Raw genomic sequence first — 121420 nt, forward strand, 5'->3', positions numbered from 1 at the left:
TAGCCAGTTAACAGTGTTGTGATAATTTCAGGTGCACGACAAAGGGACTCAGCCATAGGTATGCATGTATCCATTGTTCCCCAAACACCCCTCGCATCCAGGCCACCATATAACATTGAGCAGAGTTCCCTGTGCAACATCCACCCTGTGTTATTTTTAATTTGACCTCAAATCTGTGTCTTCTTTGTTGTCACTAGCACACATTCTGCTGTGCATGCTCAACGTGGCATTTTGGGGGCAACATGCCACAACATGTCTGTACAGTTGTTCCCAACTTCAAATAGCCTATTCCTGATCTCATGGCCCCATGAGCAGGCTCTCCTGGTGGATCGCTGGCTCCTGCCTTGGGTTGAAAAATGTGGTCATATATCATAAACCATTGGTTTTGGAATCAGTGTTAGAAGTAGCCTCCTTTGACAGGTGAAGAGCGGGCTGAAAGATGGGAACGAGCAGCCCTGCTCTCCTGCCTTCTCAGTTTAGGCCTCGTGTTCTTGTCTTTTCCTCCACTGACATCTGTCTAATACGCTGTCCACACGGCATCTCTTCAGGCTCTGGGCGCTACCAGCCCCAAGTCACAGCATGCTGTTTTCTGCTGTGCCTTTGTCTTTGCTGTTCTGTCTGCTTACACTCACCTTGTTCACCCCTTCTTTACTAAACAGTTCTTTTGCCTTCAAGATTCAGCTCTGGTGCCCCCTTTTTAGAAACCTCGATGGTGTTTGAGGGCCTTTCCCTTTTGCCTTCCATAGTGTCTTGGGCAGATGGCTGCCCATTTTTCATCGTTCCATGTAAGTCCCCAGAAAGGAGGTGTTGAAATGCCAGCTGGCTGACTGGCTCGCGGACGGGCAGGCAGAAAGTGTGGCCACCTGTCCCAACCTGAACCCAACACCTGCACAGTACTTGCAGAAGATCTGGTGATAACTAATAGTTTTCCACACATAAGGCTTTATGTGTAAAAGAGAGAAAATGAACCCATGAGTAGGTGAGTAGGTAAAACCCTCCCTCATATTTTACTCAGCCCAGCCCTGCACATGGAGCAGTGAGCAAGGCCGCCAACATGTCAAGTAATCAGAAACTGCTTCTCCAAAGACGAAGGCAGAGTGAGGCTTCAAAATCCAAGAGGGGGCCCCCTGCCATCAGACTGCCAGAGGACTGTGGATTCTGAACTTGGTCCCACATAGAAGCTGATGTGGAGAAAGTTTCAGACTGGTCTCAAAATAGCTTTTTGCCCCTGCGTCTACTACCCTGAAGTCAGAAAAGAAAGTAGCATTGCATGGTTTCCTTCAGGAACTGCCAGACTTGTTTCCCCTTGCAGTGGACCCCCTAGTTGCAAATAAGCTCTGGGGCCCAGAACAGGGCTGCTGCTGCTGCTGCTAAGTTGCTTCAGTTGTGTCCGACTCTGTGCAACCCCACCGATGGCAGCCTACCAGGCTCCCCCATCCCTGGGATTCTCCAGGCAAGAACACGAGTGGGTTGCCATTTCCTTTTCCAATGCAGGAAAGTGAAAAGCGAAAGTGAAGTCGCTCAGTCGTGTCTGACTTTCCAGACCCCATGGACTGCAGCCTACCAGGCTCCTCTGTCCATGGGAGTTTCCAGGCAAGAGTACTGGAGTGGGGTGCCATTGCCTTCTCTGAGAACAGGGCTGGAACTCACCTATTCTGTGTTTTACTCAAAGAAAGTCTGTTGACTATTTGGGTCTCGAAAGAGAAGTCCATAGAATGGAGGGAAGTCAATGTGCTTTTCTCCAGACTGCAATCAATCTGGTGTGGCTTCCTAGTCACGAGTTGGGTCTAGAGACCTCAAGCCAAACCCAAGGACTAGGAGAGAACCCTAAAAATGGTGCTGTAATGGTTATCTTTATAATCTCTCTAGTTTCTGGGATTTTCCTAATCCCGGATGAAATAAGACTACAACTCCACTGATGAGGCTCACATTCAATTCCTTTTAGCTCAAGAAAGGAGTAAACAGATATCTTCATTTTGACCCCAAGTGTTCTCTCTCTTCACCTGTACCTCACCTCCAATTATTTCTTCCCCTTGTTTAGTTTTAACGGCCACCAAACACGACACCTCTGAAGATTTTGACTGGCGGACTGTTACCCATTAACCCAGGTCCTTTCAATATGATCGGGTAAGAAAGCTCTTCAGTTTCTTTTTGCAATGTTACCAGCTTGTTTGTAGTGGCATGGTGCCATCACTGAACTCAGTGACTTTAATAAGCATGTTAAATGGGTCACCGTACTGCCTGCAATCAAAATCCACATTCCAAAGCAAGGCTTCCTTTGTTTACCACATAATAGCCAGAAAATTATTGAGTTTTGGTGTCTGATTTTATGTAAATCAAGTTAGGAGGCTTTGTAAACACAGGCTTTGACCTTTGTCAACTAACTTAATACCCAGCTGAATCCTTTATAAGGGCCTGTTTTGGGGACCTTTGTTTTTAATCATCAGGTTTCTAAGTTGTTGTTCTCACCTTTCAATTAGGAGGATGGTGGCCGCCACCCAAAAGGCTTCTTTTACAGTTTCCTAGTTCCCCTGTTCCCCACAAGGTGCTTTTCACACTCTTTGGAGGGCTGTGACGTTGCATTGCTGTACCTTTAGTACAAATATCAGATAGTTTGTGCTGTGTGCTTTGCTAAGTCGCTTGGGTCATGTCCAACTCTGTGAGCCTCTATGGACTGTAGCTCCCCCAGACTCCTCTGTCCATGGGACTCTCCAGGCAAGAATACTGGAGTGGGTTGCCATGCCCTTCTCCAGGGGATCCTCCCGACCCAGGGATCGAACCCGTGTCCCTTACATCTCCTGTATTGGCAGGTGGGTTCTTTGCCACTCACGCTACCTGGGAAGCCCGTCAGATAGTCTGGTGGGACGTTGTGTAATTAAATTCAAGAAAATGAGGTAAATAAATGACCTTTTTCCATTTTAAAAACTTGTTTTTAATTGAAGGATAATTGCTTTTACAGTATTGTGTTGGTTTCTGCCATACATCAGCATGAATGAGCCATAGGTATACATATGTCCCTTTCCTCTTGAACCTCCCTCCCGCCTCCCCGCCTCATCCAACCCCTCTAGGTTGTCACAGAGACCAGTTTGCACTCCCTGCGTCATATAGCAAATTCCCACTGTCTTGCATAGGGTGATGTGTGTTTCCATGTTCCCATCTCAGTTTGTCCCCTCTCTTCCTCCCACTGTGTCCACAAGTCTGTTCTCTGTGTCTGCATCTCCATTGCTGCTCTGCAGTAGGCTTCAGTACCGTCTTTCTATTCCATGTATGTGTGTTAATATACGATATTTGTTTTTCTGACTTCCTTCTTTCTGTATAATAGGCTCTAGGTCACTACGTCATTAGAACTGACTCGAATGTTTTCTTTTTTATGACTGAGTATATTCCATTGTATATATGTACCACAGCTTCTTTATCCATTCATCTGTTGATGGACATGTTAATAGGTTGCTTCCACATTCTAGCTCTTATAAATAGCGCTGCATGTTTCAATTATGGTTTTGTCAGGGTATGTGCTCAGTAGTGGGATTGTTGGGACATATAAATGTTTTATTTTTGGTTTTTTAAGGAATCTCCTTACTGTTCTCCATAGTGGGTGTATCAATTTACATTCCCACCAACAGTACAAGAGAGTTCCCTTTTCTCCACACCCTCTCCAGCATTTATCATTTGTAGACTTTTTGATGATGGTCATTTTGACAAATGTGAGGTGATACCTCATTGTAGTTTTGATCTGCATTTTTAAAATAATGAGTGATGTTGAGTATCTTTTCATGTATTTATTAGCCATCTGTATGTCTTATTTGGAGAAGTGTCTGAATAAACTGGATTTTATTTTCTTAGCATTTATCCCTTCAGTACATTCACTGTCTACTTTGTTAGTTTCAGTTCAACAAATAGTTTGAGTGCATGCTAAATCTCTATTTGATGGACTCAGTGGTAATTGGACTTTCCTGGTGGCTCAGATGGTAAGGCGTCTTGCCTACAATGCGGGAGACCCAGGTTCAATCCCTGGGTCGGGAAGATCTCTTGGAGAAGGAAATGGCAACCCACTCCAGTATTCTTGCCTGGAAAATCCCATGGATGGAGGATTCTGGTAAGGTACAGTCCATGGGGTCACAGAGTCGGACATGACTGAACAACTTCAACGGTAATAGAATCATGACTGGTTATGTTAAAAGAGTTAGCACAAAGCCTTATGCCATCCTGCACATTGTTAGTGGAAAGGTTAGAAGAATGGCTGTATGAAGTTGTATTTATTAATATTTATTTATTTGGCTACATCAGGTCTTAGTTGCGACCTGCAGGATCTTTTGTTGCTGTGCATGGACCGTCTAGCTCTGGTGCGTGGGCTCAGTAGTTGAGGGGCTTGGGCTCAGTTGCTCCGCCACATGTGGGAATCTCAGTTCTCCAGTTGGGGGTCAAACCTGCATCGCCTGTGTTGCAAGGTATATTCTTAACCACTGGACCACCACAGAAGTCCTTAGAAAGGTCTTATAGTTGGATTTAAGTCTCAAAAGTAGCTTGATAATCCTTACCAAAATGATAATTTTTCATTTGCATCACCTGAGTTGAAAAAATTCTGCTCCCTGGGCTTTCAGTGATTCTGAATTGTAGCCAAGGTTGAGAACCACCAGCTACAGGTTACAGTGATGTGTGTGCATGCTCAGTTGCTCATTTGTATGTGACTCTTTGCCACCGCATGGACTGTAGCCGACCAGGCTCCTCTGTCCATGGGATTTCCCAGGGGAGAATACTGGAGTGGGTTGCGGTTTCCTGCTCCATGGGATCTTCCTGACCCAGGGACTGAACCTGTGTCTCCTCATTGGCCGGCAGATTCTTTACCAGTGAACCACCAGGGAAGCCCTACATTGATGGTAGGATTTACTAGTAAATGAATTCTCAGGAAAAAAAAATTTTTTTTCTTCACTGATTAGCCAATGATCATTTAGTGTTAATTATTTAGTGGTATATTACTGTTTCTCCTAAATGAAAATCTACACATTCTGGCATCAGAAAAACCTGAGAAACTTGTTGAAGATTTATATGCTTGCCTTCCACTCCACCCCAGATTTACTGATTCACAGTTTTTGGTGGGATTTTTTTTTTTCCTCTAGTGTTTGTTTTTTTAAAGTTCCCCCCACCCCTAGGAGATTCTGATGCATACTAAAGCTTGAGAACCTTGATGTAGATAAAACCAACCAACTGCTTATTTTTCACATTTCAACTGAGTCAGCATTGTTTAAGTCCTACTATAGCATGCTTATAAGCTTTTTCTAGTCTAAGCAAATTAAGCCTCAGTTCCTTGGAATCCTTGCACAGAGGGCACCTTCTATAACCTTAGTAATTTCAAAGTTCAACAAATTTCTAATAAGCACAGTAAAAACTATTAGATGATAAAAACGGGACCTGACACCAGAGTGTTTCAAAGACCAGGTAATTATTTTATTTTTCTATTTCTGACACTCAAATCATAGGGGGTAAAAAGATAATAGAACATAATCAAAATAACACACAAACACAATTCAAGAACATTTAACCATCTGTTATAGCTGTTCTTTGTAAAATACATAAAGGTAAACAGAAACATCTGTATATAAATTAATGCTTAACAATCTGTATACACTGTAAAACAATTGTTAAAATTTACACTAAGATACTAGTGCAAGCAGTGGTGTACAAAAGTGCAAACAAGGTTAATGATGAAAAACTTATCACCGACTTACCACTTCAACATACTCTGCATCCAGCCAGATATTAAAGGCCTCACCACAGAAAACACTTTGATCACTTTGAAAGCTACCTGACTACATTCACCCTGAGTGCTCTTGCCTCAGTATGGCAGTAGATAATGAGTTCAGGTTAGGAGCAGCACCAGGGAGTCCAGAAACCCAGGTGAAGTTGGCCATTCTGACGTGAATCTTTTCCAAAGATAATAATTCTCCATGAAATCACTCAAAAGCCTTTCCCATTTCCATCTTAAAATCCATTTGGAGTGGGGGCACTCCTGAAACAAAGTTTACTTTGAATAAATTTGCTTCCTTTACTGTGATTAATTTGGATTCTGTTTAAAGGTATGGTCAAAGCCCAGAATAATCAGAGGTATTAAATATATTATCTATTTAATGTTTTAAATTGTGAAGACAAAAATTAGTTGATTCAAAACTGCATCTTCAATAGATAGTCAATAGTTGGTCAAATCAAGAGAGGTCAATTCCCTTTATACTCAGGGATTTCCAGGTATGGGCTGGAGATATGTGAGGGGGAATGGCTATAGGGTTCAAGAGTAGAAACATGGTTTTAACAAAATCCCAATCACTTTACACAGAGGCACAGCCCCATATTTTTAAGAGCTTGTTCTTTTTTTCTTTTTTGGTTAAAAAGCACTAATCTGCATTTCAAAAGGACAGTGATTGGAAAGACCAGAAACATTAATATTGGGCTTTGAGAATTTAGTCCTTAATTTAAAATATGTTTTCTGAACTCTTACTATTTATAACAAAAAAAAACAAGGTTTATAGAAAACCTCTAATTCCTTATTAATTTTATCCATAAATTTATATTTGCTAATCTCAAATTTTTCATGTTGTCTTGGAGATTTTTTTGAAACTTCACCAACTTTTACATATATTTAAAATGATTCAAACAATGTACTCTAAATCAACACACGATATTCTGAGAAACTTTCTTTTATATTAGCTTTGTCAGTGTACTCTGATCAAAATTTATTTGGCAATAGAAGCCTTGCAAACTTCAGTCATGTAAGTGACGAACAAGACTGAAACGCCACAATGAGTCACATACCAGATACAGGTTCGGAAAATGTAAACCTGTCTGAAGCTCGAGTCATCAGCTAGAGGTATTCTGTTTTCAATGACGGAACTTGTGAAAATGCTGGATTTTGAATGTGGTTAATCAAATCATTTTGCAGAAGACAAGAAACACTTGTATCGCAGTTATTACTCTATTTCAGTGATTTACAAGTAGTTTATGTGCTGGAAAGCACTACATGTCGTGTGAGCCAGTTGAAAACTAAAGAAAAGAAACAACATTCTGTGTTTATGCTGTAAACCACAGTAAAGTTGTATATGTACATGGCACACAAAACTAAAATTTAGATCTATGCAGGCAATATCTGAATTCATAGTTCTTTGGCACTCAGGGATACTGGGTTAACTAAGTCAATAGTAAATATTTTTCATATTCTTCAGGGAATATCTGTGCCCAATTTTTAAAAATGCTATAATCTCCAATCTAAAAATTCATCAAGATAAACTGGAATCCATCAATTTAACCAGTTACAGAAAAGTATAATTAATAGCAGTCATTGAAACAGGTGTGGGGTTAAGAATCTTTTTAAAAGTATATAAGCCAGCTGAGGCCATCTGTTTTTAGAGTTTTGGACTTAAGATTTTAAAACATCTTTTGAACACTTCCTGATGTATATGGAATCCAGTCTTAACTTGTACATGTTCACACTTTATAGAGGGAAGAACAAAACTAACTACATTTACCCCCAAAATACTCCACAAACGTACACACTTGCACAGGCACATACAGAGTATATGCTTTTCCCACGTGCTTCTGCCATTTCTTGGCATTCTCTTAAATTGCTTCTCCTGATGGACGCAGTGACTCTACGTTTTCTGAGGAGCTCTCAGAGCTGGATGATAAGGCCAATGGCTGGCGAACTCTGAGGCCCATCTCCCTGGAGCTGGCAGGAAAGTGCACCTTCATTTCCAGAGGTTCAGACTCTGGAAGACTCTTACATGAGTGGGAAAATATCCACAGTTTAGCTGTGGTCCACAAAGTGACTCTGTTCCTTTGATCCCAGTGATGGACCTAGAATGAGAGTTCTGGAACAAGAGAGTTTGTGCCAGAAAGCAAATCCCCTCTAGGGAAACCAGTAAGCTTTTTCTTTTACACGAATTTATAACACAGATAATTAACTTCTCAGTTATCACAATACTAGGAAATACTTGAAGAAAAGCATGTCCCTGTAAATACTGAAAACAGATACCATCAACAAGAGGCAATTACTTTGAATAAGGCTTAATTCTGTTCAGTCAAGACGTTAGAAATGAGAACTTTAAACATATCTGGCAGAATAAACCAAGAGGCTGAATGTCATTTCCTACTTTTCCCTGGTGTTACTGATATTTTTAGATAGGGAGAAAGCTTTTTTATTTTTCTTTTGAAGGAAGCTGAAAATGAAACAGGATAGCTAAATTCCTAAAACCAAATGTCATGATGAAATGACCTTGTTGGTTTAGCTAACTAGTAATTCCTTCCAGGCATATCTTTCAATCCTTATTTGCTTCACATACAGTATTATATTATTGATGACAGAAAGGGCTATATTAACTCTGACTTGGACAAGAGCTAGAGAAAACAGTAATTCTGATATTAAAATTACTCTTGATGGAATTGGAGCAATCTATTCTCAATAGAATTGATTGAATATACTATAAAACCTTGGTTTATGACCAAGAGAGGAAATCTTAAGCTTGAGAGTCTTTAAAAATAAATATTTGGCACTTGTCTTTCAACTAATTATGGGAATCTCAGACATATGGGAAAAAAGAATTCAATTTCTTAGAAAATTAAAATGCTTTAAAAAGCTAACCAAAATCTGATTAGAAAATGTTATCAGTGAGGCCTGTAGACACTACCATGTGGCAAGCATGGTATCAAAAAAAAAAAGCCTTTGTGCTGTAAAGTTAAGAGCTGGTTGAGAATAATTAAGAAAAAAGAAAATTAAATACATGGATTCATTTTCTTTCCACCAAGAAATAAAATATACCCAAAATGCAAAAGAGCCATAGGACAGGAACAAAATCTTCAAATATCTCAGTGACAACTGAGGCAGAACACGCTTTCTTTATCCTCAGATGCAGGCCTCCACCATGCAACTGCACAACTCCCTATGTGTCACTTGCCCTGCTGAGTACCACTGAGTGCCATTAAGTAAGACTGGGGGGTACCTCTAGGTGTGGGGACACTGGTGCTTGTCATTATTTTTGGTGAAAAGGCAGATTACCAAACTGGGTGCCATTAAGATTGGAGCACTTCAGAATTAGACAACTGGGATTGGCTCATCAAACCCAAAATTAACTTTGGGTTGTACCAGAACGTGTGCTTTTCTTCAGAAGGCCGATCCCACAGGGACTAGGACGTGGACCCCGTCAGCACTGGTCATGGTAGTGTTACAGATAAAAATATACATGATTCAGAGATAAATGTGGTATAAGGTGCAACCAAACACAACTTGTCTCTAGATAAATGCAAAAGCCATTAGGGACTTAAACATTATCCTAAATATTCTAAAGCAATCTCCTTTCCCCACAACCCTCTCATATATTTAATATTAAATATGCAAAACTTCAGAGCATACTAGCCAGATAAGACACATTAAAATGAAACATTTGCCCAACAAGGATGCCAAACATTAGGGTTTGTTTTATTGCATGACGTTTGCATGAGAAATAATAATTGAAACTGTAAGGCATCATGCAGTCATAAAAGCTTATTATTAACTGCTTACTAAAGATAGGTGGACATATAATCTAAAATTTAAAAACTAGTTCCAAAAAATTACATAAAAAATTTAACATGATGAGCTTTTAAATATGGTTGATATTTATAGTTTCATGTTGTTAAAAAGTGCTTCAAATGTCTGGAAAGTTGCTGTTCAAAAATGGTGCTGGGGGTAATGTCACATTATAAACTGTAAAAACTAAGTATTTTTATGGAATTAGAAAGCTAATATTGTGATATTCAAACTTACTTGAATCAGTTTTCAATTCTCACTCAAATTAAGTTGATAAAATATTAATAATCTAAAAAACATCTGTTTTCTAACCAACAATAAAAGTCTATTGAATTCAAGTTATGCATGTTGAGTGATCAGATCTCTGAGTAGGCCTGAATGGTGAGACCTGGAACTGCTGTGGGCTGGTTAATCAATGTACTGTGCCATCCAGCGGAAGCCTTCTCCGTAGCCTTGTCTTTTGAGCACGCTGCACATGAAAACTTCTAAGGGCCGGGCATTCAGTTCTTTCAGAGATACATTGCCCTAGGAGAGAAGATGGGCATTATGTTGGGTGACCTCTTAATGAAATAAAAGCCCTACTCCCTAGGAGAGCTGCATCTCAGAGTTCGTACATCTTAGAACAAAGGGGGGCTGTGGTAAAGCCATGGCTGTTCGTCACCCAAGTCCCTTCCCCTAAACACATAGGGCACCTCCTCTCATTCTACTGTAGGACAGATGTCCATTCAGTGGGATAGAGGTGAGCCTGTGAGGTGCACAAGAATGAAAATAATCTGTGACTTTGAAAAAATTCAAGTTACCTAGGACAATTGGCTTCACTAATATTAAAAACAAACATTCTGTGAGTAGATTCATGACCTAACAAGGAGATTCTTAAAATTAATGTGGAGTTGACTTATTAAAAAGAACACACAGAAAACAGACCAAAGTCTACCTTATCTAACGTAACAGTCCCCTTCCACAGGCTGCCATATTGCTCTACTCTGGGATTTTTCAATACTAAGGTCCCTCCCTAAAACAAATCCCAGTAAAAATGAATGCAGAAATAATGTGTGTTAAACCTTAATTATGAAATGTATGTTCGGAAAACCCCATAACTCTGCTATAGCCAAGTATACATTTCATTTTTATCTGTGGGGAACTCTGGACTTAAACACTGAACCAGGGGCCTAAACACACTACTGGTATGCTTAAACATTCAAATATATTATTTAGTGGCTAATTCTGAAAAATTATGTCAAAACTTTGAAAGCTTTCATTAAGTTTCCCATATGCATAGGCTGTGACATTTTTTGTATCACTAAGAAAAGGTTGGTGATACTTCCAATACTTTGGCCACCTGATGTGAAAAACTGACTCACTGGAAAAGACCCTGATGCTGGGAAAGATTGAAAGCAGGAAGAGAAGGGGACGAGAGAGGATGAGATGTTTGGATGGCATCACCGACGAGATGGACAGGAGTCTGAGCAACCTCCAGGAGTTGGTGATGGACAGGGAAGCCTGGCGTGCTGCCGCCCATGAGGCCGCAAAGAGTCAGACACGAATGAGAGACTGAACTGAAGAAAAGGTTTCATTTCATTCAGTGGTAGGAAGAAAACAAATGTGGACATTGAAAAAAGACCCAAATGTACCAATGACATTTTTTAATAAGAAAATGAAAATGGGCTTGTGAAGTTGGACAACAGTAATTTAAAGATGTCTGGTTGGACACCTGAAACTAAGATCAGATCAGATCAGATCAGTCGCTCAGTCATGTCCGACTCTGCGACCCCATGAATCGCAGCACCCCAGGCCTCCCTGTCCATCACCAACTCCCGGAGTTCACTCAGACTCACGTCCATTGAGTCAGTGATGCCATCCAGCCATCTCATCCTTTGTTGTCCCCTTCTCCTCCCGCCCCCCATCCCTCCCAGCATCAGAGTCTTTTCCAATGAGTCAACTCTTCGCATGAGGTGGCCAAAGTACTGGAGTTTCAGCTTTAGCATCGTTCCTTCCAAAGAAATCCCAGGGCTGATCTCCTTCAGAATGGACTGGTTGGGTCTCCTTGCAGTCCAAGGGACTCACAAGAGTCTTCTCCAACACCACAGTTCAAAAGCATCAATTCTTCGGTGCTCAGCCTTCTTCACAGTCCAACTCTCACATCCATACATGACCACAGGAAAAACCATAGCCTTGACTAGACGAACCTTTGTTGACAAAGTAATGTCTCTGCTTTTGAATATGCTATCTAGGTTGGTCATAACTTTCCTTCCAAGGAGTAAGCGTCTTTTAATTTTATGGCTGCAGTCACCATCTGTAGTGATTTTGGAGCCCAGAAAAATAAAGTCTGACACTGTTTCCACTGTTTCCCCATCTATTTCCCATGAAGTGGTGGGACCGGATGCCATGATCTTCGTTTTCTGAATGTTGAGCTTTAAGCCAACTTTTTCACTCTCCACTTTAACTTTGATTAAGAGGCTTTTGAATTCCTCTTCACTTTCTGCCATAAGGGTGGTATCATCTGCATATCTGAGGTTCTTGATATTTCTCCCGGCAATCTTGATTCCAGCTTGTGTTTCTTCCAGTCCAGCGTTTCTCATGATGTACTCTGCATATAAGTTAAATAAACAGGGTGACAATATACAGCCTTGACGAACTCCTTTTCCTATTTGGAACCAGTCTGTTGTCCATGTCCAGTTCTAACTGTTGCTTCCTGACCTGCATACAAATTTCTCAAGAGGCAGGTCAGGTGGTCTGCTATTCCCATCTCTTTCAGAATTTTCCACAGTTTATTGTGATCCACACAGTCAAAGGCTTTGGCATAGTCAATAAAGCAGAAATAGATGCTTTTCTGGAACTCTCTGGCTTTTTCTATGATCCAGCGGATGTTGGCAATTTGATCTCTGGTTCCTCTGCCTTTTCTAAAACCAGCTTGAACATCAGGAAGTTCACGGTTCACATATTGTTGAAGCCTGGCTTGGAGAATTTTGAGCATTATTTTACTAGCATGTGAGATGAGTCCAATTGTGTGGTAGTTTGAGCATTCTTTGGCATTGCCTTTCTTTGGGATTGGAATGAAAACTGACCTTTTCCAGTCCTGTGTCCACTGCTGAGTTTTCCAAATTTGCTGGCATATTGAGTGTAGCACTTTCACAGCATCATCTTTCAGGATTGGAATAGCTCAATTGGAATTCCATCACCTCCACTAGCTTTGTTCGTAGTGATGCTTTCTAAGGCCCATTTGACTTCACATTCCAGGATGTCTGGCTCTAGGTCCGTGATCACACCATTGTGATTATCTGGGTCATGAAGATCTTTTTTGTACATTTCTTCTATGTATTCTTGCCATCTCTTCTTAATATCTTCTGCTTCCGTTAGGTCCATACCATTTCTGTCCTTTATCGAGCTCATCTTTGCACGAAATGTTCCTTTGGTATCTCTGATTTTCTTGAAGACATCCCTAGTCTTTCCCATTCTGTTGTTTTCCTCTATTTTTTTGCATTGATCGCTGATGGCTTTCTTATCTCTTCTTGCTATTCTTTGGAACTCTGCATTCAGATGTTTATATCTTTCCTTTTCTCCTTTGCTTTTCGCTTCTCTTCTTTTCACAGCTATTTGTAAGGCCTCCCCAGACAGCCATTTTGCTTTTTTTGCATTTCTTTTCTATGGGAATGGTCTTGATCCCTGTCTCCTGTACAATGTCATGAACCTCATTCCATAGTTCATCAGGCACTCTATCGATCAGATCTAGGCCCTTAAATCTATTTCTCACTTCCACTGTATGATCATAAGGGATTTGATTTAGGTCATACCTGAATGGTCTAGTGGTTTTCCCTACTTTCTTCAATTTAAGTCTGAATTTGGCAATAAGGAGTTCATGGTCTGAGCCACAGTCAGCTCCTGGTCTTGTTTTTGCTGACTGTATAGAGCGTCTCCATCTTTGGCTGCAAAGAATATAATCAGTCTGATTTCGGTGTTGACCATCTGGTGATGTCCATGTATAGAGTCTTCTCTTGTGTTGTTGGAAGAGGGTGTTTGTCATGAGCAGTGCATTTTCTTGGCAAAACTCTATTAGTCTTTGCCCTGCTTCATTCCATATTCCAAGGCCAAATTTGCCTGTCACTCCAGGTGTTTCTTGACTTCCTACTTTTGCATTCCAGTCCCCTATAATGAAAAGGACATCTTTTTTGGGTGTTAGTTCTAAAAGGTCTTGTAGGTCTTCATAGAACTGTTCAACTTCAGCTTCTTCAGCATTACTGGTTGGGGCATAGACTAGGATTACTGTGATATTGAATGGTTTGCCTTGGAAATGAACAGAGATCATTCTGTCGTTTTTGAGATTGCATCCAAGTACTGCATTTCAGACTCTTTTGTTGACCATGATGGCCACTCCGTTTCTTCTGAGGGATTCCTGCCCGCAGTAGTAGATATAATGGTCATCTGAGTTAAATTCACCCATTCCAGTCCATTTCAGTTTGCTGATTCCTAGAATGTCGACATTCACTCTTGCCATCTCCTGTTTGACTATTTCCAATTTGCCTTGATTCATGGACCTGACATTCCAGGTTCCTATGCAATATTGCTCTTTACAGCATCGGACCTTGCTTCTATCAACCAGTCACATCCACAGCTGGGTATTGTTTTTGCTTTGGCTCCATCCCTTCATTCTTTCTGGAGTTATTTCTCCACTGATCTCCAGTAGCATACTGGGCACCTACTGACCTGGGGAGTTTCTCTTTCAGTATCCTATCATTTTGCCTTTTCATACTGTCAATTATATCCCAATTTAAAAAAAGAAGCCAGACTGCCAATTAGACTGATAAGCATGATTACTGTTAAGGGTAGTATGGGAACAGACCTTTTCAGAAGATTAAGAGTAAATAAAATAAAAAGATATTTGTACTACTGAATGAAGTATTCACACCTGTCAAATTTTTTTTTTTTACCTTTCCTGTTGTCTGACCATATAAACCAAACATCTCTCGCAACCGCTCTTCACTGATGGCTTCAGGCCTGTCAATCTTATTCCCAAGAATCAGTATGGGCACATTAGCAACAGTTTCATCTGTCATTAGTGACTGAAAAAAACAAAGCAAAATGAAAGTTAAGATGTTGATATAAAAGCAACTAAAGGGCTCATTGTGACAAGACAGCAAATGGGCATCAAGGGCTCACTCTATCATATCCTGGCAGTTTGGCTTTCTTTGGTGAACTTTCCCTACATTTTAAAGTGAGCTCAATGATCCCACAGCTCCATCCTTCTGCCTCTCTGTCTCCTTCTGTAAACGCTCACTGTGACTAGCCTCAACACTTTGAAGGTGTGCAGACCTGGTTTCATTTCTAATTCTGCTGCTTTTGAGTTGTGAGATCTTAGACAAATAAGGCTGGCTGAAGTTCAAAGAGAATCTACAATAGTAAGCACCTACCTTACAGAGTTAATCTGAGAATTAAATGAGCTAATATGCATAGTGCCTGGTACAAAGTAGGAACAAAGGAATTCTCTGGCTCTGCTCCATGACCACAGAACTTACCAGGACTTTTCCACGTGAGTAAGTACTTGTTTGCTTGCTCTTGGCAGAAGCATGGTCGGGTCAACCTTCCATCAAATCATGGACCTCCTTTCTCTGTGAGCCCAGGTCTAGCACTGGCCTTGCCTACTGCTCCTGAGCCCCTTTACGAAGCATGTAACCTGGGAGATGGGAGAGGAGGTGGCTACACATGGCCTTGATCACTCCTGGGAATGGTGACAAAGATAGCATGTTATACCATTTCTAGGTTCTAGCCAGCTCCTGGAGAAACCACCTGGAGGACCAGGGGCTTAAGACCAAGCCACTACAGGAATGCAGCAGATACGAAATGAACTACAAGGGCACACACTGCATAGAATGAGCCTAAGCCTTCAGGAAGGAAGTCTCGTTAGTACTCCTCAGTAGCCACAGATACTCCAAGGTACTCCCTCTGCATTCTAAGTAATCTCTGAACTCCACAGATTGTCAGGAGTTACATCAGAGGCTGCAGAAAAGTTACACTCTCATACCTACATCTCTAACCTGTTTTCTCAGGCTTACCAGAGTGATCAACTGGTTAGTTTTAATTATTTAACTTACATCAAGTTCTTCTTTTGATTCTAACAGCCTTTCATGGTCTGCACAATCCACCAGAAATACAATGCCATTGATAGCAGGAAGGTAATTTTTCCACACTCTTCGAGCTAACAAAAACAATCAGGAGTTAGATTTTATTTGCTGGTCAAACCTAGCAGATGGTTTGACGGAACAGTCCAACAAGATATCAAGTGTAATTAGCCCTTAGCTGCTGCTACATCATTATATACTTGTTAATCTTTTACCCAGTATTGCCAAAATCTTTCCAGATGACCAAAGAAGAAATTAAAGGTTTTCCTTAGTTTGGGCAAGTCAAATACTTGAGTCTGCCCCAGTTTACCCATGTCAGAGGAAGAATTAATATTTACTTGCTAATGGATAAGGATGCACATTAAGGCCATCGGAGGGACCACTACTATTTGTTATATGCAGTATCCATTTCTTTTTGACATTTCTAGTTTATCAGTTTTTTGCTAGTGATCAAGTCTGGAGTCAGTGACAGAAGGAAATTAGTATCAGGTTCAGACTTGTTAAGTTAAAAAATAAAGCAAATTGTTCTACTCGTAGAACAAGTTTATGAAACCATTAGGGTAATTTTTTCCATGACATTCTCTTTTAGAAAAGAAAATATTTTTGAGGGTGCCCTAGAGGAAGGTAACCTTTTTCCTCTGGACTTCAGCTTTATAAAACACCTTCATATAGAGATGAAGCCTCAACCTCCATTAGGTTCTAAATCTAATCATTATATTCTAGGAATTAGTTTATGTATATTTTAAACAATTGATGTATATCTCAAATGTGCTTTCTCTAGCCACAACCTTTGTAGTATTCATTATTTATGAATTACTATGTAGTGGGTACTGCTAAGTCCTTTTGGGGATATTAAAAAGTAGCATTTCAATCCCAGAAAGTTTAGTAGAGTCTGAAATAAGACAGTCATTCCAATCTTTAGACATGTATACAAATGTACTAATTGCTAGGTAAGTATAGCCAGCTGGGAGTGGCTTCTCAGAGGAGGCAGCCGCACTTAACATTGAGCCCTGAAAGTGGGTTACCTGTGTGCTGATGGAGACCACGTGAGCACAGAGGTGGAAGAACGAACACCAAGATGGTTTGGTTTGGTTGGAGTAAAGAGCATGACAAAGGGAAGAGTGGGAAATTAAGACTCAAAAAGTAAAGTGTGATCGCATCTTAGAAATCCTGAATACCAGGTCAGTGAGAATGGCCTTTATTTTGTAGGTAATGAGTTAGCCAATGAAGGCTTTTCATATGGAGCAAAAAAAGCAATAACATATTTATAACATGATTATGACAGTAAGAGAGAGGTGGGCTGAAGAAGAGAAAAAATGGAGGCAAAATTTTACTCATATGCTTTATCACCAAAAGCAATTCAGACTTACACTGGAATATCATGAAAATCACCCTTTGCATTTAAAGCATTTATCCAGGGGTGATAATTCCTAAATTTTAAGTCTACTCTGGCTTTCCTTGAATAAAACGAGATTTCATGCACTGTAACATAATGGTCACATTTTTATTAAATAAAATAAAACAACTGTAAGAGTAGTAGATTCTCACCTTGAACATGTCCACCCAGATCAAAAGTTGTAAAGGTCATGCCAGCAATGGTTAGTTCTTCTGAAGCTAAATAATAATACAAAATGTTTTAAAAACATGAAAATTAGAAGTTCATTTCTGGCACATACTGCCACTTAAAGTTTGATTACTTTAATTGCAAATAAGGTCAAATCAAAAAGGAATTCTTTGTTATAACTACTATATTCCATTTCATACTGCCAGTGTAATGCAAGTAGTTGGTAATATTCACTTCTGGTATTCAGTGCCCACGATAAATCCAACTTATTTTTCCTCCTCTATCCAGCTGAAATTGACATTATTTACTGTGAATTCAAGTGACTGGTCTAACCTAATAATTTTTCCTGTAATTCACCTTAAATGATAAAGGTGAAAAAACAGTATTTTCTCATGGCTGTTATATTTCACAGGTGATGGTTTTGGGGCTTCCTACTGGCTCAGACCATGAAGAATCCGTCTGTAATGCTGGAGACCTGGGTTCAATCTCTGGGTTGGGAAGATCCCCTGGAGGGTATGGCAACCCACTCCAGTATTCTTGCCTGGAGAATCCCCACAGACAGGAGCCTGGCGGGCTACAGTCCATGGGGTTGGCAAAGAGTCAGACACAACTGAGTGACTAAGCACACACACAGTCTTTAATGGCAAACATAATTATAATAAAAAAATTTGGCTCTTATTTCTTCAAATTTTTTTTCTGATCCCTTACTTTCCCTCCTGGGACTTTAGTGATAGGTTTGCTAGATTGCTTAAATCTTCCATTCTCTCATTATGTTTGTGTTTCCCTTAAACCCTTGAGCATATTCATAACAGCTGTTTTAGTGTTCCTATTTCCTAATTCCATCATCTTTTTTACTTGTGCCATCAATGTTTTTACTGATTGACTTTTCTTCTATTTAAGGATCACACTTTCCTGCTTCTTTGCATGTCTAATAATTTTTTATTGGATGTTGGATTTTGTTGTATCATTTTCAAGAAAGTTGGACTTTGGGAACTCTCTGGTGGTCCAGTGGTGAAGACTCAGCCATCTCATTGTGGGGACCCTGGTCAGGGAACTAAGATCCTGCAAGCTCCGGGGCACAGTCAAAAAAACCCCCCAAAATAAGCTGGACTTTGTTCTGGCAGGCAGTTAAACTGCTTGCGGATCAGTTTTTAAGTTTTGTTACAGCAGTAAAGTAGCCTTTACTTTGGAGCTAAGTTAGCCTCATTACTAAGATGTACTTTTTTGGAGTAGTCGACAAGGTCTCTTCTTTCTGGCTGGTGGGTATGTGGATTCATAGCTCCGTGTGAGCTCTGGGAATGAACTGGCTAACCGCTTCACTGTAACTGTTCTTTTGACAGGCTATGTGTAGTTTTACCCTGTGTATGCACAGACTGGTATTCAGCCATGAACATTTCTGGAGTTCTTTCTCTACAGAGCTGTTTGCTCTGTGGTAATCTGCCCAGCAAATTCTAGTCACCTCAGCCTCCCCAAATTCTGGTCTCTTGTCTCCTCAATTCAGTGAGACTACTGGGTTACGTTTGGGTTTCTTCTCCCTACACCATGGTCTTAAAATTAACCCCTGTGATAAAACTTAAAACAGACAAGGGTTTGTTTTTCTTTTCTCAGAAAACATAGCCCTGTGCTAGCTATTGCCCAATATCTGAAAACAGTTGTAGTGTATATTTTTGTCCACTTTTCTAGTCATTTTTAGTGGGAGGGTAATTGCAGCCTCTGTTATTCCCTCACAGACAAAAGCAGAAGGCCGCTACAATTACGGTGAAAGGTTCAGTACAATTGTTAACTATTCAGTATAGCTATGAGACCCCAGAGTAGTTTATCTTGCTAAAAAATTCTGTAGGAAGACTGCCAGGTGAATGAATAATTAACACAATTTGTGTTCAAAGCATGATCCTTTCCATTAGGAAAAGATAATGCTTGGACATGGCTGGCAAACTATCTCTGTGATTACAATCTCTGGTATACTCCCTGCTTTATAAAATGAGTCCCAATTTGATTATGATACAGAACACTGTTAACATCCCAGCAAGTTCCCTCTTGCCCCTGCCGAGTCAGCCCACACCTCCATTCCCAGAAGCAAGCACTGATCTGGATTCTGTCATCACAGGTTTGTTTTGCCTGTTTTAGAATTTTACATAAATGGCATCATATAGAACTTTTGTGACCAGCCTCTTCCATGCAATATAATACGCACTGTGTGGATCTGTGCTTTATTGCTCTTTTTGTTGAATAGAATTCCATTGTTTGTGCATTCTTTTTATGAAGGCCATCTGAACTGCTTCCAGTTTGGAGTTAATACAGGTAAAGCTGGTACAACAAATATTCCTGTATGAGGATTTTGGTGAACATATTTTTTCATTTTTCTAAGATAAATATCAGCAGTGGAACTGCCAGATCATAGGGTAGATACATGTTACCTTTCTCCCATATTCATTAAAAAATTTTTTTACTGGAGTATGGTTGATTTATAGTATTGTGTTAGTTTCAGGTATACAGCGAAGTGAATCATATGTATTTATCCATTCTTTTTCAGATTCTTTTCCCATACAGGTTATTACAGAATATTGAGTAGAGTTCCCTGTACTATACAGTAGGCTCTTGTTAGTTACCTATTTTATATATAGTGGTGTGTATATGTTAATCCATATCTCCTAATTTATTACTTGTCCCATGTTTCCCCTTTGATAAACCATAAATTTGACTTCAAGATCTGTGAGTCTGTTTTGTAAATAAGTACATCTGTATCACTTTTTACTAGATTCCACATATGGCTGATACCATATGATATTTGTCTTTGTCTGACTTACTTCACTTAGTATGATAATCTCTAGGTCCATCCATGTTGCTGCAGATGGCATTGTTTCATTCTTTTTTATGGCTGAGTAATCAATCCCTGGGTTGGGAAGAGACCCTGGAGAGGAAAACAGCAACCAACTCCAGTTTTCTTGCCTGGGAAATGCCATGGATAGAGGAGCGTGGCAGGCTACAGTCCATGGGGTCACAAACAGTTGGACACAACTGAGTTGACTAAACAACAACAACATTCCATTGTATATATGTACTACATCTTCTTTATCCATTCCTCTGTTGATGGACATTTGGGTTGCTTCCATGTCCTGACTATTCTAAACAGTGCTGCAGTGAACACTGGGGGGCATGTATCGTTTTAATTATAGTTTTTCTCCAGATATATGCCCAGGAGTGAGACTGTTGAACCATATGGTAGTTCTATATTTAGTTTTTTAAGAAACTGTCATACTGTTCTCCAAAATAGTTGTACCAATTTACATTCCCACCAACAATGTAAGAGGGTTACCTTTTCTCCAAACCCTCTCCAGCCTTTATTGTTTGTAGATTTTTCTGATGATGGCCATTATGACTGATGTGAGGTGATACCTCACTGTAGTTTTGATTTGCATTTCTCTAATAATTAGTGATGTTGAATGCCTGTTCATGTGCCTTTTTGCCATCTGTCATCTTTGAAGAAATGTCTATGTAGATCTTCTGCCCATTTTTTGATTGGGTTGTTTGTTTTCTTGACATTGAGCTGCATGATCTGTTTGTATATTTTGGAGATTAATCCCTTGTCAGTCTCTTTGCAACTATTTTCTCCTATTCTGTGGCTTGTTTTTTATTTTGTTTATGGTTTCTTTTGCTATACAAAAGCTTTTAAGCTTAATTAGACCCTATTTGTTTATTTTTATTTTCATTACTCTAGAAGTCGATCAAAAAAGATACTGCTGAGATTTATGTCAGAGAGTGTTCTGCCTACATTTTCCTCTAAGAGTTTTATAGTATCCCGTCTTATATTTAGATCTTTAATCCATTTTGAGTTTATTTTTGGTATGGTGTTAGAGAGTATTTTTAATTTCATTCTTTTTTTTTTCTTTCATGTTTTCTTGTTTTCTTAAATCTTACTAGTATTCCTTAAGGAATAAACACACAGGTGAGTAGGCTACAGTGAAGAAATCTTTTTATAAGAAAGTTAAGACATTAAAAGATATTTCCAGGTATTATCTTCAGTGATGTTTCTTATCTTTTTTCTGGGACTCCAGGTAATATTCAGCCCCTACAGCTACCACAAATGCAGCAAATCCCCACTTGAATCCTTTTAATAATGCTCCAACAAAGGAAACTTTATTTGCAAAGCCACCCATGTATCTCCAAGCTTCATTGCGGCCCCATGGATCCCTTAGTCCTTGTGTGGCCAGTTTCTCCTGGACGGTTTCTAATGGTGTCCCTTCTATCTTCCATTGTTTATAATCTGGAAGTTCCATTTTACTAGGACCTTGTTCATGTCCATGTCCGTGGGCCATGTCTGACAGCAATCTGACCTCTCAGGACACTCAAGATTCACTAATTTCATTCTTAAAAATACGGAACGCTTCACAAATTTGTGTGTCATCCTTCTGCAGGGACCATGCTTATTTCTCTGTGTCTTTCTAATTTTAATATATGTGCTGATGAAGAGAGTACACATAATGCTTTTGATTAACTGAAAAATATAAGCTAAAATGAATATGAGATGCAGGAATGTTGAGATAACATGTTTTGTGCCACTGTTTTTACTCCTAGTACTTAGAACAATGTCTGACATAAAGCAAGTGCTCAAAAAATATTTGTTGAATATATTAAAAAGAACATAAAATTTTAAAAGTGACTTATACCTAACATAAGACCACTGTGTAATATCTTCCAATTCTGCTATTTTTGCAGATAATTTTATATACTCAATTTCACCATGATTTTTCTTTTAACAGTTTTGTTCTTGTATCAGAATCTTATTTGTCAAGCCCCACTTTCTTCCCCTAATGTAAAAAAAAACTTTCAATTTTATGAAATCTTCCTTTTCCAATGATTCACTAACAGTTTTAGAGATAAAATGGTAGTTTGTTTTGTTCTGTTTTCCTTCCTTGTTCTTAGTATATTTACAGAATTAAATTAACTGTTGTATTATTTAATTTTTAGTCCAATTCTCAACTTTGTACTCATTTTTAAGGCCAACACTCATTATTTAAAAATCTGTGGGTTAGCTTGTCTTAAACTCTCTGTGTAGTTGATTCATAGTCTTTTCAAGAGTAAAACAAGTTCAGAAGTTTTTGTTGTTGTGCTATGCAACATGTGGGAAATTAGTTCCCCAACCAAGGACTGAATCTGTGTGACCCCACAGTGGAAGCTCAGACTTTAAACCACTGGACTTCCAGGGAAGTCCCCCACAGGTATTTTAAAATTAGACTTCTGTTTCTAATTTTAAAGTGACTAATTCTGTCACTTTAACTTGACTCTCTCAACAGTACCTATTACATAATCTTATTAAGAATGATACGTATTAAGTGATTTACAGAATCATTATTAATGTCTTTTGGTTGGCTTTCTAAAAGAAAGCACAGTGAATTATTTTTTAATTACTTTAACACTTTCTAGGGAATTCCCTGGTGGTCCAGTGGTTAAGACTTGGCGCTTTCACTGCTGTGGGTTCAGGTTCAATCCCTGATTGAGGGACTAAGATCCTGCAAGCCATGGGGCCTGGCCAAAAACAAAAGAAAAGAAAACCTTCTATAAGTGTATCAATATATGCTTGGTTTTTGGAATAAAAATTCTATGGTCTTTATGTTAGAAACAGTTCAGGTTGTTAGAACTAGAAAAATAACTGGTTAATAAGTTAAGAGCTACAGCAAAGTATAAGACTATAATCTGTCTACTGAATAATGATTAAAATAATACAGTTCTAAAATTTGAAAGAAATTTAGGTTATATAAGAAAGGTAATGCTGACTATTTATAACCTAAACAATATGTGGTTGAATATACTATCATAACCCCTGAAACAATAACTTTTTAACTCCTCTAGTTGGACAAAGGTATACTAACTATAAGACGATATGAGTATTATTTCAAGATCTAAATATACTCCCTGGAGTTGGGTCACTTATCATTTACTATATTAAGAACAAGTGAAATGATCATCATTTATCCACCAAAAAACAAACAACCCTTTTGGTTAGGGCCTGTGAACGGGAATCGCTTCATCAAGTAACGCCCTGTATGGAGAACGCACTTACTGGGATGTAACGTGGGCACGTGCTGTCCGAGTCTGTCATCTTTTAGCATGTGTAGCAACGTTGTTTTTCCTGCATTATCCAATCCAAGAAATACCAATTTACCAGTTTTCTTATATAATCCTGCAGAGTAAGAGCTATGATTAGTCAGTGATAGCCCACACAGGTTATAGAAATAAAGTGACTTTAAATAAAAGTATAATATAATCTTCACAATTTAGTTATTTGGATACTTTTCCGAATTATCCCAGATTTTTGATAAAGAGACACTTATTAACCTTTTGAACTTCTAATATTTTATAAATTGGCCTGAAAAAGCTTGGATTTCTAACCAATATTTAGTTTTGAAGAGCTATTTTAAATCTATTATGATTTGGGACATCAGATCATTATAAAACTAAACTTTGCCCCAGTCAATGCATGTGTGTGACCTAAACTTATCTTGCAATACCAAAATGCCAATTCCCTTGATGATTTAACTTAAATCCTCTTTTAATTTATCCCTTGACAAATATTTGTGCCCTCTACTAGAGAAACATAAAGTACTTGAGATTATATATTTATGAAGCTAGACCAAAAGAAAAATTAGAGTTTTCATTTTTTTCACAGGTAAAAATAAATTGTTTTGACAATCAAAACTACAGTGAGTTTTTTTCAGTAAAAAAAGTTTAGTTCCCTGTCAAATTTACCTGAGAATAAGGTTAAACTATTCACATGACTGTGTAAAACTAAGCAACAACAAAAATATCCAAGCACATGATTTTAAATATATCAATCAAGCACTGACACAGTGATAAACAGATAAAGACAGCACTGACTAGTTTAGACTACATTTATTGCAGAATTCCATATTGAGCTTTTTATATATATACTTTAAAGGCTTTTCTTAGAGCACTTTTAGGTTTACAACAAAACTCAAAGGAAGGTACAGATATTTCCCATATACCTCTGGTCCCCACATATATCCCCACATATTTTGTCCTCTCCCCCAAAAGACGACAGAAGTTTAGTGACTTACGTCCATCATTATGCAGAATATTTTCACTGCCCTAAAAAGTCTCTGTACTCTGCCTGTATATCCACCCTACCCACTGCCCAGCAACCACTCATCTTTTTATGGTCTCCATATTTTTGCCTTCTCTAGAATGTCATGTAGTTGGAATCACACAATATGTAGCTTTTCAGATTGGCTTCTTCTACTCAGTAATATGCATGTAAGGTTTCTCCATGTATTTTCATGGCTTGATAGCCCATTTTCTTTCTCATGCTAGACAGTATTCCATTATCTAGCTGTACCATAGTTCATTTATCCATCCACCCACTAAAGGACATCTTGGTTGCTTCCATGTTTTGGCAATTATGGCTAAAGCTGCTATAAATATCTGTGTGCAGGTTTCTGGATGGATGTAAGTTTTCAGTTCCTTTGGGTAAATGCCAAGGAGCACAACTGCTGGACGGAATGGTAAGAGTATGTTTACTTTCATAAGAGAACAACAAACTGTCTTCCAAAGTGGTTATACCATTTTGTATTACCACCAGTAATGAATAAGAATTCCTGTTGTTTCACATCCTCACCAACATTTGGTATTCTCAGCATCTGAATTTGGGGCATTCTAATAGGTGTGCAGTAGTATTGAACTTTATTTTATAGGAATATATGAGGACAGGGAACACAGTAGCAACTCAAAAAATTTAATCAATAAGTGAAAATTTTAAGATATTAGGCAGTTACAGATTGGGCTATCCATTTTCTAGTAAGTTCATGCCAAAATAACATTTAGTTATATACTCACATTTAAGTTTAAGAAGTAAATTTTTTTTCAAGGCCTAATCACCTATTGACCAACAACCTGGATCCTAAGGAGAAAATTATCTTCCAGTCATTTGAGCTGGGATACTACAGCTCTCCTTTAATTATGAGTCAGTTCAGTTCAGTCCCTCAGTCGTGTCTGACTCTTTTGCGACCCCGTGAATCGCAGCACGCCAGGCCTCCCTGTCCATCACCATCTCCCGGAGTTCACTCAAACTCACATCCTTTGAGTCGGTGATGCCATCCAGCCATCTCATCCTCTGTCGTCCCCTTTTCCTCCTGCCCCCAATCCCTCCCAGCATCAGAGTCTTTTCCAATGAGTCAACTCTTTGCATGAAGTGGCCAAAATACTGGAGTTTCAGCTTTAGCATCATTCCTTCCAAAGAACATCAAGGGCTGATCTCCTTTATAATGAACTAGTTGGATCTCCTTGCAGTCCAAGGGACTCTTAAGAGTCTTCTCCAACACCACAGTTCAAAAGCATCAATTCTTCGGCACTCGGCTTTCTTCACAGTCCAACTCTCACATCCATACATGACCAGAGGAAAAACCATAGCCTTGACTAGACGGACCTTTGTTGGCAAGGTAATGTCTCTGCTTTTCAATATGCTATCTAGGTTGGTCATAACTTTCCTTCCAAGGAGTAAGCGTCCATTAAATTTCATGGATGCAGTCACCATCTGCAGTGATTTTGGAGCCCCCAAAAATAAAGTCTGACACTGTTTCCACTGTTTCCCCATCCATTTCCCATGAAGTGATGGGACCAGATGCCATGATCTTCATTTTCTGAATGTTGAGCTTTAAGCCAACTTTTTCACTCTCCTCTTTCACTTTCATCAAGAGGCTTTTGAGTTCCTCTTCACTTTCTGCCATAAGGGTGGTATCATCTGCATATCTGAGGTTATTGATATTTCTCCGGGCAATCTTGATTCCAGCTTGTGATTCTTCCAGCCCAGCGTTTCTCATGATGTACTCTGCATATAAGTTAAATAAGCAGGGTGACAATGTACAGCCTTGACGTATTCCTTTTCCTATTTGGAACCAGTCGTGAATACTGATTAATAATCTCCCTAACATTTCTATTTCTTAAAAGGTTTCTACAAAGATTGCTTCTAACCAATGCACTTACCACCCTAGCTTTTAAATAGTAAAAGTGTACCGGATAAGATTCCAAAGGGGAACAGCTAGAGCATTTAATCGTTCAACTGGATTGAACTAAGTTTCTGTTCTGTGGTAGGCACTGTTAAACACTTGCGTACATTATTTCACTTAATCCTCAACTCTGTATAGGGGCATCATTATTGTCTTTTTTACAGAGGAGTAATGAAGACTCAATTAACTTATTTACTCAAATGCTAAAGTCAGGTCTGAGATTTGAACCCATGTCTGTGATCACTGACCTAGAGCCAGATATCCTGGAATGTGAAGTCAAGTGGGCCTTAGAAAGCATCACTACGAACAAAGCTAGTGGAGGTGATGGAATTCCAGTTGAGCGATTTCAAATCCTGAAAGATGATGCTGCGAAAGTGCTGCACTCAATATGCCAGCAAATCTGGAAAACTCAGCAGTGGCCACAGGACTGGAAAAGGTCAGTTTTCATTCCAATCCCAAAGAAAGGCAATGCCAAAGAATGCTCAAACTACCGCACAATTGCACTCATCTCACACGCTAGTAAAGTAATGCTCAAAATTCTCCAAGCCAGGCTTCAGCAATATGTGAACCGTGAACTTCCTGATGTTCAAGCTGGTTTTAGAAAAGGCAGAGGAACCAGAGATCAAATTGCCAACATCCGCTGGATCATGGAAAAAGCAAGAGAGTTCAAGAAAAACATCTATTTCTGCTTTATTGACTATGCCAAAGCCTTTGACTGTGTGGATCACAATAAACTGTGGGAAATTCTGAAAGAGATGGGCATACCAGACCACCTGACCTGCCTCTTGAGAAACCTGTATGCAGATCAGGAAGCAACAGTTAGAACTGGACATGGACAACAGATTGGTTCCAAATAGGAAAAGGAGTACGTCAAGGCTGTATACTGTCACCCTGCTTATTCAACTTATATGCAGAGTACATCATGAGAAACGCTGGACTGGAAGAAGCACAAGCTGGAATCAAGATTGCCAGGAGAAATATCAAGAACCTCAGATATGCAGATGATACCACCCTTATGGCAGAAAGTGAAGAGGAACTCAAAAGCCTCTTGATGAAAGTGAAAGAGGAGAGTGAAAAAGTTGGCTTAAAGCTCAACATTCAGAAAACGAAGATCATGGCATCTGGTCCCATCACTTCATGGGAAATGGATGGGGAAACAGTGGAAACAGTGTCAGACTTTATTTTTGGGGGCTTCAAAATCACTGCAGATGGTGACTGCATCCATGAAATTAAAAGATGCTTACTCCTTGGAAGGAAAGTTATGACCAACCTAGATAGCATATTGAAAAGCAGAGACATTACCTTGCCAACAAAGGTCCGTCTAGTCAAGGCTATGGTTTTTCCTCTGGTCATGTATGGATGTGAGAGTTGGACTGTGAAGAAGGCCGAGCACCAAAGAATTGATGCTTTTGAACTGTGGTGTTGGAGAAGACTCTTGCGAGTCCCTTGGACTGCAAGGAGATCCAACTAGTCCATTATAAAGGAGATCAGCCCTGGGTGTTCTTTGGAAGGAATGATGCTAAAGTTGAAACTCCAGTACTTTGGCCACCTCATGCAAAGAGTTGACTCATTGGAAAAGACTGATGCTGGGAGGGATGGGGGGCAGGAGGAGAAGGGGACGACAGAGGATGAGATGGCTGGATGGCATCACTGACTCGATGGACGTGAGTCTGGGTGAACTCCGGGAGCTGGTGATGGACAGGGAGGCCTGGGGTGCTGCGATTCACGGGGTCGCAAAGAGTCGGACACGACTGAACGACTGAACTGAACTGAACTGATCCCAGACCTTTGGTTCATTTCCATTTCTCTACACTGCCTCCTGATATTAGCACTATTAACTTTCTTGTTCCTGACTGTGATGCAGTCTTTTTTGCCTTTTCAGCATAATTCAGGATAGATTCATTGTTCTGTAAACTGAGATACAGATTCCAACCTGTTATAATCCAAAACGTTAGCAAAATAAAGTTTAAAAACCCCTATTTCTGACCCAGTTCTTACAAATACGTGACAAAATACTTAAGAATTCTCTTGGAGGTAGTATAGCAACATCTGACATTTGACCTGTGGTAGAGCAACAGTATAAAAATAATGTGAGGAATTTTATTTTTAAAACATAAAGGAAAACATCCTGAGTTTTTTTTTAAATTTGCAAATATTAAGGTTTAACTAAGAAATAAAAATACAGTGACAAAATTTGATCTTATACTTTTATCCTTTTAATATATAGTAGTCAAAATTTATATTTCCCAAGCAAGATTTACTTCCTCAGTTAAGATTATGTTTGTGGAGAAAGAAATATTTATAAAAAAGATATCATTCCATAAGTACAGTTTGAACTATGTTTATCAATCTGTAATTACATGAAATGCTTCTCTTTCTGCCAATTCAAATTAGAGCAAAATTTGAAAATGGGACTAGAAATATTTTTGTAATTATTGCAATAGTAAAGTTGTGTATATCCCAACATAAAAGTTAATCAAAAGTCTGTCTTTGGGGGAAAAAAAGCCTGTTTCACTGAAAAATGTGAGAAGTCAAGGGTGTCAATAAAAGAACATTTTTCCTATCTGTAAAATCTATAAAGAGAAGAAAATCACTAGTCAAAATCTCTGGGTTAATAATCTCATTTAGTAGGTTAAAAAATGCCATTTATAATATATGAGGTACTTGATGGAACATGAATTTTTATTAAAAAAGCAAAAATAATAATGCCTAGGATTCCTGTGAGGATTACCTGAGATAAAGGATATAAAGCTCTTATGGAAACTGGCTAATAAATGGTAGCTATTCCTGTTAGCTATTCCTGCTAGTAATATGCTTATCAACAACCTTAGGAGGTAGGAACTGTTATCATTTTACACATAAGGAAATTAAGGCTAAAGTGGAGAAAACAATTTATCTAAGATTACTTCATAACAGGTATAATGAGTAGTTGAATATGTTTGTATGATTCCAAAGCCCACATCTGTAACTACTGGGTTACATATAAAGCAGCTGTAGACAAATAAAAGACACTTTTATGTAAGTAGGATTAAATGGGATAACAAAAGAGAACAAAGGGCCAACATTACCTAGAAACTGTAGCACACTGCTGAAACCACTGTAAATCCAGTCAAATATGAAGGACATAGCCAAATCTTACAGGGTCTGGAAAAAAAAGTGGGATTTAGTCAATATTAAATAGCAATGACATTAAACATCAACCGTGAGTAAATAATCCTACAGCAACCTTACTACAAGGAGTTAAATACTCTTCCATGCCAGTCTAACCTGGTCTGTGCTGCTGCTGCTGCTGCTAAGTCACGTCAGTCGTGTCCGACCCTGTGCGACCCCATAGACGACAGCCCGCCAGGGTCCTCTGTCCCTGGGATTCTCCAGGCAAGAACACTGGAGTGGGTTGCCATTTCCTTTTCCAATGCATGAAGGTGAAAAGTGAAAGTGAAGTCGCTCAGTCGTGTCCGACTCTTAGCGACCCCAGGGACTGTAGCCTATCAGGCTCCTCCATCCATGGGATTCTCCAGACAAGAGTACTGGAGTAGGATGCCATTGCCTTCTCCGAACTTGGTCTATACTGATGCATAAAAAAATAAAATGCCATTAAAATACCATGTAGAGACCATTCCCTGCCCATCAAAGTAGCAAACATGAAAAATAACAGCCAAGACTAGAAAAAATGAGGTAAAAGAAGCATTATTAATGGCAGTATAAATTGGAACAAATGTTTTTTAAAACCAATTTGGCAATAATGTATCTGGTGATACAAAAATTTTAGAAATTGTCCTAAATAAGGAAAGGCTTTATGTATAAAGATGTTCATCAAAGTGTTACATAATAAAATGTTTAGAAATAATCTATGTTCAATAGTAAATTAAATTCTATTGCCTATGAAATATTTACCAAAACCCTGGAGTAGAGGAAGAGACAGGAGCCAAAAGGAAAAGAGAGGAAATTTATAATCATGAAATAAGTTTCTGAATCTATGGGGAGTAAAAACCCTTTTTCTTTTTGTTTGGGTCTTTTATAGCAGTTGGTACCAGACAGTATATTTCTGTGTTTATTATCTTTTTGCATTTTTCAAATTGTAATCATGTTACTAAATGTAAAAAAAAAAAAAATTACTAAATCAGACTAGAAAATGCAGAGTATAGTTCAATTCAGCATTTACTGGAGAGGGTGTGGAGAAAAGGGAACCCTCTTACACTGTTGGTGGGAATGCAAACTAGTACAGCCACTATGGAGAACAGTGTGGAGATTCCTTAAAAAACTGGAAATAGAACTGCCTATGACCCAGCCATCCCACTGCTGGGCATACACACTGAGGAAACCAGAATTGAAAGAGACACGTGTACCCCAATGTTCATTGCAGCACTGTTTATAATAGCTAGGACATGGAAGCAACCTAGATGTCCATCAGCAGATGAATGGATAAGAAAGCTGTGGTACATATATACAATGGAGTATTACTCAGCCATTAAAAAGAACACATTTGAATCAGTTCTAATGAGGTGGATGAAACTGGAGCCTATTATACAGAGTGAAGTAAGCCAGAGAGAAAAACACCAATACAGTATACTAACGCATATATATGGAATTCAGAAAGATGGTAACAATAACCCTGTATATAAGACAGCAAAAGAGACACTGATGTATAGAACAGTCTTTTGGACTCTGTGGGAGAGGGAGAGGGTGTGATGAATTGGGAGAATGGCATTGAAACATATATAATATCATATATGAAATGAGTCGCCAGCCCAGGTTCGATGCACGATACTGGATGCTTGGGGCTGGTGCACTGGGACGACCCAGAGGGATGGTACGGGGAGGGAGGAGGGAGGAGGGTTCAGGATGGGGAACACGTGTATACCTGTGGAGGATTCATGTTGATATATGGCAAAACCAATACAATACTGTAAAGTTAAAAAATAAAATTAAAAAAAAGTTCAGCATTTACTTGACATGTACTTAATAAACTAATATACCTAATATGAAAACCAAGAGAAAAAAAAGCCTCTTTAGAAAAGAAGTATCATTTATACAAAAATATGCTTTCACATCAACAAAGTTCATTTTCTAGAGCTGAACAAAAGAACCTAGGCCCCAAACTTGGGCAGCTCTGAAAAGTTTGAAGGGCTGTGCTATCTTTGCTATTCTTTAGACAAAGTTCAACACACAGCCCTCCTTTCTTTAACCACGTCTCTTCCAAAGTGGGCTAAGCTGGACAAAGACGGGCCCACCAGGCTCAGAATTTCCTAGAGGGTTAAGATGTTGAGACCACATCACCTTGAGAGTGAGAAGCAGAGAAGAGACAGCCTACCTAGTTTGCACAAGGCCTAGCAGTATTTACTAGGTGATTCTCTGGATCCTGGCAGTAACTTCTCCCCTTTTCTATTAACTTCGTGCTTGAACCAGCATAAGTAGAATTTTGTTCTTGCAACCAGTTGATTTCCAGATTAACACTGGTAAAATGAACAGTTTCATTTGTAAGTACCACAGAATGTGATACTGTAACTACATCAGCAACATAAATATGTAAGAAGAATCTATTACCTTAGACGTTATTATTTTACACGTTGAAAATTACAACTCCTTCTACTATTATCGTTTTAGGTCATGGAGAAATTGAGACTTAGAGAAAATATATACAAGTGGCTTATCTTTTCTGAAGATTTTTAGGTATATGCTTTTTGAAGGAAATCATAATAATCTTCACTGCAGAGAATCAAATAAAGCAGTGGTGTGCTGCGTTTTTTTCTTTCTAATTCAATACATACTTACCTAGCTCATATAACATCCAGGGTCCTAAGCTAGACATTACGGGAATACAAATACTGATGACAAACATGGCTCATTCTCTCACAAAGGTTATAGAGTGATAAATTAGCTACACAAGCGCAACTAACAAATGTTAAAACTGAATAGGATATTATCTAAAATGGTAACAACTCACCCTATAGAGTTTCAAGAATAATTCAAGCACAAGGGGAGAGGGGGAAATGCCAATATTGTAAATCCTAAGCTACTAGGGGAGTAATGATCATAAGAGCATAGAAACTAAACAATAAAAATAAATAACAGAGAGATGAGGTCGGCTTCCCTGGTGGCTCAGTGGTAAAGAATCCACCTGCCTGTGCAGGAGACACGGGTTTGATCCCTGAGCTGGGACGATCCCACAAACTGCAGAGGAACTAAGCCCATGCACCACAGCTATTGAGTCTGTGCTTTAGGGCCGGGAGCCACAGCTGCTGAGACCATGGGCCATAGCTACTGAAGCTTGTGAACCCTAGAGCCCACGTTCCTCAACAAGAGAAGCCACCACAATAAAAGCCTGTGTACCTCAACTAGAGAGTTGCCCGTGCTTACCGCAACTAGATCAAAGCCCATGGAGCAACAAAGACTCACCACAGCCAAAAATAAATTACAAAAAAAAAAAAAAAGACATGAGGTATGTGTGTGCATACTAACAGAAAGAGGTACAGTGAAATGAAAGTCCCTCAGTTGTGTCTGACTCTTTGCGACTCCATGGACTATACAGTCCATGGGATTCTCCAGGCCAGAATACTGGAGTGGGTAGCCTTTCCCTTCTCCAGGGGATCGTCCCAACCCAGGGATCGAACTGGGGTCTCCCGCATTGCAGGCAGATTCTTTACCAGCTGAGCCACAAGGGAAGCCTGAAAGAGGTATATTATGCTCACAAATAACACTTTATATTATGTATGAAAACAAGAGAAAACCAGTCCTGCTTGTCTCAACATTCAAAATCCTATTTTCACAGTTCTCTGGTGACAACAGTGTACAGCTAAGGAAAGGTTTCTTGGATGGTGATTGGGTACCCATAGCCTGAATGGGTACAGCAAAAAGTCAGGAATTGTTAGATGATGTAACTGGGATTAGGGGATTGAGACTGAGAGTTAAAATCAATGGGTGCTAATTAGTGATGCAGAAGCCAGATTGATAAACAAATCTGAGATTAAATGTAGACATTTGGTTTTCATGCTGGCTACTTTTAATATGTGAACATAAGAAACAATGCTGAGTCTGCATTTCAATTTAGTAAAATGGAGCAAAACAAAAAAATACCAGCTACCATTTATTGAACTTCTGTGAGCAGTATGGTCTAGAGGTTAAGAGCAGCAGCTCTGAAGCTAAGACTTTACTAATATATTAAGTAACTTATTTCACTTTCCTCATCTGTAAAATGGGGATAACAATACCTGAGATGGTTGTTGTGAAGATTAATTACTACACACACAGCATATAGTGTTAAGCATGGAGGAAGCACTCAATTTTAGCTGCTATTACTATTATTTCTTCCACTACATGGCCTACAGTACTAGGCACTTTACAAATATAATCACTAAACACCTCAACAACTTTTCAGGATAAATATATTATTGACTGCATTTTGCAGAAGCTGAAGTTACTAGTAAGTAAAAATTCAACTTTTAGTGATTGGCACATCTAAGTTTCAAACATGAGTCTGACTTCCACATCCATCCCCTTTTCCTTACATTGCATTGGCCCTCTAAAGCTTTGTAAAAATAGTTTTAAAGGTTTAAAGTTATTTAAATCATTACATAACATTTTAAAACTACTCCAGCTCATGACTCTGACATGTAATTCCTTCTTCTGCCTCATATCCCACGGCCAGTCATTCCTTAGTTCTATCAATTTCTGCATTTTCTTTGATTCTCACAGGAGCCACCTAGTTAAAATCCTTGTGTCAGTTTCCTAAACTACCACCTTAACATCAAAATGTGTTTCTACCTAGTTGTACATGCCCTCCAGAGTAGCTTCACCAAAATGTCATCTCGGACTTGTTGCATAGTCAGGGTGACTGTAACTCCCAGTTGGCTGGGGACAGTCTCAGTAAAGTTATCTCAGTGTAATCATCAATAGTGCTTCCCTTCTCAAAAGGGTCCCAATTTAAGTGTTAAATTATATGGCTGTTCTGCTTGTGGATGGAGAGCCACTGGAGGTTTGTGAGCAGAGACATGATACAGTCAAACTCCTTGGTCCAGTGTTCCACATCCTACTTGTAGCTACCTTTCCAAGCTTATACTACATATCACTTCCCTACTTGTAGTTTTCCCTGGGCTAAAGTAAACTGCTTGCTGGCGACCTGTACTTTACCTTAAAACATCTGCCTGTTATCCTTCCTGGCATCAGAATGTTTTCCCACCATCTCTGCCTAAAGTCTCCTTGCCAAATGCTATGGAAGAAATTAATTCTCACTTGAGATAGTCTTCAAGGTACAGATGCAGGTGGAAGAACCAACAGAACCCAGAAGGGTAAAAGAACTATAAGAGACAGGCAAGAAAAGCAGTCAGTCACATTATATGCAGAGATGTCACTGCTAGCTTTGGTGACGGAGGCGACTGTTGAGAGCATGAGCAGCTTGCAGTGAAGTGGCAGTACAGGAGAGCCTGCAGCCAGAGGCTCGAGCAGAGCTGTGTGACCTTGAACAAATTAAAATCAGGGCGTTTTATGAGCAAACAAGATAAAATGCACAAAGTAAGTAAGTAGTTTGGCCTCTGTTATTAATATTATTGAGAAGAGAATGAGATGGAAGTTAGCAGGTGGAGGCAGTGAGGAAATTCTTCTGGCAAAAAATTCGAAATGGGGTAAGGGAAGTGAGATTTTCTTCTTAGGGGAGGGTGAGGTTTGATAATGTTGATACACTGAAAGGAAGGAGCTAGTGGCAAGGAATAAGTCAAAGATGAGAAAGAGAAGGAATTGAGCAAAAGGGGCAAAGTCTCAAGAGGAGCCCGGGCAGAGAGCATGCTCTCTTTCTCTAAGATGAAAAGGAAGGAAGGCCAGGAAAGGTGAAGGAGTGTAGAGAAATTCTGAGGAGCAGACTGAGGATTAGAATAGCTACTGTGGGGGAAAGACCAAGTTAAAAGATGGCTAAAAAGAGCCAATTGCTAAGACTGAAACATTCACAGCAGTGCCAGTCTGCACTGACTTCTATCCCTCCCGCTGCTCCCCCAGCCCCGCCCCAGCAGTGCTCCGCTTTAGAGAATAAGGAGCAAATGTGTATTAGGGACTTCCAGAAGAGCAAATGAAAAAAGAGGAACAAGACTTTGACAGCACTAGTGACAGAGGCTGAAGTGGTCTGATCAGAAGTTCAGGCTGCGTGGATAAAGTTACAAAGGTAGACAAAGTACGGGAATGGGTGGGGATCAAAAACAGGCTTCTCACAGAATAGAACTGGAAGAATAGAGGAAGAGTCTTCAGTTAAAAATAGCAGATGTAGATGTAGTAAAAGGGTGCAAGAAGTGAAAGGTGATCAGAACTGTGCCAGCAAAGTGGAGGAAAATGTGGGTTCAGAATGTAAGGAAGGTCTGAGTGGTGGCAAGCTCCAAAGTACTGTCCACGCTGACAGGCAGTGGAATCACCAGAAGATTGGAGGGGAGTATTACAGAAAGCAGGGCTGTGAGTCAAGTGGCAAAGTCCTCACTGAAGATGACTGTTGGTAGGAGAGAGACTGACGGAGGGTAGAGAGGGTAGCCATGCAGGTAAATGCATTTTTTGTGTACGGATTTGCTTTTGTAAAATTTGTCCCAAGATAACTAATAACATATATGGGGAAACTCTTCTTTAGAAATTAATGAGATATTTATATTTCTATAAAGTCACGGCTTCTGAGATCTTTAAAACAAGCTAGGAGTCATTAGTCATTTTAAGTAGAGGTAAAAATGCCAACTAAGAATAAAAGTTACTTAGCCGCAAACAGATACCTGAGCCCTGAGAACAGGTTACACAACACCATGGACACACTATTAAGACATGTGAAAAGCAAAGGTCAGGAACAAGGAAACATATACACGTCAGCAGATTTATTTATTGCATGAACACCAAACAGGAAAAATCGCTCCACAGATTAGAAAAGTGATCTACTCAAGTAATATGAAAATCAGTGCAAAGGGTGTAATGGAAATAAATTCTCAGATTACAAATAACTTCTGAAAGCCTTGCCACATTAAACTTATAAGAATGATTCCATCTATATGAAATAGTCCAGAATAGTCAAGTCTTTAGAGTCAGTAGATTAGTGGTTGTCAGACTGGGGGGAAGGTGAAATTGGGAGTGGCTAATGAGTACTGGGTTTCTTTTGGGGTGATGAAAATGTTTCTGGAGTTACTGGTGATGGTTGCACAACATGAATAAACTAAAAACTCTCAATTGTACACTTACAATGTTAAGTAGTGTATGTACAACTATCCTTTATAGTATGTACTCTCTTTCAGTAAAATTATTAAAAAATTAAAGAACCGACTCATTGGAAAAGACCCTGATCTGGGAAAGACTGAAGGCAGCAGGAGAAGGGGATGACAGAGGATGAGATGGGAGGATGGCATCACCGACTTGATGGACATGAGTTTGAGCAAGCTCTGGGAGACAACGGACAGGGAAGCCTAGTGTGCTGCAGCCCATGGGGTCGCAAAGAGTCGGACACGACTGAGTGCCTGAACAACAACGTAATTTGGGCTTCTCAGTTGGCTCAGCGGTAGAGAATCCGCCTGCCAATTCAGGAGAATGGGTTCAATCCCTGGGTCAGGACGATCTCCTGGAAAAGGAAATGGCAACCCACTCCAGTATTTTTGCCTGGGAAATCCTATGGACAGGAGCTTGGCAGGCTTCAGTCCATGGGGTTGCAAAAGAGTCGGATATGACTTGGCAACTAAACAACAACAATATAAGTAATTTAGCAAAATCATTTAGGTGTGAACTCTTAAAAAAGAGAAAAAATAAACATAAGATGACAAGATACAAATACTCTAAAAAGTAGTGCTGGTAGAAAATAAAAACTAGAATATTCTAAGGAGATAAATCCTATTGAGAATAGGATTCTAGAGTAAGTACATTAATAACTTTGGGAAGCAAAGCATGGTAGAGCTGTGGTAAAATGGATGGAGTAGAATGGATGTCCTAGATTTTAAAAAATGTAAACTGAATGTGCATCCCTGCCTCTTACCCGGCCGTATTACATGGTATGCAGAACTTCCCCCACCAGGGATTGAACCTGTGTCCCTGTGGTGGAAGCATGGAGTCTTAACCACTAGACCACCAGGAAGTCCTGAATATGCTTCTTTTGAAATACTGTAATTTCATCCTGGGAAAGCCAATCTTCATGAGCCCCAGTTTGCTCTTTGATATAAGGGAAATACTGCCTGCCTTACAGAGTGTTAAGAATGATTAAATACGATAACATACATGAAAATACTTTGAATACACCATATAAGGTAGTATTAATTTAGACTGAATCGATTGAAAATCAAAGCACAGAACTGCCAATTTTGAAATCAACTTCAATATTAATAACTACTACTAACAAAAAGATTTTTAATGATGTTCTGATTTTACTTTAAATGTTAACATCACTGTCACCAGAAAAGCACTAGAATAGTTTCCTTCAAATCCAGGTAAGGAAATTTCAGTAGAAGAGATTGATCACAACTTTCTACACAATTTTGTCAGGCTTATATAAAGTGCACAAATTCCATAAGATCAGTATACTATCTGTAAACCAATTTGCTAAGTCGCTTCAGTCGTGTCCGACTCTGTGCAACCCCATAGACGGCAGCCCACCAGGCTCCGCTGTCCCTGGGATTCTCCAGGCAAGAACACTGAAGTGGGTTGCCATTTCCTTCTCCAATGCAAGAAAGTGAAAAGTGAAAGTGAAGTCGCTCAGTCGAGTCCGACTCTTAGCAACCCAATGGACTGCAGCGACCAGGCTCCTAGGTCCGTGGGATTTTCCAGGCAAGAGTACTGGAGTGGGGTGCCATTGCCTTCTCCGTAAACCAATTTAGGAACTATAAATACCCCTCTCTCGGTTTCAAACAGTACTAGAAATACAAAGGCCAAATTCTGGCCATGTTTTGTCAAATTTCGACAAGGCTCTGGGCCTTGGTCCCTCCGGGATCTAGAGGACTGTTTCCAGGCCTCCATACCCCACACCCTCTCCTTAAGTCCCTTGTATAAAAATGTCATAGTATTTACATACAGTCTTCCCACTTCCTCTAATATACTTTAAATAATCTTTCAATTACTTAAAGTATCTAACACAAAGCTGCTGCTGCTGCTGCTGCTGAGTCACTTCAGTCGTGTCCAGCTCTGTGCGACCCCATAGACAGCAGCCCACCAGGATGCCCCGTCCCTGGGATTCTCCAGGCAAGGACACTGGAGTGGGTTGCCATTTCCTTCTCCGATGCATGAAAGTGAAAAGTGAAAGTGAAAAGTGAAAATGTCCAACCCTTAGCGACCCCATGGACTGCAGCCTTCCAAGCTCCTCCATCAATGGGATTTTCCAGGCAAGAGTACTGGAGTGGGGTGCCACTGCCTTCTCCGCTAACACAAAGCAAATAGTTGTAAATGCAATGTAAATGCCATGTAAATAGTTGTCAGCACTTGGCAAATGGAAGTTTTGCTTTTTCAAACTTTCTGGAATTTCTTCCCCCAAATATTTTCTATCCATTCTTGAATCCTCAGAAACAGAATCCATGGATAAGGAGGGCCAATGTCCATACTAAAAGTTTGGACACTGACGATGTTGAATGTTTCAAAGTAAGACTGCTTTTAAATGCCCACCCCTAAAATTATTAGATTTTCTTTTTACAACCTTTAAAGTACTGAAATAGTGATGCAAATAAAAAACGCAGGACAGTCTTCAATGTGAGATAAAAATGTGCAACTAATAATAGGTTTACTTTTTCAAATTAAAAGTATTTCTTCAGCTCATTGTGTCCTATGTACCTAATACCTTAAAATTCCTGAAGAGTTTGGTTCTTTTGGTCAACGGTGTCAAGAGTTTCAGCTGTTGTCAAAGTCAGAATTTAAACCTTGTTGGAGACTCTTGGGACAGTCTATAAATAATTGCAGTTTTCCCCCAAGAGTATAGTGTATCTTTTCCCCACTCAACTGGGACTTGGGCAATGGGAAAACGTTAACTACTAGTAGTAGGGAAAGCTCGATTTGTCTCCACACTATGTGGGAGAGTTGAAAACAACACGTCGCGTCACTGCCTCTGAGCTGTCAATGATCCCCGCAGCCTTCACCTTACCTGGTAAGGAAATTGAGGCTAAGGGCAAGGAAGGGCTTGGCTGCAGTTCAGAGTCATCTCTTTGATTCCTGAAATAACCACCATTTGACAGCAGCGGTGTCCTTTCCAGATGGTCGTCAGAGTGGCCCCGCGAAACACGAAAGGAACCTGTCGTCTTTCCCGCCGCCAGATTCCAGGGCGAAAAACAGGAGCCCCTTCCCCGCCCTGCTATAGGAAGGGGCATCTAGTGGGCCCAGCCCCAAAGGCGCTCCTTCCCCGGGATCGACAGCTGCCGCCCGCCAGTTCTCCCGGGACTAGAGGCCGCCACTTACCTGCGGTTGGAGAAAACGCAATTCCTTGCTTGGAGTCGGCCCTATTCACTCCGACACCCAACCGCAAAGAGCGATGGCTGCCGCGGCCGTAGTTCGCGTTAGCTCCTTCCGGGCCGGCGGGTGCTTCACTCCCGAAGGTTCGCAGGACAGCAGTGCCGCGCGCCTGCAGTTCCGCCTTCCGGCGGTTCCGCGGACAGTCCCGCGGCTGAGTGCGCTCCGAGCTGGGACCTGCTGCCCACACAGGCCTGAAGGAGTTTCAGGCAGAGAGGGTAACACCGGTTCTTAGCTTGGGGGAATTATACGTGACACCCTCTTTTCTTTTTTTTTTAATTACATTTTCAAAGTGCACCTGTTTTCTTGAGTTCAACAAGTAATTTACAAAATGTAATGTGCCAGATAATGTGTTGAGCTTTCAATAAGGCTATCTTTACTCCGTCGTTCTTTGCTAATGAATGTTGATCTTTAAGACTGTCTTGACTCCGCTGGTTTTTTGCTCATGGATGTTACTTTTCTTAAATTTATTCAAATAGGAATACTCGGGTGCCTTGAATGAAAATGGCAGTGCTTGCAGTGATGGCAGTGCTTCCAAGATTGCTCCCAAGCCTAGGATTCTTTCTCGGTGATGCAGACAGAACAAGGAGGTGCTTGGGGACTGAAGCAGTTATTCGATAGATTCCCAACAAACCTATTACTGGCTCTGCTGGATCTCCCCCTCTTTCATCCCAGCCTCAGGAAAATGACTTACTCCATTGGTACTCACTTCTCACTTGTCATTCCTTCTGCCAGAACTGCTTCCGCAGGTATCTCCCTCCACCCGGCTAACTCCTACACACTCTTCAGGTCTCAGCACCAATAGCTCTCTCATCAGACTCCCTCTCAGATTCAGTTAAGCCCTTTATTTCAGGTTTCCCCAGCAACTGTACAATTTATCTTATGATTGATTGAAGTTATCTTATAATTTTACAATTAAAATGTACGATTATTTATCTATAGCCTCCCCAACAGGCATTCTATCAGCTTCCTTAGGTCAAGAACCCTATCTGCCTTTTCTCCTGTTGAACATATTTTCAGTGCTTGGCATACTATAGGTGCTGAATACATTCGAGCAAGTGATTCATTCATAATATAAAGGATTCTTAGGTACATTTTTGTCCTCAGAGGGTTAAAGAATTTCCCTGGAGTCCATTGGTCTAAGTTGGAGGAGCCTGCTGTTCTAGTCTGGGTTTCCCTTTATTCTCCTTTCCACTGATCTAGTCTTCAGTTTGGTTTAATAAATACTTTTTTTAAAAAATTGGAGGATAATTGCTTTACAGTGTTGTGTTGGTTTCTGCCACACAACAATGCTAATCAGCCATAATTATACATATGTTGTCTCCCTCTTGAGACTTTCTCCTCCGACAGTAAATACTTCTAAGTGGCTTGAGGCACTTCACTGGGCTTCTCAAGATTACGCCACACCTCTTTTCCAGAATTTGAAAAGATATTCCTGATATCCTTGGCATTTGAGTTAGCCTTTAGATAGAAATCTAAATTATGATTCCTGCTGACTTCAGCAATAGATTGTAAATCAATTAGGAATAGGGGAATGACAATAAGCAAGACAGTCTCTTTCTCCAGGACCTTTTGATTTGGCTGGGAGATGTGTTAATTCACAACTGACTATAAAAGAAGGTAGGACAGAAAGCATAACAAACTACACACTTCTGGTAGGGGTGAGGGAGTGGAGAGGCAGGGGATATCAGTGTTTGAGGAGAGCCCTACAGGATATGTAAGATATTTAACCTTGAGCTTTTTGATGACTATTATCATGATAAAAGTAATACACAGTCATGGTTAAAAAGTTTGGAAAGTCAAGAAAAATGGAAACAAAAATCACCCTCTGTCACACCTCACAGATACAGTTTTATAAGATTATAATCATACTATGAACAGTTTTGTAAAACATTTAAAATTAAAAACATTTCAATGTAATCAAGTATTCTTCTAAATCATTAATTTTAATGACTGTATTTTAATAGAGTACAGCTACAGATTATGGTTCTAACATTATTAACCACTTGAAGTTTCAGTTACTACATATGTAAAATGGGGATTAATATCCAGCAGGGATAATATCATAATGTGAGAATAACATTCAGAAAGGAACAGAGATAGGAAAAGCTCTAGGCAAGTATTATGCTTTGACTAAATAGCTTTCCACTGGACTACCAGGGATGTAGACTCCCAAACTATAGAGCCTTATGGAGGTTCTGAGCAAAACAGGAACAGGGTCAGAATCATATTTTTGAAAGTTTGCTCTGGCAGCCATGTGTGGGTTGTATTGGAGCAGGTAAGGACTGAAAACTGAGATTAGTTTAGATTAGATTAGAGGAGATGAGACAGCTGCAGTCACCGAGTTGAGAGGTAATATGGGGCAGTGCTGGGTCACTGGGAACAAAGAAATAGAGAGTCAGCTGTGAGAAATTGTAGAAGTCAGAACCTATACGCGATGGGTTACATGTTGGTAGCAAAAGTAAAGGAAATATCAAAGTTCCAAGTTTTAACCTGGCTTAGTGAGTCTGCTTCTATCTCCCCTACAACCACCTTACTGCAGGTCACTATCATCTGTGGCTGGGTTACTGCAGCAACTCTTCTTTCCCCATTGATTGGTTATCTTCACAGCAGTTGGATTGATTTTTTGATGCATTCATTTTAAAGCATGAATTTAATTACTCTAGTTTACCATTCTTCAGTTGCTTCCCAAAGTCTATAAAGTCTTTACAATGCCTTATAAGGCTCTTGCTGCTCTGCCTCCTATATTTCTCCAATCTCCTCTTGTGCCACTCTGTCTTGCTCACCACAGCAAGCTCATTCCTGTCTCTGAGCTCTTGTAGGTGCTGTTCCCTTTGCCCAGAGTCCTACTTCTCCCCATATTCTCCCTTTGTATAGCTAACTTCCTTGTCCTTTAGATCACAGCTTAAATGTCGCCTCATGTCCTAACCTTTCTATCCACATCAAGTCCCTGCTTCCTAGTCTCTATCTTACTACCAGGACCTCAACAGCACTTATTAAGTTCAAAATTTAAAAAGATATATTTATTTACATTTTTATTGCATTTCCTCCACTGAAAACTCCACAGAAGGAAGAGACCCTGTCTGTCCTGTTCTGTTTTTTTCTTGGTGCCTGTCATATGGAAGGCATTTAAAAAGTATTTGTTGAATGAATGAAGAAACCAATTAATGAAGGAGCTGGTGAGGTCATCCAGTAGAGAATATGGTGAAAATATAGTTTAGAAGGGAATTTATATTTCATATTTCTGATAACATGGTGCCAGAGTATGTGTGGATAGGCAGGGACAGAGAGATATATAAGGAAAGAGTTGGCGTTTGATATTGTACCAGCTACCCAGAGGAGATAAGGTCTGACCAGACGCTGACAGTATTTCAGCTACACTACAGGTCAGTATCAGATGGGACACAATGTGGCATAATAGTTAAGACTAAAAGAATTAGAGAACATGATACTTCAGAAATAAGTGCTAGTGGTGTGATTTAGTCTCCAAGTGCAATAGGAACTTAGAGTAGTGAACAAATGAGGGTCAAAATATTCCAAATAGAAGATTGGAAGAGATGACACTTTAAATTTATCCATCCAAAAATGTTTATTGAACACCTGTTAAGTGTGAGGCCCCATGTGTTGAGAATACAGAGTTGAACAGGACACAGGCCCTGGTTTCTCTTATGGTCTAACCAAGCAGACAGACATGAAATCAATACAATTACCTTAAAACTGTCGTGAGGTATATAGAATTTTATTCCATTGAAGAAAGATAAGCATAAAAAAAAAAAAAAAAAAAGAAAGATAAGCATAAACACAAATATATAACAATGTTGGTAAGTGCTGTGAAGAAAAAAAAAAAAAGGGTTGGAGGGATAAAAAGTCAGCAAGGAGAGTATGCTGTTGTACAGGGTGTTCAGAAAAGGCCTCACCATAAAGTATCATTTGACTAAAGAAAGGGTGAGTGATTGAGCTGGAGGAGTGTCTTGCGGAAGAACATCCCAGGTAATGGAAATAAGAATTAAGGCAGACTTGTGCTTGTATGCCTAGAGAGATTCCTTATTCCTAAATAAGGAATCAAAGTCAATGAAATATTCTTTGTACAGTGTTGTCTCTTTAGGTCTAAAAAAAAAACTAATAGTGTGTCTGGAGTAGTGAGTGAGAGGGAGTGTAGAAGATGATGAGAAAGATAACAAGGCTGGCTGAGCGATCTGAAGCCTTAAAGGCTATGAGTCGGACTTTGGATTTTACTCAGAATGAGAAGAGAAAACTCAGGCAGAGAAACTTTAACTTGATGGAGCAGGTAAAGGGATAAATTACAAGTTTAGAGGTATAGGAAAATAAAATGGTTTCAGTACTTCGGAGCTCAGTTCAACATGAAGGATGGGTGGGAGAGACTGAAAGCAGAAAGACCATCCCAATAGTTCAAGTGTGAGATGATGAAAACTAACTAGATTGGGCAGTGAGAACTACATAAAACTGAAGTTTTCAAAGAAAGCAATTTACTGTCTTGGTGTGGAATAACTGAACTTGTACCTTCAGAATCACTGACTTCAGATACAAACAGATGTCCTGTGAGAGGCAAATGAAGCCAAAGGAACTATTTCTAAAGTGGAACCACAAGACAGTTTCAAAAGAAACCTGCTATTTGTAATTCAAACTAGTTCTTTGTTTGAAACAGAGCAAATTTTAAAAAATAACTAGAAGACCTAAAATAATTTCCATTATCCTGAAAAATAAGCAGAATTGATCCTGCTTATCAGCTGACAGTTCAGTAGTTATGAGCAAGCAGGCAAAGTGGACTTAGGCTGGCATGAGCCTAAGTCTACTTCTGCACATCAGCAAATTTTATTAGGAATGCATCTCCCTTTTTTGGGTCTAAATAAGGAATCAAAGTCAATGAAATATTCTTAGTATAATGCTGTCTGTTTACTGAAACACTTTTGTGTCACTTATTTTATTGTTTATAATTTTCTTGAACAGGGTTGAAGGCTCTGAAAATAATGTACAGAAAATGTGATACATAGGTATGTGGAGAGGCATATGTGGTAGAAGGGTCCTGTTGTTCTGGAAATCAAGGATTACAAAGTAGAATATATTATTGACATTAGTTTATAAAAGTGTATGGTAATATAGAGTAGATACAATAACTGATCAAAGAAATATCAATACCTTTAACAACTGGTAATAGTACTAATAATTTTTCCATAAAGTTTATGTGGCCACACTTTAAGAAGCCAGAGGATTTGGCACTTTGGCACTGTGTGGAAAATATTTAAATATGAAAAGCACTTAACTGTTTAAATATGTTTTCTCACCTCAGTTACTTAAACTTACTTTCCTACTGTTCCTCAGGGTGTGCAGATGACAAATAATGCCTTTTCCGTCAATATTTTAAAGCTGATTACATTGAAAATGTAAAAAACACTTGAAAGATGTAACCATAGTTTTGTTTTTTGTTTTTGTTTTTGGACAGGGGGTGATAATAGCAACAGGGATACATAGGGGTGGGACACATTTCAGAAAAAGCACTGTTTACTTATTAGCAAATTATTTATGTTTATTTAATCTGATTGAACCAGAGGTTATTTGCTTTTTAAAAATGGCTAATTCTTCTTCATCAGTTGTTGCTTTTTTTTTTTTTTTTTTGCTGAACAGAGATATTGCTTAAACAGAACAAAGTCCAAAGAAAACTTGATTTAACCAAATCAAACTCCGATGCCAAGGTTAGTAAACCAAGATCATTAAAATGTTGCATAAAAAAAAAGTTAAACTAATGCAAGTTTGAGTCTAGGCTTAAGGATTTGCTCTTTTGAAGATAACACTGATTTTCTGTCTAAGCTCAGGAGGTTCCGTTTCTGAGGTCTATTTTCTCAGAAAATAGACTAGTGTTTATGTATCTTAAAACCATTGAGAGGCTTGTGATTGTGTATCTTTTCCAGTGGTCTTGGGACCTATGCTTTGGGATTTTTGTTAGGGGGCCCTAAGCTAAAAACATTTTGACCAAAAGTATCATCTTCATCCTAAAGACTTTGTACTTGTATCTTGTACAAAGGAATTGAATTTTTCAATTTCATGCACAGCAGACACATTTTTACATATCTGAGGCAAATGTTAAAAAAAAGATAAAAGTTAAAAGGTAGTTATTTGAATTCTGTTTTCGGGCCTCTCACAGCAGTTTAGTTCTTACTCTTTTTGTATGTAATATAACATTCCATAGTAGGCATTTGATATTAAATGAGTTAAGATGTATTTCATCTTTCACAGATTTTGAAACCCTTGGCATGACATTTTCGTCAACAATACAAATCTATAAAGAAGGGTTTTATCATCAGCTCAGAACAGGAAAAACCGAAGTATAAGGAAGGTGGCTAATATGATCACTGATGTCATTAACTATGTTGTCTAATCATTCTAATCATTCTACCTCCCTTTAGTCTCAAAAGTAAAAAAAAAGTCTACTTGCAAGAAAAAAGAAGTCACCTTGCCTAGAAAGGAAGTCTGAATGTTGTACCTTACTGTAAACTCTTGGAAGAGGAAATAAAATTGCCATTTAAATATGTTAATGGACTTTGGCAGGACTTGCTGTATGAATCAGCGAGTTTCAAAATTAAAATTACTTTTGAATCTTCAGGTCAAAAAGCAAAGGCCTCCAATTCGATTTGATTACTTTGAACACTTATACCTAATTAACCTTTTTAAAAAAATCCCTTACAATTTACACCTGGAATATGATGAAATGTTAAATGAAATATCGTGATGAACATTAATCGGTTCAGCTACCCGAGGTTTAGTCTCAACAGAGGACAATGAAGTCTGTCCTCTCAGGTAATCTTCACAAAAACTGGAGAACTGTCAGTCCCACCCCTCCGAAGCTGCACTGAAACCCTGACTGTCCTCAGATCCCGGCCTTGCCGCGTTCACGACGGCGGGGATTTCCGTATCGGTGACACACGCCACTTCCGGCCGACGGTGAGAGTCAGTGACGTGGCAGGAGAGGCCGAGCACGGTCCTTCGGGCCGGGACACCCGGAGCTGTCAGGTGGCTTCAGGGCAGCCCCGAGGGGGAGAAGAGCTCACCGACTGCAGCTGCCGCGGCGAGGCCGGAGCCGGAAGTGCCACGTGTCCCGATTGCGCCTGCGCGCCCAGCGGCTGACAGGCAGTTCCGGCCGGGGCCTCCCTCGGTCTCTCTCCGCTTGGCTGCTGCTTTCCAACCTGGCGTTCTCGGCCCCACCGGCCCGACACCCAAGCCTCGCCACCCAGGCCAAGCTCTGACCGCCTGCGGACCGGGGAGAATGCGGCGCCATGCGTAGGGCTCCTTGCGCTCTTCTCTCTCTATCCGGCCTTCAGTCCTAAGTCGTTAGCCCCCTCCCTGGCTTCCAGCCGTCGTTTTTCAACTCTCGGCTTGGGGCTGTCGCAGACCCCGACCAGACCCCTATAAACGTCGTCGTCATGTCCCAGCCCGGGATACCCGCCTCTGGCGGCTCCTCCACCGGCCTCCAGGCCCAGAACGGGGCCGCCTCGGCCTCGGGGTCTCCGTACACGAATGGTAAGTGCCTCTGGGTGTTGAGAGTTGGGGAAGGCGAAGTTTGGACCCCGGCCCGAGTTAACCTTTGGTTGTTGCCTGCGTCTGAGGGGACAGTAGGCGAGAGTGACTTCCCTGCCAGGGTCATAGCGCCTGGAGCTGGGAGGCTGAGCCACAGGGACCGCGACTGGTCTTAGTGTTTCTTGTTTGTTTATTCTTTCGTGCAGCACACAGTTGCTGAGCACTTGCTGTATATAACGCCCTGGGTATACATGGGTAAAGAACACAGATTCCGTCTGTATCTCAGAACTCGCATGCAAGGCTCATGGGATCTGTTTATGTGCCCCTTTTCTCCGCTCCCCTTCACCTGCGTCTTCTGGAGAGCAAGGTTTGGGGTCTGATTCATTTCGGTCCCCTCGGGCCTGCATTAGGGTGAGGGTCGTACTCAGTGTGAATCTGCGGAGATGAATGGAGGATTATGCTTTTCCTCTTTAGAGCCTGCTCCTCTCTCCCTGAACCTTCCCCGAATTGTACCTAGGCCACCTGTTCAGTTTTTCAGCTTTAGAACGGGAGGATCTCCTGTTTGATTTCCAGAGGTAGTTACATCACTGGAAAGTGGTTGGACGCAAAGTCTCTGAACCTCTGACCAGAGTGTACATGTGGCACTATAATTTGTCATTCGGTGTGAAGATGTCTTCTAATTTTATACTCTTTCTAGGATTCTTTAAATTGTCCTATGTTGTGATTTGCTAAGTTCTTTAAGAACTTGTAATAAAGACAGATGTTCTCCCAACAGTTTTCCAGGTTACCAGTTTACTTATAAATCTTTAGTTCTTGGAAACAAAACTAGTAGAATATTAAAATGATTCAGTTTCCCATTGAAATCTAAGATTGCTGTGAAGTTCGAGAAAATAGCCACTGACTAAAATAGCTAATTTATATTGTTTTTAGAGACTACTGTTTTCTTTACAAAGAAGGCTCCAAAAGACTTTTAAAAATGTCTATGAGTAGGCAGGTATGTAGGCAGTAGCAAGAATAAGTGAGAGTAAGCACTGAAATGGTATTAAATTGAATCAATTGTTTTTCCTCAAACTTATGGTAACAGATTATGTAAACTATTTTTTTACTCTAGGCTATTTAGTTACATTTTCACTGAGGATGAAATTATTTTAAGACGTTAAGGCCAAAACTCTTAAGCAAGATGCCATATGACTGTGTTTTCTCCTTCTTTAAGTTGCACTTTTACACGAGCTTTAAGTGGTAAATCCTGCAAATACGCTTGCAAACTTATATGTAAGTATAGTTTTGATAATTTTGAAATGGTAAAGCACTGTAGCCATTGTGTATACTGTACGGAGATACTGTCACTATGTTGATTTGATCCAGTTCAACGGACATTTGTTGCATGCTCCAGTTCTGTCCTTAGGATTATAAAAGAAAATAAAAAAGGAGTCCATGTACATAGCTTGCTCAGAGCCAATTCGGGAGTCAGATAGGGAAGGAAGTCATAGGATTGCAAATATGTATCCCCACTTTCTAGAAAATAAACTTCAAGTGTACAGCATTATAATTCAACATCAGTATATGCCACACAGTGATCACCACCACAGGTCCAGTTACCATCCATCACTATACAGTTGACCCCTTCACCCATTTCCCCAACCCCCTCCCCTTCTGGTAACCACTAGTCTGATCTCTGTATTGGTGAGTTTTTGTTTTATTTTGTCTGTTCACTTAGTTTTTTTAGCTTCCAAATATGAGTGACATTATATGGTATTTATCTTTCTTTGTCTGCCTATTTCACTTAGCATAGTACCTTCAAGTTCCATCCATGTTCTTGCAAATGGCAGGATTTCATTCTATTTATGGCTGAATTATATTAATATTCCATTGTGTGTGTATCTGTCTATCACATCTTTATCCATTCATCCATTGATGGACAATTAGGTTATTTCCATACTTGGCTGCTGTAAATAATGCTGTAGTCAGCACAGGGGTACATAGATCTTTCTGAATTAGTGCTTTTGTATTCTTTGATAAATGCGTAAAAGTAGAATAGCTGGGTCATATGGTATACACCCTTGTTAAGATATAACTTTGACATTCTTTTTATAAACCCAATTTCTAAAGTTTTTTAATAAAAGTATTCTCAGTAAAATGGCTAATATCCTGCATTGGGTTCTGTTATTGTTCATATTGTTCACTCCACTAATAATAAAGAGAGTAGGGATGTGGTGGAGAATTGGAGGGAAGGATATTTCTCTAAAAGGTGGAAAAAAAGTTCAGTGCTAGATCTAATTTTTTTTGGTTAACTCTTTCTAGGCACTTATTGCTGCTTAAATACTATTGAATTCTCATGCTTTAGGTTTAATGTAGCATGCTTAAATTATGCATTACAGTTTAGTTGGATCTTCCATTTTTTTTAAGATTGTAATTTAAAAGTTGATTGAATAGTCAACTGTTTTGTTTTTCTGTAACTTACTTTCGTATTGTATACTGTTGCTGTATCACAGAATACCTCACACATCTGGACATTGCTTTCTGTGGTTGATTGTTACATTGCACTACAATCCAAAAGGTGACTAGATGGTTTTTCTCAGTCTCTGTGTAGATTTGGGTGCACTCATTTCCTTTGCAGAAGTTGATAGTGAAACTGCAAGACTACGTAATCTGGCAGATTTTCACCTGATTACCATATAATAAAGACCAAAAGCAAATCATGACTCCCGCTTGTAATTAGCTCCTTTGTTGACTATTTGAGTCAATTTGTCAAGACAGTTAGAAACTGTAGTTTTATTAACATTTTTTGTAATATTTATGTAATACTCAACTTTTCCCCTTATAGGTTAAGAATGAGAAGAATATTCTACATTTTCTGTTCCACTGAGAGTCATTCCCCTGTTACATTATAATTTTATAAAATAATATGTTTTCCTTCTAGACTGTAAGTCCTATAAGGGCAAGAATATCTGTTTTTGCACATCATCTTCTCTCCAGCAGACTCATGTGGTGTCTAGCACATTTAAGAAATTACCAGTTTTATTGAATGATTTTAGAATTGGGTATTTGCAGTTTAGTTCACTAAACATGTTATTGACTTGTTCATTCTAAGATTTGAGCTCATTTTCAACTGTTTTCTTTCTGGTGAAATTTTCTGTGGATTTTTATATATGTTGTTGTTCAGTCACCAAGTTGTGTCTGATATTGTCAGCTGAAACATAGTAGAATGTGATGTATTGGGTTAGTCATCAGTTTAAATGCTAGACTTGTGCTCGTATCTCTATTTTAGGCATGGCAGAAATGTAAATCTCTTTTAGTTTTTATGAGGTAAACCATAATTATGATTGTGTATTTTTAATATAGGCAGTCTTTAAAAATTTTTTTTATTATTTATTTTTAGCTGCGCTGGGTCTTCCTTGATTTGTGTGGGCTTTTCCTCTGTTTGCGGCTACTCCCTTGTGGTGCACAGATTTCTCATTGCAGTGGCTTCTCTTGTTGTGGAGCACAGGCTCTAGGGTGTGCGGGCTCAGCAGTTGTGGTGCAGGGGCTTAGTTGCTCCAAGGCATGTGGGGTCTTGCCAGATCAGGGATTGAACCTTTGTCCCTTGCACTGGCAGACAGATTCTTATCCACTGTGCAACCAGGGAAGGAAGTCCCATATGAAGTCTTTAGTGCTGAGACTAAAATTGGCATGTGATCTCTAACACTGATTGTTGTGGCTGAGTTCCTTTTAATGTTTTCAGTGGGCACAGTAACTTTGGAGTCCTACAAGACTGCACGTGTGCAGGCTTAGTCACTCAGTCATGTCCAACCCTTTGTGACTCCATGGACTATAGCCTGCCAGGCTCCTCTGGCCATGGGATTCTCCAGGCAAGAATACTGGAGTGGGTAGCCATTTCCTTCTCCAGGGGATCTTCCTGACCCAGGGATTCAACCCGTATCTCCTGCACTGCAGGCAAAGTCTTTACTGTCTGAGCTACCAGAGAAGCCCATAAGGCTTTGCCCACCTCTAATAGAACTTACTACGGGCTTCCTTGGTGGCTCAGACGGTAAAGCGTCTGCCTGCAATGTGGGAGACCCGGGTTCCATCCCTGGGTCAGGAAGATGCCCTGGAGAAGGAAATGGCAATCCACTCCAGCACTTACTGGAACTTACTACACTTAATAGAACTTACTGCATTGAGCTTCTGTTTGGACTTTGCTGATAGACTGGGAGTTCCTAAAGACATAGAATAGTAACAATAAGAATTAGCAGTTATCGTGTACTTACTCTATTCCTAGTCATTGTGGTAGGTTGCATTATAAGCATCATTTCATTTAATCCTCATAACAGCCGTGTGATATGAGAACTGTTAGGTTTACTGACCAGGAAATGAAGATGAGTGGTCAAGCAACTCATTCAAGGTTACACAGCTGATATATTGTGGAACCTAGATTTAAACTTGGAAGTCTTATTTATTCAGCTTGCCTGGTGGTTATGCCTGGATCAAGGAACAGAACCTTTTCTTTAGTTTCTTTATGAGGTGGATATATATAGTTAGAGTAAATACTTGCTGATATTTTTTGAAATTGTCACCCAGCATAGTTTCCTTTGGATTATAATTCATACATGACCAGACCCTCAACTTTTGTTAGTATTGAGTCCATTTCTTTGCTATTTCAGCATCACATCTCATGAATATCTTGTACATCTTAAAATTGCCAGTACCCCCACTTTGATTGTTAGCATTTGCTCTTGCCCCTTTTGTTGCTTTCTTTAAAGCCATTACATTTAGTCACTGATCCACAAGTTGTCCTCATGCAGTAGCATCCATTTGTTGTACTTATAGTGTCAATTGGTCAACTGTAAGTGATCAGAGTGTATTTTGATGTACAGGGAGAGGTGCCAAATCATTTTTTTTTTTCTCTCTCTATACTGGACTTGTCCTCCAAATCTGCTGTATTTAAAAGCACATACACAGAAGGAACTTTTCAAAAGTTAAGTAAAACATTGCTGTCTAAAGCACAATGTTTTGAATATTTGGTTACTTTTCTGTAACTTTTATTTACTTTCATGTAGGACACCATAACTAATGGAACCATAATCAAGAGAGCCTTGAATTAATTTGAACTGGTTTAGTCAACTGAATTCATGAATGGTAGGTAGAAAGTGTAAACTGTCCCTGGCAAGTAGTAGCTCATTGTATATTGCTGGGGCTTCCTGGTGGTTCACTGGTAACGAACCTTCCTGCCAATGAAGGAGACGCAGGTTCAATTCTTGGGTTGGAAGATCCTCTGGAGGAGGAAATGGCAACCTAGTCCAGTATTCTTGCCTGGAAAATCCCATGGACAGAGGATACTGGCAGGCTTCAGTCCATAAAGTCACAAAGAGTCAGACATGACTGAGCAACTGAGCACATGCATATATTTACTGAATGGATTGGTGAATGAGTTGTTTAAGAATATAAGATCTCAAGTCTTTGGTTTACTTGGAATGTTAGGGGAAACCATTCTGGGAGTATCATTTTTATGTATCAGTGGATTCTAAAGTTCATAAAGTTTATTCTGAAGTAATATGAATAAATTCATAAAGTAATTCTGTGAGAATCACCAGTACATGAACAGTAGTAAAATTTAGACCATAAATTTTACTAGTTTAGGTTCTGAGATTCCATCAAGTATGAAATAGGAATTTATAAACGTAGAACCTAGGTTCTCTTTGTTTCTGAAGCTTCTGGTTGGGTGATTGAGAAGCAGTCACCTGCATTTATTTTAATCTCTCATTTGTTTCTTTAATATAATTTCTAATTTGGCTTCTACTTTATACATCCACCAAAACTGCCCTTAATAAGGCCACAAATAATTTTTTGGTTGCTGCTGCTGCTGCTAATTCGCTTCAGTCGTGTCCGACTCTGTGCGACCCCAGAGACAGCAGCCCACCAGGCTCCCCGTCCCTGGGACTCTCCAGGCAAGAACACTGGAGTGGGTTGCCATTTCTCTCTCCAATGCATGAAAGTGAAAGTGAAGTCGCTCAGTCGTATCCAACTCCTAGCAACCCCATGGACTGCAGCCCACCAGGCTCCTCCATCCATGGGACTTTCCAGGGAAGAGTACTGGAGTGGGGTGCCATTGCCTTCTCTGATTTATTGGTTATTAAGTTACAAAAAATATTTTTCGTTCCTCTCTTCTAATTGCTCTCTTTTTCCTAAAATGTTGGTGATCTTTGGAGCTTTCTAACCTAGTTCCCTTCTTTTTCTTCCTTTCTAAACAAAACAAAACAAAACAATATGCACTTCCTTGGTGGCCCAGTGGCCAAGAAACCACCTGCCAGTCAAGGAACACAGGCTTGATCCCTGGTCTGGGAAAGAGTCCACATGCCTCGGAGCAGCTGAGCCTGTGTGCCACAACTACTGTGCCCGTGCTCTCGAGCCTGCAAGTTGCATCAAGAGAAGCCACTGCAGCAAGAAGCCCAAGCATCGCAACGAGAGGAAACTTGTGTGTAGCAGTGAAGACCCAGCGCAGTAAAAATAAATACATAATAAATAGCATTTTAAAAATTAACAGTAAACATGTATTATTTCACATGGTTTTTGAGGCTGGCTCTTTTCTTACTCTGTACTTACTCCCTGCATGATATTATTAATTCTTGTGATATCAAATACTGTATGCCAGTGATTTCCAAAGTTATATCATAAGCTGAAACCTCTCTCTTTCGCTGAAAATAGATGTTTTCTAGTTCCACTTGAATTTCTTGGTGACACTTAAAGTATATTTAAAATAATTCTTCATTCTCTGTTTTGTTATTCCTTGCCTTCCCCAGTTCTTTTCTCCCCCTCTGTCCTAATGTATGGCACTGTCATCTGCCGAGTTGCACAGGTCAGTCCTGGGAGTCATTTTTGGTTCTTTCCCTTCTTCAATTCCACATCAGTTCCACAGATTTATTATGTCTCCATATTCAATTCCATGAATCCTATCAGTTCAGTTTCCTTTATCAGTTTTTTTAAGTTATGTGTCGGTGCTAAATATTTCTTTGCAACCTCAATGTTAAATTATTTTTTATAAAATGTATATACGGATACAAAACTAGGTATAAACTCCATATGTTTTAGCTATTGTACCATTGTAAGACCAAAACGAATTAAGAACATTACAACAAAAGCAGTATAATTCAAACTTAATACATAATGCAATGGATTGTTTGGCTAAAGCCAAAATTGATTAGTCTTCATATTTTTAATATGTTAGAACATCATTTGGGTGACTATTATTGTTTTTCTCTTTTTTTTTTAAGATGAAACTAGTTTCAGGTTGTTGGGAGAAGAAAAATTTTTCCTCTGCCTTCTTAGTTTTAGTGCCTGGGAGCCTGTGAGTTAAATTGGCAAAAGACAGGATAGCAAGAGAAAAGCCAGAATTTACTCATGCATTATGAAGGTTCATAAAAATATGCCTCCAGAATTTGGGACTTACATACCATCTTAATAGGGAAAGAGGAGAGAGAAAAGAGCAGTTATGGAAAATGATTTTTAGGAAAAATAAATATGAGTCCTTAGTAGAATAAATGGGAGACTTGATCATTTTGTGACAATGTATGTTTAGGTATGGGACAACTTAATTCTTTTGAGTTATTTTTGGAGGCTGTGCTTTTAGGTGGATAAGTGCTTTTAGGCAGATTCTTAGAACTCATGCCTGTACTCAAAATAATTTTTATGTCACAGTGGTATATTCTGGACCCCTTTATAATCGCTGATCCAGTATTTTGATAGATTATATAATTTATTAATGACTTCAAAATAATATTATTAAAACTGGTAAAAACTTCATTACATATCTTCTACTGTAATTCTAATAAACTATTGCAAGTTGATACATATGTAAAAAGACAATTTTTACATTATAAGTCACTATAAGTGGATCTGTGATAATGACTACTACAAAGCAGGTTCTTTTTTTTTTAATATTCTTGTGTTTTTTGTTTTCCGTTTTTTATATACAATTTATTAATTTATTATTTTAGGCTGTGCTGGGTCTTTGTTGCTGCACGTGGGCTTTTCTTTAATTGGAACAAGCGGATTACCCTCTGGTTGCAGGCTTCTCATTGTGGTGGCTTATCTTGTTGTGGAGCGTGGGCTCTAGGGCAAGTGGGCTTCATAGTTGTGGCTCCTGGGCTCTAGAGCACAGGCTCAGTAGTTGTGTTGTATGGGCTTAGTTACTCCCAGGCATGTGGTATCAGACCTGTGTCACCTGCATTGGAAGGTGGATTCTTTACTACTGAGTCACCAGGGAAGCCCAAAGCAGATTCTTTTGTGTTTGTCTTTCTACCTTATAGTCTTATGACTGCATATTCTTCTCATTTTCTTCACTGATATACTGTAAGACTTTTGCTTATTTTGTGCATTTTGATGATACTTGGCTTTCACTGACTGTACTTGGCTTAAAGACCTCTAGCATAATGGCCTGTGATGAAACAATAAATAAAAATATTAGAGTGAGCCATGAAATCTTGTGGCAGTACTAGGCTGTGAGATGTTGGTTTCTATCCAGATGACCCAAATTTGCTTATAATTTTACTTTTTACAAATGTTTTCATTGATTCAAAGATCTCTGTATTCCCACTACTACTGTTAAGTCAATTATTTCTTACCTGGATTATTGCTGTAGACTCCAGTATCTTCCAATCTCTACTGCAATCCCCAAGAGGTTTTTTTTAATGTCCTAACCTCTTGCCTCACTTCAGATGCTTGACACAATCACTTGCCTCTGCTGTGCCACACTGATTTTTCAGAATGCCGTTTCATGACCACGGGCTGTTGCACATGTTGCTCCTTTCTTTGCAGGCGCCCTTGGCAGTCCTTTTTCTGGGGCCAACTCCTGTTGCCTCTGAAGATTTTACTCTCTGTTGTCCTCACCTGGTTGTCTTCCTGTTTGGACCATAGCTTCTTGAGGACAGGGACAGAGTGGACCTTACTCACCTTGTGTGCTCAGAAGATTCTTCATAAAATCTGTCTTTTCAATTAGGCAATGAATGGTATGTTCCTAACCATCTGGAATAAAATATAGTGTTGACAATAAAATTATTCAATAGGGTAATATCTAAGAAAGAAATGGAAAAATTTATTCCAGTCAACCTGCGGATTATAACCTGGGAGATAGTCTTTTAAAAAGCTCTGAGGAATATTCCCCGGTCAGAAGTCAAAGTACAGTCATATACCTTTTTGAGACAAAGGATTGTACTTCAAATGACGTATTGACAATTTACACAATCCAGATCTGCATGTACAGAGCTAGTAGTGAATCATCATGACCCTTTACAAGATTAATAAGGGAGGTTATCTCCTAAGTATGTGTGATTAATGCAGATACACATTACACACTTAAGGGAGGAGTCCCAAGCAGACAGAGAAAAAATTTATACTTAAAATTTTCTTGTTTTGCCATAAAATAGGAATTTTACTTCATTAATTTCCCTTCTTTAATCATTCATCTTTTGATAGAAAGTGTTAGGTTATCAAATATTTGGTCCCTCGATGCCACAGTGATGGCTTACCTGCCCTGTGTTTATCATTTTCCTTGATGTTGGGGTCTTAATAGCCGGTTCTTTCTTTCCTTTTAGGCAGTTACGCCAGTAAGATATCTGGCAAGGACTGATGGTTAATTTCAAGTTGTCTAGTAGGATATATGCCAGTTTTATCTTGTCACATACTCTGTGCATGTTCATTAATTTATAGAGAACTGTAGATGTGATCAGTAGTTTAAAAGTTTAAGCCAGAGCCTCCTAACCAATCCATTTTCCTGTTATGTCCCCTAAATTGGGAAGAGGATTATTCAGAGTAGAAGTCTGATTCTTCATGTATCTTAAGATGAGTTGGGCTTCCCTGGTAGCTCAGCTGGTAAAGAATCCACCTGCAATGCAGGAGACCCTGGTTCAATTCCTGGGTTGGGAAGATCCGCTGGAGAAGGGATAGGCTATCCACTCCAGTATTCTTGGACTTCGCTTGTGACTCAGCTGGTGAAGAATCCGCTTGCAATGCGGGAGACCTGAGTTCGATCCTTGGGTTGGGAAGATCCCCTGGAGAAGGGAACAGCTACCCACTCCAGTATTCTGGCCTGGAGAATTCCATGGACTGTATAGTCCATGGGGTTGCAAAGAGTCGGACCCGACTTTCAAGATGAGTTATATCAGAAGACTATTGAATACAATACACAATATTCAGTATGTATTACAGCACAATTTCCCCCTTGGGAAGCAATTAGAATCTCAAAGGTCATATTACAATTCCGTAGCACCACTTTTTCTCGTCAGGTAGACTTCTGAATTGAGCAAGCTACTGGCTTTAATAACTATCATTCAAAGCCTACTCAGTAAATTTTGTTAAAGCCTCTATGTAAGTAATGATATCTTATATTCCAAGTGGGAAATCGCAAATTCTGTAGCTAAATGGTCATACCATTGGAAAACATTGAACCCAGCATGCTGGAATTGAAGGCAGATTGGCAGGGCCTTGTTCCAAGGCTGCCTGTAGGTGACCTTGAGCCCACAGGAAACCAGTTGTGCATCTTCCTAACCAGCCCAGGGAGAACCAAGACCATAAACTTGTTCCATAAATCCACTGGGATCAGGAGCTACCCAATACTTAACATCTAGTAAAAAGGAGATGGTATATATTTTGTGACCAGTTTCAGAGCAAGTGTCATAAATTGGCCAGGTAACAGGGTCCCATTTAGTAATATTGATGGTAGCTTGCATGGTACTCAAGTTTCTTCTAAAATAAAATTTCTAAGGGCCATCCGATTAGAGCTTTGAAAAGGAGAAATTCACAAAGGTAACCCAGGAGTTCTGGACATTGGTAATTGGCCACACCCCAAAATACTGACTTTTGAAACTTGGCATATGATTAAGCCCAAGAAAGAAATACCTGATTTATAAGCAGAAGTGTGAGCAGTTTTCAAAGTAATTAGTGTACAAGTCTGGTCCAGCATTTTGGGTCAGCTGTCTACTTCAGATGTTTTCTTCTCATCCTGGTCTGGTAGGGCTGGCCTCAGTTAGTCAGAGCTGGGTGTCAGAAATAGGAGCTGAAGTCTGTTTAGGAGAGGTAGCCTGATATGGCCCCTCCCAATGTGGCTGTAAAGAGTCTTTTCCAATATACATAATATCCTGTATATATATGTGTATATATACATATGTGTGTGTGTGTGTGTGTTAGTTGCTTAGTTGTGTCCGACTCTTTGCAACCCCATAGACTGTAGCTCACCAGGCCCCTCCGTCCATGGGATTCTTCAGGCAAGAACACTGGAGTGGGTTGCCATTTCCTTCTCCAAAAGGAACTATAGAAAGAAAGAAAGTGAAGTCGCTCCGTCGTGTCCGACTCTTTGCGATCCCATGGACTATAGCCTACCAGGCTCCTCCATCCATGGAATTTTCCAGGCAAGAGTACTGGAGTGGATTGCCATTGCCTTCTCCAATATATATATATATACACACACACATAATAATCTGATGTCTTTTCCAATATACATAATATCCTGGTTGCAGGTTATGGGGATTTGATCTTCATCCAAAGATAATTTACTATGATAAACTCCAGAAACAAACTTAGAATGTCCTCTTAATAATTCAGTTAAGTTGTAATTAAATTCTATAATAATATAACAACAAAGTTATTTTGGAAGTGAGTCTTTAGGCAGTAAATATAGAAAAACCTTAAAGACAACACTAAAACGTAATATGCATTGAAATATATTTTTTTCTAGTGCTCTCTTCAGCAGCACATATACTGAAATATATTTTTTTCTCTCTAAAATTACCCTCGTTTCCATCAAATATGGCCAGATTAAAGCTAATTTGTTTGCAAAACAAATCTGGTTTCAATAAACTTGGCCTGATTATTTACATAAGTATAACTGATCATATAGGCTCTTTTCAGCTGTGCTGGAACTTTCATAAGGAATTTCAAATTGAACTCTTAAAGGTCTTTCAAGGCCAAGAAAGCCAGATCAAGGGTGTGCTGTAAGATTCAGTCTGTGATACCCAAGATTTGGGTGGGTTCTTCCCTTCTCAAGATTTCCAGAATATCTTGAGATGCCTGCACCTGCCAGGAGGTAATCTTCATTATTCACCTGATAAGGCTGCTGAGAACCTAAGAGTTTCCAGTTTTGGGGGGAATCAAGTAGAGAGAAAAGGTAAATGTTTCACTTGTACTTACAAAAGTGTAATTTATCAAATTGCTGTAAGTCATAATTAGCTTGAGGGGAAGGGTTTCCTTGTATTTAGAAAGCACAAGATTAAAAATCAGTAATAATTTTGGTAAAAAAAATCCCCCCAATTATATTCATCATGCACTTAGTACTATGTGACTAATCCTTGATCTTAAACTTCTGTTAACAGGTTTCCCATTATAACTATTTAATTTCTTACCAGTTCAGCAGTATTACCTGAAAGTTGTCAGAAACCTGTACTTGTCAGAAAGTCCTTTCTGTGAGTGTTCTTGAAGATGAAGCTTCTTTTTTTTTTTTCAGCAGCAGCAGAATAAAACAATAACTGTCTGTGGATGACAGAAGATTTTAAAATGCATGGTTAAAGATCTGATGACAGTGTAATTGGCAGATGAATTTGGTTATTACTGTGACATACAATATGTTAAGATAATAACTAGAGTTATGGCTGATAACATTTTATTTACTAGGACATACCAGATTTTTAGGTATTCCATATTATTTCTAGAATATCTATATTAATAGAATTTACACATACAATATAAACTTAAACAGGTTTATCATTCATTGACAATGCTTCCCAAGTAATTTAACATATCAAATAAGCCTAATTAATTTTATATCTTTCTTTAATAACAAAATACTTTTCTTAAGGTGTTTTAGGGCCCTTTTGCTGTGCCATGCTCTGCTCAGTCACTTTAGTTGTGTCTGACTCTTTGTGACCCCATGGATTGTAGCCTGCCAGGCTCCTCTGTCCATGGGATTTTTCAGGCAAAAATACTGGAGTGGGTTGCCATATCCATCTCCAAGGGATCTTCCTTGCCCAGAGATCAGACCTGCATCTCCTGTGTCTCCTGCATTGCAGGCAGATTCTGTACTGCTGAGCCACTGGGGAACCCCAAGGGCCCTCTTGGAAAACCTCAAACTTAGCTGGAGGTCAAATGAACTTTATATAAATTTGATCTTTGAGAATTTTGTCAGAAATATCAATAAGTTTTTAAAAACAGTGTCATAGGTCACTGTGAAATAATACTTATTCACTTAACCAGGTGACTTTAGATTTCCAAGGCAAATGTAGAAAGTTGTAACAGATTACTTAAAAGATAAAGAAACTTTACAATCTGGTATTAAAAGCAGGTCAGTAGTCTAAGAAACTTTGTCCTCATAACAGAGAAAGAAATAAAACTAAGTAAGGCTTTGTATCCTCTTACATTAATATTAAAATTTATCTACTCAAATTTATTCCAATCATAGTTCTGATTACACATAAATTCCTTTCTCCCTTTTCTTCTTCTTCTTCTTTTTTTTTTTTGTTTTTAGCCTTGCCTTGCAGCATAAGGGATCTTAGCTCTCTGATCAGGAACTGAACCCATGCCCGCTGCAGTGGCATCGCGCAGTCTTAACAATTGGGCCACCAGTGAAGTCCCCATAGAATTCTGTCTTAAAGATTATTTTTCTTCTAAATCTCTACAACTTTCTATATTCATATTAATTTGACTCTTATTTTCTTTCCCATGTAGAAATAACCAGCTTCTGTGCAAAATTACTGTCTTTTTTCCTTAACAAAATACATCTCTACTCCTTATATCTTCAAATTTTTTAGTAGTTTTAATTACATAGTTTAATTAGGATTCTTAACCTTTAAAAACTTCAGTTTCTAGTGAAAAGCAAGAAGTAAGCAATTATGAACTGTCTTATACATTAGCATTCTGTAGATTGGCAAACTTATACTATTTATAGTTGCTAAAAAAGCACATGCTCTTTCATAGGAAAAAAATTCTTTTAGTGTGTTCAGTTCAGTTCAGTTCAGTCGGTCAGTCGTGTCTGACTCTTTGCAACCCCAGGAATCGCAGCACGCCAGGCCTCCCTGTCCATCACCAACTCCCGGAGTTCACTCAGACTCACGTCCATTAAGTCAGTGATGCCATCCAGCCATCTCATCCTCTGTCATCCCCTTCTCCTCCTGCCCCCAATCCCTCCCAGCATCAGAGTCTTTTCCAGTGAGTCAACTCTTCGCATGAGGTGGCCAAAGTACTGGAGTTTCAGCTTTAGCATCATTCCTTGCAAAGAAATCCCAGGGCTGATCTCCTTCAGAATGGACTGGTTGGATCTCCTTGCAGTCCAAGGGACTCTCAAGAGTCTTCTCCAACACCGCACTTCAAAAGCATCAATTCTTCGGTGCTCAGCCTTCTTCACAGTCCAACTCTCACATCCATACATGACCACAGGAAAAACCATAGCCTTGACTAGACGGACCTTTGTTGACAAAGTAATGTCTCTGCTTTTGAATATGCTATCTAGGTTGGTCATAACTTTCCTTCCAAGGAGTAAGCGTCTTTTAATTTCATGGCTGCAGTCACCATCTGCAGTGATTTTGGATCGCCAAAAAATAGTCTGACACTGTTTCCACTGTTTCCCCATCTGTTTGCCATGAAGAGGTGGGACCGGATGCCATGATCTTCGTTTTCTGAATGTTGAGCTTTAAGCCAACTTTTTCACTCTCCTCTTTCACTTTCATCAAGAGGCTTTTGAGTTCCTCTTCACTTTGTGCCATAAGGGTGGTGTCATCTGCATATCTGAGGTTATTGATATTTCTCCCGGCAATCTTGATTCCAGCTTGTGTTTCTTCCAGTCCAGCGTTCCTCATGATGTACTCTGCATATAAATTAAATAAGCAGGGTAACAATATACAGCCTTGATGTACTCCTTTTCCTATTTGGAACCAGTCTGTTGTTCCATGTCCAGTTCTAACTGTTGCTTCCTGATCTGCATACAGATTTCTCAAGAGGTAGGTCAGGTGGTCTGGTATTCCCATCTCTTTCAGAATTTCCCACAGTTTATTGTGATCTACAGTCAAAGGCTTTGGCATAGTCAATAAAGCAGAAATAGATGTTTTTCTGGAACTCTCTTGCTTTTTCGATGATCCAGCGGATGTTGGCAATTTGATCTCTGGTTCCTCTGCCTTTTCTAAAACCAGCTTGAACATCAGGAAGTTCACGGTTCACATATTGCTGAAGCCTGGCTTGGAGAATTTTGAGCATTACTTTACTAGCATGTGAGATGAGTGCAACTGTGTGGTAGTTTGAGCATTCTTTGGCATTGCCTTTCTTTGGGATTGGAATGAAAACTGACCTTTTCCAGCCCTGTGGCCACTGCTGGGTTTTCCAAATGTGCTGGCATATTGAGTGTAGCACTTTCACAGCATCATCTTTCAGGATTTAAAATAGCTCAACTGGAATTCGATCATCTCCACTAGCTTTGTTCGTAGTGATGCTTTCTAAGGCCCACTTGACTTCACATTCCAGGATGTCTGGCTCTAGGTCAGTGATCACACCATCGTGATTATCTGGGTCGTGAAGATCTTTTTTGTACAGTTCTTCTGTGTATTCTTGCCACCTCTTCTTGATATCTTCTGCTTCTGTTAGGTCCATACCATTTCTGTCCTTTATCGAGCCCATCTTTGCATGAAATGTTCCCTTGGTATCTCTAATTTTCTTGAAAAGATCTCTAGTCTTTCCCATTCTATTGTTTTCCTCTATTTCTTTGCATTGATTGCTGAGGAAGGCTTTCTTATCTCTCCTTGCTGTTCTTTGGAACTCTGCATTCAGATGTTTATATCTTTCCTTTTCTCCTTTGCTTTTTGCTTCTCTTCTTTTCACAGCTATTTGTAAGGCCTCCCCAGACAGCCATTTTGCTTTTTTGCATTTCTTTTCCATGGGGATGGTCTTGATCCCTGTCTCCTGTACAATGTCACGAACCTCATTCCATAGTTCATCAGGCACTCTATCAGGTCTAGGCCCTTAAATCTATTTCTCACTTCTACTATATAATCATAAGGGATTTGATTTAGGTCATACCTGAATGGTCTAGTGGTTTTCCCTACTTTCTTCAATTTAAGTCTGAATTTGGTAATCAGGAGTTCATGATCTGAGCCACAGTCAGCTCCTGGTCTTGTTTTTGTTGACTGTATAGAGCTTCTCCATCTTTGGCTGCAAAGAATATAATCAGTCTGATTTCGGTGTTGACCATCTGATGATGTCCATGTGTGGAGTCTTCTCTTGTGTTGTTGGAAGAGGGTGTTTGCTATGACCAGTGCATTTTCTTGGCAAAACTCTATTAGTCTTTTCCCTGCTTCATTCCGTATTCCAAGGCCAAATTTGTCTGATACTCCAGGTGTGTCTTGACTTCCTAGTTTTGCATTCCAGTCCCCTGTAATGAAAAGAACATCTTTTTTGGGTATTAGTTCTAAAAGGTCTTGTAGGTCTTCATAGAACCGTTCAACTTCAGCTTCTTCAGCTTTACTGGTTGGGGCATAGACTTGGATTACTGTGATATTGAATGGTTTGCCTTGGAAACGAACAGAGATCATTCTGTCGTTTTTGAGATTGTATCCAAGTACTGCATTTTGGACTCTTGTTGACCATGATGGCTACTCCATTTCTTCTGAGGGATTCCTGCCCACAGTAGTAGATATAATGGTCATCTGAGTTAAATTCACCCATTCCAGTCCATTTTAGTTCACTGATTCCTAGAATGTCGACATTCACTCTTGCCATCTCTTTTGACCACTTCCAATTTGCCTTGATTCATGGACCTGACATTCCAGGTTCCTATGCAATATTGCTCTTTACAACATCGGACCTTGCTTCTGTCACCAGTCATATCCACAGCTGGGTATTGTTTTTGCTTTGGCTCCATCTCTTCATTCTTTCTGGAGTTATTTCTCCACTGATCTCCAGTAGCATATTGGGCACCTATTGACCTGGGGAGTTTCTCTTTCAGTATCCTATAATTTTGCCTTTTCATACTGTTCATGGGGTTCTCAAGGCAAGAATACTGAAGTGGTTTGCCATTCCCTTCTCCAGTGGACCATGTTCTGTCAGATCTCGCCACCATGACCTGCCAGTCTTATGTTGCCCCATGGGCATGGCTTAGTTTCATTGAGTTAGAGAAGGCTGTGGTCCTAGTGTGATTAGATTGACTAGTTTTCTGTGAGTAGGGTTTCAGTGTGTCTGCCCTCTGATGCCCTCTTGCAACACCTACCATCTTACTTGGGTTTCTCTTACCTTGGGCGTGGGGTATCTCTTCATGGCTGCTCCAGCAAAGCGCAGCCGTTGCTCCTTACCTTGGACGAGGGGTATCTCCTCACCGCCACCCTTCCTGACCTTCAACGTGGGATAGCTCCTCTAGGCCCTCCTGTGCCGGCGCAGCCACTGCTTCTTGGACCCTGGGGTAGCTCCTCCCTGCGGCCACCCCTGGCCTCGGGCGTGGGGGTGTAGGGTAGCTCCTCCCGGCCGCTGCCCCTGACCTCGGACGTGAGGTAAGTCCTCTTTGCCGCCGCCCTTTGTGCATGAGGATCCTCCCGGCTTCTGCCCCTGACCTCGGACGTGGGCTACCTCCTCTAGCCCGCGCTCTAGTGCACCGGTCGCAGCCGCCCACGCTCTAGTGTGTTACCAAACGTTGCTATGCTATGCTATGCTAAGTCACTTTAGTCGTGTCCGACGCTGTGCGACCCCGTAGACGGCAGCCCACCAGGCTACCCCGTCCCTGGGATTGTCCAGGCAAGAACACTGGAGTGGGTTGCCATTTCCTTCTCCAATGCATGAAAGTGAAAAGTGAAAGTGAAGTTGCTCAGTTATGTCCTACTCTTAGCAACCCCATGGATTGCAGCCTAACAGGCTCCTCCATCCATGGGATTTTCCAAGCAAGAGTACTGGAGTGGGGTGCCATTGCCTTCTCTGTACCAAACGTTAATAGTCCTAAATATCTTTAGTTTCTGTATAAAAGGAAACCTATGTTCAGTAAATGATGTTCCAGTATCTTATTTGACTTGGGAATGATTTAACTTTTTTCCGTCATTTAACTTAATTTAGCAAAACCAGTCCATTCTGAAGGAGATCAGCCCTGGGATTTCTTTCGAAGGAATGATGCTAAAGCTGAAACTCCAGTACTTTGGCCACCTCATGCGAAGAGTTGACTCACTGGAAAAGACTCTGATGCCGGGAGGGATTGGGGACAGGAGGGGGAGGGATTGGGGACAGTAGGAGGAGGGGACAACAGAGGATGAGATGGCTGCATGGCATCACTGACTTGATGGATGTGAGTCTGAGTGAACTCCCGGAATTGGTGATGGACAGGGAGGCCTGGCGTGCTGCGATTCATGGGGTCGCAAAGAGTCAGACACGACTGAGCGACTGAACTAAACTGAAGTTTCAAGTTGTCAAAAAGATTTGGAGAAACTATTTTTAAGTAGACAGTCCTAAAACATAATTTATTCCTAAAGAGTTCACCTAAAAAGTCTTCATTCGCTTTTACTTAAAAGTTTTATCACATCAACTTTATAGACAAGTTGCAGGTACACTGCAAAGAACTTTTTCCCCAAAACTATCTGAGAGTAAATTGCTAACATGGTGTCCCATCACTCTTAAATGCTTTTTTATTTCTTACACATAAGAAAGGTGTCCTAAATAACTACAATACAACTAAGAAATTAGGAAATTAACACTAATATGTTACTATTATCTCATCCCCAGACCCTGTTCAGATTTCACCAGTTGTCCCAATAAAACCCTTAGCAAAAAAATCCTGTCTGAAGTCACATTTAGCATTTAAGTGTCATGCCTCTGTAGTGTTCTTCAATCTGAAGCAGTTTCTCAGTCTTCCTCTGACTTTCATGACCTAGATGCTTTTGAAAATTATAAGCCAGTTATTTTGTAGAATGTCTTTCAGTTTAGGTTTGTCATATATTAATATTTCATCATGATTAGATTTAGACTATGCACTTTAGCAGGACAGAAAAGATGTTGTATTCTCATCACATCCCATTAGGTGGCACATGATTTCATTTTCCCCCATTATTGGTGATGTTCACTTTGATCACTTGATTAGAAGGGTGTCTGCCAAGCTTCTTCACAGTCATGTTGCTCCTCTTTTGTAATTGAAAAGTATTTGGGGAAATGTAGTTTGAGACTTTGTAAATATCTCATTCCTTGTTAGAATTTTAATTTATTCATTTATTTTATTGGTGTGGACTATTCCAGTGTGTTGTTGTTGTCCAACCTTCTTGACCCCATGGACTGCAGCACCTCAGGCCTCTCTGTCCCTCACCATCTCCCAAAGTTTGCCTAAGTTCATGTCCATTGCATCAGTGATGTTATCCAGCCATTTCATCCTCTGATGCCCTCTTGTTTTGCCCTCAATCTTTCCAGTATCAAAGAAGTATCACTTTTCCAATGAGTCGACTGTTCACATCAGATGACTGAAATACCTTCCTCAGACCTTCCAATGTGTATTCAGGGTTGATTTCCCTTAAGATTGACTGGTTTGATCTCCTTGCTGTCCAAGGGACTGTCAGGAGCCTTCTCCAGCATGATAGTGCGAAGATATCAGTTCTTCGGCACTCTGCCTTCTTTACAGTCCACCTCTCGCAGCTGTCATGACCACTGGGAAGACAGCCTTGACTATATGGACTTTTGTTGGCAGAGTGATGTCTCTGCTTTTCAACACACTGTCGAGGTTTGTCTTAGCTTTCTTGTCAAGAAGCCAACGTCTTCTGATTTCATGAATTCAGTGATTTCAGTGGGTTATAACCTATTACTATCATTGTTTATACTGAATCTTCTCTTATCTCTGGTTTGGCCTGTGGGTGCTCTTTCAGGCTGTCTTCATGTATCCACTTGTCATGTGTCATCATTCTTGGGCACTTTCTTGCTTTCTGGCTCAGTAAGGTGTTGCAGGCTCATCTTGTACTTTTCAAGCTCATGAATCAGCCATGATTCCTTTTAGTGGAGAATAGTATTTAGAAACCAAGAAGACAAATACTGAGAGATCAGTGCTATTAGAATGTCTCTGCTCTCAGTCTCAGCAGACGGAGCTAGGGAATCTTTACTATATACACATTGAAGTCCATGAGTTTCAATTGTAATCTCTGTTGTAGTCCCACTACCATTGGATTCATTCTCGTTTTCCCTTTTCTATATTTGTGACTTCCTTCTCTGAGAGTAAGAGACCTTACTTCCATTATCTTATATATATTTATTTGATCAGTTCCACTGTATGCAAAGAGCTAACTATTGGAAAAGACTCTGATGCTGGGAAAGATTGAGGACAGGAGAAGGGGACAGCAGAGGATGATGGCTTCATCGACTCAGTAGACATGAGTTTGAGCAAACTGAGAGATAGTGAAGGACAGGGAAGCCTGGCATGCTGCAATTCATGGGATTGCAGTCAGACATGACTTAGTAACTGAACAACAAAAACAAGGGTATGTAACCATTCTGTCATTGCTTGTGCTGCCCCCTTACTCTACTCCAGTTTCCACATATGCAAATGCTTACCTCGCCTAATGTTTTAGGACTGAATTTTTCAGGAAAGGGCTTGTTTTTTTTTTGGTATTTTTTAAAAGTTTATTTAGAAGTTTTGCTTACAAGAATATGCAACATTATGGTGCTGTATTGTGGAAAATTTTCTTTACCTTTAAGAGATTCCATCATGTGATCACTATAGTAATTGAAATTATCCTTTATTAGATTCTCACTTTTCCCCAAGTGGTACTTTATTATTCAAAGTACAAGAGTTTCTGTGCTATAATATTTATTCTTGGAGTCATTCAACAAACACATATTGTGCACACATTCAACAAACACAACTATGTAATAGGCACATTTTAGGTGCTGAGAATACAGTAATGAACAAAAGAAATTCCTACCTTCCTGGAGCTTATGTTACAGTGAAGTAAATACTATAAATAAATAACATAGTGTCAGGTAAACACTAGAAAGAAAAATAAGACAGAGTCAGAGGGGAAGAGAATGAAAGAGTTTCTGTTTTAGATGTAGTGTTCAGACAGTGCCTCTGTGAGGAGACTGTGTCTGAGAGAGACTTGAAGGAAGAGATGGAGTGAGATTATATCTGGGGGAAGAGTATTCTTGGTGGAGAAAATAGTGACAAACGCAAAAGTAGAAGCATTTTTAAGCTTGTTGAAGGAGCGTTAAGAAGGTGAATGTGACTGGAGCTGAGTAGAGAGAAAGAGTAGGAAATTATTTGAATAGTAAAAGGCCTTTAGCTATTAAAGTAGAGTAATTGATGTCAGTTGACATAGTGACCTTACCAGAAGCAGTTACAGTCAAAGATTTTGGGTTCCATTATATGTACATATTTAAAAGGGTTTTCAGTCTTAAGTGGAAATTATTAAGTCATTTTAGATTATATGATAAACTGATAAAAGGTAGAGTTATAACGGTGTGTGTTTGTTTAGAACTGCAAATCTGTGCCAACTTGGCTTAAATATAGCCCTGCATAGACATCTTTCCAGAATTAGAGATATCGGATTAAAAGACCCCTTGGCCCATATAGATGATCAGATATGATTAACTGAAAGCAAAATCAGATTAGGATGGGAACAGCCTAATAAGAAAAGAACCATGTGTAATTAATATGACACATATAGAACTAATGAATCTGTGGTTCAAGACATTGGCTATTTTCTTGTTTGAGTTGACATAATCTGTTAAACCTAATCTTAAAGGAAAATTGAACTTTATATTAAAATTTGCTGCAAGAACAGGAAAAAACAAATAGAATCAGAAGACTACAGGATACTTACTTCCAGAACAGAAACAACATATGTATTATCCTGGCACTGTTTCATTAAAATAAAATGAATGTTCAATATTTTTTAACAAAGGAAGTCGGAAATGAGACCAGAAGGGAAGCCAGGGACATAGAGGATCTTATAAGCTAAGATAAGGACTTTGGAAGTTTTGAGTAGGAAGTTGATCTGATCCATGTTTTAAAAGGTAATAGGATGTGTAAGGAATAAATCATAGAAGGATAAAAGAAGATTCAAAGGTATCAGCTGATCATGGGCTTTCAGACTTTGAATATAATCTACAATAAGAAATACATTTTAAATAGTGACCCAGTATACATATTCATATATGTGTATATTTGTAATGAAATCTCACAATACTTAACCTTTATTACGTGTGACATCCTGCAATATTTTCCATTCTTAACTGTCTTCTATTTCTTAACTAAAAAGATAGTTTATAGCTTATTGATTTTGTAACTCATTAATTTATCGTACCTACTGTTTGAAACAGTGTTAATCCACTAGGACAAAGCATTATTGTACAATGAGAACGTTGTAGAGACTTGTATGGTGCCTTCTTGTTTGAGAAATAATTTTTGAGGAAAATCTCACCTTATAATTGGGCATTTATGGTACTTTGAATACTTGATGGCCTTTTACTAGTTAGAAGTGAAAGTAAATGTTCTATTCATAGTAATTTACAAACTGCGGAATCCCTAGCAGCAAGTTAACTACATTTAATTTAAAGGAAGATGGTGGCTCAGACGGTAAAAGCATCTGCCTACAATGCGGGAAACCCAGGTTTGATCCCTGGAGAAGGCAATGGCACCCCACTCCAGTACTCTCGTCTGGAAAATCCCATGGACTGAGGAACCTGATAGGCTACAGTCCATGGGGTCATAAAGAGTCGGACACGACTGAGCGACTTCACTTCACATTTACAAAAAAAGTATGAAATTTGATTGGAAGATAAAAAACAGTTTTGAATAAATGGAGAGACATATCATGTTTATGAGAGAAAGAAAGTTGTTTTTGTGTGCGTGTGTGACTGTTGCACAGCTTGCGGTTTCTTAGTTTCTCAGCCAGGGATCAAACCCTGGCCCTCTGCAGTGAAAGCATGGACTCCTAACCAATGGACTGTCAGAGAATTCCTGAAAGAAAGATTTTCTATCGTAAAATGTCAAACAATCCAAAATAAATACATAAATCAAATATATTTCCTAAGGATTTCACTTTTTTGTGTGTGGGAGACTGCAAAAAGTGGTCTAATACTTTTTTGTTATGTCTGAAAATTTTCCTAATCAAAAGATTTGTGTAAGACAGATATTACACTTCTTTCTTTATAACTTCCTTTTTCTCAGTATTCTTTTCTTAAATGTTTTATTTATTAATTTTTGACTGTACTGGATCTTTGTTGCTACAAGAGGGTTTTCTCTAGTTGCAGTGAGCGTGGGCTACTCTCTCGTTGTGATGTGTGGGCTTCTTCATTTCGGCGGTTTTGGTTTTTCTTGTTGCAAAGCGCAGGCTCCAGGATGCAGTCTCAGCAGTTGTGGCACACAGGCTTCATTGCTCCTCAGGATGTGGAATCTTCCCGCACCAGAGGTCAAACATATGTCCCCTGCATTGGCAGGCAGATTCTTAACCAGTGGACCACCAGGGAAGTTCTTAGTATTCTTTTTGTAGTTTATCTAAATTGGTAGATGTACATCTGATTTATTCATTTTATTGATAATTAGTCTGTTTTATGAATAATCTACAATTTATTCAGTCTCCTGCTGATGAATATTTAATTTGTTTCCAATTTTTCATTATTATAAACAATTAGGCACCTAACACGTGGATCTGTTTCTTTTGTTCTGAAAGAATACCTGTATTTTTAAAAATTTTTTTGGCAGAGTAATGCATATAGATGGTGATTGCAGCCATGAAATTAAAATACGCTTACTCCTTGGAAGGAAAGTTGTGACCAACCTAGACAGCATATTCAAAAGCAGAGACATTACTTTGCTAACAAAGGTCCATCTAGTCAAGGCTATGGTTTTTCCAGTAGTCATGTATGGATGTGAGAGTTGGACTATAAAGAAAGCTGAGTGCAGAAGAACTGATGCTTTTGAACTGAGGTGTTGGAGAAGACTCTTGAGAGTCCCTTGGACTGCAAAGAGATCCAACCAGTCCATCCTAAAGGAAATCAGTCCTGGGTGTTCATTGGAAGGACTGATGTTGAGGCTGCAACCTCAACATCAGTATTTTGGCCACCTGATGCGAAGAGCTGGCACATTTGAAAAGACCCTGATGCTGGGAAAGATCGAAGGCAGGAGGAAAAGGGGATGACAGAGGATGAGATAGTTAGATGGCATCACCAACTCAATGGACATGAGTTTGGGTAAACTCTGAGAGTTGGTGATGGACAGGGAGGCCTGGCGTGCTGCGGTTCATGGGGTCACAAAGAGTCGGACACAACTGAGCGACTGAACTGAACTGAACTGAATGCATATAGACTAGCGTTCCCCAGATACATATTACTTATGTGTATATGCTTTTGTAGGCCTCCCAGTCCTACCTCTCCTTCTATATATATATACTTGTGTATGTTTGTGTAAGTATTGTGTAATTGATGAAAAGGTTTGAGTTAAACTAATGGTATTTGTACGTTGGTTGCATGGATTGAGGTGGTATGATCGGAAGATAAGTATTTTTTTGTTATATCTCTTAAAGGTAAAGAGTCCCCAAGTGTTAGTTTTGTATGAGTGCCATCTTTTAAAAAATATGCATCTTAATAATTTCTTTTCATTTTCTAGTTTTATGGGCAGAAATGACAATATATTCCTGAGAAGTGGTGGTTCTAGAGATTAATTTTTTTTTATATATAACAGTTTTAAAATGTACAGTCAGGACTTCCACAATGGTCCAGTGGCTAAGAATCTGCCTGCCAATACAGGGGACATGAGTTCCATCCCTGGTCCTGGAAGATGTGGAATCTTCAGAGCAACTAAAAGCAACTGAAGCCCATGTGCCCTAGAGCCCATGCTCTGCAGCAAGAGAAACCAGCACAACGAGAAGCCCACATCCTGCAGCTAGAGAGTTGCCTTGGCTTGTGTGCAGCAGTGAAGACCCAGTGCAGCCAAAAATAAAATGAAAAAAAAGTTTTTTTAAATGTATAGTTCAATGATTTTTTTAGTGTACTTACTAAAAATTGCAGCCATCACTACAACCAACTTTAAAACCCAGAGGGATGGGATGGGGAAGGTAGTGGGAGGGGGGTTCAGATGGGGAACACATGTAAACCCATGGCGGATTCATATCAATGTATGGCAAAAACCACTACAATATTACAAAGTAATTAACGTCCAACTAAAATAAATAAATTTAAAAATAAATATATAAAATAAAATGTCTTTATCACCCCAAAAAAGAAACCCCATACCCATTAGTGGTTACTATTTTTTCCCTCTTCCAGCTGTTGTAACCACAAATCTACCTCTGTGTCTTGGGGTTTTCCTGTTCTGGACATTTTATATAAATGATTTGTGCAGCGTATGGTCTTTTGTGAGTAGTGCCTTTCACTTAGTATAACGTTTTCAAGGTTCATCTGTGTTATAGCATGCCATTAGTACTTCATTCCTTTTTATGACCAAGTAATATTCCATTGTATAGTTAAGCCCCTTTTGTTTATCTTCAGTAGTTAGTGGACATTTGGATGTTTCTCCTTGTGGGCTATTAAAAATAATAATATTGTCAACATTTGTCTACAAGTTTTTATGGAGACCAAGAGTGGAATTGCTGGATTGTATGATATCTATGTTTAACATTTTGAAGAACTGCCAGATTATTTTCCCGTGCACTTGCACTGTTTTACATTTCCACTAGCAAAGTATGAGGGTTCCAGTTTTTCCACATCCTTGTCAACGTTTATTATTTGCCATCTTCTTTTTAACCATCCTAGTGTAAGTGGTATCTCATTGTAGTTTTGATTTGCACTTCTCTTATGACTAATAATGTTGAACATTTTGCCATTTGTTTATGTCTTTGGAAGTATATTTGAATACTATTTAAAGCTTTTGCTCATTTTTAATTAGGTTATTTGTCTTTTTGTTGTTGAGTTGTATGAGTACCATATATTTTACTATATGTTTTTAAGTATTGCTTTGTTTGTCTGTAAGACTAATTTTTCCTGCTCTTATTGGAAGGTCCTGTCCAGAATGCCCTGATGTCTTCACAAGTGTCAGTGAGCCAAGGGTATAATTCTCAGCTTCCAGGATCCTACCCTCATCTAATACCAGCAAAGACCTTGAATCCAGTCTCCGGACAGTCTAACTCTGGTGGTTCCCAGACTGTTTCTCCATTAAGTAATTATCAGGGACCTGGACAAGCTCTTTATGGACCACCTGTGGCCTCTCATCCAGTGACACCTTCACTCCGTAGTGGTCCTAGTCCCCAAATGCCACTACCTACTTCTCAGAACCCAGCTGCTACACCAATGCCTTCTGGTAGCTTTCTTCCTGGAGCCAGTGTATCATCACCTTCGAATTGGCAGTATAACTATTTGTCACAGACAAACCATTGTCCTCGTGCGTCATCCCAACCAACCATGACTGGGAATACAAATTTGATGAGTCCTCAATATGTTTCTTCTGGAGATTCTTCACTTCAAAACAACATCATAAAATCAGGTAGAGTTCTTATAGGAGTGCTAGAAATGGGAAATTTTTGCTTATTTTAAATGTTTAAATTACTATTTCAGTCTTAAAATCATATGGAAGACTTTATTTTTTTGATCACTGTTAATCTTTAGATTATTTCTGTAACTTTTGGGTTAAGTTAAAATCATGATTGTTTCTGCTTTGCTTCTTTCCTTTGAAGGTATTATCTGAGTTTCTTTGGGTCACCCATGATATTTTAGGGTTTCAGGTATACGTGCAGAATCACTTCCTTGAGGACTGGCCAATACTTACATTAGCAAGGTTCCATCTTGTATTCTAGGGAAGCTCAGTCCCTGTGGTCTCTCTTTGGACTTGATCTAAGGCTTGGCTTATCTATTTGTTAAGGCACAGACAATTTTTGACTCCAGAAATCCAAGAATCCTGGAGGGGCAGTGAAAACAGACTTACTTTTGGAGCGAGGAGTTCTATTGAGCACATCTGTGGTCAGAAAGCCATGCACAGAGGTTTATCCCTGTGTTTTTTTCCTAAGGTTTTATAGCTTTAGTTCCTATGTTTAGGTGTTTGATCAATTTTGAGTTAATTTTTGTACATGGTGTTTTTAGTGAAAGTTGCTCAGTCATGTCTGACTCCTTGTGACTCCATGGACTGTATAGTCCTTGGAATTCTCCAGGCCAGAATACTGAAATGGGTAGCCTTTGCCTTCTCCAGGGGATCTTCCCAACCCAGGGATCGAACCCAGGTCTCCTGCATTGCAGGCGGATTCTTCACCAGCTGAGCCACAAGGGAAGCCCAAGAGTACTGGAATGGGTAGCCTGTCCCTTCTTCAGGGGATCTTCCCGACCCAGGAATTGAACCAGGGTCTCCTGAAATGCAGGCGGATTCTTTACCAACTGAGCTATCAGGGAAGCCCATATGGTGTTAGTAGGTAGGGATTTAACTTTATTCTTGTGCACGTGGATATATAGTTGTCCTAGGACTTTTTGATTGAAAGTGTGTTCTTCCTCCCATCGAATGATCTTGGCACCCTTGTTAAAAATAAAGGTTATGTTGATCATAAATGTAGGATTTATTTCTGGACTTTGAATTCTGTTCCATTGATCTGTGTGTCTATTTTTATACTGTTATCAAACATCTTGATTACTGTAGTTTTATGGTAAGCTTTGAGTTTGGAAATATTGACTCCTCCAACTATTTTTTTTCCCCAAGATTGTTCTGTCTGTCCTCAGTCCCTTGGATTTCCTTAAGAATTTTAGGATCAGCTTGTAAATTTTTGGAAAAAAAAAAAAGATAGCTGTGATTTTGATAGAGATTGTTCTGAATCTGTACATCAATTTGAGAAGAAAGCTATGTATTCTTGGACTCACTTTGATCATTAAATCTTTTTAACCTCATTGTTTGGTCATATGTGGTTCAAAAGTAGGTTCATTAAACCATTTCACTATTCCTTTTTCTTTTTTTTTACTATTCCTTTTTTGCTATTAATTCAGATTCTGTATTGGGATCTGCAGATTGATTTTGTTCAGCAGACATCCTCAAGGAAATGAACTAGTAAAAGTTTTCAAGTGAAATGGTATTATCAGTTGTTACCTTTTTATGTTAATATGTATTTCTGCATCTGGATACTACATGTACTTCATGCATTTTATAGTTTGTTAACTGCTGAATCTATTTTTCTTAGCCTCTTGACTAGCCACTAACCTTGGTGAATGCATTTTGGTCTTGTAAAGATTAAGGGTGCCTCTAGAAACTTGGTTTCTTTGGAGAGATCTTCTGACCCATCATTGTTAGAACCAAAATCCTTGTGATTATTTGTATTCTTATTTATTTGACACTGTGAGTGAGCATTAATCATTTGAAATTAATGAGTGTTCACTTCTTTATTAAGAATTGTAGATAACATTTATTGAATATTTGTTATTTTCCAGCATTTTACCAAACTTGAATATGTGTTATCTTATTTAATTTTTATAGCAGTATGTTTTACAGATAAGAAATATGAGGCTTGAATAATTTGCCCAAAGCCACAAGAAAATAGGTTAGGAAAAAGTACTATTTAAAAACTATCTGGGGGACTCCCTGGTGGTCTAGCGGCTAACATTCCATGTCCCCGGTGCAGGGGACCCACACTCAATCCCTGGTCAGGGAAATACCACAGCTAAAGACTTCACATGCTGCAGTTAAGACCTAATGCAGCCAAATAAATAAATATTTTAAAAACAAATAAATAAAAACTATTTGGAAATAAGTGTAGCCTCTCATTAAAAAGCATGTGATCAATAATCTGAAATTTTTTTTAGCTATAACAGAAGGTAGACCACCCTGAGGTGCCCCCAGGTAGAGCACCTTGATTATAGCACAAATGTGGTGACAGAGATGTAAGGAAGTGCCAAAATTTAGGAAGATCTCTGTGTAAAAGAAGCATATGACTGCTAAAAGAACTCTATGACTGCTCTTCTCTTTTCTTAATGAGACCTCAAAAAATTCCCTGATTTTTACCTCTGTTTTTTCATCATTGTTGGTAGGTGCCTGATTGTCTGATCTCAAAATTGTGTCTAAGTTATGTAAAATATATAGTTCACATATTAAAATTCTCTAACTTTTTCTTTTCTTATAGGCCACCTTTTAGCATGTAATTAGTTTTAGAGATCTCAGGAGCCAGATTCTGAAACTCTAGCTATTGGTGTTCTAAATAAGAGTCATTCAGCGTGAAAAAATAGTGTCTATTTTATGAAACGTAGCTTATTCTGGATTCAACAGTATTCCTCTTAAGCTGTGAAAAAATCTCAATAAGCTCACATGTGTTTTGTTAAATATTAGGTTGTTACATCTTTGTAGCCAGATGTATCATACATTCTTATTCATGCTGAGTTGGAAATGTACCTTGCCCTTTTGTTCCTTTGACTGGTCTCTATTCTTCGATAAGGGAGTTCCATGGCAGTAATCTTTATCTTCACTTTTGAGAACAGGGCACTGACTAGTTTTGTTGGAAGATCATTTTTCAGTTTGGTTCCTGAGTTGGGAACATCCCCTGGAGAAGGGAATGGCTACCCACTCCAGCATTCTTGCTTGGAGAAACCCATGGACAGAGGAGGCTGGCGGGCTCCAGTCCATGGGGTCACAAAGAGTTGGACGTGACTGAAGCGACTTAGCACTGGGGAATTCAACAATGTTGAAGAGACACTGAAAATTTTCATATTTGGTGTCTTTATTCCTTCAATTTTATAAAACACAGAATATATTAAATTCAGAGGATAAAAAAAGTATTATAATGAAAAATTAAATCACATGTATTTAATTAGTAGTATTTTATCTACTTTGTAGACTGTTGCTCCTTTTTGGCAAATGAGAAGTTGGTTGTGGGTTTTGGAACTTTCCGTATCACACAGAATTTCCTCAAGAGTAGAACTTACTATTCTAAAAGAAAATTGGTAAAATTGAGGCAGTGAGATACTGGTAGATACAAGGACAAATGCCATGATGTTTTTTAGTTTAGTTTGATGGATACTTTTAAGCATCTTGGATAGTAGTGTTTCATAAGGTTTATACATAAACTTTGGATCATTTCCTGATTTTTAAGCCTAGGGAGTATTCTTAATATAGGAGTAAGTCATTATTGAAAGTAACCTGCTTTTATTTATTACTAGGTAAACACTAAACAGTGTATACATTTATTATCTAATATTAACAGGTTATACCACCAATAAAAATGAACCAAAATGAAATAAAACTTGGAGAATTTAGGATAACCAGAATACTTCGTAGTTTTAGAAAGCTATCTAACCCTAATTGATGGTAATCGAATGGGCTATATTGATAAGTACTCCATAGAATTTTATTCATGTTTATTTCTACTGCAGTATTTGACATGGCTTGTTGAAGCTCTGTGACCAGTTAATGAAGAATTAAGCAGTAAACAGGGCATTGTGTCTACTCTGTGAGTGATTTGGTCCTGACTTTATATTGCTTTAACAATTGACAGGAAAGAGTTATAGTGGCCTCCCAGGTGGCGCAGTGGTAAAGAATTTGCCTGCCAGTGAAGGAGACACAGGAGACTCGGGTTCGATTCCTCAGTTGGAAAGATCCCCTGGGATAGGAAATGGCAACCCACTCCAGTATTCTTGCCTGGAGAATTCCATGAACTACAGTCTATAGGATTACAAAGAGTGACACAGCTGAGCGACTGAGTGCGTGCGTGCACACACACACACACACACACACATAACACACAAGAATTATGGTAGGAAAGATTTGGAAATGTGTAAAGTAATCTGGGAAGTTAACTTATTTGTAGTAATTTGTTGGTTTATAATGAAAATATAAATTTGGAAGTTATTTAGATTTGGTAAAAGGCTGTTTGGGCCTTTTTCTTAAGTTCTTAAGTGACGTGTGAAAAACCATTGTTTCCATAGGGTCTGCACTGCCCTTAGTGAATCCACCTCTGCCTACTACTTTTCAACCAGGAGCTCCTCTTGGCCCCCCTCCAACTGGAGGACCACCTCCAGTGAGGGCCCTTACTCCTCAGAAATTGACACCTAGAACTATGCCCCAGCCCTCATTTAATTCAACTAGCAACCAAGAAGGTAAGCAGGACAAAAACCAAGTCAACTCCTAAAGTTTTGACTCAGGGTGGAAGGATTAATATTATCTGAATTCTGTGCATTTAAGCCATATTTTTTCAGAAAATCTGGTTGTTTTGGTTTTAGATGCCCCTTAGGAATTTAGGGTTTAAAAAAATTACTCAGTTTTCCTTTTCTGTATTCTGGGCTGTGGACTAGCCTTTGGTATCACTGTTAACTTTTCTTGTTACTGTGCAGATTTTAAAAATCATGGCTATAAAGTTATGTATCTCTTGGTAGAGGGAGGTGAGAGGGGGACTTTTGCTTTTCTGGACATGATGTTGAAGCTATATTTTTAATACATCGAGTCTTTTTTGTGGAAGCAGGTTTTTGATTGCCACCGTTACTGTTAACAAACTGCCACTATTAACAAGCATTTATAAGCCTAAATAAAAAGTAAAATGTAAAAACATTTTCATGTTTTATAGTTTTAAACCATTATCTTCAGATGTAACTTTAAAATACAAGTTTATTAACTTAAAATGTTTTGTAAAGTAAGAAATTGGATTTTAGGAATAATATAACCATTGTAACAAGATTGGAAATAGGAAAACAGATGAAGGGGGGGAAAAGCCACTGCTCATATTCTATGACTCAGTACAATCAATATTATCATTTTTGTATTTTCTTCTACCATTTCCTGTTTTTAGTATTGTTAGTAGGGAAAAAAACTGACCTGTGTATAATTTGAAAAGGATCGTGTTAACAGTAACAAAATGATAAAGTAGTGTCTTACATGATAATTTTGAAAATCAAGCTAAAATAAGTATTTAAACTTTTAGCCAACTAAAAATATGCTCAGGGCTTTCCTGGTGGCTCAGTGGTAAAGAATCTACCAGCCAATGCAGCAGACATGGGTTTGATCTCTTGGCTGGAAAGATCCCGCATGCCACACAGCAACCAAACCTGTGCACCATAACTACTGAGCCTGTGCTCTAGAGCACAGGACCTGCAGCTGCTGAGCCCGCATGCCACAGTTACTGAAGCCCACACACCCCAGAGCCCATTTTCTGCACAAGAGTAGCCACTGCAGTGAGAAGCCCTCACAGAGCACCTGGAGAGTAGCCCCTGCTTGCTGCAATTAACTAAGACCCAGCACAGCCAAAAGTAAATAAATAAAATAAAAATATGTTCAGTGTTTTTGTTTGTTTCTACAAGATTACCAAGATTTTCTATTAATATATCAACTCATGGGTAAAGTCGTGGTGGTCTTGAGAATTGGAAAAGAGTTACTAACTTTATTGAAATCATTAAACTTATCTATTTGGTATTAAAATAACTGTTTAAAGTTAACACATTTATTTGTAGGTGCTAGAGGTGATGCTATTCACTGATTTGATTTCTTCTATACCTGAATTAGAGCTAATAAATTTTAGTGATAAATTATTATTATTAGTTTGCTGGACTAAAGCAATTGTTCTAATTACTATATATCACTTTAAAGTTAATTCTAGATTCTACTCTGTTCTGTATTTTTTTTTAAAGGTTTTTACCCTCATAGATAGTGTATCTCATCCTTATTTATCCTCATTCTTCAATAGTATTGATTTTGGTGACTTAGTGTAGTGTGTACTGCTCCTTAGAAGTTTTTAATGCTGCTCTTGCAACTGGTAAAACTTTCAGATTGTATATAATTTTATAAACTCCACAAAGTACCATTCTTTTTAGAGGTTTATAAAGTTATTTGAAACTTTTATATATTTTGTATATTTAGAATCTTACATTGTTTGAAATTTTTATTTCAACATGTGACATTTCCTGAGGTGTGGTTTAAGCTATTTGTCTTTTGGAACATTGTTATAAATTTTAAACACTAAATCAGATCTTGCAGAAATTGTAATACTAGTCCTAATTTAAATATTGTTAATAAACTTCCTCCTTAGGTATTATATCAAATACCAATAATGGATCTATGGTGGTTCACAATAATTATGATGAAATTGAAGGCGGTGGCTTCTTGGGTGAGATGCTATGAAAGTTTTTTTTTTTTTTTAATATGTTCCTGATAGAAAACAGAGAAGAAAATAATTAGGTCATGCAGTGGTATCTCCTGTTAGCATTTTCTGTCTGTATGGATTTAGGCTTTTTGTTAGGTTCCCCCCCCCTTTAGATTTGGGATTATGGGCTTTATTATTATTATAATGTTATGACTATAGAATACTTTTATCAGTTAGATCTATTTAAATTTATCCATTTGAACATTTATTATATTTTAATTAAAGTTGTTTTGAATTAAAATTTTAGTCTGAATACAATGTTTAGTATATGACATGAGAGTAAATTAAGTATACTAAACTTAACCTTTGTGTGTTTATAGCTATAGACCACATTAGCTAGATTTTAATCATTGCTCACTTTGTTATTAGTGTTTGTTTTATTTTACAAAATTGATGAGTTAAAGTATTAAGTTACCCAAAGGATTTTGAAGTTACAAATTTAATGGATCTATGTGTTGATTTAAAATACTATGGAGTGTAAAATAGATCTTAAAAGTTACCTTGTTTCTAGCAACATCACAGCCTACTACTAAGAATCCCACAATGAGCCGAAGTGTTGGATATTCATATCCCTCCTTACCACCCGGTTATCAGAACACAGCACCACCTAGTACAACAGGAGCAGGACTACCACCCTCTTCCTTGAATTACCCAAGTGGTCCACAGGCTTTTACTCAGGTATACTTTTTTTTACAACCTGTATTCTGCTTTTTGATTTAAACTATATTCACCTGGAAACATTTTAGGAAGGTACAATGAACATTTTTTTACCAAATGATAATGATAATGAGTATTTCATAAGACTTTTATCCTGATACATATCTCCAGAACCAAAAAAATTGACCAGGAAATCAAGATTACAGTTTTATTATTAATATATGCTTCTCTTTTCAGTGGAAGACATTGTAAAGGCTACTTACTGTGAAGTTATATTTCTTTAGACTCCTTTAGGTGCTAATCATTTAACTTCAAGTATGAGTGGATTAAGCCTACATCCAGAGGGGCTAAGAGTTATCAATCTTCTTCAAGAAAGAAACATGCTTCCATCGACACCTTTGCAGCCTCCAGTTCCAAATTTGCATGAAGATATCCAGAAGCTGAATTGTAACCCAGAGTAAGGCTTCAAACAGTACTTATTGAATATGACATTTTACTTGTTCTAAAAGGCTTCCAGATTTTTTTTGAGCTTTGTGTATTTTGAGCAAGCTATGCAGGTATATTAATTTATGAAAGTAGTCTGCATACACAAAACAGTACTTTGTTAGTTGCTTACTTAATATTTGAAATGTTCTAAGTAAAGAAATAAAGTTGTAATGCCTGATCTGATAGTTGCTCTTATCAACTCTAATGGGACTATGATATTCATTATCATTATGGTGGCTCTATTATATTTTCAAAGTCCGAAGTATGGAGATTTGATTCTATATAATCCTTTATTTGCTATCATTTTAAATTGCTTTTCCTAGCAAACATAATTATAGTACGCTTTTCTCTTCTAAATTTGGTTGTGAGTTTAAGTTTATGAAGTTTTTAAGATACGAAGACTTTCTGATAAATTGAATTTGTTATTTTTAAACAGTCTTTTTAGAACCTAATACAAAACTGAACTTTCAGGTAATACACATAACTTTACATTTGCAAATTTGGGTTCAGTTCAGTTCAGTCGCTCAGTCGTGTCCGACTCCCTGCAACCCCATGAACTGCAGCATGCCAGGCCTCCCTGTCTATCACCAACTCCTGGAGTTCACTCAAACTCACATCCATTGAGTCGGTGTAATTCCAATGCAGTCTAGATTTATATAAAGAAAAAGTAAGTCCTTTGATAGTCCAGACTGTCTTATGCACAAGCTGAGAAGAAAGTGTTTTGTTATATAAAATATATTCTTTCTGAATAGGATTTAAACATTTAGAAAGGATAAAATTGGTGACAGCCTGTTGAAATACTTCATTTATAATCTGATCCAGTGTTACAATTTGTACCTTTTAAATCTTCTGAAAATTTTTTGTTCCAAACTAGTCATAGTAATAACTGATAGATTTTTACTTTGATACAGGTTATTTCGCTGCACACTGACCAGCATTCCTCAGACTCAGGCCTTACTGAATAAAGCCAAACTTCCTCTGGGACTGCTGCTTCATCCTTTTAAAGACCTAGTGGTATGTTTTATTAGTGAAAGTAAGTGTGGAAAACTATCTTAGTGGTAAGGAATCTTTTACAATAATGCAAGAGTTTTGTTTGAGCTGTCTTTAGAAATTTGACTGTTGACAAATTCCTTTATTTGTATTTCAGTCAAAAAGATTATTATCAAACACTTTTACAACGAGATAAACATATTGTTGAAAAATTCAGGAGGTTCTGAGTAGGATAGATGTACTAAAGAAAATAAATAAATGAACCATAGTATTTTTTTTAAAGTTGTAAATTGTTTACCCGTTAAAATGCTTTACCCATTCTCCCAGTTCTTTTATTCTTGGAGTAAAGTCTGTTGCTTTGAGAAATTGTTTCTCAAAAAAGGAAGAAAAAAAAAAAGGCCTACTTTTGTCCTAAGGCTTTAGGACCTTGACATGTGACCATGTACATTTGAGTTAATCAGTACATAAGTGAAGTGACTTTCCCATAACCAACCTCCTTTTGGTAATAGGATTGTATTGCCTTTATTGATTTTTTATTTTAAGACATTAGATCTTTTAATATGTAGGATAAACTTTAAATAGCATAATTGCCAAGTCAAATAAAACATTTAAATATGATTTAAACCATAACTTACTTTGTGATAGTTCTGACAACTTAGGAGCCTATTAATGTAACATGAAGAAACTTCTTAATAATTTAATTGATTTTTTTTTTAGAATGTCGATCAATCCTTCACCATTCATCTCAGAAATACATTGTAAATTAACTATGTTGATTTTGCAGTGTCAACTTTTTTAAATCAATTTTTATTGGAGTATAGTTGCTTTACAGTGTTGTATATGCGATGTAAACTTTTAATGAGAAAATAAATACTTTTTAAAAGGCAAAATTTAATAAGAATAGTCTTGGGGAAAATCACTAGGTTTTAAAAATCAATACATGTCAACTACATAATATTTTGTGTGGCAGGTTGGACACATTTTTTACCCTAGTTTTTCCTCGAAAATTATAATATTGCAACAGTTGTATGGATTGATTGCTTTACCCTTAGACATGATGATTGCTGTCTTTAATAAATTAGTTGTGTGTGTTTTTTTTTTCCAGCAATTGCCTGTGGTTACCTCTAGTACAATTGTGAGATGCCGTTCATGCAGGACATACATCAACCCTTTTGTCAGCTTTCTTGATCAAAGGAGATGGAAATGTAACTTATGTTACCGAGTTAATGATGGTATGTTTTTTAAATTAATATTATTGTATTCATTGTAGGGAAATCGGATAATATAAATGTAAAGTTAAAAAAGCAAAAAAAATTTAAAAAACCTCCTGTCTTATTTATGTGTAATCCTTCCACTCATATATAACTTCTTTTCACTTTTTTTTCAGGCATTTATACTTATATATAAATGATTACATATTTCTTAAGCAAAAAATATGGTAATATTACTTTGATACCATTTTTTTACATTTATTATATTGGGCATATAACAAATGGCATATTTCATGGTATTATTTAAGCCTATAATTTAAGAAATATTTTTATTTAGAAATTGTCCCATGCCTTTTCTCTAGGGTGAAAGAAAATAAGTCCACAGAATAGCTGCCATTAGCTTCATTCACTGCTGTATGAAGGGAGGTGGGCAGTGCTAGAAGGTTAGTTGAATGTAGTTTTTTCAGTAATTGATGAGGAGGAGATACCCTTCAGTAACTGTTTCACTATTTATATATTAAGAAATATCACCTAACAACATTCTATTAGGATTAGAGAAGGAAAAAGGGCATTCTGATATCCACATTGAAAATTAAGTTTTCAATTTTTCTAAAAATCTGTTTAGAAGGAGATTTCATTAAGCATTGGGAAATAGAGGAGCTTCTGAGATTTTTGAAAACCACATTTACTGTTTGTATTTTTAGAGTAGATGAAAATGAGGGTAGAAAAAGAGCATTCTTTTTACTCTGTAATAATTCAGAAAATATATGTATGTATAGTGTTTAGTACACCTTTAAAATCTTATGTATATGTGCTTTGGTATATGAAGTTAAATTGTAATAAAAGTTGAAGTCACTTTCGTATGCAGCCCAGAGCATTTCATGAACTATAGCTTACCCTTCAGCATATATTGGGATTTGAATTTTTAAACAGTTATTGAGAAGACAGATGCAATGATAATTTAGAAAATATTGGAGCACTAATGTTTTATAAGCAGAAGGCAGCTGATACTCCATAGAGGTCTTAATAACTTTTGAAACTCACCATGCTCCATACCCTGATACCCAAAAAATACTTTGAAGTATTTTTGCCTTAGGTTTCCAGGGGCAACCAGAGTCTGTAAATGACATCAAATGTTAATATCCTTGTACCACTGTGAAATTTAAGACAAAGTTTAGTCTTGCGTTTTAAGAAAATAATGATCACTTAATGAGTTTTTGGGTTTTTTTTTTTCACTTAATGAGTTTTTATCATCCTCTTAAACTATTTTAGGAAAGCAGCTTTCCAGGAATTAAGAGAAAAAGGATATTAGAAAATAGGAAAAGTCATAGTACTTGTAAAAGCAAAACATACTTAGTGCTGTTCATTAGGAAGAGAAATTGAATGGAACTCAAAAATAAAGTATATTAACCCAGACTTCCCTGGCAGTCCAGTGGTTAAGACTCTGTGCTTCCATTGCAGGGGGAGCAGGTTCAATCCTGATTGGGATCCACATGCCTCACAGCATGGCCAAGTTAAAAAAAAAAAAGTGCATTTAGCTTTTAATATTTAATTTATATTGAATTATATATGAATCCCTAAATTAAGAAAACAGCCAAATGCAAGCTGTATGAAACATAATCCTTTCAGTTTTAACAGCGTATGTTGTTAATTCACATAGTTCCTGAAGAATTCATGTACAACCCTTTGACCAGAGTCTATGGAGAACCTCACAGAAGACCTGAAGTTCAAAATGCTACAATTGAGTTTATGGCTCCATCAGAATACATGGTAAAGTTTCACTTTTTATATAGCATAAATATTTCATAATACTGGGTTTTAAATATACCATGGAGTTCTTTAATAAAATGTTATATTTTTAATTTATAAAAGTTATCCTGTTCATTATAAACATAGTTAATTTGTATATAAGGGTAAGTTTGGAAAGTGAAAGTATATGCAAAGTTCTGTTTATGTTTCTTGGGTATCCATTCAGAAATCTGCATAAAATATTGGGATCATACTAGTATATTTTTAGGTCTCATAGTTTTTTGCTATTATAAGTAATAATGTGATGTGTATCCTCTTGTAAGTACTTATACATACACTTGTGTGAGTATCTGAAGTCTTGCATTTGAAAAGATAATAATTATGCCTAATGTTTGATTAGTACTATCCATTTTACAAAGCACATATATCTTTTTGATCATCACAAACAACTCTTAATTAAGCACTGTTCATCCTGTTTTACAGATGTGAAACAGATTTACTTAAGTGACTAGCAATATCCAGAACTTTTGGTTTCTCTTTCTCTATGCAATAATTGCCTCTAAGAAAAGGGAATATGAAGATAAGACTTAATACCAACTTTTAATATTTTATTTTAGTGTATTTTTATGGGATAGTCTCTATCTGGTCAATTGGGGCCATTTTAGTATAGAAATTATGAGGACTCAGTCTGTTTTCACCACATGGGAATTTCAGTATAGAAAACGTTTTTGTGAAACTTAAATGGCTGTTAATAGCTTCCTTTATGTAGCTGTGCCTTTGTTGAATTAAAGCCAAAAAATCAGAAGCATTTATTTTTTTGAATTGGCTTTCTTCCATTTCTTTACCTCTTAGCTTTTGTAAAAATGGCTTCCTTTAAATTTGGAAACTTGCCTAGGTCTGGAAGAGATGTTGCTTCTTCCAGACTTACTTCTTGGACAGCAGATTCTATGAATTTGGCAAGTGATATGTGCAAAAAAATATAAAAGTGTACTAGACATCAAGTTCTGAGTGTGATTATTTGATGCTTTTTATTGAATTGAAGACAAATATTTGAGCTTGGAAGTTTAAAATATACTTGTACATTTTTCTGCAATTTTTAAAATATACTTGTACATTTTCTGCAAGTATATACAAAATATACTTGTACATTTTCCTGCAAGTTTAAAATATACTTGTACATTTTTCTGCAACTGGTTGAAATGTGTTGGTTAAATAACCAGCTCAAGTTGACTTGATTTGTCATTTTCAGAACTGTAATTTCTCTAAATTGTGAAATATGATGAAAGCCTATGAAACATGAATATATAGGTTACCAAGTAATCATAATACCACTGTTTCACCACCCAGGTCAAGAAATTGAACATTGCCAAAACTCTCAAAAGGTTTTCTTTTTTTAAAATATTTATTTATTAATTAGGTTGGTGAAAAAGTAATTATGGTTCCAGACCCTGAATTTTAAATCATTTTAACTAGTCTCAACCAGCTCTTTATTAATAAAAATAGGAACTGCTACCACACATTTTTTTCAACAAGAAATAGGTTTGTTTATTCCTGTAGCATAAAAATCCACGCTTCAGGATTCAGCGAACTCTTGGAAAGCCTGTTCTGCCTCCTGCTGGTTGTGGAAGCGTTTCCCCTGCAAAAAGTTGTCAAGATACTTGAAGGAGTGGTAGTTGGTTGGCAAGAGGTTGGGTGAATATGGCAGATGAAGCAAAAACTTTGGCCTAATTTGTTCAACTTTTGAGATGTTGATGGTGTGACAGGTGGTTGGGCATTGTTGTGAAGAATTGGGTCCTTTCTTTTGACCAATGCTGGCTGCAGGTATTGCAATTTTCATTGTATCTCATCGATTTGCTGAGCATACTTCTCAGATCTAATGGTTTTTCTGCAATTCAGAAAGCTGTAGTGGATCAGACTGGCAGCAGACCACCAAATAGTGACCAGGACCCTTTATTTCGTGCAAGTTTGGCTTTGGGAAGTGCTTTGGAGCTTCTTCTAGCTCCAACCATTGAACTGATAGTTGCTGGTTGTTGTATACAATCCACTTTTCGTCTCGTCACAATCCAATTGAGAAATGGTTTGTTTTTGTTGCATGGAATAAGAGAAGATGACACTTCAAAATAACAACCTCTTTGATTTGCGGTCAGCTCATGAGGGCACCCACTTACTGAGCTTCTTCACCTTTCCTGTTTGCTTCAAATGCCAAATGACCGTAGAATGGTCGACATTGAGCTCTTGGGCAATTTCTCATGTAGTTGTAAGAGGATCAGCTTTGATGATTGCTCTTAGTTGGTTGTGGTCAACTTTCAGTGGTTGGCCACTGTGCTGCTTATCTTCAAGGCTCTCATCTCTTTTGCAAAACTTCTTGAACCACTACTGCACTGTTCGTTCATTAGCAGTTCCTTGGCCAAAGGCATTGTTGATGTTGTGAATTGTCTCTGCTGCTTTATGACCCATTTTGAACTCCAATAAGAAAATTGCATGAATTCACTTTTTGTCTAGTAACAATTTTCATAGTCTAAAATACATACAAAATTGACAAGTAATAATTCATTAGCAAAAAATATAAAGCAAGAAATGTGCATTAAAATGATGTGTAACATAACCACATTTACTTAAAAATTTTTCCAATATCAAATGGCAAAGTTCAACAATGCAAAACTATAATTACTTTTGGACCAACCTAATATCTGGCTACACCAGCTCTTAGTTGCATCATGCAGGCTCTTTTAGTTCTGGCATGTGGGATCTAGTTCCCTGACTGTAAATTGAACCCTGGACCCCTGCATTGAGAGCACAGAGTCATAGCCACTGGACCACCAGGGAGGTCCCCTAAAAGCTTTCTGATTATATGTATTCCCCTTCCTGTCCTAGAAAAAACACTCTTCTAACAGATGACAATCATATTCTCATTTTCCTTTTTCTAAGTATGCATCTGAAAAAAACTTCTTTCTATATTATTTTCTTCATCTATTATTACTATAGTCTCCACTTGATCTGTAAATAAGGTTTATTTTATTGTTTTGCTATATGTAGACATGACAAATGGTAAGTTTAAATTAAATCCTGTTAACTGTATTTAATGAGATCCTTTTTCTCCCTCAGTTACGACCACCTCAACCTCCAGTGTACCTCTTTGTTTTTGATGTGTCTCACAATGCAATTGAAACTGGATACTTGAATTCAGTTTGCCAGAGTTTGTTAGACAATCTGGATTTGTAAGTATCTTAACTCAGGTTAATTTAGAAATAGTGTTTGTATTAATAAAATGAATAAGTAGTTCCAAAATATATTTTAAAAGCTATGTAATTATGTTCTAAAAGTCCACTTAAATCCATAGTTAACTTTAGGTCTCCCTTTCTCTGAGAAATACTAGTTTATTTTTAACCTTTTATTATGGAAAAATTTCAAGGATGTGGTAAATAGAAAGAATATAGTGAAGTTCCAGGCACTTAGCCTCAGGTTCAGTATTTTTAGCGTTCAGCTGTTCTTGCTTCATCTACCCCTGCCCTTCCTTTTTCCCCTAGAGTATTTTAATGCAAATCTCAGTCAGTATATCATTTTACCTAAAAATACGTGGAATTATTTTTAAGCCTAACTAAAATATGAGAATCACATCCAACAAAATTAGCAGTAATTCCGTAATACGATCTTTTTACCTAAAAATACGTGGAATTATTTTTAACCGTAACTAAAATATGGGAATCACATCAAACAAAATTAGCAGTAATTCCATAATATGATATAATATCCAGTTCAATTTTTGTTCCTGGTTGTCTCTAGAATGTTTTTTTATTGTGGGTTTGTTGGAAAAAGGATGTAAACAGTGTCTACACATTGCATTTGCTGGTCCTCTCTCTTAAGCCTCTTAAAACAACTGTACATTAAATGGTTCTTACATGCTTAGTATAACCCATGAAAGCTAGCATGACCTTTCAGTGTAATGAAATACTCTTGTACTCTTGTATGGTAAGGAAGAATTTTCAGGAGCAAGTCTCATCAGAAATGGACTAACTCCCTCAGCTTGGTTGCAGGCATTTTTGTCCTTACCGGCATTTGTGTTTTTAATATTGTAGGTTGTGTATAAGAATTGTTTGTTGATGAGAGGGTTCAATAACTTACCCAGAATGAAAACTAGTTTGTTTTTCCCCTTGTAAAACTAAGGTGTACATATTTAAGTTCTTTAAAATGTCTTTTTGCTGATCTTCTTAAGTGAATGTATTAAGCAGTATAAAAATAAATTTAAGCAATTTTTAAAAAAAGATACACTATGTAAAGCAGTATGTAGCTTTATGCAATATGTAAATTACACTTTAGAGTTGGTATGTGGCAGTTTTTTGAAGTCTTTTTTATAAGTTAAAATCATCTACAGACTTTTGTATATCCTTTCCGTTGTTTTTTATATGTCATTTCCTAAGTGATTGATATAGCTTTATATAGGTATAATGAGTTTTGGATTGTTGTATTATTGTTTGGTTTTGTTGATTATTTGGGTTATGTGTAGTGTTTTCTTTGGAGTAGTATATGTTTCCATGGTGATTAAACACTGCATGGATTAAAAACATTTTTGTTGGGACATTTTCCACAGGACAGAAGCAAATGTTTGTATGTAACTCTTTGCAGATATTTTAGGTATAATATAAAACTTTATAAAATATTCTTCTGAATTTGTTTTTAGGCTTCCTGGCAACACCAGGACAAAAATTGGCTTCATAACATTTGATAGTACAATCCACTTCTACAGTCTTCAAGAAGGTCTCTCTCAACCTCAGATGCTAATAGTTTCAGATATTGAAGGTATATATTATATACTTAAATTAATGAACTGAGGAAATTTTAGTTTTAGAAATATTTCATGATTGTTCAGCCAATTCAGATCACTTGATATGATTCTACTATATTGAGAAAAACTTTGAGTATATAGTGACAAGATTTTTGGACTTGTGAGAGTTCTTCAGTCAAAGTTCTTATTTTATAGAAGAGGAAACAGAATTATGGCAGTAAAGTGAATTCTGAACAAGGCAACAAAAACAAGTTAATGGCAAATCTCATTCAGGAAGTATTTAAGGATAGACATAGGCCAATGGAACAGAATAGAAGCCCAGAAATAAGCCTTCACATATATGGTAACTTTATTTTTGATAAGGATACCAAGACCATTCAATGGGGAAAAGACAGTTTTTTTAACAAATGGTTCAGAGAAAACTGAGCATGCAAAAGAATGAAGTTAGACCCTTATCTTCAACCATATTAAAAAAAAATTAACTCAGTGGATCAAAGACCTAAACTTAAGAACTGAAACTCTAAGAAAACAGTGGAAAATCTTCATGACATTAGGTTTGGCAGTGATTTCCTGGATATGACACTAAAAGCAGAAGCAACAAAAGAAAAAAATAAATAAATTGGACTTGATCACTGTTAAAAACTTTTGTACATGAAAGAAAACTGTCAAGACAGTAAAAAGAAGTACAGAAGTATGGAGAAAACATATGTATATGCAAATTATACATATGATGAAGGATTAATAAAAGAGCTGCTAATGGCTCAGACGGTTAAGAATCTGCCTGCAATGCAGGAGACCCGGGTTCAGTCCCTTGGTTGGGAAGATCCCCAGAGAGGGGAATGACAACCCACTCCAGTATTCTTGCCTAGAGAATTCCATGGACAGAGGAGCCTGGTGGGCTACAATCCATGGGATCGCAAAGAGTTGGACATGACTGAGTGACTAACAAACATACATACAACTCAGCAATAAATAAACCACAACTCAAAAATGGACAAAGAGCTTGAATAGACAGTTCTCCAAAGAAGATGCACAAATGGTCAGTAAATATACGAAAAAATGCTCAACATCATTAGTCATTAGAGAAATGAAAATCAAAATCACAATGAGATACCACTTCACATCCATTGGAATGGTTATTATTTTTAAAAATGGAAAATAACAAGGGCTGGTAAGGATGTGGAAACTTTGGAGCTGTTGTATATTGCTGGTGGGAATGTAAAATGGTTCAGTGCTATGGAAAACAATTTGTACACTTAAAAATGGTTAAGGTGAGGATTTTCCTGGTTGTCCGGTTGTTAAGAATCCATCTGCTGATGCAGGGGACACTGGTCCAGGAAGTTAACACTTGCCGTGGGGCAGCTAAGCCCATGTGCCGCAACTACTGAGCCCACGCTCTGGAGCCCATGAGCCATTGCTACTGAAGCTCGAGTACCCTAGAGCTTGTGCTCTACAACAGGAAAAGCCTCTGCAATGAGAAGCCCGAGCACCACAACTAGAGAGTAACCCTGACTCGCGGCAACCAGAGAAAGCCTGTGCAGCCAAAAATAAAGTTAAATAAATAAATGAAAATTTAAAAAAGAATGACAAAAATTTTTATATGGTTATGGTGATAAATTTTGCATATTATATGTATTTATCACAGTTTAAAAAATTAACTCCAAATGGATCATAAATCTGAATATGAGACTGAAACTCTAAAACTGTTAGAAAAAAACATAGAAGTGTTTTGTGACCTTGAATTAGGCAGTGATTTCTTAGATATAACACCAAAAGCACAAACGACAAAAGAGAAAATAGGTAAGTTGGGCTTCTTAAAAATTAAAACCTTGGGTAAACAATAAGGTCCTACTGTGTAGCACAAGGAACTGTATTTAATATTCTATGATAAACCATAATGGAAAAGAATATATATTTGTATAACTGAGTCACTTTGCTGTACAGCAGAAATTAGTACAACATTGGAAATCAACTGTACTTCAATAAAATAAAAAAATGAAAATGTTTTTAAAAACTAAAGCTTTTTGTGTTTCAAAAGGATACTATCATGAAAGTGAAGACACCTACAGAATGAGAAAAAATATTTGCAAGTCATAAATCTGATCAAAATATATATCTAGATCATGCAAGGAACTTCTACAACTTAATAAAAAAGACAACCTAATTAATTAAAAAGTGGGCAAAGGATTTGAATAGCCTTGTCTCTATGGTACACCATATTGAACATTCTGTCTATGCAGTTGGCTGATAAGCCCTTGAAAAGATGCTCATATCATGAGTTACGAGGGAAATGCAAATGAAAACCACAAAGAAATGCCATATCACAGCAGTTAAAAAGAAATCTCAAAACCAGAATTTTCTGATACTCTGAGCATGTCTGAATAACTGGTTAGTTCCATGAGTATTGGTTTGGGGATTACAAATAATAAATATTAATAAATAGGTAAGTTCACAACTATAAAATCTATGAATTATGAGAATTGGCTGTACATCTTTAAAATGCAATAGATGAATAGAGCCCCTCTTCTGTCCTGGTTGTTCCAAATCTCATAACAGAGCAGCCAAGTCAGTCTTTCCCCTTTCCCTTATCTATTCATATTTCTCCAAATACTTATTTGGCATAAAATAAAATTCACATAATAATTCTGATAATGGGCCAAGTTGTGAATTTACTGATATGGTTCAGCCTCTCAATTTTATTAAAGAGCTGATGAATATCCCTTGCTGGGTGTCATATAGCAAAAAATTTTTTAAAGGACAGTAGCAAGTTTTTGCAAGGATATGGAGAAATTGGAGCCCCCATTCACTAGTAGTAGGAATGGAAGATGGTGCTGCCATTAGGGAAAACATTTTGTCAGTTCCTCTAGAAGTTAAACATAGAGTTAACTATTATAACCCAGCAATTTTACTTAATAGGAAGGCAACTATACTTCAATTTTTTAAAATTGTTAATATGAATTATTTAAAATAGTACAGAACATGTCTACCCAAAAATGTGTACATGAATGTTTTTTAACAACTCAGCCAAGAAGTGGAAACAACCCAAAATAAACAAAATGTAGGATATTCATATAATGAAATGTTGTTACTCAGCAGTAAAAAAACAACATGGGTGAACCTTGAAAATGTAAGGCTAAGAGGAAGAAGCCAGTCACAAAGGACCTCATAGTGTGACTCCAGTATTATAAAATGTCCAGAATAGGCCTGTTCAGAGACCAGAAGACTACAGGCTGTCCAGACCTGTGGGAGTTGGTAGGGAAGTGAGGAGTGACTGCTAATCAGTGCGGGGTTCTCTTTTGCAGTGATAAAAAGGATCAAGAATTAGATAGTGGTGACAGTTGTACAACTCTGTGCATATAGTAAAAAGATCACTGAAGTGTATCTTCTGCATGAGTAAATTTCATGGTGTGTGAATTATATTTCAAAACTTTTATTAAAATCTTAATTTTAAAGAAAGAACAGTAGACAGTAGATTTTTTATATGATAGTTAAATATTTAATGTTTCAAATTATCTGTTGGTATTATTTTTATAAGAATTATGGTGAGCCTTATTTTTGTAATTTTGTAATGAAAAACAATACAAAAATGTAAAAAGTGAGACCCCCTCAAAATACTCCACCACCACCCACATTTTCCTTCCAGTTTGCTTCCTTTCAGAAAAGCGTATTTAATACATAAGCAAGAATAAATTAGAATACTGGAAAACTCCTCTGATGTGGCCATTTAGCGTACCTTGCAATTTACTTGATTTTATAGCCCTGAGTAGGAGTAGCCTTCTTTGTGAGAACGTATCCACTTTATGAATGACAGAGTTGTTAGTGGGCTGTATTACTTCTATTTCAAGACAGAATTTTTGTGTGTCTTCTTAGTCAAGATTTTTTTTTTTTAATGCCAAGAGTGTTTCTTTGACTGCTTTTGTGGCTAAGCAGGAATTCTAAGACAGGATTCTAAATTGTCTTTAATCTAAGAAGCAAAGTACTTGTACAAACCTTACAGAGTGCTTGGGGTAACTCTTTGAACATAGGTAGACATTGCTGTGAAAGTAGAGGATATGGCTTTTCTCTAAGTGTAGGGCTGGTTATATCAGTGTTATATATTTAGAACATTTGTGACAGTTGTTTTGTTTAAAAGAAATATTTATTTATTTTTTCAGATGTTTTTATACCTATGCCGGAGAACTTATTAGTAAATTTAAATGAAAGTAAAGAGGTAAGGGACACTTTCCTATCTGACATGTTTAATTGAAATGTTGAAGGAATGTATTTTTTAAATGAACTTATGTAGAATTTTGCTTCTTTCTGTGACATTTCTAGGATGTGTAGCGTTTTATATTTGCAATTAGTTTAAATTCATCAGATGAACAGCTTTTGAGTTTGCCCTTAAACTGATTGCTTTTAAGTTTAATATATCAGTTTGTGATAGGGTGGAAGATAAGTCTGTTCCATAAAGGAGGATAAGATGCAGGAAGCCTGCCTTGCCAGCCATTTGGGAAATTGGGAGGGTTGCTGAGATAAGCTTCTGGTCACTACGTAGAAGCACTTTAGGCTGCTTTCAGTGCCCTTTGCTTTTCTGATTCACAGAGTGTCATTGAGGTCAGTTCAGAAGAAACTCTTATTACCTGCCTGGAAATTGCCATGACATAATACAGTGAGAGGTGAACAGAATGTGTCTGAAGGGGGGATGTTGTCTACCCTGTACATGCATATATGCCATAGGGGTAACATTTTAACTAGCAAGTCTATGGTCTCAGCTGTTGGCAATGGTGACTTTGCCATAGTGCAAAGTATTTTTTTCCCATTAACTCTCTTTATTTGTACAACCTAACCTGAAGAGGTAGTTGTTTTTTGTTTTGTTTTTCTTTTGTAGTAATATCATTAGTTGGCAAATTTACTGGCTATCTTAGATTTTGCAATAGGGAAGAGTTAAATACACTTTGGAACCGAAAAGAATAAAGTGTATAGAGGTGATTGAGAAGGCCATATTCCATGGCATTTAAATATGTCACATCTCTAAACTGTGATGGTTCTTTTGGATATATTTTGGACTTATAGTCTTGCTGGACTACTGCATGTGCAAGAACTGTAAGGCCCCAATTTTGATTTGTCTTGCTTGCCAATTTATAATGTTGACTTAAAATGGCTTTCTTGTCATTTGACCAACTTCATTGTTTACTGTACTGTCTGTAGATTCTCTGACCATCATCATGACTCAATGTCCTGTCTATTGTATCACTTACTGGCTTATTGTGGAAAAAAATTTTTTTTATTGTAACACTCTTGAGTTTTCTTGCTTTATTTCACAAGCTCGTCCAAGATTTACTGAAAACTTTGCCGCAAATGTTCACCAAGACCTTGGAGACTCAGAGTGCCTTGGGTCCAGCTCTTCAGGCTGCCTTTAAGTTGATGTCCCCAACTGGTGGTCGAATGTCTGTTTTTCAAACACAACTCCCAACTCTTGGAGTGGGAGCCCTGAAACCTCGAGAGGAACCCAACCAAAGGTCATCTGCTAAGGTTAGAAAGTCATTAAGTGTATAATAAGATTTATGCTGGTGTTTTGTCCCTTTGACTGTAGAGATTATTTTATTTTTCAGTTATGAAAAACAGGGAATATAAGGAAATGAATAATCATTTCTCTTTTATGTAGTCATTTCTATTTCAGTATTTTCTATCTGATTCACTCTTACCTTATGTTAGATCTTTAGCAGACCACTAGCAAATTTGCGTGTGGCTTCCCAGGTGGCTCAGTGGTAAAAGAATCCGCCTGCCAGTGCAGGAGATGTGGATTCAGTGTGGGTCAGGGAGATCCCCTAGAGAAGGAATGGCAGCCCACTACAGTATTCTTGTCTGGGAAATCCTATGGATAGAGGAGCCTATGGTCCATGGGGTCACAAAGAGTTGGACACGATTTAGCAACTAATTAGCAGCAGCAGTGCCACCTGCCTTTGATGAGAAAGTCAGGGAAACTAAGAGAATATGCTTGCTAGGGACAAGGTAGAACCTGTATGATGAGTAAAATTAGTCATGGTTTGTTATATTGACTATCCTGAATTGTTTTTGAGCACCTTGTGTGTATAAACTTATTTTAAGATACATATTTCTCAAAAGATGAGAATGTGGCCATTTATTATAATGATTAAAGGTGTCAGCTTTGGAATAAGTCTGCCTAAGTTTCATTGCTTTTTAAATGTGTGAGCTTGAATAGTTACTTAATTACTTTGCCCCTCTGTTTCCTTATATTTATAAAGTGAAAATATCAATCGTACTTATCTCTTATGATAAATGAAAAGTATTACATATGAATTGTTTAGAAGTTCCAGCATTAAGCATTTAAAAGAGTATCAAAATAAGTATAATAGGTATATTCCTTTTTAAAAGTAAAGCAAAATAGAAAATTCTTAAGCAGGACATGTTTCTTACTGAAAAAAAGAGAAAATATTACAAAACATAAAGGATTTTATAGAATGTTCAAAGATAATTGTTAACCCTCAGTATATATGGGGGGTGTGTGTGCGCGCTCAGTCACTCAATCGTGTCCAACTCTTTGCAACTCCATGGACAGTAGCCCGCCAGGCTCTTTTGTCCATGGAATTTTCCCAGCAAGAGTACTGGAGTGGGTTACCATTTCCTCCTCCAGGGGCTCTTCCTGATGCAGGGGTCGAACCTCCATCTCTGGTGTCACCTCAGTGGTATGTATGAAACGATATATAAATTTTATGACAATTTAATGATTTAAAATTTTTTCTCTTTGTAATTTATTAATAGGAAATTCACTTGACGCCATCAACTGACTTCTATAAGAAATTAGCCTTGGACTGTTCTGGTCAGCAGGTAGCTGTTGACTTATTCCTTCTCAGTGGACAGTATTCTGATTTGGCTTCTCTGGGTAAGTTCTTCCTAGTGATTATTTTTCCAGGTGAAAGTCAAAACGGTATTTTTATGATGATATAGATGACAAAGTGAAGGAATTCTTATTCCCTTGGGAAGGCAGTTTAGTTTATAATTAACCTTGTAGTCTTCTTCTCTGAACATTTATAATAGAGAAATGTCTTTATTACTGTTTAAAGGAATGAATTCTTTTTTGACAATGTCTTGGAAGGTAAAGAAAGGTCAGTTCAAATGCTTGTAGTTACTTTGTGTTAGTAATAGTAGGTAACGGTAGAATTTAAAAGGATTTTGTGTTTTCTTTCAGGTTGTATTTCTCGGTATTCAGCAGGTAGTGTCTATTATTATCCCTCTTACCACCATCAACACAACCCAGTCCAAGTACAGAAATTGGAGAAGGAACTACAGAGATACCTCACTCGGAAGATTGGTTTTGAGGCAGTCATGAGAATTCGGTGTACCAAAGGTGGGGCACTTTTTTTTTTTAACATTTATGAAGGCATAAATGGAGTTTTGTTTTAAATTATCTTTATTTATTTTTGGCTGTTCTGGGTCTTTATTGCTGCACTTGGGCTTTCTTTGATGTGGCAAGCAGGGGTTACTCCTTGTTGCAGTGCATGCGCTTCTCATTGCAGTGGCTTCTCTTGTTGCAGAGCACAGGCTCTAGGTGCTGAGGGCTTCAGTAGTTGTAGCTTGCATGTTCTGAGTGCTGGCTCAGTAGTTATGGCTCATGGGCTTAGCTGCTCCATGGCATGTAGGGTCTTCCCAGCCCAGGAGTTGAACTGGTATCCCCTGCATTTGCACGCGGATTGTTAATCACAGGACTACCAGGGAAGTCCATCCTTTTTCATTTTCTTAATGGTACCCTTTGAGGCACAATTATTTTTAATTTTGGTGATGTCCCATTAATCATCTTTTTTCATTTTTCATTTGTACTTTTGGTATCATAGATAGCTCAGCCTGGGAAGATCTGCCGGAGAAGGGATAGTACCCTTACTCCAATATTCTTGGCCTTCCCTGGTGGCTCAGCTGATAAAGAATCCATCTGCAGTCGGGAGATTGGGTTCGATCCCTGGGTTGGGAAGATCCTCTGGAGAAGGGAATGGCTACCCACTCCAGTATTCTGGCCTGGAGAATTCCATGGACTATATAGTCAATGGGGTCACAAAGAGTCAGTCACGACTGAGCGGCTTTCACTTTCACATCGTAGCAGTAAACCACTGACTGCTTAATCCAGAGTCATGAACATTTTATACATATGTTGTCTTCTAAGATTTTTATAGTTATAATTCTTACGTTTAAGTCCTTGATTTATTTTTAATTAATTTTTGTTTCTGATGAGGTAGGTTTTTGACTTCATACTTTTGCATGTGGATATAGTTCTCCCAGCACTATTTATTAAAAAATACTGTTCTCTCCCTATTGAATTGTCTTGTCGTCTGTGTCCCTTTGTTGAAAATTAGTTGATCATAAATGTGAGGGTTTATTTCTGGATTCTGAATTTTATTCTTTTAATCTATATGTCTGTCTTATGCCAGTACCAAACTTTCTTGACTATTGTGACTTTGTAGTAAGTTTGAAATTAGGAAGTATGAGTCCTCTCACATTCATCTTGTCAGTTTCTGCAAAGAAGCCAGCTGGTATTTGATAGAGCTTTCATTTAATAGGTAGATAAATTGGAGGGAAGAAGAACTAAAGAGCCCCTTGATGAAAGTGAAAGAGGAGAGGGAAAAAGTTGGCTTAAAGCTCAACATTCAGAAAACTAAGATCATGGTATCCAGTCCCATCACTTCATGGCAAATAGATGGGGAAACAGTGGAAACAGTGGCTGACTTTATTTTTCTGGGCTCCAAAATCACTGGAAATGGTGATTGCAGCCATGAACTTTAAAGATGCTTACTCCTTGGAAGGAAAGTTATGACCAACCTAGACAGCATATAAAAAAGCAGAGACATTACTTTGTCAACAAAGGTCCGTCTAGTCAGGGCTATGATTTTTCCAGTAGTCATGTATGGATGTGAGAATTGGACTATAAAGAAAGCTGAGCACCAAAGAATTGATGCTTTTGAACTGTGGTGTTGGAGAAGACTCTTGCAAGTCCCTTGGACTGCAAGGAGATCCAGCCAGTCCATCGTAAAGGAAATCAGTCCTGGGTGTTCATTGGAAGGACTGATGTTGAAGCTGAAACTCCAATACTTTGGCCACCTGTTGCAAAGAGCTGACTCACTGGAAAAGACCCTGATGCTGGGAAAGATTGAGGGCAGGAGGAGAAGGAGACGACAGAGGATGGGATGGTTGGATGGCATCACCGACTCAATGGGCTTGGGTTTGGGTGGACTCTGGGAGCTGGTGATGGACAGGGAGGCCTGACGTGCTGCTGTTCGTGGAGTCGCAAAGAGTCGGACACAACTGAGCAACTGAACTGAACTGAAATTGGAGGGAATATTGACATCTTAACAATAAGTCTTCCCATCCAAAAACATGATATATCTGTTCTTTAATTTTTTCAACAATATGTTGTAGTTTTTAGAATGTAGGTTTTGTTTCTTTTGTTAAATTTATTCCTAAATATTTTTTCTGTCATATTTCAAATAGAATTATTTAAAAATTTTTTCTACTGTAAGGATAATTAATCCTTTGCATATTGATCTTATGTCCCGCACCCTTGTTGAACTTGCTTCTTAATTCTAACTGTTTAGCATTTATGTTTTAAAGGGCCTACTTGTATCCTATCCAAGATTGAAGGACCTCTGATATTATTTCAGCAGATACTGGCTCTAAATTAAGGGAAATGTACATCCCAGAAGTGCTTTTATGACTTTTTCTGCTTGGCAGGACAGAAGCTGTTGTATATGTACCTAACCTTGCATAAAAAGCTTGGGCATACAAACCAACCTATGCTTTCTTTTTACAATGCTTAATTTACTGTATCTTTGTGGTTAATTTGCTTAGATTTCTCTTTTTTAATGATAAATTTTGTTTCACATGAAATAAAATGCTTTTGGTAAAGCTACCAAAAAAAGGTACAGTACAAAAAGATATAAAATGAGAAATTAAGCCAGTATAGTCTGCCTTAGAATTTCTCATATGCTCTTGAAAAGTTTTCCCATGCATATATAAACCTGGGTATAAATTTTCACCTTCAAGTAAAAGCAGTGAGGTTCACATCTGGCTTCTTTTTTTGTACATGCTTTCTGTTTTTATATATACAGATCTACATGCTTCCTTTTTTTCTAATTACTGTTGCAAAGTTGGTTTTTACTTCGCAAGCAAAATATATACCTGTTATTATAAAAAATGAAAACATTATTGATGGAGCTAGTCCTTTTGTATCAACTGTGTGTGTTGATACTGTGTGTCATTTCACTTTCTCTCCAGCTTTATGTTATTATAACCACATTGCTGTGTTACTTTTTCTATACACTTACATACATATATACTGCTTCATGGAAAATAGTATAATGCAGTAGCATAAATAAGATTGTACATGTTTTCAGCAAGTCTTGAAGATCTGTTAATATTAATTATGTAGATCTATCTCATGCTCTTTTAAAAATCTCATGTATTTTAACTTCTAACTAGTATTTCAGTTCAGTTCAGTCACTCAGTCGTGTCTGACTCTTTGCGACCCCATGAATCGCAGTACACCAGGCCTCCCTGTCCATCACCAACTCCTGGAGTTCACCCAAACTCATGTGCATCTAGTCAATGATGCCATCCAGCCATCTCATCCTCTGTCGTCCCCTTCTCCTCCTGCCCCAAATCCCTCCCAGCATCAGGGTCTTTTCCAATGAGTCAGCTCTTCGCATCAGGTGGCCAAAGTATTGGAGTTTCAGCCTCAGCATCAGCCCTTCCAATGAACACTCAGGACTGGTCTCCTTTAGGATGGACTGGTTGGATCTCCTTGGAGTCCAAGGGACTCTCAAGAGTCTTCTCCAGCACCACAGTTCAAAAGCATCAGTTCTTCGGCGTTCAGCTTTCTTCATAGTCCAGCTCTCACATCCGTACATGACCACTGGAAAAATCATAGCTTCGAGTAGGCGGACCTTTGTTGACAAAGTAATATCTCTGCTTTTTAATATGCTATCTTAGTTGGTCATAACTTTCCTTCCAAGAAGTAAGCATCTTTTAATTTCATGGCTGCAATCACCATCTGCAGTGATTTTGGAGCCCCGAAAAATGAAGTCTGGCACTGTTTCCACTGTTTCCCCATCTATTTCCCATGAAGTGATGGGACCAGATGCCATGATCTTCATTTTCTGAATGTTGAGCTTTAAGCCAACTTTTTCACTCTCCTCTTTCACTTTCATCAAGAGGCTTTTTAGTTCCTCTTCACTTTCTGCCATAAGGGTGGTGTCATCTGCATATCGGAGATTATTGATATTTCTCCCGACAATCTTGATTCCAGCTTGTACTTCTTGCAGCCCAGCGTTTCTCATGATGTACTCTGCCTATTAAAGAAGCAGGGTGACAATATACAGCCTTGATGTACTCCTTTTCCTATTTGGAACCAGTCTGTTGTTCTATGTTCAGTTCTAACTGTTGTAAATATCACTGTTTTCCTACTGATTGGCATTAAAGATTATTGTGATTTTTCTTTTTGTTATGACACAAACAGTAATGCTTAATTTTTTGCACATATAAATTTGGAACTTGAATGATTGTATCTGTAGAATAAATTCTTTGTAATGGAATTACTATGGTTAAAGTAAATACCCATTTAGCATTTTGGAAGATATTGTCAACTCATTATTGAAAAAAGTTATTTTGAAAATTTGAATTTATTTAAGAAGTTATCTTTTATCCCATCCTCATTCTTACTAACTACTGTGTATTATTTAATATGATTGTTTCCAGTGTCAGTGTGTGGGTTTTCCCCATACCACCAAGCAATTAACTCAGTTCTGGCATTGCTTACCTAGAGATATCATCAGATCCCACAGATTAAGGGTTCAGTCTCACAAGACTGCCTCCCCACACACCATACCACCACATTTCAGAAGCCAGTTGTGAGTCCAATTTGTTACCTATGCTTCTGGCTATAGACTGGAAATTCCAGCAAATCCCTCCTTTGGTTGAAATTATTGGCTAGAGTGACTTATAGAACTCAGAAGAAACATTGTACTTCCTAGATTACCAGTTTATTTTATTTAATTTTTAAAAATTCATTTATTTATTTTAATTGGAGGCCAATTATTGTATAATATTGTAGTGGTTTTTGCCATACATTGACATGAATCAGCCATGGGTGTACATGTGTTCCGCATCCTGAAGCCCTCTTCCACCTCCCTCCCTTCAGAGTCATCCCAGGGCACCAGCCCTGAGCACCCTGTCTCATGCATTGAACCTGGACTGGCAATCTATTTCACATATGAAAATATACATGTTTCAATGCTATTCTCTCAAATCATCCCACCCTTGCCTTCTCCCACAGAGTCCAAAAGACTGTTCTTTATATCTGTGTCTCTTTTGCTGTCTTGCATATAGGGTCATCGTTACCATCTTTCTAAATTCCATATATATGCATTAATATGCTGTATTGGCGTTTTTCTTTCTGACTTACTTCACTTTGTATAATAGGCTCTAGATTCATCCACCGCATTAGAACTGATTCAAATGCATTCTTTTTAATAGCTGAGTAAAGATTACCAGTTTATTTTAAAAGGATATAACTCAACAACAAAAAAAGAGACAGGATGCATAGAGCAAGATATGAGGAAAGGAAAAGGGTGTGGCGGCCTGGAGTTTCTGGAGCTTGCTTCCTCTCTCTTTTATTTTTTTTTATTTTTTATTTATTTTTTTTCCTTTTATTTTTTTTAATTAATTTTATTTTATTTTTAAACCTTACATAATTGTATTAGTTTTGCCAAATATCAAAATGAATCCACCACAGGTATACATGTGTTCCCCATCCTGAACCCTCCTCCTTCCACCCTCCCCATACCATCCCTCTGGGTCGTCCCAGTGCACCAGCCCCAAGCATCCAGCATCGTGCATTGAACCTGGACTGGCATCTCGTTTCATACATGACATTTCACATGTTTCAATGCCATTCTCCCAAATCTTCCCACCCTCTCCCTCTCCCACAGAGTCCATAAGCCTGTTCTATACATCAGTGTCTCTTTTGCTGTCTTGTATACAGGGTTATCGTTACCATCTTTCTAAATTCCATATATACGTGTTCATTCTTCCCAAATTTCCATGTATTCACAATCCCAAAGCTTTCTTAATGACCCTGTCCTTTTGGGTTTTATGGGGCTTCATTACATAGTCAGGACTGATTAATTCACTCTCAAGCACCTCTCTCCTCCCTGGAGGTACTGAGTGGGGTGGGGGTGGGGAGAATGTCAAACTGAAAGTTCTAATCCTCTATAATCAAATGGTTGAATCTGGTAGCCAGACCCCATCACTAGGTTACCTAGTTCCTTTCCAGAAGTCACCTAGTTACCATAGTAAAAGACAACTTTATAATCTTTAACACTTAGGGAATTCTAAAGGTTTTATGAGCTGTGTGCCTGGAATGGGTGAAGACTGAGTATTTATTTTTTTATAAACCACAATATCACATCTAAACTGTATCTATATGTAGGTGTATGTAAATTGTTTTGACACCTTTTTCTTTTCTAGGTCTTTCCATTCATACTTTCCATGGGAACTTCTTTGTTCGGTCAACAGACTTGCTGTCTTTGCCCAATGTAAACCCAGATGCTGGCTATGCAGTACAGATGTCAGTGGAAGAAAGTCTTACTGACACTCAACTGGTTTCCTTTCAGTCAGCACTCTTGTATACATCCAGCAAAGGTAATCTTTTCTGTTTGTTTTATTGTGGCAAAAACACATAACATGAGATCTATCCTTTTAACAAAATTATGTCTAAAATACAGTATTGTTAACTCTAAGCACAATGATGGAGCAAAGGTAAGATTTTTGAATTGGCCACTGTAGTCTATGGCTTGTGGTAAAATCCGTTTTCTTTGGAAGAAATTACCATTTCTGTTAAGCCAAAAAAGTGTTCTTAATCTTAAGAGGCTTTTTGTTATTCTTGATAAAGCTAAGATATTTGGTGTTTAATTTTTCAAGCATTGCATTTAACAGATATTTATTAAGAGTCTACTTAGTGTCTGAAATATGTTATGATAACACAACAGTCAAACTGATTTAAAACCCTTTTTCTCATAGTCCTTATTCTAGTATGGGAGACAAACAATAAAAAGGATACATCAGTAAAATAATAATTTGTTATACAATGACATTAGTTAATGAGAAACAAAGCTGGTAAAGTGTTTAAAAGGTGCTGAGAGGTGATGGTCTCTTAAGATAGGGTTTCCAGGAAAGTTCTCACAGAGGGTAACATTTGAGTTAAGTCTTGAAGGAATTCAAATGCAAGATAAACAGTTTTTAAGGGTATAATTTGTCTAGTACTAATTAATTTATATGTATTTTGTCCAAAAGATGATGTGAAGGCTGGTTAAATTTATTTTATTATTTTAAAGATTCACAACTCTCACCTTAATTCTGTTTTGTCTCCTTAAAAAAGTTTTGAAAAGTGTTACTGTGTTGTGTCTACTGATTTTTACAGCCCTGCCAAAATCTATAAAAAGTGTATAATAGATATTTTAATAAAAACTATTAGTATTAGAGAAGTCCACTTTTTGTACTATGATTATAATAATATTGCATACCATAAAACTAAGATAGATTTCTGAATGTAGATATTATTTTTTATTTGACAAAAAAATTCCCAGTCCTTTTTCTCATTGATTTTTCTTAACATGTTAAAAAAAAACCCTAATATATAATGGAACTAGGTAAAATCTACTGTTTTAATGTATAGTTCCACAAATTACTTTTAAAGAGAAGTAATACCTGACTATGACCAGTGTATTCTCTTGGCAAAACTCTATTAGCCTTTGCCCTGCTTCATTCTGTACTCCAAGGCCAAATTTGCCTGTTACTCCAGGTGTTTCTTGACTTCCTACTTTTGCATTCCAGTCCCCTGTAATGAAAAGGACATCTTTTTTGGGTGTTAGTTCTGAAAGGTCTTGTAGGTCTTCATAGAACCGTTCAGCTTCAGCTTCTTCAGCGTTACTGGTTGGGGCATAGTCTTGGATTACCGTGATATTGAATGGTTTGCCTTGGAAACGAACAGAGATCATTCTGTCGTTTTTGAGATTGCATCCAAGTACTGCATTTCCGACTCTTTTTTTGACTATGATGGCTACTCCATTTCTTCTAAGGGATTCCTGCCCACAGTAGTAGATATAATGGTCATTGGAGTTAAATTCACGCAACTAGTCCGTTTTAGTTTGCTGATTCCTAGAATGTCAACGTTCACTCTTGCCATCTCCTGTTTGACCACTTCCAATTTGCCTTGATTCATGGACCTAACATTCCAGGTTCCTATGAAGTATTGCTCTTTATAGCATCGCACCTTGCTTCTATCACCAGTCCCATTGACACCTAGGTGTTGTTTTTGCTTTGGCTCCATCCCTTCATTCTTTCTGGAGTTACTTCTCCACTGATCTCCAGTAGCATATTGGGCACCTACTGACCTGGGGAGTTCATCTTTCAGTGTCCTATCTTTTTGATATACATTCAGCAAAAACAAGACTGAGAGCTGACTGTGACTCAGATCATGAATTGCTTATTGCCAAATTCAGACTTAAATTGAAGAAAGTGGGGATAACCACTAGACCATTCAGGTACGACCTTAATCAAATCCCTTATGATTATACAATGGAAGTGAGAAATAGATTTCAGGGACTAGATCTGATAGACAGAGTGCCTGATGAACTATAGACAGAAGTTCGCGACACTATACAGGAGACAGGGATCAAGACCATCCCCAAGAAAAAGAAATGCACAAAAGTAAAATGGCTGTCTGGGAAGGCCTTACAAATAGCTGTGAAAAGAAGAGAAGCAAAAAGCAAAGGAGAAAAGGAAAGATATAAACATCTGAATGCAGAGTTCCAAAGAACAGCAAGGAGAGATAAGAAAGCCCTCCTCAGCAATCAATGCAAAGAAATAGAGGAAAACAGTAGAATGGGAAAGACTAGAGATCTCTTCAAGAAAATTAGAGATACCAAGGGAACATTTCGTGAAAAGATGGGCTCGATAAAGGACAGAAATGATATGGACCTAACAGAAGCAGAAGATATTAACAAGAGGTGGCAAGAATACACAGAAGACCTGTACAAAAAGATCTTCACGACCCAGATACTCACGATGGTGTGATCACTGACCTAGAGCCAGACACCCTGGAATGTGAAGTCAAGTGGGCCTTAGGAAGCATCACTATGAACGAAGTTAGTGGAGGTGATGGGATTCCAGTTGAGCAATTTCAAATCCTAAAAGATGATGCTGTGAAAGTGCTGCACTCAATATGTCAGCAAATTTGGAAAACTCAGCAGTGGCCACAGGACTGGAAAAGGTCAGTTTTCATTCCAATCCCAAAGAAAGGCAATGTCAAAGAATGCTCAAACTACCGCACAATTGGACTCATCTCACACACTAGTAAAGTAATGCTCAAAATTCTCCAAGCCAGACTTCAGCAATACGTGAACTGTAAACTTCCAGATGTTCAAGCTGGTTTTAGAAAAGGCAGAGGAACCAGAGATCAAATTGCCAACATCCACTGGATCATGGAAAAAGGAAGAGATTTCCAGAAAAACATCTATTTCTGCTTTATTGACTATGCCAAAGCCTTTGACTGTGGATCACAGTAAACTGGAAAATTCTGAAAGAGATGGGAATACCAGACCACCTGACCTGCCTCTTGAGAAACCTATATGCAGGTCAGGAAGCAACAGTTAGAACCGGACATGGAACAACAGACTGGTTCCAAATAGGAAAAAAGAGTACGTCAAAGCTGTATGTTGTCACCCTGCTTATTTAACTTATATGCAGAGTATGTCGTGAGAAACGCTGGGCTGGATGAAGCACAAGCTGGAATCAGGATTTCCAGGAGAAATATCAGTAACCTGAGATATGCAGATGATACCACCCTTATGACAGAAAGCAAAGAAGAACTAAAGAGCCTCTTGATGAAAGTGAAATAGGAGAGGGAAAAAGTTGGCTTAAAGCTCAACATTCAGAAAACTAAGATCATGGCATCTGGTCTCATCACTTCATGGCAAATAGACGGGGAAACAGTGGAAACAGTGCCAGATTTTATTTTTCTGGGCTCCAAAATCACTGTAGATGGTGATTGCAGCCATGAAATTAAAAAACGCTTACTGCTTGGAAGGAAAGTTATGGCCAACCTAGACAGCATATTAAAAAGCAGAGACATTACTTTGTCAACAAAGGTCCGTCTAGTCAGGGCTATGGTTTTTCCAGTAGTCATATATGAATGTGAGAATTGGACTATAAAGAAAGCTGAGTGCTGAAGAGTTGATGCTTTTGAACTATGGTGTTGGAGAAGACTCTTGCGAGTCCCTTGGACTGCAAGGAGATCCAACCAGTCCATCCTAAAGGAAATCAGTCCTGGGTGTTCATTGGAAGGACTGATGTTGAAGCTGAAACTCCAGTACTTTGGCCACCTGATGCAAAGAGCTGACTCATTGGAAAAGACCCTGATGCTGGGAAGGATTCGGGGCAGAAGGAGAAGGGGACACCCAAAGATGAGATGATTGGATGGCATCACCAGCTCAATGGACATGAGTTTGGGTAGACTCCAGGAGTTGGTGATGGACAGGGAGGCCTGGCGTGCTGCGGTTCATGGGGTCGCAAAGAGTTGGAAATGACCGAGCGACTGAACTGAACTGAATACCCGTCTAAAAGGGTAACATTATTTAGTGCTTCTATTCTAGATAAAAACATTGATAACTAACATGTTTAAGCCTATCATATTGGCAATGACAGCTATTACACACATAGAGATATACTTACTTTGTGACCCATTAGACTATAGCCTGTCAGACTCCTCTGTCCATGGGATTCTCCAGGCAAGAATACTGGAGTGGGTTACCATTCCCTTCTCCAGGGGATCTTGCCCACCCAGGGGTTGAACCCGGCTTACTCGGTAATTCAAACAGTAAAGAATCTGCCCACAACACGAGAGACCTGGGTTCGATCCCTAGCTCCAGAGGATCCCCTTGAGAAGGGCCTGGCAACCCACTCCAGTATTCTTGCCTGGTGAATTCCATGGACAGAGGAGCCTGGTGGGCTACAGTCTATGGGTTTGCAAAGAGTTGGACACAACTGAGCAACTTTTACACTTTCTCCTACATTGCAGGCATATTCTTTACCATCTGAGCCACCAGGGAAGTTACAGTTCCACAAGTTTTGACTATTTAAGTATCAGAATCTGTTCCATTTCCCCCAACATGTCCCTGTGTTTTTATAGTCAGCTCTCTCCCATCCCCAGATCCTAGCAACTATTTATCTGTTTTCTGACCCTATACTTTTGCCTTTGCAAAAATGTTTTACGAATAGAATCATACAGTAGGTAAACCTTTTATATCTGGCTCTTTCACTTAACACAGTGGATTTAAAATTCATCCAAGTTGTTTCATTTACCAGTAGTTTGTTTCTTTTTATTCCTAAATAATATTCCATTGTACCCAGGTCATTTATTTATCTCCTAGTTTAGGTACATTTGAGTTGTTCCAGTTTTTGGTAATTTCAAATATAGCCCTTATAAACATTTGCATACAGATTTTTGTGTGAGCATAAATTATAATTTCACTTCGGTGAATACTTTTCAGTGTTTTTGATGGGAGTCTGGGTTGTATGGTGAGCTTATGTCTAACTTTTTAAGAACGTGCCAAACTGTTTCCTAAGCAGCTGTACCATTTTGTGCTCAGAGTGTATGAGAGTTCCAGCTGCTGTGCATTCTCACCAGCATTTACTATTATCTGTTTAGTTTTTGCTTATTATTTTTGGTTTGAGGTTTTTTTGTTTGTTATGCTCTTCTAATAAAGTATAATGTATCACTTTTAGTTTTATTTCATGTTTCTGTAATAAATAATGTTGGATATCTTTTTAATATACTTACTGTATTAGTTATTAGTTTAGGTTATTCCTAATGTTTTCTAGGAAGTATTGTGACTGTTGATTTTTTTTTTAAATGAAAACTTTATTTTTAATTTGACAAACTGAGTATCTTTAGCGGATTTGATTTTTTTTTCCTGTGATTAAAAGAACAGTATAAAATTTCTCTGGAGTTTGAATATCAAAACAGACCGTAGAACATATCCTGCAGTAGTGGTTTCTTACATGATATATATTTTACCAAAATCGCTTTTACAAAAAAGGATAAAGTAATCAAAAAATTCAGAAAAGAAATCCTTAAGAAGCTAGCATGTTACCATCATTTGGATATGATTTCTATTGTCTTTTCAGTGGTACTTTGAAAAAAAATTTGTAGTAAAAAAAAGTAATGCTTTAGAGTTTGCTTTGATACTTTTCCGAATTACTACACATAATCCTGTTTGGTTCCAGATTGAAGTGATTTTTCTGAGTAACTTTAATACAAACTTTTTTTTAATATTGTTGTCCTTCACTATTATTTGTATGTTTTCTCCAAAGGCGAAAGAAGAATTCGTGTTCATACTTTGTGTTTGCCGGTAGTTTCAACTTTAAATGAAGTCTTTCTTGGAGCTGATGTTCAAGCAATTTCAGGGTTATTGGCCAATATGGGTAAGAATTATTACCTATTGTAAACATATTACAAGTAGTAACATTTGAAAAATCTATATACTTGTATTTTCCTTTAATTAGCTTTACAATTTCAGTATTTTAGATTCAGTGTATGCCTGCCAAGTAACTATTTGAATAAATGGGTCTGCTGCAGATAACCTGATCTTTTTTTCTTTTTTAAATTTTACAGCTTTATTGAAATTAGTTTCAGTTTGTTGAGATATAAGTGATATAATTATCACTTAACCCATGTGAGTATATAACTCCATATATACATCCATGAGTATGTATACAGATTCGTACGGCCATCACCTGAGTCTAGTTTTAGAACATTTCAGTCACCCCTGAATGAACCTCATGCCCATTCATTAAGTTACTGCTTACTCTCTTCTTCCCTCAATGGCCTTAGGCTACCACAAAACTGTTTTTTGAGCAACTGAGCACACACACACACACACACATACAGACATGTACATACAAACTATATTCTGCCTCACAATCTACCTGCTAGGGACTTAAATACCATGTTTTACTTAATGTTTTCCATCTCAGAGTTGCCTTCTTGAATTTTTGTTTTGTTTTGTTTTCTTTTTGGATCCCTTTTGCAAAACCATAGAGCTTAATGTCATCTTGGTTCTTGCTCCCTTTCTCCTTCAGGGATGACTGCCAGTGAGTCCATTTGCTTCAAATTCAGTCATCGATTTGCTTCAAACTCAAATGCCTGTAATAGGAATAATTACCTATTTTCTTGAATTGCCTATTGGGAAAAAAATGTTCTTTAATGTAACATGGTAAATAATTAACTTCAGTTTAGTCTCATATGTTAAAAGTTAAAAATTGTAACCTAAGAAATTTGAAGGTTCATTGCCTTTATATATTGTTGAACTAGTAGATTTTTGTAACAGTGTAATTATTATATCTTTATTATTATTAACAACAGCAACTATATATCAGGCAGTGTTTGTGAATTTTAAAAAATCTTCACAACAAGTATTAGTTCTTTTACTAAATTTGGTTGATCCCAATATGTACTTTTTACCCCTCACATTTTGTCAAAATCCTTGAGTTAAGGTAATAGTAGTCTTCATTCTTTTTTGCTTATATATAAATTTGGTCATAGCAGTTAATAATGTCACTTCATTGAGTGTATTTTTGATACCACATGAATAGAGTTTAGTTATAGTTTGAGAAGTTTTCAAAGGAACTACAGTGTTTTTGGTTTTGGAAAAATTTTGGGGGTATATAGAAAAGCTTAAAATAGAGTAGCATAACAGATGATGAAGATCATCTAAATAACTAGTTGTTCTTTGAATAAATATAAAAGTTCTCTGTATTAAGAAAGCATGTGCTACAAAAGAAGCATGTGTGTTTAATTGCAGTCTTCTTTCTCAGTGATACATAAAATGATAGGTTACAATTAAAAACATCTTAGATTTGGTGAAATACAATTTTCCATTTGTATTTCCAATGTATACATTTTACAGATAAGGATACTGTGGCTCATAAAGGTTAAATTACTTGCCAGATTTTCATACTGCTAGGAAATAGCACAGAGAAGGCAATGGCACCCCACTCCAGTACTCTTGCCTGGAAAATCCCATGGATGGAGGAGCCTGGTGGGCTACAGTCCATGGGGTCGCTAAGAGTTGGACACGACTGAGTGACTTCACTTTCACTTTCCACTTTCATGCATTGGAGAAGGAAATGGCAACCCACTCCAGTGTTCTTGCCTGGAGAATCCCAGGGACAGGGGAGCCTTGTGGGCTGCTGTCTGGGGTCGCACAGAGTCAGACATGACTGAAGTGAATTAGCAGCAGCAGCAGCAGGAAATAGCAAAACAATATTTCAACACAGGTTGGTTTGATTCTCCAAAGTATGTGCTTTTAACTGCTGTGTTTGGTTCCTTGTGTATGTAATAACTTGAGAGAAAATTTGTATAATTAAAAAAAAGCTTTTCTGTCCTTAACAGTGGGGTAACTAAACTTCTGTCTTTTTTCTCTTTGTCCCTACTTCAACTTCTTTTAGCTGTTGACAGGTCTGTGACAGCCAGTCTGAGTGATGCTCGTGATGCCCTAGTGAATGCCGTCATAGACTCCCTTTCAGCTTATCGTTCTTCAGCCCTAAGTAACCAGCAGCCTGGACTCATGGTTCCTTTCTCTCTTCGGCTTTTCCCACTGTTTGTGCTGGCTCTCCTTAAACAGGTAAAAGAATCAAAATCAGAAACTAACATGGTGAAAGTGTCAACAGCCAAAATTTTTGTCCTGTGAACCTCTTTCTCATAGATAACAATTTATAAACTGTGGGAAAAAATACAAAAAATTAACTACCTAAAGGAAAAAATACAAAAAATTAGCTACCTAAAGGATCTGGAGGATGTATGTGAGGAGAAACAAAACTTGGAAGAGGAGGCATGCACATGGTGCACTTCCTTTTAGTTTAGCCTGAGGATAGGTGACCTTTAATGTCATGCATAAGGAATAAAACATCAGTAATTTGCAGGCTTTCTGGTGTGAAATATTAGATGACAGAGTTTATAATTACTGCTTCTGAATAGTAAGTGTAGAACCCCAGAACAGATAGAACCAAAGAAAGTGAAAGTCACTCGGTTGTGTCCAACTCTTTGTGCCCCATGGACTGTATAGTCCATAGAATTCTCTAGGCCAGAATACTGGAGTGGGTAGCCTTTTCCTTCTCCAGGGGATCTTCCCAACCCAGGGATCGAGCCCAGTCTCCTGCATTGCAGGCAGATTCTTTACCAGCCTAGCCACAGGGGAAGCCCATAGGCACTTAGTAACTAGTTTTTTGAATGAATAAATGGAACATCTTTCATTTCCTATAGTATTCTTTCTTTAACAGCCTTTTCTAATCTTCCTTATTTACAGTCAGTGCATTTGTTTTAAGGCAAAGTTTCATTGCTGTTATCTCTCTGCCTCTTTCTACTCCTTTCCATCAATAGAAATGCCCAAAACCTTATCTCTGAATTTAGTGTTCATGGAGCTAATATTCCAGTTGAAACTGACAATTACTTGTTAACTCTATTCTACTAAGTAGCTGTCTTCAAATTACTAATTTTCTTCGTTGATTTGTGAGCTTTGTTATTATACATTATTTAATTTCTCTAGCTGTGGGAGAAATGAGGATAGTTAACCACCATTCATCGTTTCTCAGCTTTTACAGAATACTTAGATATTTGGTTCTTCATACTTCATATGCCTTTTTTTTGGCATCTGCAATGTAACTTTATCCTTCTTGTCCTGTTATTTAGATTTTTATATTACTATTGCTTTATGATAGATAGGATGTTTAGATCTATTTCATTGATTAGGAAGGAGATGCCAGAGAGATTGAATGATTTTGCCATGGTCAGATAATTAATTTGTCAAGACTTTTAGGTAAGGATATAGCCACAATTTAATAGATGTGTGTGACTGATTAAGATATATTTTTGTAAGAACAAGTGACAGTAAATTTGTTAATTCTGTTTGAAGCTATTCTTTTAACAGCTGATATTTGCAAAATTTTATATGTATTTGTTAAATACCTTTTTTCTGATGGGTATATTTTTTTGTTATAGAAATCATTTCAGACTGGGACAAATGCACGTCTAGATGAACGCATTTTTGCTATGTGTCAAGTGAAAAATCAGCCCTTGGTTTACCTTATGCTCACAACTCATCCCAGTTTGTATAGAGTTGACAATCTCTCAGATGAGGTAAGATTGATTCATTTTTTTATTCACTTTTACTTGAACATTTATAAGGCTAATTGTATTGAATCCATTGAAGAAATGAAGAAAGGTGTTTTCTTTCTTAAAGCTTTTCATTTTATTCTTATATAAAGAAATTTTGGCTTTGGGAAGCTCCTGAAAATAGTACTTTTATTTAAGTTATTAAAGTAATAAACTTTACTGTTTGTTTCAGATGAATCTTTAGAGAGATCTAAATAAATGAAGACATTGTCAAATTGACTCGAGCAACCTATGATTTATTTATTTAAACAGGTTGATCTGAAAGGAGTATCCAGTGTGAAATTACACTTGAATGCCCAGGTCAATGTTTAGTGTAATAATAATCTTGAATTGAAAAGAAAATATTTGTCCAAGTTATAACATTATTTTCCTTTGATGGGAAGTTTACTAGAGTTAAAGCTGCAACCATGAAAATGTTAAACCATAATCTTTCTATAATACATTGTAATCAAGTTAGGATATATATGTTAGAAGTAATACTTTGGTTAGAAATGTTTGAGTTTAAATATTTTAAGGTACCTTGCATATATGAAGGAGATAACTTTTTAGCAAATGAAAATTGTTGATGGCATTATTAATTTGTATTACAAAAATAATGACTTAGGATTACTTCTGTGTTTGACAAGTTCAACTAACTGGACCTGTATTTGTCTCAAATTGAAAAGTGGCAAATTAACATAAAAATACAAATGCAGTATGTTAGATGTCTATAATATGGAGACCATTAGGAGAAAAATAAATCACTCATAGTACATACATTCAGAGACAAGCACTATTAAGATTTTCAGTGGTATATTTATCAGGACTCTTCTTTTGCAAGTGAGCTTAGGAAAGAAGGGACTGACTGATGTGGCACTCAAACACAAACCACAGGAAAGGCTAGGGTCTAACTTAACTCAGGCCTAACTCAAATTCATCGATTCTGTATTGCTTCATTCTTTCAGACCAGCCTTTTGTATAAGACTAGAAAACAGAGCCACTGATAGCTTCCCATCTTTACTACCAGAGAAGGACAAGGCTTTCTTTTCTTAGTTCACATTAATTTCTGATTGGCTGTATTTGGGCTGTAGGCTCTCTTGTTCCCCACATGCCCTAAGGCCAGAGGTCTTAAGGTGCTGTAATTAATAGGTCCTAGTAGAGCTAAAGCCTTCTGAAGGTAGTACCTCTTGATAGGTCAGTATTTTATTTACTTTCTCCCTTAGATAAGATTCATTAAATACCAAGTTTTAGTATTTAAATCAAATTTTGGTCAAAAATGTATAGTTACGAATAATTAAAGGTGTATATTTTTAGATAGCAGTATCATAGTCAGTGATAACTGAGAAACTTCCATTTCTGGACTTATTAAATAAATGTTAAATTGAAGAGAACTAGAAAATTCATTTGCATTAGATTTACATCAGGATGTATATATGATCTAAACCACACAATCATCTGTTATCATTAACTAAATTCCGGACTTTATTTGGATGTCACTAATGTAATTTATCTAATCAGGATACATGAGTACTAATTACATTTATTGTGTTCGTTTTTAAAATAATAAATTAAGATCAGAGAGTAATTTGGCTTGACTGGGATCACGATGGCTTTGTTTAGATAAACGATACATATTTCCTCCTCATCTTAATGTTTAAATATGAATAATTGTGATTTACCTAAATAAATTCCAAGGTCTCAAAGGTAACACTCATTAAATTTCTTTTTATTATTTAATTGTGGCTCCCTAATAGTTATATCTAAAAGGCTTTAATCTTTTGCTAAATTTTTAAGGGAGCAATCAGCATCAATGATCGCACTATACCTCAGCCGCGTATTCTTCAGCTTTCAGTGGAGAAGCTGAGCAGGGATGGGGCCTTTCTCATGGATGCAGGTTCTGTGAGTAGTCTTGACTTCTCTCTGTACACTACTACCCTCATTCCTCTTAGTTTCTCTCTTAACGGATTATGTATTATTTAATCTATATAGTTTTGTATTTGCCGCCTTCTCCTCCATAGTCTCCTTGCATGCGGAGCATATAATGTCCTGTCATGGTAAATAGTAGTTATCATTACTTTAGTTGGAGCCTATACAGTCTCAGTAAACTAACTTCCCTTTTTGATCTTTTAAAACACAGTCAGTGGTTAAAGGTTAAGTCAACATCTCACTGTTAAGCTGTATCTCAAAATAATTTTCTTCCTCTCTCCAGGTACTAATGCTTTGGGTTGGAAGAAATTGTGGACAGAATTTTCTCAGCCAAGTTCTAGGAGTTGAAAACTATGCATTAATTCCACAGACCATGGTAAGATTGTGTAATTATAGTGATTGTGGTATGCTTAAAAGGCGTTTCAAATGATGGCAAAAACATGAACATCCTATTTTGAAATCATAACTGTATTTTAGAGGCATTCTTTAGGTTATTCTGCATTTTTGACTTGCTTGCTCTTATACGTGTATACTATTTCAGTGAGAAAGTAATGAACGTAGTTAATGGCCAAAAAAAGTTTGCTGCTGTTGGCAGCAGTTGGCATTAGTGTTAGGGCTCTTCTGTTTCTCTGTTTTGTGTTTTTTGCAAGTGATTTCATTGTTCTTTGGCAGAGTCCCTTTAACTGCTGCTTTAGAATAAGAACTAAGCTAACTGCCACACAAGCCAACGACTTGTGACCAATATCAGTTGGATTTATATTGATTATTGGAGAATGTAATACTGGACTCTGTCACCCACTCTGTAACCTTGAATAAGTCATTAAAAGCCTCATTTGTAAAAATAAGAGCGCTGTTCCCTATGGAGGAATACTTGAAACAACACATGAGAAAGCACATGTTAAATCTATGTAACATTTGGATAATTGTGAATTTTAAAGTTAGAATTAATTATAACATGGTCTTATTTCATGTCATACTTTTGGGTTTCAACTAGTTTGTCACCAACTTTGGAATATATTTTATGTCCGCATCTTGGTCATATTTATGGGCTTAACTTCATTTATAGAACTCATTAGGAGATTTATGTATTTAAAAGACAAAGGGTTCTATCTAGGATAAGCATTAGCTTAATGGCTGATCTGGGTGACTAGGCACTGTAGGTAATGAGATAAGAAATTGTTATATTTGTAATAACTGTCTGAATGGATCAGTTAATTCTAGATGTCATAATAAACAGAAGATAAGAGGTAGCATATTCTTCTAGATCAGTGTCTGACAAACTAGGCCTAAGGAGGCCTGCCACCTGTGTGTGAATAAAATTTCAGTGGAGCATGCTGCTGCTGCTGCTGCTAAGTCGCTTCAGTCGTGTTCGACTCTGTGAGACGCCATAGCCGGCAGCCCACGAGGCTCCCCCGTCCCTGGGATTCTCCAGGCAAGAACACTGGAGTGGGTTGCCATTTCCTTCTCCAGTGCATGAAAGTGAAAAGTGAAAGTGAAGTCGCTCAGTTGTGTCCGACTGTTCACGACCCCATGGACTGCAGCCTACCAGGCTCCTCTGTCCATGGGATTTTCCAGGCAAGAGTACTGGAGTGGGTTGCTATCAGTGGAGCATAGCCATGTCCATTTACTTACAGTATATAGTCTGTGGCTGCTTCAGTGGAACAGTGCCAGAGTTGAGAAGTTACAACAGAGCAAATGACCTGCAAGCCTGAAATATTTATTATCTGTTCCTTTAAAAAGTCTGCCTACCCTTTAGGGGTAGGGAGAAAATTGTTGTATGTAGAATCTTAGGCTCCTCCCTAGACCTCCTATATCAATTGCAGTTCAGTAAGATCCTCAGGTGATTCATATACAAGATAAAGTTTGAAAAGTATTATAGATGATAATTTAGAATAAGTTGTATATTGCTGGTTTTTGTTTAATAGACAGACCTTCCAGAACTTGATACACCAGAATCTGCCAGAACAATAGCTTTCATCTCTTGGCTTAGAGAGCAGAGACCATTTTACCCAATACTTTATGTAATAAGGTAAGTTGAATTTGTCATTTGTCAATACTAAAGCAGTTTGCTTGGCTTTGCAAGGAAACCTTTGAGTTGAATCATAGGTATGTGTAACCTATTGCAAACTCTTTAGAAGGATATAGAAAAAAAAATTGTATTTTCAATAAATAGTACAAGTTAGTAGTATTAAGTTATGCTTTATATCCATTTATTAGCAAAATAGATGTCAAAGCTTTGTGACAAGTCCACTGTTTATTTTACTATTACATTTTGTCTAATATTATAAATATTTGTCTTTTATTCCTAAGGGATGAGAGTCCGATGAAAGCAAACTTCCTTCAAAACATGGTAGAAGACCGAACAGAATCTGCATTGTCATATTATGAATTCCTCTTGCATATACAACAGCAAGTGAATAAATGAACAAATGAAGATACTCGACTTAATAATTTCAAAGGAAAGTCACAATAACACAGAACACCTGAAAGTGTGTAATACCTTCCTTTCCTGTTAGGTTTGTGGACTAATGTGATGATTATATGTTCTCACTGTGATTTCAACAAACTGTAGCAAATGAACACAGCGGAGAATCAAACATGCAACTCTGAAATACTGTATTTTTCAAATCAAAATATATCTGCATATGATTGATCACACAAATGACCTTTATTCTTTGCTGCCAATTATGTTTGAGTTGTTATGGATTGAAATAAGACAGTATCGCAGAGGCAAAGTGCATTTTGTAAAATAAAGACTTCTGTGTTCCAAATGTATATTTCTCATTTTTTTTCTGAATTTTTGGCTGCTACATTTAAAACCTCACAAGATTAAATGTTGCGGGGAAGTTACAAATCCATTGATAATGATCTTTTTAAAATAAAAAGATTTTTGAAGTAAATCATATGTTGGAAAACTAGTATCCATCCCCCAGAGTTTTGCTTTTTTTTTTTTTTAAGGAAGAAAAAGGATCATCATGTTAACTAAAACTAGAGTAAATCAACTCTAGTCTAGCTTGAGAAGAATATGAAGTGATACAGTCAAGCTTTGTCAGTATTCTGTATACTTGAAGAACAAAGTCACTGATCTGGAGTGAAAACTCTTAAGTGGTTTTCTGATTTGACTGCAGAAGACTTGGTTGGACACTGTCTTATTCTGCAGTGAAAAAAATCTGAGCTGTCTTCATAAATACGCTGGGACTGGCAATAGTAGGGAGATGAGAAACTTAGTTATCTTGATCCTTTAAGTGGGTTTTATTTGGTACATTTCTGCTCTGTGATGTATAATATAAAAGCATTATATTGGTGAAATGAGTATGAATGAAAGAAATTAAAGATTTCTTAAATGCTGTCTCAAATTCATCAGTAACATTTTCTAAGGAGTTTTATAATTGAATTGGAAGTTGCTCATAAGATTTATTCTTAACATTAAAACTTAATAAAGCACGAATGCCACTGTTTGGTTTAGTGAATATTAAGATCACACAAATCCGATATATGGAGATGATAAAAGAAACTTGATTTCTGAACATGCTCAAGATACTGCTTTTTGATTTGGCCAGAGAAATATTATAGTAAAAACTATTAAGTGAATTTTGTTTACAAATAGGGAAATTATACATCTGTATATTTAAGGTGGTGTGATAGAATATCTTTAAAAAGAGTTTGGTCCAGTTTTCACAGATTCATTTTGTCTTGTATGAATATTTTGAAGTAAAAGTTGTTCATGAGTAGTACTTGATGAAAAGATTTTTGTTTCTTTGTTTTAATGGATTAGAAAAATGTGTTTACAATCTTGATCTTACATGATCACCAGTGAAATAGTAACTTTCAGGTTTACATCAATATGAGCTGACTTTAACTGAATCGTTTTGGGTTAGGGAAGAAATAGGTCCCACTAGAGTATATACTACTGCTTGCCAGCCAGATCAGAATAATTGTGTTCTATAAAAATATTATCTCCCTGAAGCAGTGTTAAGGTTTATTTTCAGTTTGCAAGTGATACATTGAACTGGAAATTTTCTTGAAAGCTGCTTCCTTTATTAGGAAGCAATTCTCAAATTATAGCTAATTAGAATACATTTCTATTTTCCCCTCCTCTAAAGAAACTGAGAGTCATTATTATGCACTGATGTTTCTTAAAATAACTAAAATTCTGTTCATAATGTGAATTTTAAATGTTGATATTGTAGGTCCTTTTTTAATAGTAGTAATAAATCTTCCAGAGGGGAAAGTTTGTGCTCCTAGGGACAGTAATCTTCCTCGTGCCTCACTTTCATCCCTAAGTGGATATGACTCTTGTTATTACCACATGCTTTGTTGGTATATTTCACAAATTTACTTTAAAAAAATTATTTTAGATATTGCATAACATGTGCAATCCAGAATAATTTTATAATAGCCAGGTCATAAAAAACATAACTTTATTAAGAATTCACAATATTTGTTCTCCCAGTAATGAGGGAATGAATGAATCTTTTGGAGATATTGATATTAAGCAATTATTTTTTGCAATATTGAATGTGTTACTTTAGTTTTTTTTTTTTTTAAGTAGGGCACTACCTGCTATCTCATCTTGTATTACTTTTTGATGTAAAGCAACTAATATTTACACTATGCCATATTTTTTTTATTGTAGTTATAAATTATGAAAGATCCTTGAATTTTCTACAGATCTACAACTACTAAAGTAATTGACAAGGGCAATCTTGGTATTTAAATCTGAGTGGCAGTTCTACCATAAAAAGTACTCTATTTTTCTAATTTCTAGGATTTTTAAAATAACATTTCTGTAAGTCTGGCACATTAATACTTCACTCAAGCTGTACCATTTATTTAGTTTGCCTATATTTCATTGTTTTAATTTAATGTAATGTATTGAGTCTAATAGACTGTTTTACAATAATTAGAATAAAAGAGTTTTCTTCTAATCAAAGATGCATAACAGCTGTTATCTAGGGGACCACCAAATGTGATTTCAGGATTTTGTTAACTATTACAAGTAGAATCCTTATGTAGAAATTTTAATTTTGTAAAGTAGTGTATAATATTGTAACATTAAATTCTTGTTTTCAAATTCAAATCTGTATTGGTCTTCAATGTGCTGTGTTAAATCTTGCTTCTCTGAAATGTTAGAGACAAGATGTCTTCCTTTTTACAGTTTGTAATTCTCACTGTTTTTTTCCTGTAAAAGAAAAAGTCATTTGTAACCCATGCAAATAATCGTTTGAATTGTGCTAACTTATCGATTTGGCTATTCAATAAAGTTAATTGAAAGAGCTTCATACTGTGGTTATGTATTTAAATTGACATGAATAACTTGACAGTCACTGAGTAGTTCTATGTTGTACATCCAAATTAAGTCAATGGAAAAATACTGTTGAAGAGGCTTTAAACCTATGTCAGAATCTGGGATTTCATAATCCTAATTCTAGATGCTCACTCTTCAAGAACAGCTAGGTTTAAAATTCTAGATTGAAAGGGTTTTAAATGGTTTATTTTTTAATTCTCAGTATGTTTAAGGTACTACTCTATTTGTGTCCCTTTTGTTACTGATATGATGCCTACTGTAAGTCTAATTTTTATTTGAAAGATAATGTTAGCTCTTATGATTTTTCTTTTATCCTTAATATGCTATAGTTGTAATAGTTGTTGTTGTGTTTAGTTGCTAAGTAAGTAGTGTCTGGCTCTTTTTGATCCCATGGACTGTAGCCGTCTGTCCATGCGATTTCCCAGGCAAGAGTACTAGAGTGGGTTGCCATTTCCTGCTCCACAGGATTTTTTCGACCCAGGAGTCAAACCTGTGTCTCCTGCGTGGCAGGAGGATTCTTTACCACTGACTTGCCTGGAAAGCCCAGTAGTTTCACTACTCTGAGTTTATTGTTTATCCTGCTTGTTTTTCAGTGCACACTTTAATCTGGAGATCCTTGTCTACTTTCAATTCTAGAAAATTCTGGCTTTTTAAAATTTTATTTTTAAAAACTAGGTATAATTGACATATAAAGTTATTTTAAGTTTTTGCTTCGGTTATTCCCTCTATTCTTTACCTTCAGAATTCCTTTATGATGTATGTTTTTACTAATTCTGCTTGTGACTATGTCCACTTGAAGCTTAATCTCATCTACTGAATTTTATATTTGTG

General features: G+C 37.7%; 3 protein-coding genes, 1 long non-coding RNA gene and 1 other non-coding gene across 7 annotated transcripts; 2 read left to right on the forward strand and 3 right to left on the reverse strand.

Annotated features, from left to right (window-relative positions):
* Positions 1-5423: 5423 nt before the first annotated feature.
* On the reverse strand, positions 5424-39741 carry SAR1B (secretion associated Ras related GTPase 1B). The gene is made up of 7 exons (XM_061423526.1): positions 39616-39741; positions 29316-29391; positions 23289-23408; positions 17212-17277; positions 15637-15740; positions 14476-14607; positions 5424-10075 (listed from the first exon to the last, which is right to left on the reverse strand). Exons 2-7 carry the CDS (start codon positions 29371-29373, stop codon positions 9959-9961), a joined length of 597 nt encoding a protein of 198 aa, XP_061279510.1. The 5' UTR covers positions 29374-29391; positions 39616-39741; the 3' UTR covers positions 5424-9958.
* LOC133251279 (NADH dehydrogenase [ubiquinone] 1 beta subcomplex subunit 3-like) lies at positions 21184-21604 on the reverse strand. Its single transcript, XM_061423527.1, has one exon. It carries the CDS (start codon positions 21541-21543, stop codon positions 21247-21249), a length of 297 nt encoding a protein of 98 aa, XP_061279511.1. The 5' UTR covers positions 21544-21604; the 3' UTR covers positions 21184-21246.
* Positions 21598-21703, reverse strand: LOC133252179 (U6 spliceosomal RNA). The gene has a single exon (XR_009737809.1). It is a non-coding gene; the product is annotated as a U6 spliceosomal RNA (small nuclear RNA).
* Positions 39742-39796: 55 nt separating the features above from the next.
* Positions 39797-40607, forward strand: LOC133251283 (uncharacterized). Its single transcript, XR_009737561.1, has 2 exons — positions 39797-39884; positions 40146-40607. It is a non-coding gene; the product is annotated as an uncharacterized LOC133251283 (long non-coding RNA).
* A 5254-nt stretch (positions 40608-45861) lies between these two features.
* SEC24A (SEC24 homolog A, COPII coat complex component) lies at positions 45862-120563 on the forward strand. Of its 3 annotated transcripts, XM_061423528.1 has the most exons (23): positions 46278-47199; positions 73142-73624; positions 78025-78195; positions 80115-80192; positions 80740-80906; positions 81170-81342; positions 82283-82385; positions 83467-83593; positions 85233-85342; positions 88427-88539; positions 90000-90118; positions 94259-94314; positions 95409-95615; positions 96867-96987; positions 97294-97452; positions 103614-103787; positions 109518-109628; positions 111654-111829; positions 113203-113340; positions 115150-115254; positions 115565-115657; positions 117207-117310; positions 117592-120563. In XM_061423528.1, exons 1-23 carry the CDS (start codon positions 47103-47105, stop codon positions 117704-117706), a joined length of 3300 nt encoding a protein of 1099 aa, XP_061279512.1. In that variant the 5' UTR covers positions 46278-47102; the 3' UTR covers positions 117707-120563. The 3 variants fall into 3 exon arrangements, with proteins under 3 accessions (XP_061279514.1, XP_061279512.1, XP_061279513.1); XM_061423529.1 differs by lacking the exon at positions 78025-78195; XM_061423530.1 differs by lacking the exons at positions 95409-95615; positions 96867-96987; positions 97294-97452; ... (6 more) ...; positions 117207-117310; positions 117592-120563 and adding an exon at positions 94686-95398 and having other exon boundaries at positions 45862-47199.
* Positions 120564-121420: the final 857 nt, after the last annotated feature.

The sequence above is a fragment of the Bos javanicus genome, chromosome 7 (assembly GCF_032452875.1).
Source record: "Bos javanicus breed banteng chromosome 7, ARS-OSU_banteng_1.0, whole genome shotgun sequence".
NCBI classification, from domain to species: domain Eukaryota; kingdom Metazoa; phylum Chordata; class Mammalia; order Artiodactyla; family Bovidae; genus Bos; species Bos javanicus.

Coding starts and splice junctions, on each gene's coding strand:
- SAR1B (XM_061423526.1), bottom strand. CDS start 29,373: ATGTCCTTCATATTTGACTGGATTTACAGTGGTTTCAGCAGTGTGCTA. Junction 17,278..23,288: donor CGTGCCCACGTTACATCCCA/GTAAGTGCGTTC, acceptor ATTATTATTTAG/CTTCAGAAGAACTAACCATT. Junction 14,608..15,636: donor AATCAAAAGAAGAACTTGAT/GTAAGTTAAATA, acceptor TGTTTTTTTCAG/TCACTAATGACAGATGAAAC.
- SEC24A (XM_061423528.1), top strand. CDS start 47,103: ATGTCCCAGCCCGGGATACCCGCCTCTGGCGGCTCCTCCACCGGCCTC. Junction 47,200..73,141: donor GGGGTCTCCGTACACGAATG/GTAAGTGCCTCT, acceptor TCTTATTGGAAG/GTCCTGTCCAGAATGCCCTG. Junction 96,988..97,293: donor TTCTGATTTGGCTTCTCTGG/GTAAGTTCTTCC, acceptor GTTTTCTTTCAG/GTTGTATTTCTCGGTATTCA.
- LOC133251279 (XM_061423527.1), bottom strand. CDS start 21,543: ATGGCCCACGGACATGGACATGAACAAGGTCCTAGTAAAATGGAACTT.